At 57.9% G+C, this 134,092-nt stretch overlaps 9 protein-coding genes across 17 annotated transcripts in view; 3 read left to right on the top strand and 6 right to left on the bottom strand.

Moving 5' to 3' along the window:
• Window positions 1-4,280, bottom strand: part of UTP14A (UTP14A small subunit processome component) — a 5,580-nt gene extending 1,300 nt beyond the window's left edge. The window contains exons 1-11 of the mRNA XM_069867828.1: window positions 4,019-4,280; window positions 3,749-3,819; window positions 3,483-3,547; window positions 3,212-3,354; window positions 2,916-3,071; window positions 1,825-1,944; window positions 1,650-1,744; window positions 1,305-1,428; window positions 1,140-1,217; window positions 382-736; window positions 1-256 (exon numbers count right to left, since the gene is read on the bottom strand). The exon at window positions 1-256 is cut by the window's left edge and continues 127 nt beyond it. Of these exons, the coding sequence (XP_069723929.1) occupies window positions 1-256; window positions 382-736; window positions 1,140-1,217; window positions 1,305-1,428; window positions 1,650-1,744; window positions 1,825-1,944; window positions 2,916-3,071; window positions 3,212-3,354; window positions 3,483-3,547; window positions 3,749-3,819; window positions 4,019-4,078 (1,523 nt within the window). The 5' untranslated portion in view covers window positions 4,079-4,280. The remainder of the gene's footprint in view (window positions 257-381; window positions 737-1,139; window positions 1,218-1,304; window positions 1,429-1,649; window positions 1,745-1,824; window positions 1,945-2,915; window positions 3,072-3,211; window positions 3,355-3,482; window positions 3,548-3,748; window positions 3,820-4,018) is intronic.
• Window positions 4,281-4,710: 430 nt separating this feature from the next.
• Window positions 4,711-21,505, top strand: ZDHHC9 (zinc finger DHHC-type palmitoyltransferase 9). Its single transcript, XM_069867892.1, has 10 exons — window positions 4,711-4,731; window positions 5,381-5,627; window positions 15,289-15,449; window positions 15,986-16,144; window positions 17,062-17,199; window positions 17,361-17,409; window positions 17,697-17,799; window positions 17,968-18,071; window positions 18,557-18,725; window positions 19,651-21,505. The coding sequence occupies exons 2-10, from the start codon at window positions 5,461-5,463 to the stop codon at window positions 19,753-19,755; spliced, it is 1,155 nt and encodes a 384-aa protein (XP_069723993.1). The 5' UTR covers window positions 4,711-4,731; window positions 5,381-5,460; the 3' UTR covers window positions 19,756-21,505.
• A 1,703-nt stretch (window positions 21,506-23,208) lies between these two features.
• SASH3 (SAM and SH3 domain containing 3) lies at window positions 23,209-29,365 on the bottom strand. 3 transcript variants are annotated; one of them, XM_069867893.1, is made up of 8 exons: window positions 29,180-29,365; window positions 26,449-26,544; window positions 26,053-26,202; window positions 25,579-25,723; window positions 25,362-25,510; window positions 25,026-25,232; window positions 24,331-24,481; window positions 23,209-23,942 (listed from the first exon to the last, which is right to left on the bottom strand). In XM_069867893.1, the coding sequence occupies exons 1-8, from the start codon at window positions 29,231-29,233 to the stop codon at window positions 23,755-23,757; spliced, it is 1,140 nt and encodes a 379-aa protein (XP_069723994.1). In that variant the 5' UTR covers window positions 29,234-29,365; the 3' UTR covers window positions 23,209-23,754. The 3 variants fall into 3 exon arrangements, with proteins under 3 accessions (XP_069723994.1, XP_069723997.1, XP_069723995.1); XM_069867896.1 differs by having other exon boundaries at window positions 25,579-25,720; XM_069867894.1 differs by having other exon boundaries at window positions 23,209-23,939; window positions 29,180-29,364.
• A 1,245-nt stretch (window positions 29,366-30,610) lies between these two features.
• Window positions 30,611-37,369, bottom strand: XPNPEP2 (X-prolyl aminopeptidase 2). 2 transcript variants are annotated; one of them, XM_069867411.1, is made up of 21 exons: window positions 37,292-37,369; window positions 36,504-36,577; window positions 36,305-36,418; window positions 36,164-36,227; window positions 35,894-35,998; window positions 35,694-35,780; window positions 35,443-35,589; window positions 35,243-35,344; window positions 35,007-35,088; window positions 33,438-33,633; window positions 33,182-33,271; window positions 32,983-33,092; window positions 32,823-32,900; window positions 32,683-32,754; window positions 32,500-32,560; window positions 32,331-32,400; window positions 32,113-32,217; window positions 31,639-31,698; window positions 31,411-31,487; window positions 31,223-31,321; window positions 30,611-30,938 (listed from the first exon to the last, which is right to left on the bottom strand). In XM_069867411.1, exons 1-21 carry the CDS (start codon window positions 37,335-37,337, stop codon window positions 30,726-30,728), a joined length of 2,052 nt encoding a protein of 683 aa, XP_069723512.1. In that variant the 5' UTR covers window positions 37,338-37,369; the 3' UTR covers window positions 30,611-30,725. The 2 variants fall into 2 exon arrangements, with proteins under 2 accessions (XP_069723512.1, XP_069723513.1); XM_069867412.1 differs by having other exon boundaries at window positions 36,305-36,415.
• A 9,074-nt stretch (window positions 37,370-46,443) lies between these two features.
• APLN (apelin) lies at window positions 46,444-49,406 on the top strand. The gene is made up of 3 exons (XM_069867558.1): window positions 46,444-46,561; window positions 47,984-48,155; window positions 48,248-49,406. The coding sequence occupies exons 1-2, from the start codon at window positions 46,492-46,494 to the stop codon at window positions 48,148-48,150; spliced, it is 237 nt and encodes a 78-aa protein (XP_069723659.1). The 5' UTR covers window positions 46,444-46,491; the 3' UTR covers window positions 48,151-48,155; window positions 48,248-49,406.
• A 3,014-nt stretch (window positions 49,407-52,420) lies between these two features.
• On the bottom strand, window positions 52,421-74,084 carry OCRL (OCRL inositol polyphosphate-5-phosphatase). Of its 2 annotated transcripts, XM_069867825.1 has the most exons (19): window positions 73,998-74,084; window positions 73,485-73,605; window positions 73,240-73,401; window positions 72,619-72,720; window positions 72,043-72,157; window positions 70,180-70,296; window positions 69,842-70,029; window positions 68,259-68,370; window positions 66,950-67,059; window positions 65,817-65,952; window positions 64,431-64,541; window positions 63,970-64,135; window positions 63,515-63,750; window positions 59,000-59,023; window positions 56,684-56,803; window positions 56,389-56,473; window positions 55,259-55,386; window positions 54,050-54,161; window positions 52,421-53,940 (listed from the first exon to the last, which is right to left on the bottom strand). In XM_069867825.1, the coding sequence occupies exons 2-19, from the start codon at window positions 73,547-73,549 to the stop codon at window positions 53,816-53,818; spliced, it is 2,214 nt and encodes a 737-aa protein (XP_069723926.1). In that variant the 5' UTR covers window positions 73,550-73,605; window positions 73,998-74,084; the 3' UTR covers window positions 52,421-53,815. The 2 variants fall into 2 exon arrangements, with proteins under 2 accessions (XP_069723926.1, XP_069723927.1); XM_069867826.1 differs by lacking the exon at window positions 59,000-59,023.
• A 4,125-nt stretch (window positions 74,085-78,209) lies between these two features.
• ERCC6L (ERCC excision repair 6 like, spindle assembly checkpoint helicase) lies at window positions 78,210-82,324 on the top strand. The gene is made up of 2 exons (XM_069867372.1): window positions 78,210-78,247; window positions 78,406-82,324. The coding sequence occupies exons 1-2, from the start codon at window positions 78,210-78,212 to the stop codon at window positions 82,223-82,225; spliced, it is 3,858 nt and encodes a 1,285-aa protein (XP_069723473.1). The 3' UTR covers window positions 82,226-82,324.
• A 2,424-nt stretch (window positions 82,325-84,748) lies between these two features.
• Window positions 84,749-86,991, bottom strand: PIN4 (peptidylprolyl cis/trans isomerase, NIMA-interacting 4). Of its 2 annotated transcripts, none has more exons than XM_069867931.1 (4): window positions 86,890-86,991; window positions 86,754-86,818; window positions 85,859-85,978; window positions 84,749-84,924 (listed from the first exon to the last, which is right to left on the bottom strand). In XM_069867931.1, exons 1-4 carry the CDS (start codon window positions 86,927-86,929, stop codon window positions 84,766-84,768), a joined length of 384 nt encoding a protein of 127 aa, XP_069724032.1. In that variant the 5' UTR covers window positions 86,930-86,991; the 3' UTR covers window positions 84,749-84,765. The 2 variants fall into 2 exon arrangements, with proteins under 2 accessions (XP_069724032.1, XP_069724033.1); XM_069867932.1 differs by having other exon boundaries at window positions 86,754-86,815; window positions 86,890-86,986.
• A 1,665-nt stretch (window positions 86,992-88,656) lies between these two features.
• NHSL2 (NHS like 2) lies at window positions 88,657-131,177 on the bottom strand. Of its 4 annotated transcripts, none has more exons than XM_069867791.1 (8): window positions 130,919-131,177; window positions 98,627-98,779; window positions 97,458-97,594; window positions 97,113-97,317; window positions 96,116-96,247; window positions 92,699-94,891; window positions 92,468-92,600; window positions 88,657-91,258 (listed from the first exon to the last, which is right to left on the bottom strand). In XM_069867791.1, the coding sequence occupies exons 1-8, from the start codon at window positions 131,160-131,162 to the stop codon at window positions 90,943-90,945; spliced, it is 3,513 nt and encodes a 1,170-aa protein (XP_069723892.1). In that variant the 5' UTR covers window positions 131,163-131,177; the 3' UTR covers window positions 88,657-90,942. The 4 variants fall into 4 exon arrangements, with proteins under 4 accessions (XP_069723892.1, XP_069723894.1, XP_069723893.1 ...); XM_069867793.1 differs by lacking the exon at window positions 130,919-131,177 and adding an exon at window positions 111,327-111,438; XM_069867792.1 differs by lacking the exon at window positions 130,919-131,177 and adding an exon at window positions 107,188-107,348.
• Between the last annotated feature and the right edge of the window lie 2,915 nt (window positions 131,178-134,092).

Genomic DNA, 134,092 nt, shown 5'->3' with positions numbered 1-134,092 from the left:
CCTTCCTCCTGCTGCTGCTGCGCTCGTTTCTTTGCTCTTGCAGCTGCTGGCTTCTCCTGCTCTTCCACACGCTCCTCTGACGCCAGAGCCTCGACATCCTCCATCGTCCGCACGCGGTTCAGCTGCTCTGACAGCAGAGTCTCCTCCTGAGCCAGGGGAGACTGTTCCATGCCCAGGCTCGCCCGCTCCTCGGCACCGATTGAGGGGACAGGGCTGTCTACCAGCAGCTCTGGAACTGCCTCTGCCTCATCAGCACCTGTGTGTTGAGACAAGAGGCTAGGAGCAGTCACCCTCGAACAGGGCAGGATGGCTGTGTCACTCTGGGCAGCAAACAGCCTTCACCCTTCCCCTTTCCTCCACCCAGACCCACAAGCTCCTCACCTTGTCCCTCAGGCTTCTCTGCCCGTTGCTGCCGTGTCTGCCGTTTCTGTGCAAAGTCTTGTAGCAGCGCTTCCTCCTCTGACAGCACCTCCTCCTCCTCCTCCATCTCCTCCTTGCTCTCCACAGCATCAGGCCCCACTCCTCCAAGACCCTCCTCCACCTCAGGTTCTTTCGCTGGGCTGCTGGGCTTGCCGAGCATCCAGGGATTAGCTCCGCTAGCACCCGCAGGGATGGGCACCGACACCAGGTCCTCGTCAGGCACATCACCTGCCTCCTCCTCCTCCGGCAGCTCCACCCGAACCTTCTGCATGAGCTCCTTATTCCTGGCCAGCTGTTCCTGCATTGCCTTGCGGGCCTGAGAGGGGACAGAGATTTTTCTAACACGGCCAGAAACACTGCGCCCATCTTGCTTTACCCACCTCCGCTGCCTGCCCCTTCCCCAACCAGCGCTTGGGACCTTACTGCGGCCTTTCCACAGAGAAAAGAAAGATGGAAAGACTTTACCAGGGCCTGTAGCGACATGACAAAGGGCAACACCTTTAAAGCGAATGAGAGTAGGTTTAAGTTGGACATAAGGAAGAAATTATTTACGATGAAGGTGGGGAGGCCCTGGCCCAGGTTGCCCAGACGAGTTGTGGCTGCCCCATCCCTGGAGGTGTTCAAGGCCAGGTTGGACGGGGCTCAGAGCAATGGTGTTGGACTGGAGGATCACAAAGGTCCCTCCCAACCCAAATCCTTAAGTGATTCTGTAAGCTCACCTCCAGGTCATACTTAGCCATAATGGCCCTAGAACGGGCCCATTTTCCCTTGTTCTGGTGCTTAAGACTCATCCGCTCCTGGAAGGAAGAAGAGAAGCATTGGAATGAGCACCCTCATGAGCAGCGACTTCCCACAAGGGCTGGGGAGAAGTTCCAAAGCAGCACCTGCATCCTGAGCTGCTCCAGCTCCTCCAGCTTTGCCAAGGCAGCCTCAGGGTCCGACTTGTGCAGTTGCTCGAACTCCTTTAAGGCCTTGCGCCTCTTGCTTTTTTTCAGCACGCGATGGTACCTGCAGTGCAAGGGCAGAGAGCCAGGGAGTGAGTCCTTGCAGTGCTGTTTTGGGCAGGAGGCTCCCAAATCCGGTACAGATCCCAGGGAAGAAGTGGCCACTCTGCCATCCTCCACGTCTTGGCCATACCCACACACCTGGCAGGGTCAGCTCCGCTGCCAAAGCTGAGACCCAAACACTTCCTACCATGCCGAGCCCAGCAGCAGCAGAGCCGTACTTACTTCTTGCTCTTGATCCTCTTCTCTCGCCGAGCCTTGGCTTCGTAGTAGGACTGCAAGGCCCGAGCCTTCTGCAGCTCTGCCCGCCGCTGCCGGGCCTGCCAGGTTGCGCAGAGTGAGGGAAGCACCAAGGAAGAGGCCTCTGGAGCCAGGGCACAGCAAGGGGGGAAGCACTCACCTCCTCCAAGCTCATCGCCTGCAGGGAGGCTGTCTCCTCCGGCGTCAGGAGCGGGTCAACAGTGGGCTGCTGTGTCTTGTGGAGCAGTCCAAAGATCTCCTGCTCCAGGGGAGTTCGGGGCTGTTGAGACAGAACACATGCAGCAAGAGCACAATGAGAAGAACTGCAGGAGCCAACGCTGCCCAAGACGTCCTCATCCCAAAACCAAAAGCATTCTTGTTGTCATAGAACGTTCCAAGTTGGAAGGGACCCACAAGGACCATCGAGTCTAACTCCTGACTCTACAGGACAACACCAACATTCACACCGTGGGGCTGAGGGCCTCGGCCAAATGCTTCTGGAATATTGTCAGAATCAGCTCCATGACTGCTTCCCTGGGAGCTGTTCCAGGGCTCCACCACCCTCTGGGGAAGAGCCTCGTCCTCATCTCCAACCTAACCCTCCCCTGGCACATGTTCCTGCCATTCCCTTGGGTCCTGTCATTGGTCACAGAGAGAAGAGCTCAGCACCTGCTCCTCCTCCTACCCTGGTGAGGAAGCTGCAGAGAGCAATGAGGTCTCCTCTCCTCTGGGCTGACAGACCAAGTGACTTCAGCTGCTCCTCACACAGCTTCCTCTCTAAACCGTTACCCAACTCTGTGCTCTCCTTTGGATGCTCTCCAGTAGCTTTAGATTCTTTTTATCCCATGGCACCCAGAACTGCACAAAGGACTCAAGTATTTCTTTTGTAACAAAGCCTTATGAATGTGCAGGCTTTTGGCAACCCAAACCCTGCCTCTGCTCAGCACACAGGGCTGAGGGACCAGGAAACAGCACTCAGCCCATGCATTAGAGCCAAAAGGCTAAAAAGAAGAGAGGGGGACAGAGCAGGCTCCAAACTCCTCTGCTCATGCCTCACCGAGGCTCTCCCAGAGAGTATTCACACATCTACTGTGCGTGAGGAAGCCTGAAAACTTCCTTTTTAACCTTCTTGAACTCCACATGCACCTGTGCAGAATCTCAGCTGCAGGCTGGGCCTTCCTCACTCCTCCCAGCGCAGCCAGAACTGTCTTGGCCAATTCCGGCTGCTGCCTAACACCCGAGAGCCCCCACCTTCCACGTCGAAGCCATTTGCTCCAAAGGGACGACCGTAGCGATCTCCTGCTTCAGGGGGAACACAAGCTGCTCTGCGCGCCGGTTCTGCAAGACGACCTGCTGCCACTTGCCCACGTCCTTGGAGGTCCCGACATAGGCGGCTTCCCTCACGACCTGGAGGCAGGGGTGGGAAGGGAAAGAATGAGCAAGAAAAGCCTATGGGCATCAAAGGGCACAGAAGGCATACAGGGGCTCAGCCCCAACGTCTCATAAAGGCCAGAACTTCCCTCTGCTGCCTCCACAGCCCCACTCACCCGCTGGGCCTCCTCCTTGCTGAGCGGCAGCTCCACTGCTTTTTTCTGCTTCACTTTGCTCAGCTCCTTCTTCACGCTGCTGAGGGCAGATTTGGGACGGATGGGCTGCAGGAGCTCAGACAGATCCAGTTTCTCCCCAGCGCCTACACAAAGTCCCGCATGTCAGCGCGGACGCAACATTACATTCAGCCCCACGATGCGGGGCAGGCACCGCAAACCCCACGCAGTGAGCGGGCAGCGGCAGGGCCGCGTGGCCTCCCTGGGACCTCACCTTTGCAGCTGACATTGAACTCGGACACCTGCACGCTCGCCTCTGTGCGCTCTGCCAGCTTCCGCCTGCGATGAGAGAGAAGAAGATGATCCAAGAGACTCCTTGCGTGCTCCTGACGGGCATCTCCGATCTGCTGCTACGGCAAAGGCAGAACCAGCGGGAAAGGGAACCGAGCGCCCTCCTCCCACCCTTCTCCGGAGCCCTGCCACGCGGGCTCCCAGGGAACGGAGCGCGGCCGAGTCCCGGGAGCCCCCCCCGCCACTCACCTCCGCCGGCCGGAGAGGGAGCTGACCGCCTCCAGGAGCTGCTGGTGCCGCCGCTCGTCATCCTCCTGCCCCTGACACACGGCAGAAACTGTTACCGAGCCCTGCCCGGCCCGGGCGGCGCCCAGGCGCGGGACAGCCCCGGCCGGTGCTACCGGCAGCAGCGCTGCTTCCCCGTTCCCTGCCGCCGTCCGGCCTCGCCGCGGTGCCGGTGCTCCCGGGGCCTCCGCTGAGGCCTCCCCGAGCCGCGGGAGCGCTCGGATCGCCGCTCACCTCCTCCTCGCCGTCGCTGGCGCTCGGGGCCGCCTCCACGCCCAACCAGTCCTCCGCCATGGTACCCACGCCGCCGCCGCGCGACACTGCCGCAAAGCGCGCCGCTTCCGCCCGCACGGACGCCGCCCGCAGCGTTTCCGCCCGCACTACCTGCTTGACGTCACGGTTGTCATGGCAGCGGGGCCTGGCGGGGCGCTCCACGAGGCCCGCGCGCCCCCGGCCTGTTCTCGCCACGGGGAGTCCCGGGGGTCGCGCCCCGGACCCCACCGCCCCGGCTCGGCCCCGAGCCCCGGCAAGGCCCCGCCTCCCCTTGTCCGACCCGGAGCGGCGTGCGCGGAGGCTTCGCGGAGTGGCGTCACGCTCGGCCAATGGGAGCGGCGGGAGGGCGGGGCCTGCGCGGAGCGGCGCACGCTGAGCCAATGGGAGCGCGGGGCGGGGCCAGAGGGGGTGGGGCCCGGTGCGGAGCGGCGCCCGCTGGTCCAATGCGAGAGCGAGGCGGGACCTGAGGGGGCGGCGCCTGAGCAGAGCTATGCTGGCTGGACCAATGGGATCGCGGGGAGCGGCCGGTGGGGGCGGGGTCCGCGCTGAGTGACGTCCCGACGGACCAATGGAGGCTCGGGGCCGGGCGGGGCGCGGCCAATGGGCGGCGCGGGGCGGGGCGGCCGCTCCCGGAGCCGCGGGGGCAGCGAGCGGCCCGGCGCCACCGGCCCCGGGTGAGCGGCCTGCGGGGCCCCCCGGCCCCGAGCCGGTCCGCGCCCTCCCCGGTGCCCCCATCCCGTTCCCCACCACCCCCCCCGGTGCTCCCGCCTTTCCCCGTTTCTCCCCCCTCACCCTTTCCCATTGCTTCCCCCTCCTTCCTCCCGCTCCCCCTTCCTTCCCAGCTCCCCTCCTCGATCCCCCCCCCCATTTCCCGATCGTTCCCCTTCCTGATCCACCTCCCCGGTTTCCCCTTTTTCCTGGTTCCCCCCCACTCCCTTCCCGGTGCTCCCCCCGCGCTGTGTCGTATCCCCCCCGCCTCGGTGCTGCCCCTCCTTCCCGTTATCCTTCCCGGTGCCGCCTCCCTCCTCTTCGAGGTGCCTTCCACCCCTTTTTCCCGTCCCCCCTCCTCATTCCCTTCCCCCTCTCCTCATTCCCGTTCCCCCCTCCTCATTCCCGTTGTCCCCCCCATGCTGCCGGTGCTGCCACTCCTTCTCATCACCTCCCTCTTCCAACTGCCCCCCTCTCCACCTCCTTCTTCCCGATCCCCCCTTTCCCATTCCCTCTCCCTCCTTTGCCCGGTGGGTTTCCATGCCGCCTCCCCCCGCGGTTCTCCCCGGTTGGTGCCCAGCCCCGGTGCTGAAGCTGCTCTCGCTCTCCCCGCAGCCTCCAGCCCAGCGGCGGCCGATGATGCGGCGGGTGGCGGAGGATCAGCCGCCGCCGCCCCAGTGAGCGAAGGCCCCACCATGTCGGTGATGGTGGCGAGGAAGAAGGTGGTTCGGAAATGGGAGAAGCTGCCGGGCAGGAACACCTTCTGCTGCGACGGGCGCATCATGATGGCCCGCCAGAAGGGCATCTTCTACCTGACGCTCTTCCTCATCCTCGGCACCTGTGCCCTCTTCTTCGCTTTCGAGTGAGTTCCGTGTCGTGACAGGGCTTGGCCTTGGGAGAGGGAGGGAAGCCTGGTGTGGTGCGGCTCTCTCTGGAGGGATCTGCCTCTCCATCCTCAGCAGATCTACCCTGGAGGCTTTGGGAAGGATGGGTCCTGTAGGAGCTTTCCCTCTGCCCTGCCTGCGGCGAGATGCCGTCTCTCTGGCGCTGCTGGTTGTGTGTCCACCTGCTTGGGAATCGTGTTCCCTTGTCCTGAGCTTGGCTGCTTGGGTTGGGGCTTGGGGTGCAGTCTCCTTGCTCCTGGCTCCTTGCAGCCAAGGCTGCCTGCGGGGTGGATGTGCCTCCAGCCCGGCTGCAGCCCCAGCAGAGAAGCAGGAGGCAGGGTGGGAGCGAGGTGCGGCGCTGAGGTTGCCTGGCCTGCCCCATGGAGCACTGTGCTACAGCGAGCCCTCCCTGTGCCGGAGGTCGGGGTTCAGAGAGGATCCCACCACCCTTTTAGACCATCTGGGCAGCTGAAAGAGCTGCAGCTGAAGTCTTGAATACTGCCAAGGAGCAAGACCTGTCCTATCCCCGTAGCTCTCCCTGGCAATCCAGCCTTAGATTCACCCTAGAGGAGAAAAAACAAATAAAATAGGAAAAAAATCCCCTGTTTTTGCCCTAGCAGGGGTGTCGTGGGAGGGGTAGGCCTGCACCTTTTGCCCAGTTTGAAGATAAGCTTGGATCAGCTGAATAACCCTGAAACTTCCCTTCCTCTGTCTGCATCAGCACGTTTGTGTTGTTCTGGGGGAGATGAAGGTCCTAAACGGTGTTGGGTAACACAAAAGCTCTTTAAGGCAGGGAAGCGAGCGGAAGAAACTGCTCGCTGCTTAATCCCTGGCTGTTCCTCTAGGTAGATTTGGCACCTCCAGGTGCCAAAGCACTTGGCCCAGGTGCTGGCCTCCAAGGCATCGTCCCCAGGCCAGGGAACGTGTGTCACCTTCCCTGCTTGTTGCTCTCCTTTACTCCTCTTGTTAGTGGCTATTGCTGGCAGCCTCAGAAGGGATTTTCTGGAACAGTCTGGTGAGGCTCGCCACGTCCCAGTGGGAGCCATGGAGTGGCTGATGTTGGGTCTTGGGCAGGTGTGAGACTGGTTTTTTTCTGCTTCGTCGTCGTGTGGCTTTGGAGGCAGGCGCCGTACAGCTGCGCTGTGAGGTGTTGGGGTTCCCAAGTGTGGAAATCCCAAATCATCCCTGACTCAGTCTGGATTCCAAGGTATGAAGTGACACCATACTTTGTTTTGATTGCCTTTTGTCCCACCTGAAAAACGGGGCTTAGGCTTCCTGCCTTGCAGGAAGGACTAGTAAGTGTTACTGCTCCAGAAACACTCATTCCTGCTCCAGAAACACTTCCCATGAGGGGTAATTGCTCTCACTCCCTGCGGAGCCTGTTCTTAGCAGCAGAGTGAAGCCACATCCTGCTCTGCCCTCTGTGCCCTCGGTGGGGCCATGGTTGGTTTCTCCATTTCTCACCAGGAGGTGACTGGGAATTCCTCGGGAAGCCCCTTCCCATGCTCCAGGAGGCAGAGACTGGTGGAGGGCTCGCTTATGTCCTTGGTCATGCCAAGGCATCCAGGACCTGCCTTCTGCATGGACCTGGAGGGTCATCTCCACGGGGGAAGGTTTGCTGGGAGAAGAATCGTGTCTGGATTTTAGCTGAACTGGCTGAGTGGTTTTGAGTGGGAAGATCAGAAGTTTAGGAACATCCAAGATATCCATTGGATTCGGTTAAGGCGTGACACGTAGACGTTATCTCTTTGAGAAAGATGGGTTTGCCTTGAAGCTGTTTAAAGATTTTTGAATTTGGGATAGGGATGAAATGTTGCTTTCCCAACTACAAACACTCCACAGCATTTCTGCTTCACCAACCAAGTTGAGAAGATGAGCAGCTCAGCTGCTCGAGAGCCCTCCTTTACCCTGTCAGCCTTCTGTGGGTGTTAGGGTGGTTTTGCTCAGGGGCTTGGCCTTGATATTTTTACTGTGTTACCCATTGGTTTCAGCTTTTGGCAGATTCATGGAATTTGCATGGAAATTTGTGGTTTCCCCCTAAATGTTGGTGCTGCAGAGGGACAAATGGTGTTGTCAGGATCTGGTTTTGGAGAGGAGCAGCCTGTGGTGGGTGGAGGAGTCCTTTTAATTCTTGTACGCACGCTGCAGGGGTGCCGGTGTTGTGAATGCTTGTTTCATTCAGCTGAATCACTTGCGCAGTCACACCTTGTCTAAACAAGGCTTGGGGAAGCCTGGAGCCAGAAAATGTCTCGCTAGGTGATCCGAGCCAGCGCAGGTTTGATCCTCGCCCTCCAGGCTGCTCTGGCTCTGCTCTGATTACAAACGCTGGCGCTGGAGAGCTGGTGGTGACTGGCATCGCGCGTCAGAGATAAGCCGCTGCGTTCCTTACCGAGAGAGTCCTCCCCGGCCGTGAAATGACAGCCGCTCTCTTTGGGCTGCTGCTTCTGGTATGTTTTTTTTCCTCTGAGTAGGTCTTGTCTGCTGTCGAAGGGGTGAAGCCATCTCAGCCTCACGTGCGGGGATTCTGATGTGTTCACTCCCTACATTGCAATGGTCTCTTCCTCCGGGAGCGAAGAGGGCTGGCAGAGCTGTCAGCGCTGTACCTGGAGACCCGGCTCCTCCCTCCCAGATAAAGCAGAGGCCATGGAGCTGGACGGGCTCTTGGGGAAGTGCTCTGCAGCGACCGGAGTCCTCTGTCCAAGGGCACCTCTCTCGCCAGCACCTTGGCAGAAAGCAGCTGCTGCAGGGCTGGGCCCGGTCCCTGCAGGGTCTGAGGGCTGTATTTCAATCATAGAGTCATGCAATTGTTTGGGTTTGATGGGACCTCAAAGCCCATCTAGTTCCACCCCTGCCATGGGCAGGGACACCTCCCACTGGATCAGGGGCTCCAAGCCCCATCCAGCCTGGCCTTGAACCCCTCCAGGGATGGGGCAGCCACCACTGCTCTGGGCAACCTGGGCCAGGGCCTCCCCACCCTCACAGCAAAACATTTCTTCCTAAGATCTCATCTCCATCTCCCTTCTTTCAGCTGAAAAATGTCCCCCTCATCCTCTCCCTGCCTTCCCTGATCCAGAGCCCCTCTCCAGCTTTCCTGGAGCCCCTTTCAGCACTGGAAGCTGCTCTAAAGTCTCCCCACAGCCTTCTCTTCTCCAGGCTGAACAACCCCAACTCTCTCAGCCTGTCAATGTACAGGAGGTGCTCCAGCCCTTGGATCATCTCCATGGCTTCCTCTGCACCTGTTCCAACAGTTTCACATCCTTCTTATGCTGGAGATTCCAGAACTGGGTGCAGGATTCCAGGTGGGGTCTGACAAGAGATGGGTAGAGGGGCAGAATCCCTTCTCTCTCCCTGCTGGCCATACATCTTTTGCAATGTCTCACATCGCGTTCTGTTTAAAATCCTCTTGAGACACTGACTGGGAATGTCAGCTCTTGTAAGAGGGCACTCGGTTGTCAAACCATACTTGTGTTATTCGAGAATAGGGGGAAGCCCAGGTAAAGCACTTAGTGAAATACGTTTGGGAATTCAGCTGACGGGATGTAGCATCCTCACTCTGGATGCTGGGAGGTTCCTCTTTGCAGTTTGCCTGCAGTGCCCCCCCCGAAGTGAGACGTCTCCATCCAGCTCTCCCGAGCAGTGCCAGAGAGCTGCGTTTCTTTTGCCCTCAGCTTTTTAGCACGCACGCTTGATGTTTGTAAATGTTACAGGCAAGATAAGGCCAACAATGCCAGGCTCCCGTGTGTGGAAGGGGCTGCTGTTTGCTTTTCCACAAACCAAGCATGTTTATCACTTTATTTTTTTTTCCTACTCTATGGAGATTATAGAGATGTCTTTGTTTTCTCATGGGTTGAAAAACCTGGGCTGACCATTCACGTGACTTAAATTTTTTTGTCCTCAGGCCCCAGAGATCTGGGATTTTGTGTGGCTAAAGAGGTGCTTCTAAGACAGTGTTTACCTGTGCTCAGGTCCATGTCAATTGTTGTTAAAGCTTACGAGTTGATCAGTGCTTTTTAGTAGTTACAGTTTCTCTCAATAGAGGTGAACTTGTTGGTACCCAGCATCCAGATCATGTGGCTCCTAAGATGCCTTTCTGCGTCATGTGGCCTCTCCTGGTTGTTGGGATTGCCTTCCCTTTTTCTTGAGGGCTCCTTTTCAGAAGAAAGCTTCTCCCTGCAGCATGTGCATCCTCTGTAGCAGCACCATTCCCACGTGGATCTCGGAGGGCTCTTCTGCCTGTCCAGGGATTTGTGTGTCGCTGGGAAAAGAGCAGTAATGCCAGCATAACCTTTCCATCTCTTGCCTGAAGCCGGTTGCTGCGTTGGCCTGAAAGTGTTCAAGGACAGGTTGGATGGGACTTTGAGCAAGCTGATCCAGTGGGAGGTGTCCCTGCAAGTGGTAGGGGGTTAAAACTGGATGGGCTTTGAGGTTCCTCCCGACCCAAACCATTTGGTGATTCTATGACCTAAGGAAAAGCCTTTAGTGAATTGAGCGCAAGCCCCAGCTCTCAGGCTTGACCATTTCTGACCAGGATGCTTGTCTGTCCGTGGGCGTCTTGTGTCCATGCTGGGTCTGACCCTGACAGGGAGAACCTGCAGGGTCACTTTGTTCTGCTTTCTGCAGTGCTTCCACTGTGGGTCTGGGCTCCTGGATGTGCAGCCGTCTAAGATGGGCAGTTTGTTTTGCCTGGTGACAGAGATCTGGGTTGCTCCTCTTCAGTACTGAACCTCCAGGAGCTCCTCATTCCCATTTCTCCTTTAGATTTTTGGTACCAGAAGCAGAAGGAGTCCACCCAGGACAAAGGCACAGAGCTATGGTTGAGGGGCAAGCTTTTTCTATCCCCCTGAAAATCTCAAGGATGGCCAAATTTTCAGAGTAAACCAGATCCAGTGGAAGGTGTCCCTTCCCATGGCAAGGGGTTGGAACTGGATGGGCTTTAAGGTCTCTTCCAAACCAAGCCATTCCATAATTCTGTGATTGATTGGGTTGGAAGCACGTGGCATGTGCTTGTGGTGGAACTGCACTTGAAATGGGTCTCCAAGCGAGCGTTTCAGTGTCACTGCTGACAGATGGGGAGAGTTTCCATAGGCAGCTCTGGTTCTGTTGGGAAAGGGCCCTGTGCTCGCAGCATTGCACCAGTTACCCAGGGTTTCAGAGCAACCGTTGCCACGCTTACCACAAGTCCATCAGCATCTGGAAAGTATCCCAGGTCCAGGTCTGGGAGATACAGATGACTGGAAGTGCTTTGGTCTAACATAGAATCATAGAATGGTTTGGGTGGGAAGGGAGCTTGAAGCCCATCCAGTTCCAATTCCCTGCCATGGGCAGGGACACCTCCCACTGGATCAGGGGCTCCAAGCCCCATCCAACCTGGCCTTGAACCCCTCCAGGGATGGGGCAGCCACAGCTTCCCTGGGCGACCTGGGCCAGGGCCTCCCCACCCTCACAGCAAAACATTTCTCCCTAAGATCTCATCTCCATCTCCCCTCTTTCAGCTGAAAACTGTTCCCCCTCATCCTCTCCCTGCCCTCCCTGATCCAGAGCCCCTCCCCAGCTTTCCTGAAGCCCCTTTCACCCTTTCAGGACTGGGGCTACTACTTGGGCTACTACTGGGTGACTGCTTTGCTTTGCTAGCGTTCAGAACAAGTCTGCACTGTGGTTATGCCATAGTTTTGGAAAGTGAAACAGGCAATTTGCAAGTGAGATATGAATGAATTTTACAACAGAGCTCACGCTGAACCCTGGAGGGACCTGGCTGTGAGATGCGCTGCCTGATGACCATGGCTGAAGTCTGCTGCCACATCACTGGTGGTTTTGTTTCCCCTTCTTCCAGCGCTTTGCTTAGCGTGCTGGTCACAACAGGCCTTTCAAAGTGGTTGCAAAATAGTCAGTCAAGCAGCCCTTGCACCGTAAACTCATGGCATCTCCCAGCTGCTGCTTCTTGCTGCCTCCCCCCCATTCCAATGACCTCTTTGTTTAAGCCTTTCTCCCTCTTTGTGCCCCGCCTCCCATGATGATGAGTTGTGATAGTGCTGTTATTGTCTATAGGAGATGACAAATGCTGAAGAACCCAGATATTGTGCTGGGAGTGGAGGAGGAGTAGCAACATCCTTACATGCCAACAGTACGTCTCTGTTGACACTCAGCTTTCCCAAACAAAAGATCTTTAAGACGTCTGTGACTTCGCAGGGTCTAGGGGCGTCATTGGGCGTCATTGCGCTGTCGGTGACGACTGCCCAGCGCGAGGGAGCACCCAGTTGTTAACTCACACCTGGTCTTACCTGTTGCTTCCCTGTTCCGGGTGGTGCTTGGCTTTCCCTGCCATAGCAGATGTGTGAGACGTGTTCCCTGAGAGACATCTCCTTAAAAGCCGGCGCAGGGATCGGCTAGAGAGCTCAGTGTTGGCTCTCAACATGCATTTTCAGTGTCCTGGTGGGTTGTCTCGCTTCCACACCTCTGACCTCACCTCCGGAGCGTTCATGCTGAGGGGACCCAGCAGCGCTGCCAGCTGTGCTACCTGGGGAGCACGAGCACCCTGCTCGGCCCATCTGTGTCAGGGCATGTCGGAGGGACAGGGAGGGATGGGAGGGCTCAGCCTTGGTTCTCGGGATGCATTTTCAGTGCAGCTGGGGTTTGTCTTGCACGCACACCTCCGACCTCCCCTCCAAGCTGTGTTTGTGGGAGGGGACCCAGCAATGCTGTCAGCTGTGCTGCCTGGGGAGTGGGAGGACATCAGGGCACATCTGAGAAGTCTGAGGGATGGGGCTGAGCATCCTGCACAGCTCCTGCATGTTTGCATTGTGCCAGAGGGACAATGACAACAGGACAATGGCTTCACTGAGCTGACATCTCAGTGAATGGCAGCTGTAGGAGCTGGTGTTAGTACTTCCTTGTGTGAGTTTCTGGGTATCTTTTCCCCATCAGAGAGGAGAGCGGGCATGTGGTGTTTTCTGGGGCTTTGTCCCTTTACTCTCCTATGCCCAGTTCTGGGCAGACAGGGAGTCTGGGATTGCTTCTCTTCCCCCAGCCCCGAACTGGGGAATTAACCTGTCCTGTGCCGCTGGGAGGTGGATGAACGGGTAGGGAGGGCAGTCGTGGGCTCATCTTTCACATCCTAATACTGCAGGCGCTTTGCAGTCTAATGCCACGCTCTGCCACGTGGTCACGCCAATCCTGAGGCCACTCTCGCTGTGCCTCGGGAACAGCAGGACTCACTGCATCCCCAAAGGGCAGGTTTCCTTACAAAGACGTACAGGGAACGGTCAGCAGGGAGCGAGTCACGTCCCGCACTCCTGCTCGTACGTGAACTGAACATGGACCACACGGATTGCTGCAGGGGCTGATCCCATTTATTCTCAAGTGCTGCCGTGTAAAGCTTTCAACTCCGTGCCTGGGCGAGCACACCCGGCATGGATCATGTGCTTGCAAGTAATCAATCTCTTTGCTGACAGTACACTGAGGAAACTTCTATGGTGTTAGTGTGTATCTGAGGCTGGATGCTCTGACGCAGTTTCTGCTCAGCATTAACACAGTTCATGGATCCTGGAGAAGAGGAGACCAAGGGGGGACCTCATTGTGCTCTGCAGCTTCCTCACCAGGGGAGGAGGAAGAGCAGGTGCTGAGCTTCTCTCTCTGGCCACCAGTGACAGGACCCAAGGGAATGGCAGGAAGATGGGCCAGAGGAGAGTTGGGTTGGACATGAGGACAAAGTTCTTCCCCTAGAGGATGGTGGAGCTCTGTTACAGCTCCCAGGGAAGCAGTCACGGCGCCGAGCCTGGCAATATTCCAGAAGCATTTGGCCAAGTCCCTCAGCCCCACGGTGTGAATGTTGGGGTGTCCTGTGCAGGGACAGGAGAGACTTGATGGTCCTTGTGGGTCCCTTCCAACTCAGGACAGTCTGTGATACTTTAAGCCTGGACTATGTTCATGTTGTTCCAGCAGTTAGAAAAGCTGTCCTGTCAGCTGGACAAGGGTCAAGCTGCATCCCTTTGAGGCAGACCTTGTCCCTCTTTTAGAGGAATAAACCCATATTCCTTCCCGAAATGGGATCCAAGGTTTCTGTTTAATCGCTGGCTGACTTGCAGCTCTCTTTCTAGACTTTGCCCTTGCTAGGAGAAAGCAGAGTTATCTTCCTAAAGATGGTGAGCTTGGCCCTCCAGCCGCTCCGCCTGGCTCTTCAAACACAGACAGGACTCTGCACGTGGGCGACTCTAAGGGTTGCGTTGTTTCACATAGCTGCAGAGTTTGTAGCGGTTAAAATTAACAGTGCTGGTTTGGGGGACAGACCCTGTGCGTCACTGTGGACACTTTGTCTTGTGCTGGTGGCCAGAGCACACTGTGACTTCAGCCTACAGCGCTTTCTGTACCTGGCAATGGCAGAAGGAAGCCCGGTGAGCCTTTGTGCCCTGGTTGGGGGGCTTGTGAAATTCTGTGCTGCAAGGGAACAGCTGGAGCTGGAAACTATTGCGTTTGCAGAAGCTGTGGGTGGGAAAGCTGCCCAGAATTAAATAGTTAATACTACGGGTGCTGTCGAAATCGCCTTGCTTAGGATGACAGATCCACCGAGGAAGATAATCCTGTGCCTTTCCCCGCAGCAGCCTTATGCTTTCTTGGAGAGCAGCTGTGGATGAGAGCAGGGGGCTGGGTTAGCTCTAGCTTTGGGGAGTCGGGGCTTGCTGGGTGCCCAGCTTTGTTGGGAGGAGCCTGGGGACACCTGGCGTGCAAGGAGAAGGGAGGTTCTGCACAGGTTTGGGTGGGGTTTCCCTTAGATCGTAGGAAAGCTCTATAAGACCCTCATCCCAGCACGAATAGGGCTTTCTGAAGGAATTGGGATGAAGCTATGTTTAGTTTCAGCCTGCTACGTCTCTGAACTGTGACTTCTGTGCAGGTCTTCTTCATGGCCTGTGTTGCGGTGCCCATGGTGATGTGTTTGCAGGTGTCCAGAAGTGATAGGGGCCACAGAGATTAATCTCCCTGCTCCTTTTTCCTCAATCAGCAGGATTAGCAACATAAATTCCTCATTAGACCTGTCCGTATTTATAAAGCAAACAAACCTTATGCTGCGTTTCCTCTCTTGAGCTGGTTGTCTTGGGGCAGGAGCCTTTCTACTTCATTTGGGTTTTTTAGTTCCTTCCCTTAGAGAAGTCAAAGGCAGCCAGTCAAAGGAATCCATTCCTGAGAAGCACAGGACACAGTTATTCCCTGGAAAGTGATTTCTCTGGTACTGGAGGCTGCTGCCTATTTAGGCAACAGCCAGAGATTCCCACTGTTTCCATGCTATTCCACGCCTTCGGGCTCTCAGACCAGGCTTTGGTGCATCCTTCTGACTGGCGGGTTGTGTTTCCAGCGTCGCCTGTGACTGAGCAAAATGGGAGCTGGAAACATAACAGAGTGCTGGGAAGGATGCTGTGCCTGGCGAGGCAAAGGCATGGTGCTGCTTTGATCGTGGCTGGTCATTAGAGCTGCCCGGCAAGGTTTCCCTGTGGTGGTGGGATCAGAAGGAAGTACTGAACAGCCTCCCTTCTCCAGATGTAGCCTGTGTTCCAAACAGCTTGGCCTCTGATGCCCTGCCAGGCTGTCAGGCCCTGGCTCGGGCAGGCCTTGTGGAGCTCTCATTCATCGCCTCCCGACGTCTTCCTGCAGGTGCCGGTACCTGGCAGTCCAGCTCTCCCCAGCTATCCCCGTGTTTGCCGCGGTTCTCTTCCTGTTCGCCATGGCCACGCTTCTGCGGACGAGCTTCAGCGATCCGGGGGTGATTCCAAGAGCCCTGCCCGACGAGGCGGCCTTCATCGAGATGGAGATTGGTGAGCCAGCTGAGCTGGAAAAGCCTCTGTGTTCCTGGTGTATCTATAGGCTCCATTCTCTGCAGAGCCTTTCTTCCCAGCTGGCCTTCCAGACCCTGAATGGGGCATCTGCTGGCTGATTCTGCTTGGCTGAATCTCAGAAAGACAGTGAAATGTCCCTGCTTCCCTTTCTGGGAACCTTTTTGCATGCTCTTTTCTCTCCTGTAGCTGTGTATGCGCAGACTCAGTTTACTTTTGGGAAGGGTGCAGACAGATTGGTGTGGGCCTCTTGATCCTTCAGGTAGAGAGGAAGTTCGGTGGATGTGGGCGACAACCCCTCCCAGCCCCTCTCAATGTGCCCATGAAAGCTCTGGCGTCCCTTTTCCTGCCTCCAGGCTGCCAGGTTGGCTCTGGACCACGTGAGCGGAGCTGCAGCCGATGGCTCCAGATCCAGCGGGCTCTGAGCCCACTGGTAGAAAACCAAGGAGGCACGTTGTCCTTCTCGGCCTGTTGTGTTGTAGCAGCAGGTCTGATCTTGGCTTGGTTCTCCCTCTCAGAGGCCACCAACGGGACCGTGCCGCAAGGTCAGCGCCCACCCCCGCGGATTAAAAACTTCCAGATCAACAACCAGATAGTGAAGCTGAAGTATTGCTACACGTGCAAGATCTTCCGTCCGCCCCGTGCCTCTCACTGCAGCATCTGCGACAACTGTGTGGGTGAGTAGCAGAGGCTCCCGCGCCTGCCTGTTAGGTGGGAGCCTCCGGAGGAGAATGGGTGAAGATCAGCACCTGTCTTCACTCTGTATCACTTACACTGCAAATACAGGATGGTGGCGTGTGAACCAACGAGGACAGTCTGCCTCATATCCAGCTCAAGGAGCTTGAGGTTTGCTCAGAACGTGAAGCCAGATGGGTCATCTCTGCCAGTACTTTGGCAACAACTAGTCTAACATAAGTCTGACTTGCCCATGTAAATGCGCATTTGAGTTTCACTGCACCGCAGGCCTTGCTGGGCTAGAGGTTTCCAGTGGAGAGCTGTTTCTTGTGTGAAAGCGCTTCCTTGCATCAGATTCTGCTGTTACGCCGAGTGCCCCTGGTTTTTGTTCCGCTTGCTGCAGATGCTGTCCTAGCCTGTTTTGCATATCAGAATTGGTTCATGTTCAGCATCCCTTTTCAAGGAAGAAATTCCATTCTTTCTGATCCCTTTCCTCCTCTGCAGGTTCCCAGCAGCTTTGAGTTTTTATGCAGTTCCTCGAGCCCTCTTCTAGTTATTCTAGTGGGAGTAAAGTAGCACATGGGCGAGATGAGACCTCCTGAACCCCCAGACCTTCATCTGACCTGTGTGCTGCTTTAGTGAGAGCTATTATACCTCAAGGCTCTGGGAGAGATGATGTACATGGGGCCAAGCTCTTAAACTCTGTCTTAGTGTGCAAAATGACTCCTTAGTGAATTGGTTTTCCACTTTCTTACCTGGCCTCCACTTCTGGGAGTCCCGAGTAGGAGAGGGTTGGATTGGTGGTGCAGGGAGTCCTTTTCAGCCTTGGAAATCTTTGAGTTCAGGTTACAGGAAGAAGTGTCTAGAGGCAGGCAGAACCATGCTCGAGCAGCACTGATCTCCATCTTCGCTTTCACAGAGCGCTTCGACCATCACTGTCCCTGGGTGGGCAACTGCGTGGGGAAGAGGAACTACCGCTATTTCTACCTCTTCATCCTCTCGCTCTCACTCCTCACCATCTACATCTTCACCTTCAACATAGTCTACGTAGCACTGAGTGAGTCTGTCTGCAGAGAGGTGGATGGCTGGGCTGGCTACGAGGGAGGGGGGCACGCAGGTGGTATTGGGAGCCCAGAAATGATGGAGTGGAAAGGGAATTAGAATTGTTGTGATTTTACGGTGAAAAAAATCTCTCTCCCTCACTCTCTGTATTGCCAGAATCTCTGAAGATTGGGTTCCTGAACACATTGAAGGAAACCCCAGGGACATATCCTTCCACAGCACGGAGTGGTTGGCTTCTCCAAAGCTGGGATTTAGGATCAGCTGTGCTATGGAGGGGATGAAGTCTTGATGCCCAGGCTTCTCTAAGGAGTCTTTCAAAGTGTTTTCCCCCATGATTACAAAGTGAGGAGCGGTTTTGTGGCTTTGGGGAAGAGAATAAACTAGAAAAACATGTAGGAGAAGCGGAGAAGTTAGGGTAGTGTGCCTGGGGGACAGTGACACAGCTGGGCTGGGACTGTTCTCAGGCTGTTCCCGGTCCTTAACTGTTCTCACTGTACTGGAGGTGCTCATCTGTTTCTTCACCCTGTGGTCAGTGGTGGGGTTAACTGGCTTCCACACCTTCCTGGTGGCACTGAATCAGACAACCAATGAAGATGTAAGTATAGTCTCTGTTCCTCTGAGCTATCTCCATTTCTCATCACTTCCTTGGTGTCTCGGCTGTGTCCACCTTGCCCTTGATGTGCCCTGCAGGCTGGAGGTGGCACCGTGGGCTGGGGGCAGGTGTTGGTGGAGTAGGCCTGAACTTCTGCCCTCACTGTTGCAGATTAAGGGGTCCTGGACTGGGAAGAACCGTGTACAGAATCCCTACAGCCATGGCAACATAGTGAAGAACTGCTGTGAGGTGCTCTGTGGGCCTCTGCCCCCCAGGTAAGCTCTCGTGGGGCAGCCCTGCTGTTCTTGCCCCCAGCATGGGACGTGGAGGAGCTCTCCTTGCCTGGGGTACAGGACCTGGCTGCTTTTCTGCCAGTGCTGTGTTTGTTGAGGGCTTCTGGAGATCACTTGTGACATGATGGGATGCTCTGGGAAGAAGGTTTTGTGTTGCCTTGCTCACCTATCTTCAGTGATTCGAGCTTGCGATGTGTTTCCTGTCGCTATGTGATCGGGAAGCTGCTAGAGGCAGCATATGGAGTAGGGGCTCTTTCCCACCCTCTGAACTGGGCTGCTCTCCAAGGGGCTTGGTTTACACAGGGGGAACATAGACACTGTAGACTGGGTTTGGGCTGTGCACAGCCTGAATTGGAGAGCAACCCTTTCTCCTAATGTTTGTCTGCCACCAGTGCTTTTCCCACCAGGAAAAGAAGTTGGCCTCAGGGCAGGTGTGGGTCTCTGACAGTGTGATTTTGTCCTTGCAGCGTCTTGGACAGACGGGGCATCTTGCAGCAAGAAGAGAGCACATCTCAGGAGGAGTCGTGCCCACGGGCATCCAGTGCTCAAGAGCCCACGGTCGCTCAGGGCCCTGGTGGGCAGTCAGAGGAGAGCAGCGCTCAGCAGAAGGACGGCAGCCTTCCTCACCGGAGCGCTGTGAGTGATTCCCTCTGGGCTGTGCCTTGCTCGGAGTCACTGGTGCTTTGGGCCAGCAGAGGAAGCAAGCTGATAGTGTGACGTAGCAGGAGAGAGCAACACCCGGGGCTTTGCTGAGAGGCTGCCAATGCCTGTTGCGCTCTGGCCCTGGAAACCATCTCTCTGGAGCTGGCTGGGAAGGTGCTGGGCTCCTCTGACTCCTGGGTAAACCTCAAAGGAAATCACAGCTGGCTGTGGTTTTGGACATGTCAGTCCTGCTGCGAAAGCAGCTGGGAGCTGGCACCTATGGAGGCTGAGAGGGGTGGGAGACTGCAGGCATCTTGTTTTGGCACTGAGTGCAACCTGAAGGGCTGTTCCTGGGAGGGGCAGGTGTGGGGTCTCAGTTCTTGGAGAAAACTGTGGCCTTGCTGGATATGGCCCCAGGCAGCCTACTCTGTGTTTGAAATTGGCCCTGGTTTGAGGATGTGGTTGGAAAGGGAGACTTCCAGAGTGCCCTTCCCACTTAAATTACTCAGTAAACACAGTGGGAAATGGGTGAGCCTGCTCCTGCTTGGGCATGAGCTGCCTGTTTCTCAGGTGAAAACAGTCCACACCACTTCTGCTGGAGCAGTCCAGTGCTCCAGATCTTCATGAAGCTGCTGTTCTGCCTGTTTGGTGGCCCTCAGTTTATCCGTATGGTGCCAAACCTGACAGTATTCTAGAAGCATTTGGCCAAGGCCCTCAGCTCCATGGTGTGAATGTTGAGGTGTCCTGTGCAGGGACAGGAGTTGGACTTGATGGTCGTTGTGGGTCTCTTCCAACTCTAGACATTCCATGGTGGAGCTGGAGGCAGGAGCAGGGCAGCGGCATCAGGAGTGTGTGTGCTCAAACAGATGCTCTGTATTGGGGTGTATTCATGCAAGTCACTGCCGTCTCCTCTCTCCAGGTCCCTGCACAATCCCTGAGCAGCGCTGAGATGCCAGAAGAGAAGCAACTGACGTCTGGGGAGCTCCCGGTCCCAACCCAGGACTCTGGGCAAGCAGAGCACTAGCCTCTGCTTGAAAGGGAGAACTTTCTTGTTTTGTCTAATCAAAGCTGGAAGTGATTGAGGAGAGGAGGGCTGGATGGCAGGCAAACGATTCCTCATGGCCATTTTGCTTTAGTCATTGTTCGCCTTGATACGCAGGTGGTGCGGGCTGGCACTGGCCCTGCATGGTGTCAAAGGATAACAAGCGTGAGTGGCCTGCCTCGGTCACTGAGGGGCACTCACGCCGCTGGGGCTGGTCTCCCTGCAGGCCGAGGCAGGACCTCTTGCTTTGCAGGTTGTCCTGGATGCTAAATGCTGGCTCGGTGGCCGGGGCTGTCCCTCCGTCTGGCCCCGATTCTCTGATGACATGGCTTGTGGTCAGGCAGCTCCGAAGCGGCATTAGGGTTGGCCTGTTCCCTACTGCGGAGGAATCCTGATGTGAAGGGGAAAGCAATGTATGGCAGTAGTGTCCTCTCTCCCCTCCTCCTTCCTTCCTCTAATCTGTGGCATTGTTTTATTGGTTAATGTGGCAGGGGTTGTCAGGAGACATTTTGGTGCCAAAAGGGCCAAAACAAGTGGGAAGATGTTCTGCTGGCAGTGGTTTTTTAAGTGGCTTCCTTCCCGTGCTCCTTTTCACGTGACTCAGCCGACGCAAGATCGGTTGTGCGGGGGCCCTCCTTCCCGTTCTTCTCACCCTTAACTGGGGACTGGAGGGAAGGAGCGGGACAGTCTGTCCTCCTGCCGCTTGCCTCTGCCCGGTGCTGGCTGCAGAGTGGTTGTGCAAGGGTTGTATCGAGCTGCAGGGGTGGGCTCTGTCCGTGCCCCTGGCTCTTGAGCGAGAGCTGGGGCTGTGTTTGTGCCCGGCAGCCTGTGCCGAGCGCAGGCGTGACCTCCCCTCATGCGCCAGGCTGTGGCACGCCGCTCCGCTGCTGCTCTGCAGAACCTCAGCCCCGATTCTGTGTCGTGTCGTTGTGTCCCCGTGGTCCCTCTGCCTTGCCCTGCATTTCTTGGCCATCCTCAGCTGGCTTTCAGAGCCTTGAATTTTCCCTGGGCTCTGCTGGCTGTCCCGGGACTGGCTGTGCAGTGTCAGCTGCCTGCACCTCCTCGGCAGAGGAGAGACGAGAGGCCGGGGCCAGGCGGCGATGGGAGACCCCTGTGTCCTCTTTCTGCTGCCCACGCTCCCTGTCCCGTGCCTGGTGCCTGGGCTGGGAAGAGCCTCGTGTCTGTGGGCTCCCTGCGAAGGCTGCCGATGGAGCGAAGGCTGCGTTCTGCCCTGGCGGCTCCATCGTGTACCACGAGTGCTAAGTACTCCTGTGCCTCCCCACAGAGACGTGGAGAGTGGGACGTAGGTGGAGGATGTCCTGCCAGAGCAGTCCTGCTTCCTTCTCTGTGATTCTCCCGCCTGGCAGCGTGTGAAGTTGCTGCTCCTCCTTCCCTGGCCTCGTATGCCGTCCTCCTTTCAAGAGTGGTGTGGAGCAGGGAGCCCTGTCCCTCTGGAGCCTGACGTGTGCCTCCCAGCCCACTCCTCTTCCCTGGCCCCTCACAGTGTTGACCTGGGCTGTGCCTGGCAGTGGGTGAAGTGGTGTGAAGGTGGTGATGGGCGCTGCCCCCTCTCCTGTAGCACCGGGGTCTCCGGAGGTGCCCGGCTCACAGCCGCTGCTGCCCTGCCCTGTCCCGCAGGACAAGGGGTCCCAGGAACAGCCCCGGCCGCGGTGCCTGGCCGCACGCACACCCCGCCAGCAGTGGGAGCTGCCCCAACACGCTACTGACTAAACCTCGTTGTGAAAAGGTGTATTTTTTGTTTTACTAATCTATTTTCTAACGTGGTGGGTCGAGTGCTGCCTGCTGGGGCCATCACGGCTGCTGCCTGCGCCCCTGGTTCCTGTCTGCTCTGTTCAGGTTCTCTGTGAAGGAAGTGGGGGTAGGGCGAGGGCTGGGGTTTCTTTATTTTTGTTTTTCATCTTTTTTTTTTTTAATTTTAAAACAATGAAGGAAACTGAATTGGTTTGAAAAATGGCTGAGCTGTAGCCTCTGCCTCTGTGTGTGCCTCCCTGAGCCAGCTGCCTCTTTCCCCTTCCCTGTGGCTTTCCAGCCTCTACATCTCACACTTCCAGGTTGTCCTGTCTGTGTTGTTTTATTTGGTCCTGCTGTCCCCCCTGGCTGGCAGAGGGGGGATCTCAGTGCATGGACGCTGAGCTGTGGGCACTGGCCCAGGTTGCCCAGAGCAGTGGTGGCTGCCCCATCCCTGGAAATGCTCAAGGCCAGGCTGGATGGGTCTTAGAGCCCCAGATCCAGTGGGAGGTGTCCCTGCCCATGGCAGGGGGTGGAACTGGATGGGCTTTGAGGTCCCTTCCAACCCAAACCATTCCATAATTCTATGACTGGTTGGGTTGGAAGCACGTGGCATGTGTTCGTGGTGGAACTGCACTTGAAGTGGGTCTCCAGCGAGTGTTTCGGTGTCACTGCTGACAGATGGGGAGAGTTTCCATAGGCAGCTCCAGTTTTGCTGGGAAAGGGCCCTGTGCTCGCAGCATTGCACTGTTTCAGAGCTGAAACCATTATAAGATTCTATGAAATTCTGGCAGGTGCAGCCAGGGAGCACCCTGGGAAGCTTTCAGTTCCCTGCAGACCCTGCTCCCTTGCCCAGCTGCCTCCCCGAGCCTCTCCAGCAAGCAGGAAGCAGCGTGAAAGCTGGAGCGAAATGGATTTGCACACTTTTATTGGGATGGAGCGCAAAGGAACAAACTGCATGCTCAGAGACCCCCTGCTGCCGCGCTGGAGGTGGTTGTGTGCAGCAGTGGGAGTGGGGCTGAAGTGGGCTGGGGTGGGTACCACCTCCTGGGGCCAGCCTGGTGTTCCCGTGCTCCGTATGGAGCCTGCCCTGGCTCTGTGGACCCTGGCTGCTGCTCCCCTGTCCCTTCCAGAGAGGTGACTAGGTGGGATCCGATGGGGGCTGTCGTGTCCCTCTTGGTGACAGCCTCGCCCTGCTCGCTCCAGCTCCTCTTGTAGCCCCCCTGGACCAGGCTTGGTGGCAACCTGCCTGCTTTTGGGGCTCCCCTTGTGCTGCAGGAGGCACCTGCAGTGCCCTTGCTGGGCTGCTCTTGGCTCAGCTCACCCCAAACTTCCCAGCACACTTTTCCTTGCCTGCCCTGACCATGTGAGGGAGGTGCTGGAGGGGATGCTCTCCTTCCTGCTGGCATAGAACTGGGCTCAGGGGGACCTCTGTGCACCCCCCTGCGCTGGCTTTGCTCCATCCTGCCTGCTGTGGACATCCCTGTCCTTGCAGGCTCCTCTGTGTGCAGCCCAGCAAGCAATGGGAGCCCTTAAAGCTGTGGACACAGCAGGGGAAGCCCAGGGGAGGCAATCCAGGCATGTGGACATGCTGGAGAAGGTCCAGAGAAGATGATTAAAGGACTAGGATATGAGGAAAGATTGAGAATGAGGTTTTTTCACTCTTGAGAAAAGAAGGCTCAGGGCAGACCTTACCACCATGTTCCAGCATTTAAAGGGTGGTTACAAAGAAGATGGAGATTCCCTGTTTACAAGAAGTCCCATGGAAAAGGCAGGTGGGTGAATTCGGTGGCATGTGAGGAATCGGCCATTGGAATAAGGTCCCCAGGGGAGCAGTGAATTCCCCAACGCCGGGTGCTTGAGATTCCGCAGGACGGGATGCTGGGCGGTCTTGTATGGACTGTGCTTTTGCCAAGAGAAGTTGGCTGAGATGATCCCCAGGGTCCCTCCTGAGTTGGGATTCTATGATTAGATTCATCTCGGCAGGGAGTGCGGTGCCCCGGGGCGCTGGGATCACCTGTGTGGGGTGGCGATTCGAGGTGCACCGTGTCCTGGGGGCAGCAGTCGGGGCAGCCTTGGGGGACTGAGCTGCCCGCAGCCACGCAGCGCCCAGCTGCAGTGCCCTGGGGTCCCGCGGCTGGGCCCGCCTGCATCCCCCGCCGACAGCCACCCCTCCGGTGCGGGGCAGGCAGCGGTTGCGCCCGTTGGTGGGGCAGAGCCAGTGGAGCGGGCTCAGGGCGACTCTGCCAGGAAGAGAGCTTGTAGCTGCCCCTCAGGAGCACCCAGCTCAGCCTCATCCCGGCTGTTGTCTAGGGTCTCCGATCCCTCGAAGCAGCCTGAGTCCCGGGGAATGTCTTCCTTGGGCTCCAAGGGTGACAGCTGCGCTTCAGAGTTCTCACCTTCCTCTGGCTCGCTTGCTGCTGAGAGAGGAAACAGAATCATGGGATGGTTTGGGTTGGAAAGGACCTCAAAGCCCATCCTGTTCCACCCGCTGCCATGGGCAGGGACACCTCCCACTGGATCAGGGGCTCCAAGCCCCATCCAACCTGGCCTTGAACCCCTCCAGGGATGGGGCAGCCACCCCTGCTCTGGGCAGCCTGTTCCGGGGCCTCCCCACCCTCATAGGAAGAATTTCTTCCTAATGTCTAAATCTTCCCCTTTCCAATTTAAAGCTACCCCTTGCCCTTGCAGAAAGTCCCTCCCCAGGTTTCTTGTAGGCTCCTTCGTGGGACATGGTGTCAGTGAGCAGCAAGGCTGCTATCAAGGGCTGCGTGGTATGGGTTGTCTCCCCATCCCCTTGGCTCTTACTGTCATAATCCAGGAGGAGCTCGGCAGCTGTGAGCAGCTTGGCGCGGTGCTGGGGGTCCGTGATGTTCAGCTCATTGAGGTGGGTCTCACGCAGCTCCTTGAAGTCCTCCAGGGTCTGGTAGCCGTTCAGCAGCAGGGTGGAGGTGTGCTCCTGGGACGGGAGGGCGCTGGGCAGTGCGGCAGACGGGCTGCCTTGGCTCGCTCTGCCTGGCCCTCGGTGCTAGCCATGTCGCTCCCACCTCAGCGCGGGACACTCGCCCGAACATCATTCAGAAAAGCTCCGTGTGTCCCCTCTGTCTCCAGGGCCCTGCTCAGGTGTGTGCTGGAGGGACCCATGGGGACAGGAGAGAGGGAAAGGCTGCTGGGGAGCAGAGGTGAAATGAGGAGCAGAGGGGAGATCATGAACTCATAGAATGGTTTGGGTTGGAAGGGACCTCAAAGCCCATTCAGTTCCACCCCTGCCATGGGCAGGGACACCTCCCACTGGATCAGGGGCTACAAGCCCCATCCAACCTGGCCTTGGACAACTCCAGGGATGGGGCAGCCACCACTGCTCTGGGCAACCTGTTCCAGGGCCTCCTCACCCTTGCTGTGAAGAATTTCTTCCTAAAATCTCATCTAAATCTTCCCCCTTCCAATTTAAAGCCACCCCCTCTCATCCTCTCACTAATGTGGTGATAGAGATCATCCCTTACCTGCAGGTTGATGCGCTCCAGCAGCTCGTGGAGGGTCTTGGGTTTGAGCCGCTTGCTCCGGCTGGAGCCCCGGCTCTTGCGGGCAGGGGCCGTCTCCTCGGGGATGATGTCCACGTAGATGAACTTGAAGGAGCCCACCCTGTTGTTGAGCAGCCCGGTCCAGGTGCCCACCGGCGGCTTCTCGATGATGCCGATGATGTCCCCTTTCTGAGCCGAGGGAGATACGGGGTTGGAGGTGGGTGCAGGTTGGGTATGGCAAGGGAAGCCCCCTCCCTCCCTCCCAGGGCTCACACCCCAGCCCTGCCCTTGGCCCGGCTCTGCTCAGGCGTGGCTCACCCGCAGCTTCAGCGAGTCCTTGTCATAGGGACTGGGGGTGAAGTCGGTGTGGACGCGGGCTCGGCCGCAGAAGGGGCCGGTGTAGGCTGGGCCGCTCTCCTCCGGCTGGAGGCTGTCCCGCTGCGCGCCGGGGCTGGACGCTTCGCTGCCTGGGGAGGGGAGGGGGTCAGGATGGGGGCCAGGATGCACGTGGATGGGGACAGGGGTCGGTGCTCACCGCAGGACAGCTGGCGGCTGATGGATGGGTGCCCATCTTCTTCCATCTCTAGGTAAGACAGGGGCACCTTTTCGTGGCTCGGCTCCTCCGTGCTGCCGGCTGGGGACAGGGGGCCTGGGGACTCTTCCTCCTCCACGTCTCCCTGCTGGGGGGAGCAGGATCAGGCCAAGGGAAGGGGAGATGCTCTCTGCCTGCCCAGGGCCCCCACTCGCCTTGATAGAATTGTTAGGGCTGGAAAAGCCCTCTCAGCTCATCCAGTCCAACCCTCAGCCCAACCCCACCGTGCCTGCTAAACCATGTCCCAAAGTGCCACCTCCACGTGGTTTTTGAACCCTCCAAGGTCGGAGACTCCCCCACTGCCCTGGGCAGCTTCTGCCAGTGCTTCACCGCTCTTGGTAAACAAATTATTCCTGATATCCAATCTAAACCCTGGTGCAACGTGAGGCTGTTTCCTTTCATCCTGCCACTTGTTACCTTCCCCTCAGCCAGGGCTTTCACGGCCATCCTGCCCATCTTGCGGTTCATGGTGCGGGAGATGACCGCTCGCCACTTCTTGCTCAGCTTCATCCCGCCGCTCCGTGTGGCATCATCGGGGCTGGCGCTGCTTGACTCATCCTCAGGGATCTGGCAGAGGTACAGAAGGTGAAGGCAGAGGTCCCCTGCCCCGGGGAAATCTCCACTGGGACACACAGGGCTACAATGACTCCTTGGGGAGCAAGACCCCCAAATCCTACTGGTGCTGGAACTGCTGGGGCAGCTCCACAGCATGTGGGTCACCAGGGATTAGTGAAACAGGCTCTGAAAAGGTGGTCCCAGGGCAGCAGGGTATGGCAGGGGTTCCTGCGGCTCTGCTGGGGGCTGGGCACTCACATTCTCCTCTAGGTTGAACTCCTTCTCGCTTGGCGCCGGGGAGCTGACTTTGCACTTGGCGAAGTCCTTGAAGCTGCTGGAGCGCTGGAGGGAGAGCTGGGAGAGACAGAAAGATGTGAGGGCTTCTCCCTGCACCCCCTGCCTCCGCTCCCATCCTCCCCTCTAACCCTCCAGAGAGCTGGAGCACCTCCTGTATGAGGACAGGCTGAGAGAGATGGTGTTGTGCAGCCTGGAGAAGAGCAGGCTGTGGGGAGACCTTAGAGCAGATTCCAGCACTGAAAAGGGGCTTCAGGAAAGCTTCAGAGGGGCTCTGGATCAGGGTGGGGTTTTTCTCCTACTGGATCAGGGGCTCCAAGCCCCATCCAGCCTGGCCTTGAACCCCTCCAGGGATGGGGCAGCCACCCCTGCTCTGGGCAACCTGGGCCAGGGCCTCCCCACCCTCACAGCAAAACATTTCTCCCCAAGATCTCACCTCAGTCACCCCTCTTTCAGCTGAAAACCATTCCCCCTCGCCCTCTGTCTGCCCTACCTGATCCAGAGCCCCTCCCCAGCTTTCCTGGAATCCCTTTTAATACCAGGAGGCTGCTCTAAGGTCTCCTCAGAGGCTTCTCCTCTCCAGGCTCAGTCCTGGTGCAACCTTCCATTGCCTCCTCTTCCTTTTCCCCCTGTGACTCCCTCCCTGGCTCTCTTTCCCTCCTCTCCATGTCCTCGGGTGCCTGTCCCACATGGAAGGGTTCCCTGTGCCGGGAGCACCTTTGGTGCCCACCAGCCGCGTGGTCCTGGGTCTCCCTTGTCCCTGGATGCCCAGTGCCAGTGCTCCCGTGGGAGCGGGCAGGCCTGCCAGGGCTGGCCAAGCTCGGCTGCCGGCACGCTCGGAGCACACACCGTGACGTTCCGCTTGCCTCAACCACAAACGCAGCAATTTCCTCCCTCGAGTTGCTCTGCCTTGCGCTGGAGGCAGCTGAGGCCCTGCCCAGCCTGCTGAGGCATGGCCCCACGCTTTCCCCTCCTCCTTCTCCTTTTCATCAACTTGACAGAGCATCCTTTATTCCTTATTTTTTTGCCCTTTTCTTATAGAAGGCTGGCTTGGATGAGGGAGACCCTCCTGCATCCCCGCTGTGGGATGCAGCAGCACCAGCCCAGGGGGTGCATCCATGTGGAGGAGATGCTGGTGGTTTGTCCTGCTCTGGCCTCATCGCCCCTAAACCCAGCTGGCCCGGGTGACTCGAACCCCTTGGGTACCCCCCCTGCATCCTGAAGCTTTGCACCCTGTGCCCTGGCTGCAGGAGCTGGGGAATGGGAGCAGCACTGGGAAGCCTGGCAGCAGGGTCTGTGGAGCTCGGAGGACTGTGAGTAAGACAGTGAGAAGGAAGTGAGAGCAGCAGCTGGGCAGGGGCAGGGGATGCCCGCTGGGCTCACTGGGCCACCCCTAGTGCAGGGATGGGTGGCTTCACCCGGATTTCCCCCAGGAGCATCCCAGCACGGAGAAGCCACCATGGTGTGTGGCTCTGCTGCCCCTGCTCCCTTGCTGTGGCTGAAGCACACATGCCAATGGCATCTTGGCTTGGATCAGAAATGGTGTGACCAGCAGGTCCAGGGAGGTTATTCTCCCTCTGGACTCGGCACTGGTGAGACCGCTCCTTGAATCTTGTGTTCAGTTGTGGGCCCCTCACCGCAAGAAGGATGTTGAGACTCTGGAGCGAGTCCAGAGAAGAGCAACAAAGCTGGTGAAGGGGCTGGAGAACAAGAGGAGCGTCTGAGAGAGCTGGGGGTGTTTAGCCTGGAGAAGAGGAGGCTGAGGGGAGACCTCATTGCTCTCTCCAACTACCTGGAAGGAGGTTGTGGAGAGGAGGGAGCTGGGCTCTGCTCCCAAGGGACAGGGGACAGGACAAGAGGGAATGGCCTCAAGCTCCACCAGGGGAGGTTCAGGCTGGACATTAGGAAAAAGTTTTTCACAGGAAGGGTCATTGGGCACTGGCAGAGGCTGCCCAGGGAGGGGGTTGAGTCCCCTTGCCTGGAGGGGTTTAAGGGATGGGTGGATGAGGTGCTGAGGGACATGGTCTAGTGATTGATGGAGATGGTTGGACTCGGTGATCCATTGGGTCCTTTCCAACCTGGTGATTCTATGATTCTATGGTTTCAGCTGTTGAAAAGAGGGGGCTTGGAGCGGCTGTGGTGCTCGTAGCTGGTGCTGCCGGTGGCTCCTGGTGCTCGAGGAAGCGGCTGACACACAACAGAGGTGCAGCCTCGCATTGCCTCGACCGCAGACACCTTGGTGCATGGGCCAGGCTGGGAGCTGCAGCCGGCAGCCGCGCTGCATCGCAGCATCGCAGCATCCCCTCCCCAGGCAGGAAACGGCAGGCGGCCGCCCATATTGCGGGGAACCTGCAAGAAGGGGGAGATGCTGCTCCCCCAGCAGAGCCCCACGGCTCCCATCGGCACCCCAGCTTCCAACCTTGCTGACCATGCGGGTCTGCGCAGCACACGGGGCTGCAGGCTGGGTGGAAGCGGGGTGTGCGACAACGCCAGGACCGTGCACCAGCAAGGCTGCCGTGGCAGGTGGCTGCAGGGACTGACCGTGCTGCCCTCGGCTCCGCAGGGCTCTGCCCCACAGCCCCCCAGCACCGCTGCTCTCTGCCCTGCGCCCCACGGGCAGCTCAAGCTTGGCGGGTGCTGGGTACGCAGGGACATCTGTGGGTGCCGAGGGCAGCTCAGCACGGCTGGCACTCACCTTCCTGTGTCCTGGCTCCTTGTCACCGGCATTGGAGGGCTTGCGGCGCAGCATGGTGCTGGGTGCCGGTGGAGAGGGTGCAGGTGACACAGCGCCTGGCACGGCACGTACCGAGGCACCGGCACCGAGGCCGGGAAGCGCACAGGAAGCCGGCGGTCACATGAGAGGTGCTTGCAGTGGCGCTTGGGGTGGCTGGCGGGTTGGGGCAGGAGGAAGGAAACCCTTCACGAAGCTGCTGCCCTGCCCGGGGCCCCTGGGGCCAGCGTTCTGTCTGCACCGTGTACCCCCTGGGCAGAGGATGAACCCCTCCACTGGGCACACTCCCCATCCCTGCTCATTCTCCCTGCCACGATCGCCAAGTCCTCCATGTGAGAATCGGAGTTACCGAATCATGAAGGTTGGAAAAGACCTCTCAGCTCATCCAGTCCAACCGTCAGCTCAATCCCACTGTGCCCACGAAACGATGTCCCGAAGTGCCACATCTACTCGGCTCTTGAACCCCACTGGGGATGGAGACTCCACCACTGCCCTGGGCAGCCTCTGCCAGGGCTTCACCACTCTTTCAGCAAGGAAATTTTCCCTGATATCCAACCTAAACCTGCCCCGCTACAATTTTTGAGGCCATTTCATAGAATCATAGAATCATAGAATCATAGAATAACCAGGTTGGAAGAGACCCACTGGATCATCGAGTCCAACCATTCCTATCAAACACTAAACCATCCCCCTTAGCACCTCGTCCACCCGTGATTTCCTCTCATCATATCTCTTGTTACTTGACAGAAGAGCCCAGCACCCACCTTGCTCCAACCTCCTTTCCGGGAGCTGCAGAGAGCGATGAGGTTTCCCCTCAGCCTTCTCTTCTCCAGGCTAAACAGCCCCAGGTTCCTCAGCTGCTCCCACAACCCCTGTTCTTCAGACCCTTCCCCATCTCCTTTCCCTTCTCCAGACGCGCTCCAGCCCCTCAAGGTCTTTCTTGGAGTGAGGGGCCCAAAACTGAACCCAGGATACAAGGTGCAGCCTCATCAGCACCGAATCCAGAGGGACAATCCCTGTCCTGCTCCTGCCGGCCACCCCATGGCTGATCCAAGCCAACACGAGTCCTGGGTATCCCCGGCACCCGCCGCTACTCCTGGCTGGGTGGGACGGCTGCACTGGCACCAGCGGCTGGCGCAGGGAGGGCAGTGGGGATGGTCCCACTCAGACTGGCTGCCTTGCACCCTCTTGCTCCACTCCCTCCATCTCTTGTCTCAAGAATTAAAACCTGCCCTGAATCTGCCTCTTTGCCACCTTTGGCCACCCCAGGGGAGGGCAGGCAGCATCCCACGTGTGGGGCGGGGGCCGCGTGGGGCTGTCCCTGCAGCAGCAGGCAGGCTGGCAGCACGCAGGGCAGCTGCTGCCGGGCACGGAGCGCAAGGACCCGTCGCGGTTGGTCATGTTTAATCCTGAACGAGCAAATAGAAAACATCAAAAAAGGAAGTGAGTGTCAGGGAGAAGAAATGGCCGCGGTGGGGAGGGGGCTGACGCAAGGCCGGCTGGCGCAGGATCACGCCTGCAGCCTGGTGAGCGGCGCAGAGAGGAGGGTGGCCAGGGCCAGCGTGCCCAGGCTGGCGGTGGCGCTGGCGGCGCCCGTGTTGCCCAGCAGGAAGGGCTCCGTGCTCTGCTGCAGCCAGCGATATTCCTCCTCCAGCTGCTGCCTCTGCAGCTCTGGCCCCACGCGAGCCCGGATGGTCTCGTAGTAGGCATTCAGGTACTGGATCTGTGGGCAGACGTCGCAAAGGGGCTGCGGGCAGACAGCCCGGCCACCTCCTCCCCATCACCCACATCCCCTTTGCCCCCCATCGGGTCACCCCACGCAGCTCCCCCCCCATTCCCATCACTGGCCCCACGCGCAGGTGCTGTTGCCCCTTTCCATCCACACATCCTGGCCCCGCTTCCCTGCCCTTCCCTCCTGCCGCAGTCCTGGTTTCCCACCACATCCACCCTGGGCCCCTTTCACTCTCCTCATGCTCCAGCCCCACATCCCAGCTCTGCACCCTGTACCTGTTCTGGTGACAGGAGGCTGAGGTCGATGAGGTTGCGGTCATAGGGCACCAGGGACACCACCTCGAAGGTCAGGAAGGGCTTCTCCTCGCTCTGGTGCTGCCACAGAGAGGTGGCATTGGGCCCAGGGCTGGACGCAGCCCCCCCTGTGCTGCGCCCACCCTGCCAGCCCAGCCCCGCTGCTCTACCTTGGTCTGCGCCTCCACCACGAGGGCGACGTCCTCAATGCGGATCCCGAACTCGCCATCCCGGTAATACCCGGGCTCTGGGGGCCAGGAAGGCACCCAGTGAGTCCTGAGCCCCAGAAACTCCCCCAGCCCAGCCCAGAGTGGGGCCAAGAGCCAAACATCTGGGCTCTGCACCTCAGGGGCATCCAGAGAGCCCGAGGCGCCGGCCGGAGCAGCAGGCACGCGTACCGATAGAGGTGAACATGCCGGCCGTCAGGGGCACGTTGTTGGACTGGAAGCCCACGGGCCCTGCGGGGGACATGGGGTGGGTTACAGCTCCGTGGGTTGGTGTGTGCCACAGGGACATCCCGACGAAGACCATGGTGTCACACCAGCGTATGGCCACCGCAGCAAGGACGTGGGGGCCAACCCGGCAAGGACTGAGGTTTTTTCCAGCAAGAACCATGGTGCCACCCCAGCAAGGAGAGTGGGGACACCCCAGCAAGCACCACAAGGCCACCCTGTCGAGGAGCATGGGACCAGCCCAGCAAGGACTGCAAGACCACACAGGCAAGGACCACAGTGCCCTGCAGGTAGGGACGTCCATCTGCAGCAAGAGGATCATCCGGGCTAAGAGAAGCCTCAGATGAGCCCCTGTCCTTGTCCCTATCCCTCCCCCCCCAGCTCAGCCCATGTCCTCAGCACTGGTGCGGCAGCACCTACACTCATGGACCGATAGGAAGTTGCCGACGCCGTGGCCGGTCCCGTGGCCGTAGTTGAGTCCCACGTCCCACAGTGCTCGGCGGGCGAAGGACTCCACCGTTCTCCCTGGGGAACGATGAGGTTAGATGGAGGCCAGCGACTCGGTGAGGTTTCCCCTTGTCCTCCTCCTTCTCATGCCCGGGAAGCCTGGGATGCCCGAGGCGAAGCTCAGCACCCACCTGCCGTGTTGGCTGGGAAGACGAGGCGGGACAGGTCGATGTTGCCCATCAGCACACGGGTGTAGGCTTCCTACGAGGGGTACGGTAGGGGTGCAAGATGTATCCCTAGCTGAGATCTTGGTGCTGGGCACCTCAGGAGGGTGCCAGCTGGCATGGAAGGGGCTGGTACCTTCTGGAGCGGGGTTGGCTCACCCCAGTGCACCGTCCGCGTGATGTCTGTTGTCCCGTCCCTGTGAAAGGAGGACGGGAACAGGGGTGATGCAACCCCCACTGCGCCCCTGTACGTGGAGGCATCGGGAGGGGACGGGGGGACTGCGTGGCACTGGGGGGATCCCAGTGAAGGGTTACACACAGATATTGTCCTCCGGTGTCCGAAAGGTACATCTCATCCACAGACAGCTTCCGACTGCTCCCGTTGGAGGGGCTGCAAAGGGAGGGGGCTCAGAGCCTGCTCCAGTCCAGCCGCCCACTCCCACCGCTGCTGGTGGGTACCTGTAGTGGGCCAGTGCCGCGTTGAGCCCGCTGGCTGAGATGGACTGGAAGCTGGGCCCGCGGCTGTGCTCCTGCGCCCTGGAAGGCAGCGGGGAGGGAGATGTTGGGGATCCCCGTCTGTCCTCTGCTGGGCAGGGGTTCCCGCGGTGGCAGCACTGACAGGCGGAGCGCGTCGATGTGCTGTGCCCCCGTAAACTCGTCCACCTGTCCCTGAGGGACTGTCTTCTCCAGCCACAGCAGGTACTGGATGACAGCCACTGCATCCCGGACCTGGGGGTGGCCCAGGGCAGCATCAGGAGAGGGGGGCAGCAGCACCCCAATTCCCTGCCCTCCTGCTCGAGGATGGGGACAACCCTTACATGCGCGGCTCGCAGCAGCTCCTGCTCCCTGGTGTTTTTCACTGCCTTGGCCGTCATGACGGGGGAGTAGCTGTCCTCCAGCAGCTTCTCCTGCAAGGGTGGGTGTTGGGTGGCACGACTGAGCACGGCCACCATCCCCTTTGTGCCCCAGGGGTGGCCACAGCCCATGGCCACAGCCAGCCCCGAGCCCAGCCGCACCCACACTGCCCACGCTGTGTGACGTGGGCGTCAATGCCAGCACGTGGTGGTGCCCGACCTGGGGGATGAGGCGGTAGAGGCCGAAGGTGGTGTATTCGGTGCCCAGCCAGACGGTGACATTGTCCTGGACGTAGCGGTGGAGGTGGGCACGGACCTGCCCGTACTCCAGCAGCTCCACACACAGCGGCCCAGGGCAACCAGCCTGCAGCGACACCTGCGCCGCCGCCGCCAGCCGTGCCGTGTCCACGAAGAGGCTGCGAAGGACAAAGGACGTGGGGTGGCACAGGTACACTCGGAGTGTTGGCCTGATGCCTTTGGCCCCTTGAGCCTGACACGGGGCGTGCAGGCATGGGGGAAGGGGCTGGGGGCTGCCTGGGGGACCCAGGGCTCAGTGCTGGGTCCAGCCCTGTTCAATATCTTTATCAATGACCTGGATGAAGGCATCGAGTGCACCCTGAGCAAATTTGGAGATGACACTAAGCTGGGTGGAAGCGTGGATCTGCTGGAGGGTAGGGAGGCTCCAAAGGGATCTGAACAGGCTGGACCACTGGGCTGAGACCAACGGGATGATGTTTAACAAGGCCAAATGCTGGGTCCTGCACTTGGGGCACAACAACCCTGAGCAGCTACAGACTGGGAGAAGTCTGGCTGGAAAGCTGCCTGGAGGAGAAGGACCTGGGGGTGTTGGTTGACAGCGACGGAACATGAGCCAGCAGTGGCCCAGGTGGCCAAGAAGGCCAATGGCATCTTGGCTTGGATCAGACCCGGCGTGGCCAGCAGGTCCAGGGAGGTTCTTCTCCCTCTGTACTCGGCACTGGTGAGACCGCTCCTCGAATCCTGTGTTCAGTTCTGGGCCCCTCACCATAAGAAGGATGCTGAGGCTCTGGAGCGAGTCCAGAGAAGAGCAACGAAGCTGGTGAGGGGGCTGGAGAACAGGCCTTATGAGGAGCAGCTGAGAGAGCTGGGGGTGTTTAGCTTGGAGAAGAGGAGGCTGAGGGGAGACCTCATTGCTCTCTCCAGCTCCCTGAAAGGAGGTTGTGGAGAGGAGGGAGCTGGGCTCTTCTCCCAAGGGACAGGGGACAGGACGAGAGGGAATGGCCTCAAGCTCCACCAGGGGAGGTTCAGGCTGGACATCAGGAAAAAGTTTTTCATGGAAAGGGTCATTGGGCACTGGCAGAGGCTGCCCAGGGAGGGGGTTGAGTCACCTTCCCTGGAGGGGTTTAAGGGATGGGTGGATGAGGTGCTGAGGGATATGGTTTAGTGATTGATGGAGATGGTTGGACTTGATGATCCTTTGGGTCCTTTCCAACCTAGTGATTCTGTGATTCTGTGAAATGAGGATGGACCTCAGGGTGTGCGAGTGTGGTTGGGCTGCACCTCAGGGTGGGCTGGGTGGGAAGGGATTGGACCTCAGGTTGAGGTGGGCTTTGAGTTGGGGCTCAGGTGTGCTGGGCTGGGGGGCTAGACCTGGAAATGCTGTTGGGCTTGGAGGGGATGGTCCATGATGTGGGCACTGCAGGACACGCTGGGCTCAGTGGGAAGGGGCGGCCAGGCTGAGGGAGTCACCCATAGGTTCTGGCCCTGGAGGGGAAGGGCAGGGGCGCTGAGTCCCGTCCATGTCACCCACCTAATGTTGGTGTTGGTCAGCAGGGTGTAGGAGTAGAAGACAGGGTTGTAGGGAATGTCATCTCCACGGAGGTTGAAGAGCCCTGCCAGGAATGAGAGCTCCAAGCCTGCATCAGCCAATGCCCTCCCACACACCAAAGCACCAACCATGGCACCCAGCACTTACCCACCATGTCACCCACCACAACACCCACCACATCACCCCTCACGATGCCCCCCGGCCCTGCAGGCTCTCACAGGCTGTCTCCTCCAGCCCGGACAGCAGCACAGCTGTGGGGCGTCGGACGTGCTGCTCCATCTGCTGCCGGATCCCGACCACCTTCTCCTGCCAGCTGCTCCCTGGTCAAAGGATGGGAGACCAGTTCAGTTCAGGGACCACCAAGGCCCCTGGGCTGGGGCTGCTCTGGGTGGGCATCTTCCTAGGGTGGCAGCCGTACCCACAAAAGCTTCTGTGAGGCTGTAGATCTCCCCAGATGCTGGCGGGGGTCTCTGGTCACCCCACGCTTGATCCACCAGGTTGGTGTCGATGGGGAGCAGGGTCCTGCCCGAGCCGTGCAGAGCCCGGCTGTAGCTGTCCCACGTGTCTGGGGAGGGGGAAGCAGCCAGGGATTGGGGACACTGGGTAAATCCACACCCAGGGGCTGCCCCTGTGTTGGGAACGGCCACCCCATGCCATGGACAGTCCTACCGATGGAGAAGAGGAAGGGATCCATGCTGATGTTTCCCCCTGCAGGAACCGCCTCCAGGATCCACAGCCCGATGGACTCGATCCAAGCTGCAGGAGACAGTTGGGTGGCACCAAGAGGATGGGGGCTGTGTCCTGGCCCACGCTGAGGCCAGAGGCGGATGTGACTGGAAGGGTCCTGGGGACACCTGTGCCCCACTGACTTGTCCTCTGCAGCTCCCAGTTGCAGTCCAGTTGCCGCTCAGCCTGGGTCCAGTAGCGGCTGTCGGTCCACAGGGCAGCCCTGTCCTGTGTCACCACGCCCGTGCCTGGGACAGGAGTTGGGACTCAGGTATCACCTCTCCAAGTGGGGACCCCCAGCCCCACCTCCTGTGTGCAGTGGGACCAACTTTGGACCCCTAGGTGTGGAGGTCAGCAGGCCACCAGCCCTGCCCCCCCCAGCAAACCCCCTGTGGTGGTGCAGCTGCTCTCACCTGCCGAGCCAGTGAAGCCAGTGAGCCAGCCCAGGCGGGCGTCCCGCTCGGCGATGTACTCGCTCTGGAGGCAGGGATGGAGGTGTGAGGAGCAGCCGGGGACCCAAGCTGGTCTCTGTTCCGTGGGCGCTGTCACCTTACCATGTGGGCATCCGTGGCAGGAACGATGTAGGCTTGGATGCCGTGGGCTTGCATGGCACCGCGCAGAGCAGCCAGACGTGCCGAGGTGTCGATGGCCGTGGGTGGCAGGTACTGCTGGCACAAGGGTAGAGGTGCTGGGAGGGGACGCCGGCTTTGGGGCATCCTGGGGATGGGGACGGTTGGGGACAGTGGGGCTCACCGGTGGCTCCGTGGAGCAGTTGCGGATGTCAGTCCTGGCGGAGGCAGCCTGTGGTGGCTGGGCCATGGCACAGCCTGGGGGACAGGGGCACCTGAGCCTCAGGCTGCAGCTCGGGGTCCTGCTGGCTCCGTGTTCCAGCCCAGAGCCAGTGCTGGAGTGACTGGGACCCTCATCCCCAGCCCTGAGCACCAAACCAGCCCAGCTTCAGGGCTTTTTGCAAAAAAACAGTTTCCTGCCCCAGCAATGGTGGGTGAAAACTAGTGCCCAGCTCAGAAGGAAGGAAACCCTTCTGGGCACCTTCAGAGCCCATGATGGGGTCACCAGGAGGCTCAGCCAGCGGCCACTGTGCCCAGGAGCTGGGGGGGAGTTGGCAGTGGGAGTGAACCCTGTGGGTCCCCGGTACTGGAGCTGCTGGAGGAGCTGAGTGGCAGCCAGGGATGTGCCACCATCTCTCTCTGCAGCCAGTGCCACCATCAGCACCGCTTTCCCACCACCACTGAAGGCAAGGACCTGTTTCTTCATCTCAGGCCAAGGGCACCAGGCTGGGGATCATGGGGAAATGGGTCACAGTCCCCTCTGCAGAGCTTGTCCCTGGGCACCAGTGGGCAGGATCAGCCCCTCTTGGTGACCGGACCCAGCACCCTGGCTCCCTACAGACAAACCCACCCTTGCTTCACCCAAAGTTATGGGTGGAGCTGCTGTCCATGCCTTGACTGGCCTGGGGGCTGCGGGAGGTGGTGTCCCTTGCTGAGCCCACCCCACCTCCCGCCCCAGCCCCTCCAACGTACCCTGGAGCAGGAGCACCCAGGCTGCGGTGCAGAGTGCGGGGTGCATGGTTGCGCTGGGGGTGCCTGGCAGGACGGGCAGCAGAGGCGACACTTGCCAGTGCCTTGGGTGACAGGTCCCTCCTCCCGTGCCTTTGTCCCTGTGGATGGGAGAGTCAAGGCGGGGAGCACATACAGGGCGGGGGTTGTTGTTCTGTGCACTGAAAGTAAATCTGGCAGTGAAATCAAAGCAAATAGCAAAATCAGCACTAGGTCCAAAGATCCTCCTGGAGCAGAGGTGGGGCTTGGCTCCCCAGGGAGACCTCTGTCCCCTGGAGCCACCAAGGGCATCCCAAGGATGAGGGCATCACGGGGGGTTCAGGGACTCTCCAAGCCTTCCTCCTCCTCTGCCAGGATGGGGAATGGGGCAGAGCATGCTCCAGGGCACAGTGCTCCTCACCCCAGGCTGGCGGCACCCCCAGAACTGGTGCTGGTGTAGACTGGGAGTGGGGGTGCCCTGTGGCAACCGCTAAACATTACGGCTGTCGCAGGATGGCAAAAATGCCCTTCCTTCCCGTAAGGCCTGTGCTGCGTGAGCAGGGCTGGGAGATGGTTGTTGGCAGGGGCAGCCAGAGCAGCAGTGAAACCCCAGCCCTGGTCTTTGGCACCTGCAGGAGGCTGCAGGACCGTGACACCCGATGTCACTGATGGCTCGTGCTGGGAACACAAGGTTTCACAGCCTCGGCTGCAGCGAGACCTCTCAGGGTTTATTTTACACAGCTCCTCATGGAATCACAGAACAGTTGGGTGGGAAGGGACCTCAAAGCCCATCCAGTATCATCCCCTGCCGTGGGCAGGGACACCTCCCACTGGATCAGGGGCTCCAAGCCCCATCCAACCTGCCCTTGAACCTCTCCAGGGATGGGGCAGCCACCACTGCTCTGGGCAACCTGGGCCAGGGCCTCCCCACCCTCACAGCAAAACATTTCTTCCTAAGATCTCCTCTCAATCTCCCCTCTTGCAGCTCAAAATCATTCCCCCTCATCCTGTCCCTGCCCTCCCTGATCCAGAGCCCCTCCCCAGCTTCTCTGGAGCCCTTTTCAGTCCTGGAAGCTGCTCTAAGGTCTCCCCACAGCCTTCTCTTCTCCAAGCTGAACAACCCAAACTCTCTCAGCCTGTTCTTATATGGGAGGTGCTCCAGCCCTCGTATCATCTCCGTGGCCTCCTCCAGACTTGCTCCAACAGCTCCATGTCCTTCCTGTGCTGAGGACTCCAGAACTGGATGCCGGGCTCCAGTGGGGTCTCACCAGACCTCTTTTTCCAGTGTGGGTCACAGCATTGTCATGCTGGCGGGCTTTAACCCCATGGGGAAGCAGGTTGGTCCCAAGGACCACATCAGCACCTGTTACTCTCACCTCCAAGTCTTTTTGTGGACTGCTGGCCTGGCTGCTCCATGCCAAAAGCTCTGCCCTCCTCCAGACAAGTGGTGGGCAGGGGGTGGAGGTGGGAGGGAGCTGGGGTCTGGCAGGCAGGATGAGTCCCTCTTGTAAGCCAGACTCCCAGCCTTAGGGCAGTGGGGTTGGAGCAGCAGCACAGCCCTGGCTTCCTCAGGGCAAACGCATCCTTGCTTCACCCAAAGTTACGGCTTGAACTGCTGCAAAACAGCTTCCTTGATGCTGGGACCAACCTGGCAGTGGGCAGGACGGGCAAACCCTGAGTGTTTTGGGGAGGTGACAGGATTCGCTGAGTCTTTGTAGCCTGAGCAAGGCTGGAGGGCACCCAAAACCCTGCCATGGGCTGCAGAAGGAGCAGAGGTGGACGCTGTTGCTGCTCCTGACTGCCCCTTGGCCATGGGTATGCCACCTCTCCGTGGGCCACTCTCCACAGGGGCAATTCTATCCAGGGACACCTCTAACCTTAAGACTGACCCTAAACCTAAGTGTAACCCTAACTCTAATCGCTCCCTCCCTAGAGTTGTCCCTGTGGAGAGTTGTCCCTTCTCGCTGATCTCTCAGAGCTGGAGAGGGGTCACAGGGGAACACACGGACCCACCAGCAAGAGGAGATGGCATCCTAAAGGAGTGTGGAGGGATGGGGCCACAACACGCATGGTGCTGGCATTCCAGCTTTTAGCCAGTGTGGTTAGATGGAAAAGGGACTGGGCTCTGGAGAGATGGAGCTGAACTTCTAATGCCACCTTTTATGTGAGGGTATCGGTTTCTGGGGAGCAGAAACACGTGGAAGGCCTCGAAAGTGAGCACGGGATAACTTCAGTGCTAGTGAGAGCACAGGGATGGAGTAATGAGAAGAACAAACTGCAAGTGCATTGGTTGGTCAGGTTGGACGTGCTGGAAAAGGAGAAAGAGGCAATGTTTTTGTGTTGAGCAGCCTTGTGAGATCAGAGACAGGTTTGGTGGCAGCATTGGAGCTATGGTGGCAGCTACGCTGGGCAGGTAGGGCACCAGCCTGTGCCCACGCCACAGATGGGACTTACTCTCCATGGGAGGAGACCATCTGGGATGTGCCCTTTGTCCCACCCAGCCCATGAGCTCCTGACCGCTGCAGCATCTGCCTTGTTTTATGTTCATTATGTGAGTCACAACGAGCCTTGACCCCAGTGCCTGTCACTTTTATTGCACATCTATTTCCTCTGCCTGGTTTAATGAATTCGCGGTTGCTGGAGAGAAAGGCTGGCTGGAGGACAAAGCTCTTGGTAGGAGAGGCAACAGAGACGTCCATGGAGCAGACATGGACCTTCAGGGGTGGATGCACATCCCCACCTAGGACAGACACACATCCCCACCCAGGACAGGGGTACCTGGGGTCTCCCTGCTGGAGAGCTGCTCATTGCAAACCATGAAGTTCCTTTTCACCGCCTGGGAGGACTCATGGACCTCCTGCACCACAGGGTGGGCACAGCAGCACTGGCACAGCCAGGAGCCCTGGACCTCCATCTGAGGGTACAAGCCACATTTGGAGCAGGATAAAACAAAGATGGGACTGGGTGAGGAGTGGGTCACAGACGGGAGATGTGCCAGGACAGCAAGGGTGGGGGCAACCTGCCAGGCTGCAGGTGGGAGCAGCTGCTGCAGCGCCTGCTGGCACCAGGGCACACACTGCAGCCCCATGGCCACCTTCATGTCCTAACCTCGTCCCCCCACCCTCTGATGCTGCTTTGTGCTGGCTCGGGGGGGCTGCAGAGCATGGTTGCCGCTGCCACAGGCAGGGCTGCAGGCACAGTGCAGGGGCGGATGGTGGTGGGGCTGCAGGCAGCGCTGCGGCACTCGGGATGCTTGCCTCCTGGTGCCCCTCGCAGGGCTGATGCCCCAGCTGCCCCGGGACAGGGGGGCTGTGCCACCGAGCCACTGCATGCCGGCAGTCCCACAGGCATCTGTCCCCCTGTGCCACCACGGGAGTTGGCAGCCCGTGCAGGGCCTGTTCAGCTGTGTCACCACAGCGAGTGTCCAGCTGTGTCGCCACAGCCAGTGTCCAGTTGTGTCACTGTCCAGCTGTGTCACTGCAGCGAGTACCCAGCTCTGTCACATCAGAAAGCGACTAGTTGTGCCACTGCAGTGACTGTCCAGCTCTGCCACCACAGCAAGTGTCCATTTCTGTCACTGCAGTGTGTCTGACTGTGTCATTGTCAACCACCTGGGGCACAACACCCCTGAGCAGCTCCAGACGAGGAGAAGTCTGGCTGGAAAGCTGCCTGGAGGAGGGGGACCTGGGGGTGTTGGTTGACAGCAACTGAACATGAGCCAGCAGTGGCCCAGGTGGCCAAGAAGGCCAATGGCATCTTGGCTTGGATCAGACACGGCGTGGCCAGCAGGGCCAGGGAGGTTCTTCTCCCTCTGTACTCGGCCCTGGGGAGACCGCTCCTCGAATCCTGTGTTCAGTTCTGGGCCCCTCACCACAAGAAGGATGTTGAGGCTCTGGAGCGAGTCCAGAGAAGAGCAACAAAGCTGGGGAGGGGGCTGGAGAACAGGCCTTATGAGGAACGGCTGAGAGAGCTGGGGGTGTTTAGCCTGGAGAAGAGGAGGCTGAGGGGAGACCTCATTGCTCTCTCCAACTACCTGGAAGGAGGTTGTGGAGAGGAGGGAGCTGGGCTCTTCTCCCAAGTGACAGGGGACAGAGGGAACGGCCTCAGGCTCCGCCAGGGGAGGTTCAGGCTGGACATCAGGAAAAAATATTTCACAAAAGGGTCATTGGGCAGTGGCAGAGGCTGCCCAGGGAGGGGGTTGAGTCACCTTCCCTGGAGGGGTTTAAGGGATGGGTGGACGAGGTGCTGAGGGACATGGTTTAGTGATTGATGGGAGTGGTTGGACGTGATGATCCAGTGGGTCTCTTCCAACCTGGTGATTCTGTGATTCTGTGATTGTCTGTGAGTGTCACCACACAGCTTGTCCATCTGTGTCACCACAGCGAATGTCCAGTTGCATCACTGCAGCGAGAGTCTGGCAGTGTCACCACAGCATCTGTCCTGCTGTGACATTGCAGTGAGCGTCTGTGTCACTACAACGACTGTCCAGCTGTGTCACTGCTGCAAGTGGCCGCCTGTGTCCCTGTCTGGCTGTGTCACCACAGCGTCTGGCTGTGTCCCTGGGACCCTTCTCACCACGAGGTGGCACCAGGACTGCACTGTGGAGCTGCACAGCCCCCTGTCCCCTGTCCCCTGCCCACCCCCCAGCTCCGGGGCCGCTGCAGCAAACCTGCTGCTTCTGCCCCCCTGTCCCCGCCCCAGGCCGGGCTGAGGCCGGACACACTCATGTCACCAGTGTGACAGTTCTCAGGCTGCCTGTGGCCCGTGTCCCCTGCTCCGGGGACCCAGGAGGGGGGCAGTCGGGGACCCCCCCGCCGCGGCAGCCCCAGGAGAGGGGGTGGCTGGGGCTGGCCAGCAGGGAGGGGGGCAGGGGTGACCCCAAAGCTGCTGCAGTTGTTAGGGCAATAAAGATTCTCAAGGCTGTGTAAGGTGGTTGCCACAGCGATGGGCACGCAGAGCTTTGCTGCCATCCTGCTAATTAGGGAAAATGCACTAATGATGCTGCTCCGGTCCTGTCCCCACATCCCAGAGATGGGGCTGGAGTCTGTCCTGTCCCCATGTCCCAGAGATAGGACTGGAGCTTGTCCTGTCCCCATGTCTCCAGGATGGGACTGGAGCTTGTCCTGTCCCCATGTCTCCAGGATGGGACTGGAGCTTGTCCTGTCCCCACATCCCAGAGATGGGGCTGGAGCCTGTCCTGTCCCCTTGTCCCCAAGATGAGGCTGGAGCTTGTCCTGTCCCCACATCCCAGAGATGGGGCTGGAGTCTGTCCTGTCCCCATGTCCCAGAGATAGGACTGGAGTCTGTCCTATCCCCATGTCTCCAGGATGGGGCTGGAGCTTGTCCTGTCCCCACATTCCAGAGATGAGACTGGAGCTTTTCCTGTCCCCCTGTTCCCAAGATGAGGCTGGAGCTTGTCCTGTCCCCATGTCCCAGAGATGGGACTGGAGCTTCTCCTGTCCCCATGTCCCAGAGATGGGACTGGAGCTTGTCCTGTCCCCATGTCTCCAGGATGGGGCTGGAGCTTGTCCTGTCCCCACAACCCAGAGATGAGGTTGGAATCTGTCTTATGCCCACATCCCAGGGCTGGAGCCTGTCCCATCTCCATGGGATGGAATCCCCATCTTCACGCCCCGTGGCTCCCAGGGCCGTGGTCCCTTCACGCGGCGGTGGCCGTGGCCGTCCCTGGGGACACCATCGCCGCGTGCTGCTCCAGCGTCAACCGGACGAAGCTCCTCGTCCGGTGGGGCCTTCCCTCCCGCGGGAGGTTTCCTCGAAGACGTTGGGAGGAAGCGTTCGGGGGGGACATCCTCCCTTTGTGGCTATTGTTGGCCTTCCGTCACCTGCGGGCCGTGGGGTGACTCAGGCCGGGGTGACGCGGCCGGACGCGGGCTGGGGGCGATGGCGCTGGGCGCAGGAATGCGGAAGGCACCGGTGGCCGTGCCGTGCCAAGGCCCTGACAGCAGCAGTGGGGGCCGGGGCGAGGGTCCCCGATGCCCCCCAGAGCCCCTGGGGATGGGGTCTGGCTCCAGGACCCCAAAGCTGGGGGGGGGACAGGGCAGATAGTGGCCTTGTCCTGCAGCATCTGTGGGCACACGTGGGGCTGCGACCCCCGTGGCCCCTCCTGACCTCCCACAGCCCCCCATAGTCCCCCCATAGCCCCCAGAGCCCCTCCTGAACCCCACTACCCCCTTGAGCCCCCACAGCCTCCCCCATAGACCCCTATAGCCCCCTCACCTTCCACTGCCCCTCCTGACCTCTCATAACCCCCCCCCAGCCGCCACTGCCCCTCCATAACCCCATCATCCCCCCTCCCCTCCTGACCTCCCCTAGCCCCCCACAGCCCCCACTGTCTCCTCACAGCCCCCCACAGCCCCCACCGTCTCCTCACAGCCCCCCAGCCCCCCTCACCCCCCACTGCACCCCAGTACAGCCCCTCCTCACCCCCTCCACACCCCCTTCACCCCCATACTCCCCCCCACCAGCACAGCCCCCTGCGTCCCCACTGTTGGGGTGCTGGCCAGGTAGGGCCCACATGACCCCCTGGCGGGTGCTGTCCCAGGGTGCGGTGGCCCTTGTCACCTCGCAGGGGTGACACCGTATACCTTGCGGTGGACTGACCTTGGCCGGACCCCGGGTGCCCACGCAGCGGCTCCAGCCCTGCCCTCTGCAGCGGGATGGGGCTCGTGGGTTGAGATAAGGACAGGGAGATGGCTCAGCCACCACCATCATGGGTAAAGCAGAATCGACTTGGGGAAAATTAATTTAATTTATTATCAATCAAATCAGCGCAGAATAATGAGAAATAAATCCTAAACCTTAACCCACCTTCTCCTCACCCCTCCATTCTTTCCAGGCCCAGCTTCTCCACAACCTCCCCATCAGTGGCGCACAGGGACGGGGAATGAGGTTGTGGTCACTTCACCACGTGTTATCTCTGTCATTTTTCCTCCTCAGAGGAAGAACTCCTCACCTTCTTCTCTTCCCCTGCTCTACTGGGGGGTCCATCCCATGGATGACAGTTCTCCATGAACTTCTCCAACCTGAGTCCTTCCCGTGGGCTGAAGTTCTTTGTGAGCTGGTCCAGCATGGGTCCCTTCCCGAGGGTGCCATCCCTCAGGAACAGACTGCTCCAGCTCTGGTTCCCACAGGGTGCTGCCAGCAAACCTGATCCAGTGGGGGCTCCTCTCCCCATAGGTCCATCCAGATGTCTGTGTTTTCCATGGGGTCACAGCCTCCTTTGGGCATCCACCTGCTCCACAATGGACCTCTCTGGGGTAGAGGTGGTTTCTCTGCTCCACCATGGACCCCACTGTGCTGCAGGTGGATCTCTGTTCTACTATGGACCTCCGTGGGCTGCAGGGAGATCTCTGCTCCAGCACCTGGAGCACCTCCTCCCCCTCCTTCTCCACTGACCTTGGTGTCTGCTGAGCTGTTCATCCCACACATTCCCACTGCTGTCCTCCCTCTCCTCCAGCTGTCGTTTCACAGTTCTTTTCCTCCTTCTAAACAATGTTGTCCCAGAGCTGCTGCCACTGTCGCTGGGCTCAGCCTTGGCGAGTGTGGGTCCTTCTCCGAGCCGGCTGTCCTTGGCTCTGTTGGACACAAGGGAAGCTTCTGGTAGCTCCTCACAGAAGCCACCCATGTGGTCCCTGTTACCACAACCTGGCCACACAAACCCCATCCACACCTGCACCTCAAATCATAGAATCGTCAAGGTTGGAAAAGATCTCTCAGCTCATCCAGTCCAACCATCAGTCCAACCTCACTGTGCCTGCTAAACACTGTCCCCAGGTGTCATGGTCACATGAGTTTTGAGCCCCTCCAAGGATAGAGAATCCCCCACTGCCCGGGGCAGCCTCTGCCAGGGCTTCACCACTCTCTCAGGAAAGAAATTTTCCCCACTATCCAATCTCGACCTGCTCTGGCACAGCTTGAGGCCATTCGCTTTGGTCCCACCACTTGTTGCTTGGGAAAACCACCTCCACGCTGCCCTCAGCCACCGGCACCAGGAGGGAGGTCTGGAGCCCTGGAGCAGAGTTGGGGGATGTGGGGGGACCCCCAGGAGGGGGGGATTGCTGGGGTGTTGGGCTGGGGGTGGTGGCAGAGCCCTGGAGATGGGTCGGGCTGGGTGGGGGGGCGTGAGTGGGATTCCCAGGAAGGGGGGGGGGGTCCTGAGGCTCTGGGGCTGGGGTGGGGCTAGGTGGAGAGATCATACAATCATAGAATCATCAGGTTGGAAAAGACCCAATGGATCATCAAGTCCAACCATTCAATCATCAATCCCTAAACCATGTCCCTCAGCACCTCATCCACCCGTCCCTTAAACCCCTCCAGGGAAGGTGACTCAACCCCCTCCCTGGGCAGCCTCTGCCAGTGCCCATTGACCCTTTCTGTGAAAATTTTTTTTCCTGATGTTCAGCCTAAACCTCCCCTGGTGGAGCTTGAGGCCATTCCATCTCGTCCTGTCCCCTGTCACCTGGGAGAAGAGACTAGCACCCTCCTCTCCACAACCTCCTTTCAGGTAGTTGCAGAGAGCAATGAGGTCTCCCCTCAGCCTCCTCTTCTCCAGGCTAAACACCCCCAGCTCTCTCAGTTGCCCCTCTTGTTCTCCAGCCCCCTCACCAGCTTCGTTGCTCTTCTCTGGACTCGCTCCAGAGCCTCAACATCCTTCTTGTGGTGAGGGCCCAGAACTGAACACAGGATTCGAGGAGCGGTCTCACCAGTGCCGAGTCCAGAGGGAGAAGAACCTCCCTGGCCCTGCTGGCCACGCCGTGTCTGATCCAAGCCAAGATGCCATTGGCCTTCTTGGCCACCTGGGCCACTGCTGGCTCATGTTCAGTCGCTATCAACCAACACCCCCAGGTCCTTCTCCTCCAGGCAGCTTTCCAGCCAGACTTCTCCTAGTCTGGAGCTGCTCAGGGTTGTTGTGCCCCGAGTGCAGGACCCGGCGTTTGGCCTCGATACACCTCATGCCGTCGGTCTCAGCGATGCGGGGGCTGGTCTGGGCTGGGGGTGCAGGGAGGGACCCCGGGCGGTGGGGAAGGTGTGTTGGGGTGTCCCCGGTCGGGGTGCGGGGCCGGGGGGCGGCTCCTCGGGGCGGGGCGGGCGGCTCGGGGCTGTCCCCGCCTCTACAAAAGTGGCGGCTCCGCTCGGGGCCGCTGCCCCCGCCGCCCCCCGCCCGCATGGCCGCGCCGCGCTGGCTCCTGGCGCTGCTGCTGCTGCTGCTCCTCTGCCTCGCCCTGAGCAGCGCGGGTGAGTGAGGGACCCCCACGGCATCGCCCCCTGCCCGCTCGCACCCAGGAGGGAGGGTACCGGCACCCCCCGCCCCGCTCCGGCAGCGCTCGGGGTCCGGGCGGGGAGGATGGAGGGGACCGAGACGGCTTTCGCCTGCTCTGGCATCGTCCCCTGCCCGCGCTAGCAGCGAGGATGGAGGGGACCGAGCCCCCCTGCCCCGCTCCGGCATCACTTGGTACCCGGGCTGGGAGGATGGAAGGGACAGAGACTCCCTGCCCCGCTCGGGCATCACGTGGTGCCTGGTCTTGGAGGATGGAGGGGACCGAGCCCGCTTGACCCGTTCGGGCATTGCTCAGTTCCCCGGGCTGGCAGCGCGGATGGAGGGGACTGAGTCCTCTTGACCCGCTCCGGCATCACTTGGTACCCGGGCTTTGAGGATGGAGGGGACCGAGCCCCCTTGACCCACTCCAGCATTGCTCAGTGTCCAGGCTGAGAGGATGGAGGGGCCCGAGTCCCCCTGCCCCGCTCCAGCGGTGCTTGGTGCCTGCGCTGGCAGCAAGGCTGGAGGGGATAGAGACCTCTTGCTCCGCTCTGGCATCACCCGGTGCCTGGCCTTGGAGCACGGAGGGGACCGAGACCCCTGCCCAGCTCCGGCATTGCTCAGTGCCCGACGCTGGCCACGGGCGGGATGGATGGGACGGTGTGTGGGTGACGTGGGCACAGGGCGGACTGAGAGGGGCTTGGGGGCAACGGCAGCCCCTGCCCATGCCGGCCGGGAGCTGCTGCCGCGGATGCTGAGAAGGACAAAATGCTTTTCCTGGTGCCAAAACCCCCGTCCTGTCCATCAGGCAGCAGAACAGCCAGCCGAGGGCCAGAGAAGCCATCATCGGGCTGCTGGGGCACAACCCACCCAATGCCACGGGTGACAGCCTGGGACATCGCCAGCAGTGGGAACACAGCCCACGGGGGGCACAGACCTCTGCCTGGGTGGGCTCCTGCTCCTGGCTCCACCACGGGCACCCTGGCTGTGGGACTGGGGGATGCCAGGATAGGTGCTGGCACTGGAACCCCCTGCCAGCTTTCCTGGGGGGTCGCCGGATGCAGGGAGAGGGCACCCTGGGAGAGGGGCAAGGGTCTCGGCAGGCGCTGCCATCGCTGGCCCAGGAAGGTGGCTTTGGGGAGGGCTGGGCTGCCCCATGCCCCTCGTTGAGGCGGGTGGCAGTGGCCACACGAGGTGGCCATGCTCGGTGCAGGTGGCCTGGCCAGCTCGGCGCAGGAAGCACTCGGGTGGCGAATGGCTCCTGCTGCGGGTAATTCAGGAAACCAGCAGCGCTGCCCATTCCTGGCTGCCTTGGGCTGGGCAGAGGGAGGTGCAGGCAGCCCCATCCCCATCCCAGGCTGGGTGAGGGTCTCGGCTAACGCTCTCCCTGCCATCCCCAGGGCCGCTGTGCCAGGCGCTGGACGGGAAGGATGCGGAGGACAGCCTCATCCGGACGCTGGTGCGGCCGCGGGGTGCACGGCGTGGCGCTGGGCAGCGGCCGGGTGGCTGGCGGAGGGTCCGACGGCCCCGGCCCCGGCTCTCCCACAAGGGCCCCATGCCCTTCTGAGGCAGGTGAGGAGCAGTGGGATGTGAGGGACACCCGGGGACACATGTGACACTGCCAGGAGGGAACTCTCGCCTACTCGGGTTTGCCTTCGTTGCAGGGTCACCGCCAGCCTTCCAGGGATGAGGTTCCCATCACCTGCTCTGTGTCCTAGCCTGCTCTGCTCATCTCATGGCTCCGAGCACCAAGTCCCACCTGTGAGCCCATCACCTTCTCCCTGCGGTTCTCCGGGTGGCCCCAGCCCCGTCCGTGCTGCGGGTGCCGCCGGGGGCTGCCTGCCAGCAGGGCATCCATGCAGCTCTTGGCGTGGCCGGGTGCTGCCGCGATGCCCCCGTCCTGGTGGGCGCGGGGCTGCCTGAGCTCTTAAGCTTTTGCGCAAAGCACTTTGTCAGGCGGAGGAGCTTCTGCACAGGGGTCTGTGAGCTCCTCTGGGGCTCCTGCCCCATCACCCACACGCTGGGGTGAGCGCGCGGCTTGTCCTGCTCGGGGAGGGGTGTCTATTTATTCCCGTGGTGCTGATCCCACGCCCTGGGTGCGCTGCCCTCCCCGGGGAGCGCGGGGCCCTTCTCGCTGGCAGCGACCCCTGAGATGTGGGGCGCCTGCCCAGACCCCAGCGTGGGGCTCTGAGCCCCCCTGCCAGCTCCATGCCATGGGGCGGCTGGAGAATGGGGGTCACGGGGGGTCTCTGTCAAACACTGACCTTTGCCAAAGAGGGGTCCTTGCTCTGAGTGGTCCTGTTGGTGACCGTGCCTTTTGTATCTGTAAAGATTTATTCCATGTAAATATATCTTTATAATAAAGAGTTATGATGTCACTAAAGCTTTATTTTTGCAGGTATGGGTGTGGGTTGCTCACCCGTCGGTGGGGAGGGCTCCTCTGCTCCCTCCTGGCAGTGCCCAGGGGCAGCTGGGGGCTAAGGCAGCCCCTTCCCCAGCCTGGTGCTGGCAGAGAAGATGCTCAGCAACGAGAAATGGCCTCTAAAACTGGGGAGAAGGGTGGAAGAACACAGGTCAGCATCCCCCAGGCTTGCAGAGGGGCTGGGGGCTGGAGGAGGGGATGCTGGAGGGGCACAGGGGTGCTGGTGCCTCCCAGGGCAGTGCAGGGTGAGGCTCAGGGGACCCTGGGGCTGCAGAACAAAGGCCCTGGCTGCAAATGCTGCCCTGAGCCCCCCGACTTTATGCGCTTCTGGGACTTCTTCTCACCTGACTTTCCCTCTGTGGTGGGCATCAGCTGTGTGGTGAAGGACAGCAGCAAGGACAGCTTCAGGAGCGGGCAGGCTTTGCTGTGGAGGAGCCGTGCAGGGATGCTTCGTGCCCAGGGAAGGGGGCACATCCCATCCCATCCTGCTCACTGTCTCCCAGGCACTGGCAGCACCCGCCTCTCGGGGCTCAAGCAGCTCCTTGGCCAAAGCCTCCACTAGAACAGCTTCTGTAAGGCAGCTCCTAGCTGGGGGGCCAGTGCTCCTGCAACGCTGCAGTCGCCTTGGTCATTGTGCCCATGGGTGCTGGGTAAAGCTGAGGGCGCAGCACCCACGTCTGGCAGCGCCGGGCCAGGGAAGAGGGTTTGAACCTTGCCTGGCCCTGGCAGGGGACGATGAGGCCAGCGGGGCAGGCAGGGACTGTCGAGCGCCTCACTGGGGTGCTCCAGCCCCAGGGGAAGGGCAGCCAGCCGCCCCACTGCTGCCTTCAGGAACTCCCAGGGTTACCAAATTCGACCCCCAGCCCGCTCTGCCCAGCCTTGCTCCACTAGCCCCCCACCCATGAGCAGCAGCAGGTGTCCGGTACCTGGCACCTCCATCCCTGGAATCCCTGCTCCTGGTGGCCTTGGTATCCCCCCTCGCTGGTGTCCCCACCCTTGGTGTTCCAGTCCGTGGTGTTCCCATCCTGGTATCCCTCTCCCAATGTCCCTGGTGTCCCCATTCCCATTATGCTCTGTGCGAGACCCACGCAGGGGGCAGTGGGCTCAGTGCACCGAGGGTCCCTGTAGGACCTTGCGAGTGGGTGGGAGCTGAATCCAGCAAAAGTGTGGGACCCCCTGGAGACAAGGACCTCTCTCAGCCCCAGTTGGGACCCCCGGAGCAAGGCAGGGCCCACAACCCCCACTCTGCGTACAGGAGACATGTCACAAGCGAGGCCGGGGGGCGGAGGGCAGGTCTGGCTCTGCGCAGGGCTAATGGGGGGGTTAATGGGGCCGTGCAGGAGCGGAAAGGCTGCAGCTGCGGGGCTGGGAGCAGAGCCTGGGGGAAGCAGGGCTGGGCCCAGCTGGCCTCCATTAGCTCATCCTCTGGGATAGGGAAGGGATGTGCTCCCCGGCCACGCGCCAGCGCGCTCCCGCCATGCTGCCTCTCTTCACCACTGCCGCCCCTTTTCGCCGCTGCCCGTGTCCCCGCAGCGGGCTGGGTGGGCGAGGGCTGCCAGCTCACTTCGCAGCCCCATCAGCCCCCAGGGCTGGCGGTGGCATTGCCACCCGTGCTGGAGCCGGGACGACACGGTGCCCTGGCCGCAGCCCCCCTGGCTGACCCCAATGCCCACTCTGGTTGGCCTGGGGTGGTGGGGTTTGCACCTTTCCTCTCTTGCTGCCGCTACTAGTTTGAGCAGGGACAGCTGCCCCCCTCCACCCCAAATCACCCCGAGAACCCCACATGGCGCAGAGAGGACAGGCAGTGGGGGCCGGCGCCACAGCCTGAAACCCAGAGCAGATCGCGGAGGCCCCTGCCAGATGAGGCAGCGATGCCCACAGCCCCGGGCACGGCCCAGCCCTGAGCGCAGGGGCTTGGGCTGCGGCCAGGGGATGCACAGCTGAGCCCTGACCCACAGCCCTCCCATTCCAGCCTGGAAGGAGGAGGCCAGGGAGGACCCCCCGGTTGGGCTGTGGCCAGCCGGTGCTGGAGGAAAAGGCTCCTGGGCCAGGAGACCTAAGGAATCTCTGGCTTTTCCTGGCCTGGCCGGCTGCCCATGGGCAGGTGGGAGGCTGCTGGGCTCCACCACGTTCTCGGTGCATGGTGCACCAGGGCAGCTTCCTCGCACGCGGCCTGCAGCCCCGGCACCGCGGAGGGACCCAGTGCAGTGCGGGCACCCAGGCACAAGTACAGGGGCACAGGCAGCGTGGGCACCACTGGAGCAGCATCGTCAGCACGGTGGCAGTGGCTGCTGCAAACGCTGCCAAGGGGGTTGAAGCCAAAGAGATGCAAGGTCTCTGGAGCCAGGGGCAGATGGCAGCTCTCCCCACAGGCCCCACACGGTGAGGACGGGGTGCTCTGCTGGGTCCCAGCTTACCGAGTGCGAAGCAAGGGTGTTGGGTGGGCTGTGATAAAGGATGGGAATGGGTTGAGCAACTGCTGAAGACTTCCAGTGCTTGAGGACCTCTAGCTGAATCGAGGGGGGACAGGCAGGGTTCACCTCAAGACATCAGGGTAGGCACGGGACAGCGGTCGTGCCAAAAACCAGCTGCTGGTCGGGGGATGCGTGCTGCCAGGATGCTACCAGCTGCACTGCTCCTGCCATCCAGGCAGTGTCTGTACCCACCTCTGTCCCCGATGTCCACGTGCGAGCCCCCCACCTCCATACAGGGTGCGGAGCAGCGCGCCAACAGATTCCAAGGATCTTCATGCCCTTGGCTGAGCCGGCCTCATCCCTGGGGAGCAGCAGAGCTTCCCCGTTGCTCTGGCATTTCCGCCGGCAGTGGCAGGAATGCGATGGCTGCGGGAACAATGCCGACACCTTGCGCCGGTCCCCTCCGTGACAGCGCTGGGAGCAGCTGCCTGGGCACAGCCCTGCTCTCAAGGAGCCGGCAGGATGCAGATGGAGATGACACCGGCAGCCGTTTCCTGCGGCAGGACACACTTGGCTTTCTCGACTGCTGCTCCTGCTGCTGAGCAAGTGGAGCACCGGCTTGCAAATGCCCCGAGCCACATGCTGGCACCTTGCGGTGCCCACTCCCCCCGTGCCTGGCTGCACCATTCCCGGTGTGGCACGTGCCCAGCGGGCACAGGAGCTTGCAAGCTGCCGCCCAGCCACAGGATCTAACCTGACAGGAACTAGGGGAATGGGAACCTCTGCTGCCGCCCCCAGCTCTGCCCAGGAAGCTGCCAGGGTGGTGGCGGCAGGAGAGGGCAAGGAAGAACCCGGCTGCCTTTGGAAAGCTCCAGCCACACAGAACGAGCCCCGAGCAGGGAAGACAGAGAAGCCGAGCTGCGGCTCTTCTGCATCACAGGGCGCGGCAGCCACCCCGAGGCCCGGCAGCACCGGGCTATATGAGGGACAGCAGGCTCAGCGTGAGCAGCCCCGTGAAACCTTGCACAACGGAGGTTTATTTGGAACAGTTTCCCAATAAATTATGTAATTTAAAAATTTTTAACAAAAAGAACAAGAGCCACAAGGTAGGGGAGCTCCCAGCAGCTCCACCAGCACATGAGGACTACGGAGCCACGGGGACAGCCATGGGGTGAGGACAGGCATGAGTAGGGGCTCCAGGATTGCAGGCTTGCCCCCTCCCCATGTCTGGCAGCAGCCTCCCTCAGCCCCACGCAGCTCCTGGCCCGAGCAGGCAGGACTCTGCTTAGTGTTCCAGGGAGCCTGGCCTCCCTCCAGCACCCAGGGGTGCCCCCTCCTGAGTTCTGTGTGAGCCTGGGACTACAGTTCCCCCCAGCACAACACCCCCACCCCCAGCTGCCCCTCTGGGCCTTGTGAGGGATTTCTGGCTCTCTCCCCCTCCTGTCACTGTCTCCCTGCAGGCTGCACCCTCCGGCAGGACCTCAGGGAGGAGGGGAAGGACAGCAGCCAACACCACCTTGGTCCTAGCCCTACAGCCCTGCAAACAGGACTGGGAGGCACAGGAGCCGGATCCTGCTCTGTGCCACGCCAGGGACAGCCCTGGGGAAGCAGGGAGCAGCTTGCTGCCCCTCTGAGTCACCCACCATCCCATGTCCCAGCAGGACATGGGGGCGCAGGGGAAGGGGAGAGAAAGGAGGCCAAGGTGACGGTGGCAGAAGGCTGGGAGTGCGGAGACTTGCGTGCTGGAGCCTTACAGCCCAGGAGCGAGGGGAGAGGACAGTGCCCTGCGGAAGGGAAGGGACCAAATGTCCTGGTGACTGTCCTGGGAAAGCCACGGTCCAGCATTTACAGCACAGTGATGGGGCATGGGGTTTGGCCAGGTTTGCTGGGCGGCAGAGGGCGACATGTGCTCCCCACGAGCCTGGGGCAAAGCCCGGGGCTCTCACAGTCAGTACACACTCTCGCCTCGTGCCATAGTGTACAGGCTGGACACCAGGCAGCCGTGCCACAGCCCTCAGAGCACCGGCAGTCTCCACCCTTCCCCACAACGGCTCCAGGGAGATGAGGGTGATGAAGAGAGAGAAGCGTGACTCGGGGAACTGGTGACACTGCCACGGGACAATCGGGCTGCTGGCACAGTGCTTGGGTATCAAGAGATCCACCTGGCTCCCAGGGAGAAAGCAGGAGGCTCCTGTTGTGGATGGCAGTGCAATAAGCGCGCAGGTCCTCTGCAGTGTAGGGTACAGAGGCGGGAAGGAGAGGGGAACACATCCCTGCCTACTGTGAACACGGCACTTGGAGCAGTTTAGAGCTCATTACCCTTCTGGAGCTGTCAGAGGCCCAGCCTCAGCACAAAGCTGTCAGCACAGGCCTCGGCTTTGGCACACAGGCAGGAGTCACTCATCGTCCCCAGCAAGCAGGAAGCTGTAGATGAAGTTGATGGCACGCTGGCGGTCCTGCTGGGTCTGCTTTGCCATCAGATTGGGTGGGGGGCGCAAGATGAGGCTGGAGAACAAGGCGGCTACAAAAGGAGGCAAAATTATTGGTCAGCAATGGAGACCTCGAAAGGTGTCAGGCAGGGGATACGTTTCAGTGAAGGCAGGAGAGGAGCAGAGAAACGACACCCTTACCGATCATGGCAACAGTGACGTTGTTGTCTTCTGAGTATTTGAGCAGCTCTCGGAGGAACGACATTAGGTACCGAAACACGCTGCGATGGCAGCGAGGCAGCTGAAAAATCACCTGCAAAGAAAAGAGAGGCTGGAAGATCTTCCAGCTGACATTGCAGCACCCTGGGCACATGGTGGCCCAGAAAGCGAATAACAAGTCACCAGGTGTAGAATCATAGAATCCCTAGGTCAGAAAAGATCTTTGAGACAGAGTCCAACCATACCCGTCTCTCTTACCAAGCACTTCATCTAAGCACTTCATCTGCCCGCCTTTTAAACCCCTCCATGGATGGGAACTCCCATCACCTCCCTGGGCAGCTGTTCCAGTGTCTGAGAACACTTTCAGTGAAGAATTTTTTCCTAATGTCCAATCTGAACCTCCCTTGGTGCAGCTTGAAGCCATTCCCTCTCATCCCATCACCTATCACTTGGGGGAAGGGAGCAACACTAAGCTCTCCACAACGTACTTCCAGGCAGTTGTAGACACTGATAAGCTCTCCCATCAGCCTCCTCTTCTCCAGGCTAAAAGTAGCCTAGTGCTGATGGCACTCATGGGCTTTGGCTCCTGGTAACACCGCCTCTAGGCTAACAGCATTTCCAGGCAAAACCTAGCACTGCCCTGGGGCTGCTTCCTGCTTGTTCCCAGTCAGATCCCAGCTCTTTTCCCCAACCACACAGCAGCTGTATGAATACCAGGACAAGAAGCTTCTTGATGCCAGGTCTGAAAGCGTGCTCTACTGTTCCTCTGCTCAAGAACATGCTTGGCCTTGCACAGTGCCCCACCAGCTATTTTTAAGAGCCCCTCAGTCCTAGTCCTTACGGAAAGCGCAAGAACTGCAGGTGCTTAAGAACTTGAGAGCCATGGAGGCTTTCACTGCCCAGGACTGCTCTTCCCCGTGCACTCAGGGTCGCACAGAGCACACACGGGGTCCCATTGGAAGCCACCATGGAGACACAGCAGCACCGATCTCGGGGCAGAGAAGCACTGCCAGAGCACCCAGGACCTGCCCATGGCAAAGAACCTCTGAGTGCCTGCTCTCAAACACCCTTGCCAGCTCACAGGAAAGAAGCGTGACTCAGCAAGCTCCAGGACCAAGGCAGGGATCAGAGACATGGGGAGAGATGCCCTGAGCCTGCAGTGAGGAGACGGAGACAGAGGAAGCACCAAACCTGTCGGCACAGCCGGCTGCTGTGCGACCAGTCCAGGCACCGCTGATACAGCTCATAGCAGATCACCGGCTCTGGCAGAGCTTCCAGGAAGATGAGGAGTGCTTCAGCCACAGAGTGGTTGCTGCCCGCTGGACCAGTGGGAATCAAGGGGCAAGCTGAGCAGATGGACCACCTTCCTCCCTCTGCTCCCTGCCTCTCCTCCTTCCCAGTGGCTCAAGTCTCTGCTTACTCACAGAATCATGAAGGTTGGAAAAGACCTCTCAGCTCATCCAGTCCATCCGTCAGACCAACCCCACTGTGCCTGCTAAACCATGACCCGATGTGCCACATCTATGCACTTTCTGAATCCCTTCAGGGATGGAGACTCCACCACTGCCAGGGGCAGCCTCTGCCAGGGCTTCACCACTCTTTCAGGAAAGAAACTGTTACCAATATCTGACCTAGACTTCACCTGGTACAATTTTTGAGGCCATTTCCTCTCATCCTACAGCTGTCACTTGGGAGAAGACACCAGCACCCATCTCACCACAACCTCCTTTCTGGGAGCTGCAAAGAGTGATGAGGTCCCCCCTCAGCCTCCTCTTCTCCAGGCTAAACAGCCCCAGCTCCATCAGCTGCTCCTAGAACCCCTGGGCTCCCATCCCTTCCCCAGCTCCGCTCCCTTCTCTGGATGCACTTCAGGCCCTCAATGTCTTTCCTGCACTAAGGAGCCCCAAATTGAATTCAGGATTCGAGGTGCACCCTCACCAGTGCCAAGTCTAGGGGGATGATCCCTTCCCTGCTCCTGCTGGCCACCCCATGGCTGATCCAAGCCAGGATGCTGTTGGCCTTCTTGCCTTCCTTGCAGCTCTTGCAAGTTCTCTGCCTGCCTAACTACCCCCTGACACCAAAGCCCTCCTCCTCTGCTGTCGCCCATCCGTTGAAAATGCTAGTCCATCCATCCTGCACTGTGTCTGCCCACCCTCTAGCCCCACAGAAGTCCTCTGCTCCATTAGCCCCCTCCCCAGATCATGCTACTCAGTAGGGACCCTGCCAGCTAAAGGTCACAGACAATCTCTCCTGAGAGAGAGAAGTTCCAGCAGAGCTGAGATTTAGCAGGCTCCTGGAAAAGTCAGGCACAGCAAGGATACGGATTGTCTCAGGGATACTGGTATCCAGGCATTCAATGATCTGCTCCAACTCTTCTTGCATGCCTGGAGTCTGGAACAGGTCCTCCTGCCAAAGACAGCACAGTGATGGACACAGTCACCTTCCTCACACGGGAACAGCGGGGTGGAAGCCGGTACCCCGAGCCAGCATCTTGAGCACAGGGGAAAAGCCCTGTCCTATAAATACCAAACTGGAGCTGATCTCCAGGTGCTAGCGATGAATCAGGTCACCATGCTCTCCAGAGCTTCCTGGCACCACAGAGGCCCTCTCCCTCACCTGGTGGCAGGCGTGCTTGAACAAGTGGTCCACCAAGAGCCAGATCTCCTTCGGCACCTGCAGTGGCATCCCGCTCCCCTCCTCGCTATCCAGTGAGCACATCTGCAGAACGGATTTTTCCTGGTGGCAAAGAGCACACAAGGTTTGAGGGAAGCGTCAGTATCTCTGGAATAGCCTTGGTAAAGAAAGCCTGAAGAGGAGAAGCAGCAGCATCCAGGACTCATCTTGGCCCTCACTTGCTTTTACAGCCCGGAGCCATCGCTCCACTCCCTCTCGCTCCCCCATGGAATGCCCAGGCCAGTCTGTTCCCAGCCACACCAGCTCCTGCAGGATGGGGCTCCTGTTGGCCAAGTGGCCCGTCCAGACCACAGCTCCCACCGCACCTGCAGCCGATGCTCCGGAGGACAGGAGCACAATGTGTCCTTCTGCATCAGCTTCCCCATGGAGGAAACCCCAGCACTGAGCCCTGTTCCGCCTCTCTGGGTGCAGAGGCAAGGCTGTGCCGTTCTCAGCTCTTGTGTGCTCCAACCACATCTGCCTTCTGGGCTTTAAAACACTCCAGTTTTCCATGGTTTCCTTCCCTATTTTCCTAAGAAGAGGTCTCTGCTGAACAAAGACCCCCTGACACCACTGTCACGCTTTCCCACTTACTCATGCAATGCAGCCGATGAGCTCAACTGCTCAGAAATCTCCATCATGTTGGTCTTTAAGGGAATCAATGTATTTTCATTTGATTTTACTCTCATTTCATGATTGCTCACATTCCTGTGTGCCCCCAAGGAGGAAGCCCTGCACAGCTCCCCTGAAACACATTCAGCACCCGCACCCAGATGAGACCAGCACAAGCAAAAGCACAACCCAAGGACACCAGCTTTGCTTCGTCCCGCACACCACAAGATTTCAGCCAGATAGCAGATGCTGGATCACAGCTGCACATCAGCCTCGCTCAACCAAGCACCCAGCGAAGGTTCAGAAGCAGCAACCTGTTACAACTTTCCTCTGTGAGGGAAAATGTGAGAGCTGTGGACCCTCTAGGGCTCTTCAACAGAAAATCCCCACGCCAGGGCATCGCTGTGCTGGAGCCCTGTGCCAGGACTCAGCCAGGCTGCCCTCGGCACGACTGAAGAGCTGTGGAGATCCCCAGGCAAGGAGACCCCAGCTGGTTAGAGCAGAGCAGGAGGAGATGGCAGCTCGGAGGTACTCGGGGCAGAGGAGGAGGAGGAGTTTTCCTTGTGCCTTGGGCAGGCACCAAGCGCCCTCTCCTGCCGTGTGCGAGGAAAGGAAGGCACCGCTGTGTCCTCTGCGAGAACAAGACGCTCTGCATAAGGAGGTTCCTAGGAGGCAGGCACAAAATTCCACCCTTCCCCGCTGCTATGAAGGAGTCTGGGAGCTTTACTCGTTCAACACCCGAGTTCAGACCCTTCTTGGAGGGAGGGGGCACCCATCCCCTCTCCTGGTTTACCCTGACACTGCCCTGACAAAGACAAGTCACCCAGAGCAGGAAGCCTGGGCAGAGCCAGCTCAAACAAGTTCCCAAGCATCTCTCTTTGGGCTGGAAAGGACCTTTACAGTTCATTCAACGCAACCCCAATGCAGGAGCAGGGACATCTTTAATCAGATCATGTTGCTCAGAGCCCCATCCAACCTGACCCTGAACACCACCAGGGATGGAGCATCTACCACCTCCTCGGGAAACCTGGGCCAGGGCCTCCCCACCCTCATTGTAAATAATTTCTTCCCTACACCCAGTCTAAATATCCCCTCCCTTAGCTTAAAACCATTGCTCTTTGTCCTGTCACAACAGACATTGATAAAAAATCTGCCCCCAACCTTCCTATGGACTCCTTTGAACTTCGTCTCCTGTGCCAGGCCCTTCCTCAGCCTCCTTAAGGACACAGCAAGACTGAAAGAGCACAAGGCTTCTGTTTACTGACCAAGCCCTCTCTCCATGTTCAGAGGGTGCTAGAGTGAACCTCACCTTATGTGCATGGTTAAAGCTCATTCAAGCTAACAATCTTTTGTGGAAATGCCTATCATTGCTGCCAGGATCAGGAGAGAATTTCCTCCCTCCCCACTCCCAAACAAATTTGGTGAGCTTTAAGCAGCTCAGCTGGGTTGGCCCTATCTTGGCTATGGGGTCACTTTGTGCTCCTACATGCTTTCCTCTAGATCACAGCTGTGCTAAGAGGCTTTGCTGGGACAAGGGCTCCCTCTACACCCACCTCCCCTGCCCTCTTCAGCAGCAAACGAGAAAACACTCATTCTTTACAAACAAGTCATTGAGAAGCAGACTTCCCCAGCAATTGCTTGAGTTACCTTTTCTAGGAAGCTGTCTTCTCCCTGAGTGCAGTGGGAAAGAGAGAAGAGGAAAAAATATCATTAAGAAAGAGAATGCACTCAGATTAAGCAGAAACTTAGTTTGCATTACAAGAACGCACTGAATGCCAGGTCCTTCACACATTTTGCTGAGGTGGCCAAGTTAAAACCTTCAGGGAGAGATTTGCCTGCCAGTTAGCAAAAATCCTGCTCACATGATGCACAGCCTTGTCAGGATTTCTACAAACTTCTCAGAGGGGCCTTGCAGCAGCATCGTTCATAGAATCACTGATGGAACCTTGGAAGGAACCTTAAAGCCCATCCAGTTCCAACACCAGCCATGGGCAGGGCCACCTCCCATGGCATCAGGGGCTCCAAGCCCCATCCAACCTGGCCTTGAACCCCTCCAGGGATGGGGCAACCACCACCGCTCTGGGCAGCCTGGTCCAGGGCCTCCTCATCCTCACAGCAAAACATTTCTTCCTAATGTCTAATCTAACTCTTCCCCGTTTCAATTTAAAGCCATTCCCTCTTCATCCTATCACTACACACCTTTTTACAAAGTCCCTCCCCAGCTTTCTTGTGCTGGCACTGAAAGGCCACTATAAAGTCTCCTTGGAGCCCTGTCTTCTCCAGGCTGAACAACCCCAACTCCCCAGATGCTCCAGCCCTCAGATCACCTCCGTGACCTCCTCTGGACTCACTCCAACAGATCTATGTCCGTCTTATGTTGGGGATTCCAGAACTGGACACCGGACTCCTGCTGGGGTCTCACAAAAGCGAAGCAGAGGGGGAGAATCACCACTCTCAACTTGCTGGCCACAGACAGAAGAGAGGTGTCCACCAGAAAGAAGTTCTTCTTGAATCTTCCCAGTCAGGAATAAATATCCCTGTGTTATTTCAGCCATTTTCCCTTGTGAGCAGGCCAGAGATAAAGCATTCACTAGGCTAAATCTGTATTTCTGAATGTGTGGCAGCTGTGGAGCTAACAGGCCCCCTAAGCAGCTTTGTGTATAGTCAGGGAAATGAATGTTTGTGCTCAAAAGCCCAGGCTGCTCTGCTTTCTCGACCTAATAGCATTAACACACTGCAAGGAGGAGCATGCCAAAGCTGCCCTCAGGCTGCATGTCGGATCCCTCAGGTGATCCTGAAACGCAGCATCCTTCTACCAGTACAGGTTGGCAGCGTAAGACACTGTTTAGCAGAGTCCACAGGAGGAAAGAGAAGCAGGCTGCTGAAGCTCAGTTTTGGCAGATCGACCTTTTAGGGTGGGAGGAACTGAAAGGCATTGAAGGGCTGAGCTGGAAACACAGCTGCAGCCACCACGGCACAGGGCATGCTGGGCAGAAGCAGCATCTCAGGCTCCCCTGTGACTTTTGCAGTGCCTGCTTCCTTTACAGGCTCACTGAATTTTAACACAGGCACAACAGACTGGCCTCTTGCAGAGAGCAGCTTGCTCCAAACAGGAGCTGATGCAGGTTCTTCTTCCAAGGCGCAGGGGGAGGGCCTGCAGTCACAGGTTTGGGAGGCCAGATAGCCAAGCTGCACAGGAGAGGGGCTCGTTTTGCAGCGGGGTGAGTCATCTCCACTGTCTCTACTGCCTACCTGCCTGCCTGCCCTGCTGTTAAACTCTCTTCCTGTAGTGTTCAGCACAATTAGCTTCATGAGACAAACCTGCTCCTGACACAGATTCTTCAAGAGGATTTTAAAGCCCGCAACAGGATCCCAAGAAAAAACAGGATGAGACACTATTACTGAAATCCCAATGGTGAGATGCTAAAGTGTCTGCAGCTTCTCCCAGGAGCGCAATTTCCAAACAACGAATAAAGTCCCACCTACACTGTGCTACCCCACACCAAACTGCCTCTCGGATCTCTACAGATCCACGTGCTCCAGATCTCCTGCTGAAGACAACAGATATGGTCTAGCCAGGCTGAGGAAAATGCTCAATGACAAAGACTTAACACTGCGTAAGTGCAGAGGGAAAATGGTTCTTAATACACAGGCACACTGCCTTCCTTGCACACATAACCATCAGCTAAACACACATAACTGGACCAAAACGCTTCTGGGCTGCAGAGTGGTCACCACGTGCACTGCTCTCCCTTGTAGAAGGTGCTCAGCTTGACCGTTTCCAAGAATTTCTCAATTCACAGGTAGGATTAAAACCTAAAATAGCTCTAACGTGATGGCAGCTTTATAATCTAAGCAACTCAGTTTTTGCTTTGGGCCATCACACATCATATTCCTTGAGTGTGCTTAATGTGTTCCAATTGAAGTACCACAGTCATGCTGACATTGCTGACACTAAAGACTGTTTCTTTGCTGCAGATACCAGGACAAGGTGCTCTTCTCCGATTGTTTTGCTTCCTCTGCATCTGTGTGTTTCACTGGATAACAGAAGAAGGAAATCACAGAATCACTTGGTTGGAAAAGACCTTTGAGATCATTGAGCCTAACTGTACCTGTCCACTACTGAACCATCCCTGAGCACGTTGTCTGCCTGGCCTTTAAGCACCTCTAGGGATGGGGACTCCACCACCTCCCAGGGCAGCCGTTCTAGTGCCTGAGAACCCCCTTCAGTGAAGAAATGTTTCCTGATGCCCAATCTAAACTTCCCCTGGCACAACTTGAGACCATTTCCTTTCATCTTATCACTTCTTACTTGGGAGAAGAGCCCAGCATCCACCTTGCTCAAACCTTCTTTCTGGGAGCTGCAGAGAGCAATGAGGTCTCTCCTCAGCCTCCTCTTCTCCAGGTTAAAGAGCTCCAGGGCGCCTTCAGATGCCTCTCATAAGACATGCTCTCCAGCCCCTTCACCATCTTCACCACCCTTCTCTGGACATGCTCCAGCCCCTCAAGTTCTTTCCTGAACTGAGGAGCCCAAAACTGAACCCAGGATTTGAGGTGTGGCCTCAGCAGCACCAAGTCCAGGAGAACGATCCCTTCCCTACTCCTGCTGGCCACAGTTTCTGATACAAGCCAAGACACCACTGGCTTTCTTGGCTACTTGGGCCACTGCTGGCTCGTGTTCAGCTGGCTGTCAAATCTGTAAGTAGTGGAAGTGGAGAAGCCTCAAAGCACTCTTGACTGTGAGGGTAGAAGCTAACAGTCGAGGCCCAAGTTCCTGTTTATCAAGCCAAGAAGTCAGCGCTGAGCCCTAGGCAGGAAAAAGCAGGCAGAAATGCCACCAAGACTGATGAAATACTCCAGACCAAGCTCAACACACTTGTTCTACAAGACTAACTTTCAGTCAAAGCCTGAAGAGTCTGTGCAGCCTAAGGCCCAGATTAGCAGCTTGAATTGAAGAGGCACACACTATACGTTGCCACCTCAATTCCACTTAGCCTGATATTGTGATTACAAAAATCAAAATTCAGGTATAAAAACACTTTCTAGATGTTGGGCCTGTGGGAAAAGCAGATGCCTACAACAAAAGGTGGAAACTGGAAGAGGAAGCAAGAGGCACAGTGCAACTGCTAAAGGGAAGAGAAAGAAGTGGAAGGAGATGGGAACGGAAGCTGCCATATCTACAGAGGTGAAAAAGGAATAGCTCACTGGACAAAAAAATAACTGTAAGGATGCAACTGCAAGATGTGAGATGAGAGGAAAGGCATCGCTTATCAGAGAGACTAAAAGAACTGGGCTAAACTTTCAAGTGAACAAAAAAGAAATGGCTTCCTGGATAAACAGACTAAAACTCAGGAACCGCTGAACCTTGCTGAAGCAAGGCCAGGAAAGGCCATTGGAAGAAAGGAATGAATGCAGCCTGAAAATAAGAATGAACACCTCTCAAAATAGGGTTTAATCTCAGAAACAGCTATGAGATACCAAAAAGACAGAAGGTGACCAGGAAACAACCGCATCCCCCCACGCACACTTAGGTGGCTTCAGAAGGTTCAGTATCGGTGCCAGGGGCTGGTGAAGCTGAGGGAGAAGAACAGTTCTCTCTGCACCGTAGAAGAGCCTGCTCACTGCAGACGTTTGTAAGAAGCACTGGCCAGAGAGGCTGTGAGCACTGGACTCATCCGTACACCTAAAGGCAAAGTCTGTTCTTTGGTCCTTCTGCTTCGGCTCGTTCCTTCCCCTAAGCAGTGCAAATGCCACAAGTGCCCAGAAGGATCCTGGAGCCCTTGTCACTGCAAAAGCAGCCTCGGCACCTCAGAGGACAGCATTTCAGCCACACCTCTATGACACACCAGGACCACTCAGCTGAGCCCGCCAGCACCAACATGACAGTAACACAACACATGGTGCTGCAATCACTTTTTTGTCTCACCAAACAATAATTAGAATCCGCTCAGACCCAGGGGAGAAAGTACAGGCTGTCAAAAGCCATTGCTTGTGGTGGAGGGAAATAATAGAAGAGCACCTCAAGCTCTGGAAAAAGTAAACCCACTCAAAGCCAGCACAACTGACCCAAGCTGAAGACATAAACTCCTGTTTTTAGGAGTAAACAGAAGGGAATATGCTTTCTCCCTGTTAAGAGAGCTGCTCCAGGACGCTGCTACTCACCAGGTCAATGAGTTTGGTGACTGGAACTTCTCGGATTGGTCGTCTCATTCGGCATAAAGCCTCCAGGGAGGTGCCAAAGCAGCTGGGCAGGTAGGTCCCACTGATGGTAAGGAAATAATCCTTCCCTCGGTCCAAGTGAAGGACAAGAATGTCCTCAATTTTATCCTCGCCAGAGTTCAGAAGGGTTACTGAGTCCTTACTGACGTACACGTCCAGGGAGATGTCCGCACTCTCATCTGAACAGACAAGAGCTCTTAGGAACTCACAGACACTCCCCAAAAGGCATGACAAAGACAAACACAGAGTAGCAGGGACAAAGACCAAAAAAGATGAGAAGATAAACAGACAAGAATGATGGCAAGAAAGGTGAGACACAGGAGAGACAGGAAGGATTGAACAGAGATGAGGTGGCAGTCTACATCAGTACACACTGTAGAAATCATGATAAAACTCACCTGGCTCCAAGTAGCCTTCACAAGGCTCGGCCCGAAGCCATGGCTTACAGTAGTGGCTATCGTTAAGCTTTGGGATGAAGGAGAAGTGACAGGTGACCTGCCCGTTATTGGTGATCTGGAACTTCTGCTTCTGCAGCTGACGGAACTTCACATTCTCAAACTCAAACTGCAGAGCAAAGAGAAAACACAAATCATGGTAGTGGCCACGATGGGGCACACAGCTAGGCACCCTGACTCTGCAGTAGCAACCCGTGACTGAGAAGTACCCACAACATGCAGAACCCCTAACAGAAGATTTGCCAAGAAGCCAAGACAACGGTGCCCCTTCTCATCCAATTCCTGATCATAAGACAAAGTTCAATTTGCTATAATCCAGTTTTCTGAATCAAAGAACAGTAGTTCTACCACTTCTAAGGCTGCTGCATTTGAGAATTGGAGAGAGATTCAGCTTTCATCCTCACTTCTCTCCTGCTTAGCTCCAGCGAAGGAAGAAAGTCATTCTCCATTCTGTCCATTAAACGAACAATGTCTTCGAACAACTTCCGATACTTCTGCTCATCCACAACCTTTACCTGTAGAAGATGAGAAACCACTCAGCAAAGTTTCTGACCGGCTTCACAGGAACTATTTAGATCATGAGAAAACTGCAGAAGTGAGATATTTCTCTAAGCACTTGGTGTGTGCAACTGAAAGGCTAAGAGAATTTGTGCTCATGGGTGCACCTCCAAGCTACATATTCAACTGTGCGCATATTTTACCCCTACTGATAGTAGTGAGGTCCTTCTGGCCTCTGTTCACACTATGGGAGATGACAGGGGTGACCTCTGTGGGACAGCTTTGGCATCCCAGTGTTACTCATGATTCTCCAGAAGAGGAAGAGGAGGAAAGCTCTCCTTTAAGGAGACCTGAGGTACCTAGAGAGCACAAGGCAGTAAAAATGGACATGGACTGCCTCTACTCAGGTTGCGAGAGCCAGGATTCTTCAGACTGGAGAAGGCTCCAGAGAGACCTTAGAGCAGCTTCCAGTACCTGAAGGGAGCCTACAAGAAAGCTGGGGAGGGAATTTTTACAAAGGCCTGGAGAGATAGGACAAGGGGGAATGGCTTTAAATTGGAAGAGGTAAGATTTAGATAAGACATTGAGAAGAAATTCTTCACGATGAGAGTGGGGAGGCCCTGGCCCAGGTTGCCCAGAGAAGTTGTGGCTGCCCCATCCCCGGAGGTGTTCAAGGCCAGGCTGGATGGGGCTTGGAGCCCCTGATGCCATGGGAGGTGGCCCTGCCCATGGCAGTGGGGTGGAACTGGATGGGCTTGATTCTACTCAGTAAACAAGGAAACCCAATTCTGCTGCCAGCCATTCGTCACAAAAGAAATTCAGATGTGAACCAGTGACACACTCTGTTAACACATCAGAGGCAACACTGCAACTGCAGGCACAACTATTCATAGGTTTCTATTGTGTCTCCTTGGGGACGAGGGAAAAACAGTGGCTCCCCCATTCTAGTACTAGATAGGATGGGTTATACCCCAGAAGGTAAACAGCTTCATTAAAGCACTCAGTAGGAATGCCTTTCTCTTTACTACATGACCCCATCTGCTCAGGTAAACTCCAGTGATCACTCATGCTACTGTGGCCTCATGCTGTCCTGGTGCTTAGCTGCGTCGCACATGAAGACCACAATTGTGGAGCCACAATCGTGGCTCGGCCAGCTCAGCTGCCAGGCAGCAGCACACCTGCACAGCGGACACACCTTAACGTCTATTTACTCTGTCCTCTTGCAACAATATTTGCAGAAGTGTCCTGACTTCCACGGGAAGGCATGACAATATTGTCAAATAAAAAGTTACCCCAATGCGGAAAAGGGCGCTGACTGGCTTGTGGTCACTAGTCTTCAGGTCCATATGACTGCAGTACCGTAGCTGATTTACATTCCCTCCTCTCCAAAGGATTCGATCACACCATGCTGGCACACGACACTTTCCACTAGAACAAGAAACAGGTTACCAGGGAAAGCCAACAATCCTAACAAACCATATAAGGTGTGCCCCCTTCCCAGCCAGGCAGCTCCCTCCACACCCACCCTCAACGACTGGATCAGCAGGATGGGATGAACTCCTATCACTTCCCTCAGCTTGAATACAATGTTCTTTCTTCTGCTTTCTTCCCCTTTCCCTATACAGTAGCTAAATTTCCCTGTCCTTTCCAGTTTCAGGAAACAAAATAACCTCAAACAAGACTGTTTCCACACCTGAAACCATGTGTACTGTGACCCAAGCTGCACTAGTTTTCTTTTGCTGCCAGATCTTCCTGCCCACTACAATCTGATCCATTATTTATTGCTTCCACTACGGAGAGCTACTCAGATATTACTATTATGTTATGAAGCCTATATCCTGGGTTATCCTTCTCCAGATTAACTACTGTGCCGATTCATAAACACAGGCAAAGTAAAATCCTATTGCTATGTGGTTTGCAGCTCCTTCTTGGGAGTTTCTCCACTTAGAGCAAGCTTCTGCAGCAGATGCAGAAATATCTGTGGGAGGCACCAAGCAGAGTGCAGCAAGCAGGAACCGCTGCTGCTATTGCAGCGTAGCCACCCCTGTGGGTGTGCAAGTCAGGAGACAGGATGACTCAAGAGAGAGTGTTTCCTTATCTCTTCAACTCCTTTTATTCCATTTGTCTGTCCCTGATAGCAGAAAAAAGCCCCTCCAAGGCAGACACCCGTGTGAATTCATGCTTTACCTGGCCTCATCTACTGGAATCAGCAGCAACTGAGGTTTAAAGCATGTGCCTGGCCAATGTGTTCAGGGTCTGTTTCCCCTACTTTCCAAAATAAGCAAAGTAGTACAAAGTTGTCTGTGCAGTCCAGCCCTCAGCATAACACTGAGAGGTATTTAAAGCTCTAGGAAGCAGGAAGCATATTTTATGAGAAAACATTCTTTATGTCATAGGTAAACAAGTTCATTGGCAGCGGATTTACCTGGAGTCCCAGCGATCTGTTTTAGAGTCATATTTATATGTGGGGATGAATTTAATCTCTCCCTCGGTGAAATCTGCAAATGCTTTCTTCTGAGTGCGCTGAATATTCAGCTAAAGCAGAAAAAGAACACTTTTTTTTTAAAAAAAACCCAAAACAAACCAACAAACCACCCCCCCACACACAGCAGAGCATCAGAGCACAGATCTATCAGGAGAGCAATTGCAACCTGTGGCTGTGGAATTCACCAGACATCCACCAAGCTGCCTCTTAGATCTTTAACAAAGGTAAAAATTCAGCACATCAGTGGAATGTTTTCTATACAGAAATAGAAACTGGCACAGCACTGCCTACCTGACTGTGCAGAGAGCAGAAAAAAATAGTTAAGGGAAACACTGTATTCTTCCACTTGTGCTAAATACCTTCATTAGTTTTCAGGCTCAAGCACTGGCATCATTAATATTTCACTGCCAATCATTTCAGTAAAAGGCTCCAGAAGCGTGCGTGGCTGACAACCTGACTCTGACTCTGCTTTCCTTTTCTCACTTACTCTTCTGAAAAATCTCCTGGTTCTTTTCCTCACAGAAATCCAAGCTAGTTGTGTTCTGCAAGCAGCTCTGCAGTACAGCAGAACTGAGCTACAGAACAGAATCAATCAGACTTACTGTTCAATTGTGTGTCAGAGATGATATTGCACTACTACTGTTCATGTTTCCCAGGTACAATCCTTCAACTTAAAGGCATACCTGGTGCTGTCTCGGTTTTCACTGTGCAAAGAAATGCTGAGCAGGTAAGACTACAAACAAGTACTACAAAAAGACTACAGGTCAAACTGGCTGGGCACAGAGCCTTGGCTACAAGGAATGGTCTACAAAATCAATACCTCTTCCAGAACACAGATTGCAGCAGCTTTTGTTGCTGTTACAAATCCCTATGTCCTAGCTCACAGTTCAAATACACAGAACACTTCCAATGAGGTGTGTTCAAAGCCAGGTTGGATGGGGCTTTGAGCAACCTGAGCCAGTGGGAGGTGACCCTGCCCATGGCAGGGTGGAACTGGATGGGCTTTGAGGTCCCTTCCAACCCAAACCATTCCATGACTCTATGGCAATTGCTCGAGTCATCCAGTTAACCTATCTATTTTTGTTTAGGGGTTGACATCACCAGGACATCCAGAGCTCTGTTGAGGGTCTAGTGTCTATGCCTACAGACACTGCTCACAAAGCATCTGCCATCTCCTCCCAAGCACAGGTACCTCTTAAACCAAAATGACCTTACAAGTATGGAGCAAATGTAAGTGGAGTTCACTGACCTGGTCATATGTCAGCAGCTTCTGAAGCTCATTCTTACTGATAAGACTTTTCACTTCACTGGCATCTGGGAGACAAAGCCTGTAGTTCAAGTCTCCTAGCCAGATGACAACACTGAAAAGGAAGACCAGCATGGAAAAGAAAAGCCGGTAGTTAGTACTGCAGACCATGCAGGGAAGAAGGGGCGTAGGGTGGCTGGTTGCTGGTGATTAAGTTTGAGACACATGGGAGACAAAAGGAGACATGAAAGGTCGAGTCTGACAACAGAAATCTCTAGTGGCAGCCAATATTACAGTATTAAGTCCACCACCTTTGGAATCCCACGTGGGATTGAAGCCCTAGTCTAGTGAGAGATACCCGAGTTTGCCTCAGCCTGAAAAAGCCTGTGAAAACCACCAGCTCTCTAACAGTGAAAACAGTGCATCTCATCAAGCTTCACAACCTCTCAAGCTACACAAAATCCATCTGGTATTCAGGTTCTTCTCATGTACAGAAGAGGGCAATGACAGAGCTCGTTAACTGCTTGTCAACCAGTTAAGCAGACTGATGTCCATGTATCTGCACGCTCATACCTCGTGTGATATCATGATTTTACCAGTCCATTTTCCACCACCTCTCCTTCAGTGAGATCAGGGCGCTATTGTATCACTGGCCGAGCAAAGACTGACCGATGCAGAACCAGCAAAAGCAGAGTTAGGCTCCTGTTGAGTTTATGACTTCCAGAATATTATTGTCCTACCTCACCCATCAGCCATATCTCATCAGCACCTGCTCTTACCCTGCTGAGCTTTCAAACTGACCTATAGCTTTCTCATTACCAGTGGCTAGAGAAACACTTGTGGTATTCACTCTTTACTCCATAAAGGATTAAAATCTAAACCGCTCTCTAGTATCAAAGCTCTTCCTTTTTACAGTCAAATCTCAAAATTTCCAGTACTGGATTATCAAAGACAATATAATATTTTAAGTTTTTTTCTGTACTAATCCAATCTGCATTTTATTTTCAGCTAAATATTAACTACAGAAGTATTAATAATTCGTGCCAGGTCTAAGGGAACTTTTAAATGCTTTGTTGTATGCATGCTCAAGTTCGATTTGGCTTATTCAGCACCGCTGACACCTCTTTAAAAATAATAATTAAACCTCAAATCAAATATTTCCTGTGCATCATCCAATTTATTTAAAAAGAAACAAAAATACCAATTTTAAGCACTCGTTACTCAAAAAAGCCTCTGCTGACCCTGCTGTCCCTTTGCTTCCCCTGCTCATACTCCCACTTCCCACCCAATAAACGCCCCTCAGTTTCTTCAAACCCTGCAGCATTGAGGAATGGAGCCTGCTGAAATGAAAGTGTTATATATTATACATGCAAGGAAAAGGTCATTTCAGACAGGTTACACAAGCCACCGCAATGAGGTGACCACACAGTTTGCCTGCAGGAGCTCTGGCACATGAGAAGCCTCAATGTTTTCAGTTCTGTGAAGCCAGAAAACTTCTCTGCACATAACCTCTCATTGCTGTGATCCTGACTTGATCTGGATTATTCAACATCAGTTCAAAAGTGAACACAACAACGTCAACTTACTCGTGTTTCATGATGTTGAGCTGAGGTAGACTGTCATCGGGGGTTACAAAACTCATCCGAGCACAGATATCCTTATAATCCTGATTTCGCCGCTCAAAGTCCTCCACGTGAGCAGCGAGGTGCGAATTGACAATGCAGAAGGTTGTGTTGTGGAACACAAACCTCACTGCTACACCGCCCTTGTTGCCCTGGGGAAAGCAGATACCCGTGGTTATCAGAGAAGGTGGCAGGTGAGGCACCAGGGAGGAGACGGCATGGCACAGACAGGTGAACAAAAGCAGACTGCACCGTTTCTTGCACGAATACAGGGAAGCAACAAATGGGCCTCAGTGACTCACCATCTTTCCCATAATTCCTGTGCCCACACACTCCATCATGATGTCTCTGATATTGCTCAGCTGATCCTTCTTAGCAAATATAAGCAACATCATTCCAACTAGACGGACCATTTGCACCTGCAAAAAATAAAAGTGATCTGAGGCAGTGGGAAAAAAAAAGGCAGTGGAAAAGCAGCTCTGATTTGCCACTACCTGCTACACCTGATGTTTTGCTTCTCTTGGCTCTCCCTGTTCCTCATTATGTTTTGTACTTAATCCCTTTGTGTGACACCACCCAAAGGACCTCTTTTTCCAAAGCAAGATTCTGGAGGACAATCTGTCACTCTCCAGCAGCCATCAGCAGCACTGAGTTCACTACATTCCCTGTTCTGGTGCTTCCCTAAAAACGGAGCTGTCTTGCAAGGTAACAGAAACATAATAATCATGTAGCAGATATGTTTATGAAGTCTCAGCCTTTTACTCTAATCAGCAAAGCAACCAGAGGAAGATACCAAGTTAGGCAGAGAGCTGCTGCTGCTGAGGGCTGTTGGTCCACCTGAGAGTTGGTGCTCACCTTTGCTTACTCAGAACCACAGCAGAGCCCGTGACATATGCTGAGGGGGAACAGACAGAAAAGTTCTCCCTTCTGGAAGCAAATGTGCCTGGCATATGGCATGTGAAAAAGCAGCCATTTCCAAGCTACACAAACTGCTCGCTGCTCAGAGAACACTTGTTCTCTAATACAAGGAGTCCCTTTCTGGAGCTAAGGAGTTCTCCTCTACTGCAGAGCTCAACCCACAGATGTCAACGTGGTGCTGATGTGCGCTGTCCTGGCAGGGAGCTCAGGTCTGCCTCTTCTTTTACACATGTGCTTCCCAGTCCGTGACCTCTCCAAAACAGAAGGGTCACAGCTTTGAAAGCCAGTGACAAGGTGTAATCTTGTTAAGCACAACCTACATGCTTACTTTAGAGGCATAAGAACATCAAAACACGTTGGGATTAAATCTACATACTGAGGGAAGAAGCCAAAACCAGAGAATGTGAAGTGTCCAAGCATTCAGTGTACTCTGTACAGGCAGAATTTCTGAGCAACAGTAAGTCTTATCTATGGTGTCAGTCGTTTCTCCCCGCCTGCAGCCGTGTCCTGTTCTCCCCCTCTCACGAGGGGGGAGAAATTCACCTAAAGCTCAAGTAAAGCAAAGGGACAGGAATGTAAGCCTCTCCATCCAGGTCACGTCTCGATGAATCTCAGCTCAGCAAGGTGCTCTGTTTTTCTGCTGTGATTACCTGTAACACCCATTTAGCTCAGAGCAAGCAGGACTGTGGTGTGACAGTGAACACACGGACTGAGAAGGAAGGGGAAACTAGTTAACGTATTTAGGGCTGGTACCTACAGGAAAAAGCCTTGCTACAGCCACAATTGAAGAAATTCTGTCCCAAGGCAGCAGCCTCTGGAAGATTTCACCTCAAATTATCCCATTCCTTCAAGGAAAAGCTATGAAGTTAATTTACCAGCTTAAGACACAGCTTGCTTCTCACAAACGTGAGAGGATAACATAGATACTAAGAATTTGAACCCCCTGCTATGATTCTATTTAGCACGCTACTTCCCTGACACCTTTATGAAGTTATTTGGATCCCCATCTTCAAAAATTTCTACTTTGAAGTACAACATCTCCATACAACTGTGGGCCAGAAACAGACTCTCCAGATTTAATTTGGCACACTTGACACATGCACAGGTACACACATGCCAGGTACACATCCCGGGTTTCTCGGATCACCGCTCTTAGGGTCGTGTCAGGAAAGGGGAAGCTCATTTCTGCTTTCCTTTCAATCACGCCAACCCTACGACAAAGCCCCACAACGCTGAACAGAACTCACTTTCTTATATTTAGCTTGAGGGTGCAGGGACTTCTCCACAGCAGCCAGCCACTCTTGCTCTTTTACGGAATCCAAGTAGAAAAAAGCCTCTGTGCTGAGGTCCAGCTCCTGGAACCTAAAAAACCAAACCAACTTAGCACATCCCTCCTGTCCTACAGATCACCCCATTACTACAGGAGGGTCTAACGTGAAACCTCTACCAACAGCTCTTCTTGGAGGAGAAGCTCCTTATTGCCAGTTGCTAAATAAAGCAGCAAAATTTCATCACAGTGCCTCCGAGCCCCTACTGCAACCTTCTCTTTCTGAGAAGTATCACTTCAGGCTGAGGACAACCACACAGCTCTGCTGATGCCTCGAGGAAAACCTGTTTTGTTGTATCACATGGGTCTCGATTAACCTGATATTCCACCTCACCCAAACAGCTCCTTCCCCTCAGACAGCTCTTCTGAAACACAGCTCAGCTTTGTGGAACCTCCAAGAATAAAACAGGAACTTAAAAGAAATGCAGCCCACCAGAATCCAAGCAAGAGCAACAAGAAACCCAGCCCTGTAAGCAAACAGGTCACTGCTACTCACCCGATGCAGTAGAAGTCTGGAGGCTCTGCATCACACACCAGCCAGGGCTCCAAGCTGCTGTCCGGAGACTGCCCGTTCACATTCCATGTTCCTACAAAAAACCTACAACACAAAAACAGATGAACTGTTCGAAAACACAGTAACAACCGCATCAGCCCAACCTCTCCGGTGCAGGCTGGGAGCAGACACATCATGAGCTGTTTGTGTGCTGCCCATGCCAACTATGGGGTAACAAAATTCCTCCAGGCTTGGCTCATTTTCAGTGATGCTAATCGCAGGGACCTTCCAGGATGCCACAAAACTACTGGGGCCAGCAAATAGGTGCTTTCAACATCACACCATATGGGGCAACACCAAGACAGTGTCGCAGGACAGCTGCCTTTACCTTCTTTCTACTTGACTGCTTCAGTTTTACTTGAGGGCCAAGAGATCTGGCACACAAAGATGAAAAGATGAAAAAAGAGAAGCCACGCTGCAGACACTTATTAACTTCCCGTTGCACCGCTCATCGTTCGACTACGTTAGCAGCTGTCAGATTTCAAACCTGAGCTAGATTTCAGTTTGCGAAGAGATGAACCAGCTTTATCTCTATATACACTGCTCCTCAGTCACAATTCTAACCTGAAGTTGTGAAGGTTGACATACGACTTCTCTCTCTTGGCAAGCAAGTGTTTGATGAGGCCTTCTCTTTGTCCCGACTGAGTGCTGGGCAAAAACATTTTGCGCATGGTGTTGGTCACTTTTGGCTGGTCTCTTGATGTGCCTTCTCTCTCTCGGTGAAATCTAGGAAGGAAGCAATAGCAGAATTAAAACTGGCTCTGCTATCTAAGAAGGCAAAAAGGGAAGAGATTCACCATGTTACTTACTGCCTGTTTGGAGGCACAGGAGGAGGCGGAGGTTCCCGGCGAGATCCCATTTGGTGGTTTTGCATGTTTCTTTTCTCTTCTAGACTTAGAGCGTTGAAGTCATCCTCAAACTCCAGAGGACCTATAATGAAAATAACAAGGACAATGCCCTGAGAAACAACTTAAAATAGCTCAAATGAAGAGGGGAAATGATATAACTAAACAGAAAGTGAAAAGGCAATAAATCAACTCTGATGACTCAGGGAATCAGAAAAAGGGGTACCAACCACAAGTCAAGGCAAGAGGGAGCTTAACATACATGAACCCAGGCACTAGGCAGCACTTGGGAAGGATGGAATGGTCCAGGGCAACAGAATCCGAGGACCGAGGTGTTTCATTTTGTGCAGAGTTATGTGAGGTGAAGAAGTGGGGCAGAGGCCAGACTACTGAGTGCAGGGCCAGATCAAGCTCCCTGCCCCTGAGTGGTCTGTTACTCTACAGACCACAGAATGTACAAAGGTGACAGTTTGATACCTGAAGAAGAGGCCTGCGATAGACCTGGGAGGTTCTTCTCCACCTGATGCCAGCTGGGTGAGTCCTTTTCAGGAAGAGAACCTTTCAGGTGGGCTGGGAAAAAAATGACCAGTCAGAAACTGCTGGCAGTCAGAGGATTTCACAAACCCAGCAGCAGCTCTGCTCACCTTCCTGTATGCTCTGCACTTCTGAAAGGAATCCTAAGCAGTGCTCCTCATCAGGGATTTCAAAGAGCCGCTCTGCTGTCTGGTCACCTTGTATCCGGACCTTACAGCCTGCTTCAGGCACAAACACAGACTCATGGAGTCAGTCAGGGCTGGATCACAGATATGACGTGCCCTGAGAGTGACCAGGCTTTCTATGTATCCTTTAAGCTCATCAACAAACACCAACTTCCCGCTAATGTTTCCGATGGAAATCTGTACCTAAGCCGGTTTCCCTGTGTGTCTGAGATCCTCCCCACTGCCTTCCTATGGGTATCATCAGTCATGCTTGCCTGGTTTTAGTAATTCTTCTCTTTAGAGAAGAGCTCTAAAAGCAGTAAGGAAAGTTTCTTGAAAGGGAAACCAGAATCAGTGACTAGAGAGCATGCTGTCAACACTGAAAAAGGCAGATGGTAACCTAGGCTCAAGTACAGGTCAAAGAAACAGGAGGGAGACAAGAATGGTTCAGAGCGCAATACAGAGCATTGAGAAAAGGTTTAAGAAGCTTAAGCCACTGCCAGTACTTCAATCTGGGCATTTAAGACAACGTCTGTCATGACAACCGGCTGCCTAAAAGGCCCAGAAAACAACATTAGAGGAAATACAATCCCCGTCTGTTTCAAAGACAACACAAAGTACAGAGGATGATTATGAAGCAGCAGGTAAAATGTGCACGTCAGTGCCCAACAAGCAGCCTGTTTCCTGAAAGGAGCTTTAGCCATGCAACTGCCCTTATAAAACTTACTGTTTGTAGCTATGTCAATCAGTAGAGTTTCTTCTGCCTCTGGAAAAGAGATAAACAGGATCAAGAGAGTTCACAGCACTGCAGTGATCGAGTTCTCAAAAAAGCATGCTGCCTGTTAATAGCCACAAGAATCCTAACAAAGGAACAAGCAGCTTTAATTGACACCTGTACTACAAATAACGACTCTGTCAGTAAACAGAGTTGTGTCCGGACAGCCTGGAGAGCCATTTCCCACAGTCAAAGTGTCACAGGGGAAGACCACTAATATTCAAGAGTTCTCGCATACGCGGATGGTTTGTTCCACTTTGGTGTAGCTCGTTTGGGAAATATCAACCTAAAAACGAATTTCAGAGCTTGTCTTATCAGCCAAAATGATGGACAGAGGCACTGTGAATTATACAGCAGAGGATAAGCTCACCCAGGAAAAGGTGCTTTAGTTTGGAACACACACTGGCCCCAGGGACATACACGGCTATTTAAGTTCTTCCAAGACAAGCTCTTTCCCATTCCATGGGAGGCTCTTTGAACTTGAAAGCTTGCCAGTCCTTATAGTTTTGATCTAAACATGCAGGAATGAGACTAAAGCTCCCAAATCCTGCCATTATGTAGAAGACAGACAGACAACAGTAGACTGGCCAAATTTCAGCCCTTGCAGACAAGTGTTGAGAGAGTTGTTCAGCCTGGAGAAGAGAAAGCTGTGGGGAGACCTTAGAGCAGCTTCCAGTCCTGAAAGAGGCTCCAGGAAAGCTGGGGTGGGGCTCTGGATCAGGGAAGGCAGGGACAGGACAAGAAGGAATGAGTTTTGAGCTGCAAGAGGGGAGACTGAGGTGAGATCTGGGGAAGAAATGTTTTGCTGTGAGGGTGGGGAGGCCCTGGCCCAGCCTGCCCAGAGCAGTGGTGGCTGCCCCATCCCTGGAGGGGCTCAAGGCCAGGCTGGATGGGGCTTGGAGCCCCTGATCCAGTGGGAGGTGTCCCTGCCCATGGCAGAGAGTTGGAACCGGATGGGCTTTGAGGTCCCTTCCAATCTAAACCATTCCACAGTTCTATGAAACAACGTACAATGTCAAACCCACCACTCATCTGAACCAGCCAAGCTGTATACTGGCACGGAAAGACCTCCTGCTCACATGAGGAAGAAGCAGGATTCCATAAACAGCATGTTTTAGTTTCACAGGAACTATTCAGCCTACAAAGTGCTTTGGAGGCAGGTGAAGAAACGCCACTAAATGCAGTTATGGCAATTAGCAGCAGTGCATTTGTGCCACAAGAAAGCCCACTCCAGGAGAGTCAGTACCTTGTACGCATTTAAAGCGGCTGTTGATAGGAATGTAATCTGAATCAGAGTTTTCTTTCTCCTGCGAATGGATAACTATCCTGGAGACAGAAAAAAGGGTCATGAAAACATAGAACCAACTCTCTCCTCGCATACAGACATATAGTCACAAGAACTGTCCTTATAGAAACGCAGTGTTTTATTTTTATTGCTGTACTACTGGGATAGAATAGAGAGGCCCAGAGCAAGTGAGAAAGCGAGTGCCACTCAGCCTTCACTGATGAAGAGCAGACTCAGTGGTGAGTTGGCAGCAGCTCAAGGTCCCAGGGAAACCCAAATGTGCAGGGCAACGGAGTGGGAATGCATGGAGTGGTAAAGCAAGCGCTGCTCAGCTTTCATGACTACCAGGCAGCCTCAGGGTTGGGGTAGCAGTGGCTTCAGCTCCCCGAGAAACCCAGAGGAGCAGGGAAACAGAGTGGGAATGCACGGGGCGAGAAAGTGAGCGCTGTTTAGCTTTCACTGCCACAGGGCAGTCTCAGCGGTGAGGTGGCAGTGGCTCAGGGTCCCAGAGAAACCCAGAAGAGCCAGAATACGGAGTGGGAACGCATGGGATGAGAAAGGGAGTGCTGCTCAGCCTTCAGGGAGGCCTCAGCGTCGGGACGGCAGCAGCTCAGGGTCCCGGAGAAACCCAGAGAAGGCGGGACTCAGAGACCACCAGCAGGAGAAGAAGCCTAGAGGAGCCGGGAAGCCGCCGTCTCCCCGGTGCTGCCGGCAGGACCCCGGCCCCACGCAGCACCGCCACCGTTTCCGAGCCCCCGGGGCTGCAGGGACGGAGGAAGCGAGAAAGAGCTACCCCCGACCTGGTTCTCCCCGGTGCCTGTGGGCCGCCCCCCACCTCACACTCACCCGTAGCGGCCGCCGCGCCGCGTCAGGCTGAGCACGCACGGCTCCCTGCGCCCAGCCCGCAGCTCCGCGCCCGCCACGCTCTGCGCCGCCGCTGAGGGAAGCGCCGTCGCCCGCTGCCGCCCCGCTCGCCCGGGCCCGGCGGACACCGGCCGCCCGCAGGCCGCGCCGGGCGGCTCCATGGCGCCGGCTCCGCGCCGCTCCCCGCCCTGGCGCAGAGCGGCGCCTGCCGCCCCCCGCGGCAGCACAGCGCCCCCGCCGGCCGGGAGGATCTCAGCCCCGCCCCCTGATACTAGCAGGGGTTCCTCCACCCAGCACAGCGCCCCCGGCCGGACAGGAGGACCTCGACCCGATACAAGCAGGGGTCACTCTCACAGAAAGCGGAATGTCTCTGATTTAAGCCAAGGTAAAGTTCCATCTAAGCCATGGCAGGAGGCCCCTCTGACAGCAGGTTTGGTTTCAAGCAGCGTTTCCCACCAGTGGGCAGGTGCTCTGGGTGGGCTGTGCGGAGCAGGCGTTTCCCCTCCCGCCATCCTTTCCCCGTCCCGAACGCGAGCTCAGGCAGAGCTGGAGCCAAAGCTCCAAATGAGCAAAGGCCGGACCGTTGAGAAGTTCAAAACAACATGAAAACGAGTCCTCGGAAAGCGGCGGGAGACGCAGGAGATCGCCGCGTCCCAGCCCCCGCCCGGCTGCACACGGGCGATGGAGCTCGCTCCTCGCGCCGAGAAAGGGCCCGCGCCTCCGAAACCTGCAAACCGAGCCTTAGGGAGCCGGTTTGCCCCGGCGGGGAGCCCCGGCGCCGCCCCCTCGCGTCCCCGCCGGCTCCCGGGAAAGGAGCGGCCGGGGAGGGCGGCGATTGGCTGCGGCCACTGCTTATTTGCATATTCGGCGCGCCCCAGCCGAGGCGTGGCCACGCCTCCCCGCGCTGATTGGCTGCGAGCTCCGCTTATTTGCATATCGGGGGCGGACACCGGCTGCGCCGTGGCCCCGCCCCCCGCGCTGATTGGCTGTCTCCGCCCCTCATTTGCATGTCCCCGCGCGGTGCACGACGGGAAGGGCTCGATTTTGAAGTGCGGGGCGGGAGCATCATGGCGGCCCCGGAGCAGGACGAGGAGCGGTACCGGCGGTGAGCGGGGCGGGGGGGGGGCTCGGGGACCGGCCCCGGGGAACGCGGGAAGGCCGGAGACTGCTCTCGGGGTGGGGGGACGCTGAGCCTCGGTCCCAGGGGTGGGGTGTCGGTGAGGCAGGCGGTGCCGGTGCTGACGGTACCGGCTGTCCCCGCAGGCTGGTGAGCGGCGCCAAGGAGGCCGCGGGCACCGGGGAGCTGGCGGAGGCTCTGCGGCTGTTCCGGCTGGCGGCCGCCATCCGCCCCAGCGAGAAGCTGCGGGGCCGCATACAGCGTGTGGAGGAGGCGCTGGCGGCCGCGGAGGAGGAGGAGGAGGAGGACGAGGAAGGCTTCGTCGACGTCTGCGGCAGCGGCCTCCTGCTCTACGGGGAGATGCACGGCAAGCTCTTCCAACACCAGCGCGAAGGCATCGCCTTCCTCTACCGCCTGCACCGCGAGGGCCGGCCGGGCGGCATCCTGGCCGATGACATGGGTTTGGGGAAGACCATCCAGGTCATCGCCTTCCTCTCGGGGATGTTTGATGCCGAGCTGGTCCGGCACGTCCTGCTCATCATGCCCACCACCCTGGTCAGCAGCTGGCTGGCCGAGTTTGCTCGCTGGACGCCCGGCCTGCGCGTCAAGGAGTTCCACGGCAACAGCAAGACGGAGCGCACCAGGAATCTGGAGAGGGTCCAGAGGAAGAACGGCATCATCATCACGAGCTACCAGATGCTCATTAACAACTGGAAGCAGCTCGCCAGCAGCTGCGAGCAGGAGTTCATCTGGGACTACGTCATTCTTGATGAAGCACATAAAATCAAGTGTCCGTCAAACAAAACAACCAAGTGTGTATATGCGATTCCTGCAAAGCATCGCATCCTCCTGACGGGCACCCCGGTGCAGAACAACCTGCGGGAAATGTGGTCCTTGTTTGACTTTGCGTGCCAAGGCTCTCTCTTGGGAACGGCCAAAACCTTCCGAATGGAATATGAGAATCCTATTACCAGGGCAAGGGAGAAGGATGCAACTCTAGGTGAAAAAGCACTGGGGCTAAAGATATCTGAGAATCTAATGACAATTATCAAGCCATATTTCCTCAGAAGAACCAAAGAAGATATCAAAAATAATTGTGCTGATGAACCAGAGGCTCCTCTTCCTGATGATCCAAGTGAGAATAGTGCTCCTGTCATGCCATCCCTCACTAGGAAAAATGACTTTGTTGTGTGGGTGTACTTGGTACCAGTGCAGGAAGAAATCTACAGGAACTTTCTCTGTCTGGATCATGTGAAAGAAGTGCTGATGACAACCCGATCGCCTTTGGCTGAACTGACTGTCTTGAAGAAGCTCTGTGACCACCCCAGGCTTCTGCCTGCAAGAGCATGTATCCAGCTGGGGCTGGAAGAACAGGACTACTCTGAGCAGCATCTGGGTCACAGGAGTGAAGAAGGTGTGCTTTCAGGCGCTGACAAAATAGATCATCTCTCTGATGAGACACTGATTCGGGAGTCTGGGAAAATGCTCTTCCTTGTAGGACTTCTAGAAAGGCTGCGAGAGGAGGGACACCGAACCCTGGTGTTCTCGCAGTCGAGGAAGATGCTGGATATCATAGAGCACGTCTTGTCCCGCAGACAATTCAAGATCATGCGTATTGATGGGACGGTGACACACCTAACGGAGCGGGAGAAGCGCATTAATGCCTTTCAGAGTAACAAGGACTACTCTGTCTTCCTGCTCACCACGCAGGTTGGTGGTGTTGGTATAACCTTAACAGCAGCCAGCCGAGTGGTGATCTTTGATCCCAGCTGGAACCCAGCCACAGATGCCCAGGCTGTGGACAGAGCTTATAGGATTGGGCAGAAAGAGAACGTTGTCATTTATAGACTGATTACCTGCGGTACAGTGGAAGAGAAGATATACAGGCGACAAGTATTTAAGGATTCATTAATAAGACAGACTACTGGTGACAAGAAGAACCCATTTAGGTATTTCTCCAAGCAGGAACTAAGAGAGCTTTTCACGTTAGAAGACACTCGAACATCTGCAACTCAGATCCAACTGCAGTCTTTGCACGCCACCCAAAGAAAGACTGACCTGCAGCTGGATGAACATATCGCTTATTTGCACTCTCTGGAGATGTTTGGCATTTCTGACCATGACTTGATATACACGAGGGAAATAGCTCATGAGGAGCAGGTTGAGAGTGAAGAAGCCCATCAGTACATCCAGCGGAGGGTCCAGAAAGCCCACGAGCTAGTTCAGCTAGAGTCCCAGCTGAGAGACCAGAGGATAGAAGGGGTCAGAAATCCTTGCGAAGAGATGCTGCAAAGACCACTAGAACTGGTTTCTGAGCCAAAGAAGTTGTCTCCAGGGCAGAACAACATAAATGCCTCTGTTTTACTCCCAGTAGCTGATAAATATGAAAATGACAAAGTTATCGATCTTACAGAGGACAAAGAGGAGGTTCAGGTTCTGAATATTAGCTCCAAAATGACAAGCTTGACTATAGATGACTTGGATGAAGAGCAACCAGCACGAGATGTGTCCAGTATGGATACAGAGCTGCTTAATAACAGCAAGACAGCAAAACAATCCAGCATACAAGAAGCTGAGCAAAATCTTGAATTGAGCATTATACCGTCATCACCTCAACTTCATCCCCTTGATAAAGAAAGTCAGAGTCCTGAAGAGAAACAGTCTTCACGTGTAAACTCAGACAGCTTGACTGAAGTAGGGAATGACCTATGTGGGCATTGTCCGCACTCCCCTAATGAGTCTGGTATGGCTGGTGATCCCAAAAGGTCAAGAGATGCAGAAATGCCAGATCAGGTACTTGACCCACGTACTGCCTTGGGAGCGGACAAGAATGACGTTCCTGAGCTCGCTTGGGCTGCCACAGTGCCACGTTTATCTAACGTCACACCAGAAATCCATGCTGGGCTCCAGAATTCTTGTGTGTCGGAAGCCAGCTTGGAGGATATGTCTGCAGTTTCTCTCCAGGATCAAGTTGACTTCAATCTGGTCTTGGAAGAGTCTGATGAGGGATGGCAAGATGCGTCCAACAGGGAAAGATCACTGGAGCACCCAGAAAAGGAGGGCTTCCAGCTAAAAGCAGGAAGCCTTTGTATGTCTCCAACAAAACCTTGTCTGAGTGAGCACGGTAACTGCGGAAAACCCTGCCGCGCAGCTGAAGAAGAGCCAAATAACTCCCTGCAAGGGAGTGAAATGTCAGAAGAAAGCAGTGGTGTCTTTACTTTCAGTCGAAAGAAGTGCTTAAAAAGGATTGTTTCAGACAGTGAAGATGATCCCATTATTGTCTCAGAGGAAAACCAGTCCAAAAAAATACCCTCTCCCTTGAGCAGCCCTCTGTATCAGTTCCTTGAAGGAGTTAGTGCATCCACTCCTAAATGTGCCAGGGGTTTAATAAATGCTACCTCTTCTCCCCAGCTAACTAACAGTGGCAAGAGGTCTACCGCTTCCAGGCGATCTCTGATCAACAGGGTGGTAGATGAGGTTGATGATATTGGAGAAATCATGGGAGCTACCGATGAAGAAGACTATGACGGTGATGAGGAGCAAGATGACCTTGTGGAAGAAGCTGTAGAGTGTAGTGGGGAATCTGCTGAGACAGAAGAAGAACCTACTGGAGAAACACTTAATACAGAAGAATCCTTCCATCTAGACAGTATTGCCTCTGGGCAATCTGAAGCGGATGAGATGGAGTCATCTCAGGAGGAATCCACTGGTGATGCTGAGCTTCAGTCGGGTGAGCAAATAGACTACTTCACCCAGGAAAGTGTCTCTGAGAAAGAGGTTGGTCAGAGCTCTTCTCCTGCAGTAGGTGATTATGATACCTTAGTAGACAGTGGAAAGAAACTTAAGGATGATGGAAAACTACAGGAGGCTTTGAACTGTTTCTTGCAAGCTCTTGACATGAAAAGTGGGGATCCTGAAGTTATGTTGATGACTTTAAATTTGTACAGACAGCTAGCCCAGAAATGAAATATGTAGACCTTTGTTAAGCACAGCCTTCCTTTTTCTTGTTAAATGTTTGTTTGAACTGCATCACTGATTTTTTTTTTTGATGTCCAAGACTGATGGCTGCAATATGCACTTGAACATCTCCTGTGTGAGGGAACAGCCTAAGCAGCTCATTGTTTGGTGTTGGGGAAGGGACTTCACTGTTCACAAACATGAAAGTTCATGCTCCTGCCTGAATAGTTCATTAAAAAAAGGGTTGTCTTTTGTTTATACTCCTCTCCCAGCTTGTGACCCTGCCTTTCCTCTTTCTGCCTCTTGGATTCTCCTGGTGTGTCTCTCCTGGGGGGATCTGGGGGTGTGGTTCCAGGGCAGCCTGAACTGCTTTAGTTCCTCCCTCCTTGGTTTGCAATAAGTCAATTTGTCTGCCTCAACAGCACCCACTGTTTGGGTGAGCTGGATGCTGGTGCAAAGGAGGGAACAGAACTACTGCAACCTGGTTTTTATATTGGTCTAGGAATGCATTTGCTGTGGAGAACAACAAACCAAAGCAGTCGGCTGCTGCTCTAAATCTTCCCAGCAACGGAGATGCCAGGTCCAACACTGATCATGGTGCTGCAAAAACCCTTCTACTCAATCCCTGCTGGAGCGTGGGTGCTGTGGAAGGGGTCTGTAGGTGGCGGGGTTGCAGAAGGGCTGGAGGAACAATTGAATCTTGGCTGCTGAGGTGCTGAACACCTCAGACCTTCTGGTATTGCTGAAGGGCTTTCAAAGGAGGCTCCAGGCAGACCTTGTTTGCCCCGCCCCCAATCTTTCTTCTGCTCTGAGCAGCACAGTCAAAGCCTCCCCTTGCACAAAGGGAGCACGAAGTGGAAATGCTGCTTTTAAAGTTCTGAGCTGCTTTTGTTCTGGTAAGGAAGGCCTCTAACCCTCTTTCCACAGTTTAGCTGTGGTAATTAAATATTTCTTGTGGGTACTGTAGGCACCATGAAGCAGGTTTGTAGTTCAGAACCATGCAGGCTTAAAATCAGAGAAACTTTATTGCGGCTTTTAGCAGTGCTGAGCTGATCTGATGTGCCCTTCTGCCTCCACACCGAGATCAGTTTGGCCAGGCTATGCTCATCACTATGACCATCATCTGTACGGTCTTTGCCTGTGACAACACAGCAATGTATTTTGGTGCTTCCTTGTGCACGTTTAGCGCCTAGCAAGTTTGCCTTCTGTATGATGGCAAGGGATGCTTTCACACCTTGTTGAGTTTTGCAGCTTTTGGAAAAGAAACAAAGGTCTGGATTTAAATCCTTTGTACTAGGAGACCTAACAAACACAATGATCCTGTTGGTACACAAGACATGCCAGTGTGCTTCCACTAATAGGTAGAACAAAGCTCTGACAGCCTGGAAACAAGTACTTTATTAATAGAGTGTTCCTTAAATGAAGCCACATCTGCTCTCGTGCTGTAGAAAAACCTATTCTTAACAAAACATTAATGAATTGGAGCTTGGCAATCACTCATTGGCCTCTGAGCTTCCCATTCTCTTAAAAAAACCAAACCCAACACCCTATAAAGGGAGAAAGGAGAAAGACTTGCCTTGTTTTAGGTCTTGCCTCTTCCTTGTCTTGGGAAAGGCGTTTTGTTCTCTTTGATCATTTTTCCCCATCTCTGAGCCCTCTGACACTGCACAATGCTTGCCTGCAAACAACGGGGGTGTCTGTTGCTAGGGATGTGCGTGGTTTGAGTGCTGTCCTTCAGCAGGAGGGGGATCACTGCACGGGGATACTTATTGCCCGAGATCCAAGAGGTGGAAGGTGTCTCAGGCTGTCTTATTCCCACAAATTGTGCTGCCATTCAGGTAGTTTTACCAGTCGGATGAGGCGCAGCCTGCTTGGCTTGAGATATGCACTGCACACCAAGCTGCAGGGGAATGCAGGAAGCAACCAGCAAATTTTTAGTGGCTTTTCTCTAATTCAAGCCCAAGTTAAACAGTTTTGCGTGGACAAGTTTTAGGTTTGGGTCACTCTCAGTTCAGCACTGCTCTCCTGCTGCTGAGCCAGGGTGCCTCCAGCCCTGGCCTGGGTCTGTGCTCTAGCTAAGTGTTACCTACCCTGTACTACAGCGACTGTTCTCCCAGCACAAGTCTGAGCTCTCTGGAGCAGGAACTGTAGTGTAGGAGCTGTCTGAGCCAACCTTAGCAATGATGGGGATGAAGATCAAGGTGCTAGGGAACCTCTCTTCCCTTTCCAGGATCGTTTTCAGTTGCAGATAAAAGCCTGAGCACCTCATTGAGTAGGAGAGATTGTCTCCACACTGGGAAAGGGGAAGAGGCCAAAGGAGATTTCAACAGGTGTGAAAAAGCTCTTATTTCACCTTTTCCAGGACCACTTTACCTCTCTATGCAGGGCCCTGTTCTCTGCCAGCTGTAATCTGTGCATCCTGTCATGACAGCAGGGACAGCCATCTGCTTCCAACCATGCTGCTGGTTATGACTGACTTGCTCCAAGGTTGAGGTGTCGGGGAAGCTGTCAGTATTCAAGCAGTCAACAAGGTATTGGTCATTCATATTTTATTTTCTGCCTTCCACCATGATAATGTGGTACCCGAACTTTGTTTTGACAGGAGGGTCTGTGTACACTGGCTTGTCCATGCTGCTCACGGGCAAGGCAAATGCTGCTTCCTGGAAAGGTCCCACCATGGAGCCTCTGGTCATCCAACCCAAGTCCCCCTGGATGAAGGAATCATTAGGGTTAGGCTTTGAGACGTTCACTGCAACACAGCTTCAGCAGCAGAGGGGTTGGGTAGTGTGGCCTCAGAGCAGCCTTCCAGCACTGAAAGAGGCTTTCAGGAAAGCTGGGGAGGGGCTCTTGGTCAGGGAGTACAGGGACAGGACAGGGGGAACAGTTTTCAGCTGAAAGGAGATTGAGATGAGATCTTAGGGAAAAATGTTCTGCTGTGAGGGTGGGGAGGCCCTGGCCCAGGTTGCCCAGAGCAGTGGTGGCTGCCCCATCCCTGGCGGTTGAAGGCCAGGTTGGATGGGGCTTGGAGACCCCTGATCCAGTGGGAGGTGTCCCTGCCCATGGCAGGGGGTGGTACTGATCTTAAAGGTTCCTTCCAACCCAAAGCATTTTGACTCTATGACAAAACCTGTCCTGGCAGCAGCTGTCTTGGCAGCGCGCACTGCTGTGAGGGAAGAGAGCACAGGGATGTGCTCCTCACAGTGCTACCTCACCACGTGCTGGCTGACTAAAGCTACAGCAAGCTTGGGCTCTGCCCTGGTGATGCTGTGGGGGCTTGGCTGCCCCAGCTCTGCTGCATGGAAGTGTTTACAGGTGGGCCACTGCACCTGCCTGGTGGTTAAAGCTGCCCTGACCAGTGTCTGCCCCCCCCAAAGGGAACACTGGGGTGCTCTGCTTGAAGCTAGTGAAACGTTGCCCAGGGAAGAAGTGGTGGCTGCCCCATCCCTGGAGGTGTTCAAGGCCAGGTTAGATGGAGCTCTGGAGCAACCCGAGCCAGTGGGAGGTGTCCCTGCCCATGGCAGGGGAGTTGGAACTGGATGGGCTTTAAGGTTCCTTCCAACCCAAACCATTCGATAAAGGCACCTGGGAAGGACTGCCCAACAGCAGCCTCCTCCAGGGATGTGGTGATGGCGCAACACCTACCCCGTGCCTGGCCTTGTCCTCACTGTACTGTGAGGCCACTTCGCTGAAACGCAGCCCAGACTTCAGCTTCTCCAGGGCCTCCATGGCCTTGCTGTGCTTCTCACACAGGATGTGTCGGACCTGGGGGGAGCCAAGTGGGGCTGTGCCGGTGGGAAGGATGGATGCCCGCTGCCTGGCTGTGCAGGGAGAGACCCCCGCGCCCCCAAGAGCCCCCTGCGAGGTCTCGCTGCCCACGAGGGGTCCTGCCTGGATCCCCACTGCCCCCTGAGTGGTCCTGCTGTCCCTTGAGGGGTCCTGCCTGGTCCTCCGCTTCCCCCAAGGGTCCTCATTGACCCTGAGAGTCCCTGCCTGGCTCCCCACAGCCCCCCGAAGGGTTCCACCTGGGTCTCCCTTGTGGGTCCTTGCTGCCTCACGAGGGGCCCTCCCCAACCATCGAGGTGTCCCTCCACGCTTCTTGCTGTCCCTCAAGGGACAGCACCCAGCTCCCCCACCACTTCCATGGGGTCCCCCTCCCCCTAGGTCCCTCCATGCCCCCTGGCGAACCTCCAAGGTCCTCAATACCCACTGAAGGGTCCCCTTTGGGGTCCCTCCATGTCCCCTGACGCCCTCAAGGGTCCCTGCCACTTCCCGAGAGGTCCCCCCATCATACCCCACCCTACGCCCCTCAAGGTCCCTTTTGAACCCCGAGGGGTCCCACCCACCACCTGCCATCCCTCTTGGGGTCCCTCCCTGGGGTCTCACCCCCGAGGGTCCCTGCCACCCCCGACGGGTCCCAGCCAGCGTCCCTGCTGTCCCTCCCTTGGGGTCCCCATCGCCCCTCGAAGGTTCCCTCCTCGACCCCCCTGGGGACCCTCCATTCCCCCCGGAGGGGTCCTCAATGTCGTCCCCTCCTCACCTTCACGGAGCTGCCGCCGCCCTTGGTCCCCGCAGCTCCGCTCTCGCCGCCGCCGCCGCCGCCTCCTGCGAACGCAGCGCTGAGCGCAGCCCGGACCCCGCCGCCCCCCGCCCGCTCCGCTCCCCGCCCCGCTCACCCTTGCCCGCCTTGCCGGAGCCTTTCCCTTTGGGAGCCATCTTGTGCCGCCCCGAGGCCGCGGGAGGGACCGCCCCGCGCCGGGATGGACCGGGGGGAGGGACCGGGGATATGGACCGCCCCGAGCTGGGATGGACCGCGGACGGAGTCACAGAATCACTAGGCTGGGAAGGACGCACTGGATCGTGGAATCCAACCACCCCATCAATCCCTAAACCATGTCCCTCAGCACCTCGTCCACCCGTCCCTTAAACCCCTCCAGGGAAGGTGACTCAACCCCCTCCCTGGGCAGCCTCTGCCAGTGCCCAATGACCCTTTCCGTAAACATTTTATTCCTGATGTCCAGCCTGAACCTCCCCTGGCGGAGCTTGAGGCCATTCCCTCTCGTCCTGTCCCCTGCCCCTTGGGAGAAGAGCCCAGCTCCCTCCTCTCCACAACCTCCTTTCAGGGAGTTGGAGAGAGCAATGAGGTCTCCCCTCAGCCTCCTCTTCTCCAGGCTAAACACCCCCAGCTCTCTCAGCCGCTCCTCTTGTTCTCCAGCCCCCTCACCAGCTTCGTTGCTCTTCTCTGGACTCGCTCCAGAGCCTCAACATCCTTCTTGTGGTGAGGGGCCCAGAACTGAACACAGGATTCGAGGAGCGGTCTCACCAGTGCCGAGTACAGAGGGAGAAGAACCTCCCTGGACCTGCTGGCCACGCCGTGTCTGATCCAAGCCAAGATGCCATTGGCCTTCTTTCCAGCCAGACTTCTAGTCTGGAGCTGCACAGGGTTGTTGTGCCCGCCCCGAGCAGGGATGGACCCGAGGGATGGTCCGGGGATGTGGACAGCGTCGAGCAGGGATGGACCGAGGGGATGGACCGCCCCGAGCTGGGATGAACAGCCCCGCGGGAGCCCCATCACCCTCTCGCAGCTGTGCCGGGCACCCCCCATCCTGCCCCAGGATCCCCCCAAATCCATCCCCAGCACCCCACCCCATCCCCCGCACCCACCCTGCACTGTCCCTGGCACCCAGGGCTGTCCCCACCACCCATCCTGCCCGCCCCCAGGACTCCCGGCCGGTCGGTCCCCGTCACCCACACAGGGCTGTCCCAGGCACCCATCACCCCGAGTCTGTCCCTAGCACCCCAGCATCCTCAGCTCCCCCCAGGGCTGCCTCTGCCACCCACGGCTGTCCCTGGCACCCACACAGCACCCAGGGCTGTCCCTGTCATCCAGGGTTGTCCCTGTCACCCACACAGCACCCAGGGCTGTCCCCATCATCTACACTGCTCCCAGGGCTGTCCCTGGCACCTAGGGCTGTCCCCAGCACCCACACAGCTCCCAGGGCTGCCCTGATGCCCAGGGTTGTCCGTGGCACCCACACAGCACCCAGGGCTGTCCTTGTCACCCAGGGCTGTCCCTGTCATCCAGGGTCATCCCTGTCACCCACAAAGTACCTAGGGCTGTTCCCCAGCACCCAAACAGCACCCAGGGCTGTTCCTGGCACCCACAAACCCCCCAGGGCTGTTCCCCAGCACCCAGGACGGTCCCTGGCACCCACACAGCACCCTTCCCTGGCAGCAACAACCACTTATGCTGCCAGCAGTGCTAGGTTTTTGCAGGGGTGTCCCTCCACCCTGCTCTTGTCCCCAAACCTGCTTTGCCGGCCACTGGCTACCACCGCTTTCCTGAGCTGTCATGTGCAAAAAATGTCCCAGTCTCCCGAGCCTTCCCCTCATGCCCCCAGGGCTCCATCCCTGTGGAGCCCGGCTGGGTGTCAGGCAATGGAGACGGAGCATGGACATTTATTTAGAGCTTTGTTTTGTTTTCCTGAGTTTCTCAGCCTGGATCTTAATTACAGGCTTAAATATGCAACCCCGGAGAGGGAAGGGAGCAATGTGCAAGTAAATGGGAGGGAGGGGGAACCAACCATAAGGAGAGCAGAGCATCTTTTAGGGTCCAATCCAGCACAGCTGTGTGGGTGGATGGGGGGGTGTTGGTGGGGGGCTGTGCAGTGGGCAGAGACACCCCCAGCCCAGCCCTGGCCCCTCAGAGGGGCAGCTGTAGCTCCTGGGGTGCCCTACCCAGACCCCCGCATCGCTCTCGCCCATGTGCAGGAGGGCTGGGGCACGCTGGAGCTTGCAAAACATATCAAGAAATTATGGAATGGTTTGGGTTGGAAGGGACCTTAAAGTCCATTCACTTCCAACCCCCTGCCATGGGCAGGGACACCTCCCATGGCATCAGGGGCTCCAAGCCCCATCCAACCTGCCCTTGAACCCCTCCAGGGATGGGGCAGCCACCACTGCTCTGGGCAACTTGGGCCAGGGCCTCCCCACCCTCACAGCAAAACATTTCTCCCTAAGATCTCATCTCAACCTACCCTCTTGCAGCTGAAAACCGTCCCCCTCATCCTATCCCTGCACTCCCTGATCAAGAGCCCCTCCCTGCAGGCTGCCTTTAATTACTTGAGGCAGAAATTTTCCTAAACACCCTGTTTCTTCATCAGCCACAGCTTTGCTCAGAGCTGGGGCTGCCGTTGCCTCTCAGACCTGTCCTCTTCCCGAGCTCTGTCCCACTTGGGCAGTTGTCCCTGCCCTGCTGCCCCTCACCATGGCCTCTGTCACTGACAGCTGGGGCTCCCATGCTGGAACCAAGCCAGGAAGAAGCAGCTGGGGAAGAGGGGGACAAATCCCATCCTGTGCCTTCTATTGTGCCCCAGGCAAGGGCTGGCACCGCAGCTGGGGATGGGCAACCCCTGCTACATCAGGGCTGGGCAACGTGGCCGTGCCAGCACCGCATCCCCCTGTGCCACCTCCTGGCAGCACCCACACCCTCGTGGCCGCATGGGCAGGCACACACGGTTTGGGGTCCACCGCGTGCCTCAGCAGCGCATCCTGGCCCTCGGCACACTCGAGCGCCGTCTGGCTGGCATGGGGAGCCTGCGTGTGCCAGGGGGGCGGTGGCACTGCCAACAGCACTCGCTGGCCAGTGCTGGGATTCAACCCCTGCTTTGCCGGTGGCACTGGCGCTCGTCCTGCCGGCAACGGGCGTGGGCGGAGGAGGCGTCCCAGGAGTCACCGGGGAGGTGGCATCTGGCTGGGTTTGGCCAACAGCTCGGCAGCAGCCTAGGACCTCCAGCGGCTGCAAGGCTGATGTCTGCAGGAGATGCTGTCGCAGGGTGCTCCGGTGCGATGCAGGAGGCAGAGCTGGAGAAGGGCTTCATGGGAAGTGTGGGCCTGCTGCCGCCTTTCCTTCCCACAGCAGCAGGGCCACTTGTCCCCCACGGCAGCCGCAGTCCAGGAGGCTGGCAGGGAGCGGGGAGGCTGGCAGACCTCCATGTGCAGAGCAGCCGAGGCGAACCCTGGGGTTTGCTTTTGGACTGAGAGCTGAGGAGCTCTAAAATGCAGCATTTTGGGGGCTTTCAAGGGGCTGGGGTTTGGCTTGAGACTGTCACGCTGGCTGCGGACACCGGGGTGCCTGTTCTCTGGGTGGCAGGGAGGATGCTCGGGATGATGAGGGGGAACTGCTTGTGGGTCTTCAAAAGCAACCTCAATTCCTGCTGGCCCCCTTACATCTTCCCAAAGTACATCTCCGTGTATCCAATCGAACTCAAACCCGGGATCTTGGCCTGGGAAACTCAAGGTACAATGCCAAAATGAAAGAGAATAAAACATCATCACCACAGTGCATTAGAAAAGCCATTTAAAGTACCACATGCCGAAATGACCACACAGTTTCAAGCTAGCTTCACTGCAGGCACTGAGCGATGCTGGGGGCTGCAGTCCCGCTCTGCTTCCCAAGCAGATGCCTTTGGTCCAGGGAGCCAGCTCAGCTTGGGACGGTCCCAGCCGTGGTGCCACCTCTTCCATCCTGGAAAGGGCCCAGCTCCACGAGAGGCTTGGGCTCCAAACGCTGGTTTTCCGCTGTCAGCTCTCCAAGGAAGAAACAAAAGCAGAAGAAAACCCCAGGCAGGACACACAGACTCACCCGGGCAGGCAGGACACCTCTTCCACAGCAATGCTCCCTCTGCAGCCATCTCCAGCCCTTCATGGCCAGAAGGGACAATGCAAGGTTAGGGCTGGCTTTTGGGGCTGTTTACACTATCAAGCTCAGGAGCAAACTCTGTTATGACCCTCCGAGCCAGCGGGTTTGTGGTCTTGAGCAGTTCGGCAGCAGATGGCCGGGTACCGAGGCTGGTTTTGCTGCTCTTCTTCTGGAGCAGAGCTTTAAAGTCTTCATTCCTGCTGGAGGACTTCCCAGTGCTGCCTGCTGCTGCTGCTGGGGACTCGCTGGTAGGGGAGCCTGAAGTCTTTACAGGTGAGTGGGAGTTGGGCCGGCTGCTAAAGGTGTCACCAGGCTCTTTGCGCCCCAAGACCTTCCTCTTTGACCTAGACACCAAAGAGACACGTGGTATGAACAGCCCCTGGTGGGAGCTGCCACCACTCTGGATGGGGTGAGGTCCTAGAGCAAGGGGCACAATACCTGCCCAGCTGTGCCTGTGCCTGCTCTGCTGGGGCAAGAAGACAACCTGTGCGTGGCAAGCAATGCACTTAGCTACTGGCAAACTCTCCCCTTGGCAGCTAGGTATAACATGGCCCAAGGGTGATAGAGCAGCAGAACCCAACTGAGAGCTGGTGACTGTCCCTGGCTGCAGTCTCAGGGTGCTGAGCTCCGAAGTGCTTAAGGCAGCAACAGGTTGTCTCCAGTATGAGCATCAGTTTCAGCATGGAAAATCTGGGCCAAGTCCAACTGTATAAGATTCAACAAGGCCAAGGGCTGGGTTCTGCACAACAACCCTGTGCAGCTCCAGGCTTGGGGAAGAACAGCTGGGAAACTGCCTGGCAGAGAAGGACCTGGGAGTGCTGGTCGACAGCAGCTGAACACGAGCCAGCAGTGGCCCAGATGGCCAAGGAGGCCAACAGCACCTGGCTTGGATCAGCCATGGGGTGGCCCGCAGGAGCAGGGGAGGGGCTGTCCCCCTGGATTCGGCCCTGGTGAGGCTGCACCTCGAATCTGGGGTTCAGTTCTGGGTCCTTCAGTGCAGGAAAGACCTTGAGGGGCTGGAGCATGTCTGGAAAAGGGAACGGAGCTGGGAAGGGGCTGGAGTCCAGCGGTTCTGGGAGTGACTGAGGAACCTGGAGGAGGCTGAAGGGAGACCTCCTTGCTCTCTGCAGCTCCCAGAAAGGAGGCTGGAGCGAGGTGGTTGTTGGTCTCTTCTCCCAAGTAACACGGGATAGGACAAGAGGAAATGGCCTCAAGTTGTGCCATGGGAGGTTTAGATTGGATATTAGGAAAAATTTCTTTGCCGAAAGAGTGGTGAAGCCCTGTCAGATGCTGCCCAGGGTGGTGGGGGAGTCTCCATCCCTGGAGGGGTTGAAATACCGTGTGGCTGTGGCTTTTGGGGACATGGTTTAGCAGGCACAGTGGGGTTGGGCTGACAGTTGGACTGGATGATCTTAGAGGTCTTTTCCAACCTGAATGATTCTCTGAATTTTAGGTGTTGTGGCAGGGGGGACACAGTGCCCAGCCCTGTGAGTGCTGCAGGACACAGGAGGTGTGGGGGCTGTTGCTCACCCAGTGCCACATGGCAGCCCTACCTGTGGATCACGGTGAAGAGATCCTCTGTGGTGCGGGATGTCACAAACACATCGTCGTCCTCCTCTGCGATGGAGTCAGCTGTCTTGTGGCTAGCGAAGCTCTTCTCCTCTGTGCTGGCATCAGCTGAGCTGCCTGCAAGCAGGGAGGACAAGGCAGCCATGAACCTCCTGTGTGGGCACGTGACCCCCGCTGTTTCTGGGGTCAAACCCCAGGAGTAGGGAGACCCTCACCTTGTTCTGAGGCAGGGTCACCAGCTTGTGTTGTGCCCAGGGCCTCCAGGGACGGCACGTCCTCAGCATCAGGGTTGCAGCATGTGGGGTCAACGTCCAGCGTGATGATGGGGCTGGGGGTGGGCACTTGGTCCCCCATGCTGATTCCCAGCTGTGCTGGGGCTGGGGCGAGCGGCAGGTAGAGCACACTAGGTTTTTTGGGCACTGGTGGTGGCACCTTGGCCTTCTTCCGCTCCCCCTCACCAGCACCACTCCGCTGCAGCCGTGGCTCGTCCTCCAGACTGCCCTGTGAGAGTCGTTGGGGTCCTGCTGGCGTCAGGGACAAGGGGGGCTCCCCAGGACCCTTCCGCAGCTCCCCTTTCCGCAGCACCACGAAGCCGTCCTGTGGCAGCCCCTTCTCCTTGGTGCCCAGTGGGGACGTGGGGGATAGAGGACCCTCCTCTCGTAGTGCTGGGGGCTTGGGCAGGATGCTCGGGGGCCGCTTGGCCAGTGGTGGCTTCTCTGCCACAGGAGGCTTCACTTTCCTCTCCAGCCCTGGGCAGGGACCACGTGCCAGCTCCTCAGCACGCTCCGAGCCATCAGCGTTGTCCTCTGGCTCCGAGCGGCTGATGGAGCGGAGGCGGACGGAGCGCAGGTCGGACTGTGTGACCACTGGCATGATGGGCGTGATGGGGCTGGTCTTCTGGGCCAGCTTGGTGCCGAAGGTGGAGTCCGAGTGGTGTCGGCTGACCTTTGTCTTCCCCTTCAGGGAGATTTTCAGCCCTGAGAGGTCGAGGTGGGCAGGTGGCGTGAGCGGCAGGTCAAAGGACAGCCTGGACTTGGGGCTCCTCTCCATGGGTGACGTGGGGGGCAGCGAGGACTTCCTCTCGGGAACAAGTGGCCTCACCCGCACTTGGTGTGGGGAGTGCCCGAGGATGGCGGAGGTGGGGATGGTGGGGGTCGGGGTCTCTGACTGGCTGGAGTACCCGCTGGATGGGGACATCAGCCCTGTGGGCCTGCTTGGGGAGCAGGTCTTGAGGTCTGCCTCAGTGGAGAGCTGGGAGGGTGTCGTGGCCCTGGAGACTGAAGGGGATGTGAGGGACTCGGAGCTGCCCTGTGCCTTGGCACACTCGATGGCCGTGGTCCCCGTGGCTGTGCTTGAGCTGGAGAGGGACCGGTAGGGATCACCAGCCTTCCAGTCCGCAAGATGCCACTGGTGGGAGGAAGCAGTGCCATCGGGCTTCCTCGCCACATTTCCCTGGGGGTCAGCGTGCACCAGCCGGTGGCCCTGGGGCTCTGGTGCGATGCACAGGCTCTTTGGTCGCTGCTCCTTGGGCAGCACCAAGCCAGTCCCCACGGCATCATCCTGCCCCTCTTTAATGAGAGAGACGCTGCGCGTGGGTGGTGAGGGCTTCTTCTTTGCCTTCTTGAGGGAGATGCTCTTGGAACGCCGTCGCCGCTGGCCCTCCTGCTCCAGCCCCAGGGAGATGTTGTCGGTGCTGGTGCTGCCCTCAGAGCTGGCGCTGGGGTAGCCCAGGGCGTAGTTGGCGCTGCCTCGCCGGGTGTCAGCACACGACATGTCCACGGAGCAGAGGGAGCCGGAGTCGGTGGGCACCGACAGCGACCGCTCACGAAACCGGCACCCTGGCCGCTCCACCTCCAGTCGCACTGGCTCCACCGCTGCTTCATCTTGGCTTCCCGGCAAGAAGTTCACCATGGCTTCTTGGCCATCACACCTCTGGCCACTCCTGGAGGCGGAGGGGGACTCAGGCACCATGCCAGAGAAGGAGCTGGGCCCATTGCTGCCCACACGCTCCTCCATGGCAATGAAGAAGGAGGCGGCAGCAGGGGAGCCCGGGCTGGGTGATGGGCTGGAGCCGGCTGGGGAGGCACAGGCAGGCCCCTTGCCCTGGCCAGTGGTGGGGCTAGGGGGGCTCACATAGCCCAGGGTGCTCCAGGGTGGGGGGAAAGGGGTGCCCTGTGGTCCATTACAGGTGCCAGCGCAGGGGGTGGCCACGTGGTCCATGGCTGGGGGCGGCTGGCAGCAGCGGGCCCCGAGGTCACTGAAGGTCTTTCTCAGCGGGGCAGAGAGGGGCTGGCGGGGGCTGATCTCCTGGGGCGCCTTCCCCAGGCTTGAGGCCTCGGGCACGAAGCTGCAGGAGAGGGACTCTGTGATGGGCACACGTGTAGTCAACGTTGGGCCGTTAGCACCGCCTGCGAGGAGAGACGGCCCTGGTGAGCATCATCCCACTTCTCTCTCTGCCAGCAAGTCGGTGGCATCGTCCTGCCCCGTGTGCCAGGGGGCCAGGACTGGCCCACCCCACGGCCAGTCTCTGGGGCTGCATCTCTGCCCGGGTGGACTGGAGGGGATGGGGCGACACCTTCTCACAGCTGCTCACCCACCCTCTGCATTGGCACAGCCACAACCCAACAGGGGACAGCCCCCAGCCTGTTCCCCCTGGAGTCTGGGATGTGCCATGGACAACTCAGCAGCCATGGCAGGAGACTCCATTGATGGGGACACTGGCCCTACAGCAACCAAAGTGCCCCACAGGGACACATGGGGATCAGAAAGAGCAGAGCACGGCATTGCTGCCCAGCTCGGGGAGGGATGCAATGGCTCCCAGTGCTGCCTCATCTCAGAGCAGCTTGGATGGGGAAGGACCTGGGGATCCTACTCCAAGCACATCCAGCAGACCAAGATGCTCAAGGCTGCAGTGGGATGAGGTCTGACCGTCTCCAAGGGAGCAGCTGTGACAACCTTTTGGAGGTTTGGCCGCTGCTAGAGGGGAAAAACCTTCCTCCTACCCAGAGACAATTCCCTCTGCTTCAGTGCTGCCATGGCTTCTCCTCCTCCTGCCCCTACCTGCCTCTGAGAAGTGACCCTCTCTGGTTTCCCTACAATTTCCACTGGGGATGGCATGACCCAGGCCCCGAGCTGGGATGGCTGCTGTCTCCATGGGGACCAACACTGGTCCGTGGCCGCGCTTGGAGTGCTGCAGGCACCCTCAGCTGCATGAGCGCCCTCGGCACACCAGCATGGGCCGGCTCACCAGCCTCAGCGAAGACCTGGGCAGGGTGTGTGCCCTGCAGCCCCAGCACCCTGAGTGCAAGGTCTGGGCACAGGGCAGGACATTTTGGTGGCATTCCTGCACTTCAAGTGTGCAGGACCCTGACTTGGGGTGAAGGGGCTGTCTCCGATACCATGCCAGCCCCAGGGCCAGGCTGGCACCACCAAGTGCCTCAAGAGGGAGCCGATCCAGTGCGGCAGCCTTTGTCTCTCCAAGGCCAGCGTGTCCCCAGGGAGCCCGTCTTGTGCCCAGGCTGCCTGCCAGCCCCCAGGGTGGCTCTGCCCACTGCCTGGGCATGTCCCGTAGGTGCCAGCCCTGCCCAGGTGCTGCTGGGGCATGAAAGTGGCTGCGCGGTTCTTGCCGTCACCTTGGTCTCGCAGGGACAGGTTAGGGAATCCGATAATGGTCCGTCTACGCCGCAGGGTGGACTTGGGGTTCATCGCGGTCTCTGTGTTAAACAGGGAGTGACGAGCACTCGCGTGCCTAGCAAAGTGCTGCCCTGTAGCCAAAACAAACATGCTGTAGGGGCAGGGGTTTGGCTCCCTCCATCGCTGGGTGTCCCCTGGCCTGGGATGGTGACTGTAGGCAGGAGCATGGGTTGACAGGAGGGTGGTGAGCCATGCTGCTGAAACCGCATGGGAGATGGAGGCACTGCTGGCTGGTGGGATGCCTGGAGATGGTGCAGATGGAGGTGGGATGCATAGAAAGCTGCAGAGACTGACACAACTCTGCACTGGTGAAGCTGGACCCTGCGACGCTGTGCTTTGTGGTTAACGGGGCCAGTGGTGCTGAGCCACACTGGGCACATGGACATGGGGGGCAGCAATGCGGGAAGAGGGACTAATGAGGTCCTGGCACGTTTCTTCATCATGGAGGAAAAGGGCAGAAAGAGCTTTTGTCTTTGGATGGTGGCACCTTGCTGAGCTACCAGCACCAGGCTCTGAGCTGTGGGGCAGAGTGTGGCGCTGTGCCTGCAAGGACCACACTGCCAGGAGCTGCAGCCCCGTGAGGACGGAAGGATGGACGGATGGACAGACAGATGAAACAGGCTGGCTGCACGGAGCATGGTAAGAGCCAAGGTGACAACAAGACTGGCTGGCTGGGCAGCACGGCAAAAACAAGAGACCGGATGGTGGCGTGGATCAAACACGCAAAGTTGCGGATGGCAGGAGAGATGGCTGGGAATGACAGATGGCAGCACAGCCCTGCTGCTCCCTGCTCTGCCCCCTGCGCCCGCCTGGCCTGCAGGGACACAGGCTCGCAGCCTCAGCCCCCTCCCACCACCCTGCCCGCTGCTGCACAGCCCCTGCGTCCTCCCCCTCTCACGCATCTCCCCCCGCCTCGGCCCAGGGGTGCTGCCCTACCCGAGACGTTGATGGGGACAATGTTGGTTTGGATGGAGCAGGACTGGTGCCACTGCTTCTCCTCCACGGTGGGCAGGGGGAAGGCTCTGGCCCAGGGCAGCTGCTTGTCCGGGCTGGTGGGGAGGCTCAGGGAGGCAGCGGGTGGCTGAGTGCCGAGTGCGGTTGTGCTGGTGGTCTCCTCTTCGGCTGCTTGCCGGCTCGGGGGCTGCGAGGGGAAAGGGATGTGACCCACCAAAGGGACAAGGGTGGGACACAAATGGCTTTGCCCAGCCCTGCCGCCTGACCGCCACACCAACCCCTCTCCTCTGAGTGATGCTAGCGCTGTGCCTCCCTGCCCGCACTCACCATCAGCACGAACTCGAGGCGCTTGGCAGGTGGGGGTCGCGGTGATGGCTCAGGAGGGCTGTCGGGGGGCAGCTGCCCGGCAGCGCGGAAGGTCTGCCCGGTGACCCTGCTCTCGGTGTACTGCTCCTCATACTCTTCTGCAAGAGAAACAGTGCCTGGGACCCTGCTCAGAGGTGCAAGCTTTGCCCCTGGGGCAGGAGGAACATGAAGGCAGGTGTGGCTGTCCCTCGGCTGGCTTGTCCCTGGGCTGGTTTGCCATCCCTATTCAACACTGGCAGCTCAGGAGGAAGGGAACGAAGACCCCACGGAGGAGTTCCAGGTGTGGGGGGCAGTTGAGGCAGCACTGGGACCCTGGCAGCCTGCACCCCGCTCCTCCCAGGAGCTGCCTGGGGCCACAGAGGGTTCTGCCGGGAAGCAGAGCCTCACTGGGGACAGCCAGGAGAGAACTCAGTGTCTCCCCATCCTGTAATTGTTAAGCTAATTAATGCCAGTCGTTATGGCCTGGCGGAAACCAGGTCTGCTCAGGCTGACTTAATGAGATTACAAGCTGGGGGAAGGCCGGGCTGCTGAGGTTATGTGATGGCTTGGGTAAAAAATCGGAAGGAAACAAAATCAACAGCCACACTGATCCAGTTGCAGGATCTTCAAGGCTATTGTGGGCAAAACTGTGCTGTGGTGGGGCTGGCAAGTGTCCCTGATGCTTTGCTGCTCACAGAGAGCAGAGATCAGAGAGGGGCTATGGGAGGCTGGGACCGACTGTGCATCCCAAATCTACAGCTTGGTGAGGTCTAACAAGCAGCTCTGACATGTGCACGTGGGAGACAACCTTGCTGTTAGGGCTCATCATAGCATCATGGAATGGTTTGGGTTGGAAGGGACCTCTTCCAACCCGGACACCTCCCACTGGATCAGGGTGATCAAAGCCCCATCCAACCTGGCCTTGAACCCCTCCAGGGATGGGGCAGCCACCACTGCTCTGGGCAACCCGGGTCAGGGCCTCCCCACGCTCACAGCAAAACATTTCTGCCTAGGATCTCATCTCAATCTCCCCTCTTTCAGCTGAAAACCATTCCCCGTCATCCTCTCCTTGCACTCCCTGATCAAGAGCCCCTCCCAAGCTTTCCAGGACCACCACCCTAGCTCACCCCCAGCCCCTCTTGCCCCACTACCTTGCAGCAAGCTCTGGAGGTTGAGCTGAGCCTCCTGGTGCAGCTGCTCCATGCCCGGCGGGCGCCCGGCAGCCAGGAAGACGTTCACCGGCTGCTGCCATGACAGCTTGGGATGGGCGGCTTTCTTGCTCTCGCTGTCCAGGTTAGAGGTGGCTGCGAGCGGGAGGGAGCAGAGTGAGAGGGAGGCTGGTGGGCAGCTGGCCAACACCACTCCAGCCAAGCACGCTCCTCCTGTCCTAGGTCTCTCCAGGAATGCAGGGACCGGGATGTGGCTGTGTCCTGCTCCAGCAAAGCCACCCAGGCAGGCTGCTGCTGGGTGGGACCAGACCCCATCGCTGCCACCGCTGCCGCTCTGTGGGCTGGATACGGTCCCTGTGGGCTGCCAGAACACGCCAGGGAGGGGGCAGGGTGAAAGTGGGGAAGGAAGCAAGCCCTGTTGTCCTGGGTGACTGCCCAGCTGCTCCTGGGCGCAGGAAACACTGCACACTCCAGTGAAGCAATCTGCTAGCTGCAGAAGAGCAGAAGTTGCAACCAAAAAGGAGGGAGCAAAGAGGACACAACGCCTTTCGTCACACTGGTTTTGGCCCACTCAGTGAGATTAACACACCCTGCCCCAGCAGCAGAGGCCCCAGAAAGGTCTCCTGGGAAAGAAACTTCTGCGGGGAAGGGCCAGGCACCTGTTGAGACCTTCTGGAACCCCCTCACACTGCGGGGAAAAGCCCCCGGGAGAAGGATTTGGAGCTGGCTGTGCTGGGAGATGAGCAGTGCTCCAGCAAACAGGCTTTGCCATGGGAAGCCCAGGCACTTCTGCTCCAGAGCAGCGCTGGCCTGGAGCAGATGTGGGGTTCCTACCCAGCGTGGTTTTTGCACCGGGGCCAAGGGAGTGCTGCTGCCAGCACACTGCTGGGTGCATCCAAGCCCCGACCCTGGCAGTGAAGGCAGAGAGCGGGTTTGTGAGCTTTGAACAGGGGCTCATGGGTGACCAGGGTCTCATCCCTGGGGATTTAGGACACATCATAGAACCCTAGAACAGTTTGGGTTGGAAGGAACCTTAAAGCCCATCCAGTTCCAACACCCCTGCCATGGGCAGGGACGCCTCCCACTGGATCAGGGGCTCCAAGCCCCATCCAACGTGGCCTTGAACCCCTCCAGGGATGGGGCAGCCACCACTGCTCTGGGCAACCTGGGCCAGGGCCTCCCCACCCTCACAGCAAAACATTTCTCCCCAAGATCACATTTCAATCTCCTCTCTTGCAGCTGAAAACTGTTTCCATCATCCTGTCCCTGCCCTCCCTGATCCAGAGCCCCTCCCCAGCTTTTCTGGAGCCCCTTTCAGCACTGGAATCATCCACTTCATCCTTCTCCAGCTGTCCCTGGTGTGGGCAGAGGGACGTCTGCTGTCAGCACGGGCACTGTGCAGGGTCCTCTGCCTGGTGGCAGCCGCTGGGCTGGGTGTCGCCCCCAGGGACCAGGGTCTGATGTCCCTTCGCCCTGTCTGGTAGCTGGGACAGCTTCATTTGTTGGCCGAGGGGATGCACAACCTAAGTTTGGCTCACGCTTCACAGGGAAGAGAAGGAAGGGTGGGTGGCTGAGGACTTTCTGCTGGCCCTAGGGGTGTGGGCATGCTCTGCCTGCGTGCCTGTACCCAGACCCATCACTCGTGGCACTCCTATTACCAGCATGACAAACACTTCCCCTGGGCCGCCCGCCAATGTGATGTCCCCGCTGAGCACGCCACCAGCTGAGCTGCTGAAACACAGCCACCCTGCTTCATGCCAGCCCCTAACTGAGGCAGTGACAGCAACCCCGCTCGCCTGCGGGAAGGCAAACAGACCAAAAATAGGGTCGGGCTCCCCAGCACAAGCCATGTCCTGGACGCTTGGGTCAGCCGTGCTCTGGCTCACCCAGAACCGCATCCCGAGCATCACCCCTGTTGCCCCCCAGCCCCTCTGCTCCAGCTGATGGAGCAGCAGAACCTGCACAACGCCCAGCACCCGAAAGCAAGGTGCCACGTCCCTAGCCTAGTTACTTTTATAATTTGTGTTACCATAACGACGTGCCTTAACACCAGGCTTTTTTTCCTTTTCTTTTTTTTCCCCCTCCTTTAAATAATTTGACTAGTTTCCATATCAACCGAGAGGTGTTGGGGCGGGCGGGTGTGTGTAAACCACACTGAGGCTTCGACTGGCCACACAGCCCTGTGCCAGAGGGCACCGCTGTGCGACTGGTGATTAAGTTTTCCCTGCTGTGGGTGAACGTAGCACCCTTTACATATCCAGGGACTTGGCTTTTCCTCCTCTGCTCTCCCAGGTGGCAACGCCCAGAGGGGCTGGGGGGCTTGGCCTCTGGCTCGCCTGGTGCACCCAGTTGTTCCATGGAGATGAGAACCAGGCGCGTGGCTGGGAACGGGGCAGAGTTGGGGCATCTCCTCACAGTCCTGACCTACAGGGCTGCAGGAAGGGAGGGACAGGGGGATCAGAGGCCACATGTTCACCCCTGTAGACCTCAGCCCTGCAACAAGCTCTCTTTGGTAAGGTGGGGCTCTGCTGCTCCCTTTCTGAGCGCACTCCCATGTCCCGACTTGCTGCACTCCCCTGCCTGACTCACACACACCCAGCCTTTGGCCCTGGCGAGTGCCGATGCTCCTCATCTTCATCCCACACATCCCCTGGGAGCCACCCCCACCTGCCCCTGCAGGCCCCGCAGCAGCTACATGGTGTCACCTCTGCCAAGGCTTAGGGACACAGAATCAGAGAACGCTTAAGGTTGGAAAAGACCTCTCAGCTCATCCAGTCCAATCATCAGTCTGACCCCACTGTGCCTGATATACCCTGTCCCCAAGTGCCACATCTACATTGTTTCTGAAGCCCTCCAGGGATGGAGACTCCACCACTGCCTGGGGCAGCCTCTTCCAATGCTTCACCACACTTGACAGTGAAGAAATTTTTCCTAATATCCAATCTAAACCTCCGCTGGAACAACTTGAGCTCATTTCCTCTCATCCTATTGCTTGTCACTTGGGAGAAGAGCCCGGAACCCACCTCACCACAACCTCCTTTCCAGGAGCTGCAGAGAGCAATGAGGTCCCTCCTCAGCCTCCTATTCTCCAGGCTAAACAGCCCCAGGGCCCTCAGCTGCTCCCACAACCGCTGGGCTCCCGTCCCTTCCCCAGCTTCATTGCTCTTCTCTGAATGCACTTCAGCCCCTCAAGGTCTTTCCTGCACTGAAGGACCCAGAACTGAACCCCAGATTCGAGGTGCAGCCTCATCAGTGCCAAGTCTAGAGGGACAATCCCTTCCCTGCTCCTGCTGGCCACGCCATTTCTGATCCAAGCCAAGATGCCATTGGCCTTCTTGGCCACCTGGGCCACTGCTGGCTCATGTTCAGCCACTGTTGAGCAGCACCCCAGGTCCTTTTCCACCAGGCAGCTTTCCAGCCGCTCTTCCCCAAGTGCACCCCCCTCGAAGAGCAGCGTCTCCCCATTGACCCCACATCTCCACGAGCTGCCCAGTGCCAGTCCCCCTCCCCGGGGCAGCACAGCACGACCTTACCTCCACAGCCTCGGCCCCGCTACTGGGACACCCCAGGCACCCACCCTGCGGGCTCCAACCACGTGTGCAAACCGCAATGCCGAAACCCGGGGCCGCCCTGGGTGAAGCGGAAGCGTACCCGAGCAACCAGTGAGGGGGGCACAGCGCCCTGCCCTGCTCATGTGAGCCACAGGCAGCGGGGGAGAGGGCAGCATGGCCATCCCTGGCTCGGGAAATGAAGAAGGGGAAGTGTGGGGTGGTCGTGGGGTCACTGCCCTTTCCACCCTCTGCAGACACACTCTCATTTGTGAATGCGTCAGTGCCATCCTGAGCTGAGGCAGGCAGTGGCGCGGGCGAGGTGCTGGCAGAGCTGGTTTCATCTTCCCAGCAGAAGCAGCAGCTGAGAAGGGGAAGGGGTGGGAAAGGCCAGATGATCCAAGCATCCCCCTGGTGGCTCAGGCACCCCAAACCCATCCCCAAGGGACTGCACCATGTTTGCACAATCCTGTGTGCAAGAGTGAGCGTCACACCCTGATGTTTTGGCTTTTGCTCCTTGGGAGCAGATACTCAGGGTGTTTGCTGGGCACAGCCCTGGCAGTGGCTCACAGCCCAGCATCACGCAGCAGCTCTGCGATGTGGTGTGAGGAGCCAGCAGCCCAGCCCGCGGCACGGGCTGATAAGGATAAGGCAGCACTGCTGCCTGTGCTCCCGAGGGCTGTGTTTGGAAGCAGCCTGGTGCAGGCATGGTGCAAGAGTAGGTTTGGGATGTCACAGAATACTTAAGGTTGGAAAAGACCTCTCAGCTCATCCAGTCCAGCCATCAGCCTGACCCCACCATGCCTGCTAAACCATGTCCCCAAATGCCACCTCTACATTTTTTTGAACCCCTCCAGGGATGGAGACTCCACTAGTGCCCTGGGCAGCTGATTCCAATGCTTCACCAACCTTTCAGTAAAGAAATCTTTTCTACCATCCAATCTAACCCTCCCCTGGTGCAATTTGAGGCCATTTCCTCTCGTCCTATCATTGTTACTTGGGAGAAGAGCCCAGCACCCATCTCACCACAACCTCTTTTCTGGGAGGATGAGGTCGCAGAGAGCGATGAGGTCTCCCCTCAGCCTCCTCTTCCCCAGGCTAAACTGCCCCTTGTCCACACAAGCTGTAGCTCTTCTATGCGTCCATGGGGCTCCGGATGCCCCAGCCGAGCCAAAGCACCAGACGGGAGGACACGTCAACAGGCAGGAACAGTGCAGCCGGAGCAGCGCCTGCTGCCCTTGACAGTGACCCTCCTGCCAAGCTTATCGGTGACAGGCTCCAAATCCAAAATACCTCTGAGGGCCCCCACCCCGCCCCATGGCAAATGCCTGTGGGAGGTGAAGGGCATCCTGGAGAGCAGAGTCGGAGGGCCAGCTCCATCCCACACCCCCTCAGTACTCTCGACCTGAGCCTAGCCAGCCTGGCTGCTGCAGGGAAACTGAGGCACTGCTGGCGAGTGGTCTCCCACACACAGCTCCCTGCTGGCATCAATCCACTGTTCCTGCCCTGCAGCTTGCACAGCGGGGAAGGAGCAGCCCTGGCTCTGCTTGCAGACAGGCGCAGGCATGGGCAGAGGTGTTAACTACAGAAGGCTGGAGGTCAGGGCTGCCGGAGGCTGCTCCTCGCCTGTGCCCGTGTCTCCCAGGGGAGGGTCTGTCCCCTGTTGGGGCTGCAGGCTGGCAGCAGCAAGCTCTGCCCTTTGCCCTAGCGCTGGAAGCAGGGGCTATCCCAGGCAGGCATGTGCGCCAGCTCCGGCAGCCACAGTGGGTGCTGCTCCCTCTCTAAGAGCTTGCCGAGTCTTGCTGAGAGCGAGCGATCATCCAGGCTTGGGACACTGCAGCGTGGCTGAAGCCAAGGGGAGTTTGCTCCAAGGGGAGCTGGGCTTCACTCTCTCCTCAGAGAACAGTGTCCCTGCAGGACCTCCAGCCACAGAGCGCAGCATCCGTGCCCTCCATGAGCGTCTCCCCAAGTCCCCCCCATTCCACACCAGTCTCCCTATTTACCTACTGCCCAGGCATCCCGAATCCACAGGGAGATATTCGATAGAGCCATCAGGAGTGGTTTCAAATCAGGCCAAAGCTCCCGTGAGACGATGCCTCTTTGCTCGAGCTCGTCACCAAACTTTTCCTTCTCAAGCTCGCTCCGAGCGAGCAGGAAGCGCCGGCAATGCAGACGGTGCCGCTCGGCCCCTCGCTGCCGATGCAGAGGTACCACAGGAGTGATGTAACGGCAGCAGCGGGCGATGCACCATCAGCAAAGCAGCCATGGCAACGGGTATCGGCACAACGGCGAGGCAGCCGCCGCCGTTCCCAGCACACCGGAGGATGAGAGCTGCCAACTTGGAGGCTGAGACTGATCTCGACAGCAACCCAAAGCCCTCCGGCAGAAGCCAATGCGCCACAATCCCAGCAACATATGCTGCCGGCTTCGAGCAAGCAGCCCGGCCCGCGGCCGGCACCGCGACTGCTCAGCCCCGGCGCGTGCGGCTCGATGACATTCCCTGTGGTACGGAGCCAAAGCGCATGCTGCTCTGTGATGAGCAGAGAGGAAGAGAAAAGAGCAAACAGTGGGAGCTGGCAGTGGCCACAGAGAGCACCTCCTGTCCCAAGCTTCCCCCCCGCTGAACTCAAAACTGCTGGTCCCGCCGTCCTGCTGGGATGCGGACCTGATGCCCTGCCACGAGTGCTGGCGCGTGCCCAAGATGAGCCCTCGTTGGGATGGCCAAAGTGTGCCCGGTCCACATCCAGACCCTCCCTGGGGACATGGTTCCATGTTATGGGCACATCTCCAAGCCCGCAGTGAGGCAGGGGCAGCCTTACAGACATTTGACCCGCTGGTGGTTGAGGGGCTGGAAGTTCTTTGGGGGTGCCCATGCTGCTGATATATATATACATATATATATATACACACACCATACCCTGATGCTGCCCTGCGCCTGCGTGCTCCTGCACAGGTGCCCAGCAGGACTGTGGGGCACTGAACAATAACACCATTCTGCAACATCAAATCTGCTCTCAGCTCTTCTCACTGTCCCTGCTAAACATGCAATCAGCTGAATTTTGTCCTGCGAGAAGAGAAGGGCACTGCTGAAGTCGCTGTCAGGTGCAATGGATTTGGCAGCTGCGAGGGTTGCTCTGCTCACGGGGCTGGGTTACACGAGAGGTTTCTATCAAGAGCACCAGCAGCAAAGCAGTCAATAACATCACTTTACATCAGTAGGGTTCAGAGTTAACAGTGTGCTAGGGCGTTCTGTCTGCCTGGCACTATGATGAGATCTGGTATAACAGATAAAAGCTGTCTTTCTCCAGCTGCATCCCAAGTGATACATCACCTTCACCTCATACCTCGTGTAGGGCTGGAGCAGACGGGACGCACGTGCTCCCCACCGAGAGAGTTAGCAGTGACCCCATACAGAGAGCCCTGCCACAGTGGCAGCAGGGTGACAGGGGACCTGAAAGCCCCCTGAGCTGCGGCATCGCTGGTGTGGCAACTGCCCTTGAGCCTGGCAGGTGCCAGGCAGCAGGCTGGGGCTGATGGGAAGCTGCACTGGGTATGTTTGGTTCCAGCAAAGCCTGACCCTGTCAGGGCGTTCTGGCAGGAGGGGCAGGCACGGGCACTGCAGGGAGGATTTGGCTGGGAAGCCCAGCACAGGAGGAGCCCCAATGAGGCATCCACCTGGGCTTCAGGGACAGGAATCGCCCGTGGCTCCGCTCGCAGTGGGACTTGGCCCGCTACTGCAGCCGGCCGGCACAAACTCACACCACTCTATGCCAAGTGGCCCGGAGCTCCCACTTCTGAGGATGGAGCAGCAGCCTCAGGACTGGTGGGGGCTGCTTGGAGCTTGGCTATAGGTGCTCTCATCACCCTGTTTTTGTCTTCCCAAAGCCCGGCTGGACCCAGGTCCCTGCAAGCAAGCCCTCAGCCACAGGCAGCAGGATCAGACCCCTCAGAGCCTTTCCCGTAGCCCCACTGTAGCTCTCTAGCAGCCCAGCTTCCTCCTCGTATCTCAACCTTCCCTTTCACGTGCTTCCCAGCCAAAAAAAAAGGCATGAGCCTCTTCTGAGAGCCTCATGGAAACCGGCCACCCCCAGCACCCCGGCACAGCATCGCTCCGCACCACAGCCAAGTGCAGCCCCGGGCACAGGGTGGCCGAGGCCAGCTGCCCACTAGCCCTTCCCCGGTGATGGCCCCAGCCTGGCCAGGATGATTTGGCAGCACAGGGATGCTTGGGGCAGCAGAGATGCTCAGCGCAGCGCTCGCAGCTCTCCTAGGTGTGCAGGCTGCCTGTGCCGGACTGGCTGCGGCCCCTCGCTGTACAGGGGTGCTTCCAGGAAAGCACCGTTTCCCCTGTGCCCGGCTGGTTTTACACTCCACGGGGCTGGGACAATGCAAGGAAGTCGCTTGAGGGGAACGCGGCCAGGGCCCCAGGACAAAGGGGCCCCGAGACATGAAAATCAGCCGTAGTGGGAGCAACGGTGAGGGGAAAAAGAGCAGCGAGAGCAGCAAGGACAGTGAGAGCGGCAAGGAGATCAGCTGACCGTGACATGGGCTGACCCACGCTCCGGCGGTCCCTGTGGTCCCCACAGTCCCCACTCCTGCCACCAGCAGCACGCAAGTGCTGTCAGGAGGGTGCAGCACCGCAGGGATGGGCAGGATTCATCCCAGAGGGGCTCAGCTTCAGCCTGAGGAGTTGATGTTGCGATTTGTGGGCAGGGGTTCTCTGCGCTTCTCCTGCTTTGTCAGAGAGCCAGGACACCCCAACGGGCTGGGGAGCAGCAGCAAGGATTTAAAAACGGGACACCACTGGGTGGGAAAAGAGGGAGAAAATCTACACTGCCGGGCAGCACTGCCCCTGTGCTATCACACAGCCTCCGGAGACGAGCCTCCACATCCCCCTGTCTGACACAGGACAGCAACCGGGGTCTGGCCCTGCTAAGCGAGGGCACCTGCAAACTCCAGCACCATTGCTGCCCCTGCCCGCGCCGCCCGCCTTACCTCCCAGGTGCCAGGGCGCCAACAGCCACTCTGCCTTGGCCATAGCTGCAGGCGCGGGAGCCCTTGCTTTAAAACCAGGCTGAGAGAAGTGAGCTTTCACTGTCTTCCCAGCCGCAGCCAGCTCCAGTCCAGGGCAAGAGGAAGCGACCAGGAACTGGTTGTTTGAGTCAGCGCCACAGCCCATTGTCCCAGCCCCGGCCCCTCTTCCTTCCCGGAGGAGGGATGGCGAAAGGGCCACGGTTTTGCACAGCCCATCCTCCATCCATCTACCTTGCTGGTGGTTCGCCTGGGGGTCCAGCAACGGCACCAGGTCAGCACGGAGCGGGAGTGTTGGAGAGGGAACAGGGTCATGGGGACCATGGCAAGGACAGGCTGGACTGCCCCATGCTGAATGGAGTCTTGGAGCCAAAACATCCCTCAGTCATGGCTGGAGAAGCAACTGGCACTTGGGGGGACACCAGCACAGGCTGCATCATCCTCCTTCAGCAGATCACGGCAGGCCCTGCATGTCTTGCCTGGAGCAGCCACTGGCATCCTCACTGGGGAATCGGGGCCCTGGAGCCTACTGCAGCCTCCCAGCTAGGTTGAGCTGCCTTTCCCCGCCACCAAACTCTCAAAACTCACGATCTCAAAACGCTCTGAATTCACTTGACTTTGCCCTGGAAGCTGCAAGAGCCCCCAGAGCTTCCACCAGCTTGGACTCCTTCCGAAAGCCAAGAGCAGAGGCTCCTCAGGGACCATTTTCCCAGTGTCCCAGGGGTTTGTAAACTTGAGGCTGATTTTCCAGGAGGATGCGGGCCCCTGGGAGCCAGGACTGCAGCAGAGATGGGAACGCAGCCCCAAGCCCTGGCTCGCTTAGGGAAGTGGCTTTGGGACCACAGAGGCAGCATGGGGAGCACATGCCTTGCCAGGGGCTAGTGCCACCCATCCCCGTGCCAGGCACCCAGCGATGCCATGGACACAAACTATGGGATGGCTAAAGGATGGCAAATACCTGTAGAGTCCATTCCTCCCCGGCAACACAAGCAGCACTTGCACGTGGCTCTGACAGATAGGAGGGACAAGAAGACCTGTCCCATGGTTATCGTGCCAGCTGAGGACAGACGCAATAACTGGAGAGCTGCCTCCCAGACCCACTAGACCACCAGGAACAGAGACCTGTAAACTCATTACATTGCTTCTGACAGCTTACAAGCACGCTGCCTTCTGTGACAAGCCCCTCCAAGCACCACCACGCTCACAAACAAGCACCATGGGCTCAGGAGCATCCTGCGTGACTGCTGATGCTCAAGAAAGGAGTGCAGGGGGATGTGAGCCCCCTCAGCGTTAGAGAAGCATCAGAGATGTATTGACCAAGCTAAAGTTTGCACCCCCCAAATTCATGCGGCCTTGCCCTGCCCATAGGGATAGGAGGAAATGTGGATTTTAATAATTAGGGATGCCAACGTAAAGACCCTTCTGTGTGCTGCCCTGTACAGAATGATCCTGCCTGCGAAGAGCTAAGGTACCTCCTGGTACCATGAGTTGCTGCCCTACTCTTCCAGCCGGCATGCGTCCCACCCTGCCAGCAACCCAGACCCACCGCAGGGCTGCTTCTTATCAAGTTTCAGCTCCCTCCCCTCGGCAGATAAGCTCCAGCCTGGACCTGCTGCCGCCTCTCTGCAAGGAAGCCTGCGTGTAGCTGCTCAGGAATGCTCAAGCCATTCAGGTCCCAGCAGCCCAACCTGGGAACATCAAAGTCTTTGTCCCAGCTTCAGGCCTAAGAAGAGTTTTGAGCTGTCCAGCTCTTCAAATCCCGTTCCTCCCTGCTTCCAGCAACTCTGTCCTCACCCCGGGGCAGTCCAGGCACTGGGAGTAAGATCTGCTGGAGATCTCCAGGCTGACGTGCCTGTGCCCAAGGACAGAGATGAACCAGCTTCGGCGCACAGGCAGAGTCCCTTGGGCCCTTCCCGGCAGCGCTGGGAAGGTGATTTGCAGCTCCCAAGAATCCCTTGGATGATGCACATGTGTGATTAGCTCCTGTCCCCCTCCAAGCCACACTGGACGAATGCAAGCATGGAACAAGCATGCAGGGAGCAGGCGAGCTTCCCCGGGTCCCCTCTGAGCCACTGCCCACCTCTGTGCCCCACCGGGATGGGAGCTGAGGGTGATGCGCTGGGTCCCGCCTGCCACAGCATCCTTCATCCCTCAGGACCCTCTAAATCAGCATCCCTCCCGATCCCCCCATGCAACCTGAACCTCTTTTGCCCTGTTTGAGTCCCTCACAACAATCGCTACAGCGGCGGCTGCAAAATTAGGCAGAGACAGGCTGTACTTCCACCCCCTCTGCCCGCTAATTATTAAGCTATGACAGGCACTTGGGCTGTGAAAATCACTCCCCATTTTCTTGCAGCTTTGAAGCAATTTTCCTGAGGTCTCTCGCAGCTCCCAGCTTGCGTCCCGGCTCTCGAGCTGGCAGCCTGGTGAAGGGCAGTGGGAGCCGGGGCCGGCAGCGTCCAGCACGCTGCACTCGAGGATACACGGGGAAACAGCCCTCGGACTCCTGAGCCAGGCAGACCCCAGCCTCCCAGCTCTCTTGGCATTTCCAGGAGCTGGGTTGGGGAGTTGCAGTCCCTGGTGTCTGGAAAGGGTTGCTGAACTGCCTGGGCCAGCCAGGTGGGGACAAACAAGTGACTGGACAGGTCTCGCTTGTATGAGCCAGCTTTTTTTGGAGGGCACCTGCACTCAGCTTCCCACTCCCAGCTCAGAGCGAGCCCTCAGTGTACCCTGTGCCCCCAGCTCAAAGCGAGCTCTCATCGAGCCCTGCTTCCCCCAATGCCCCCTGCAGATGTGCAGGGTTTTCTGCCTTCTTTAGATAATTTATGGTATGACGTCCTGCAGAGACACCCCTGCCTGTGCAGTCGGTGAGAGAACGGGACTGGGATGCAGGGGGCTCTGCGGCCACAAGCTCCTTGCCTGGGCAGGAGGTGGCTTGAGGGCTGGCAAGGGCTCCCCACGACCCCGGGCTGGCTCCCCACTGCTCCCCTACTGCCCACGGTTGCTTCCCCACTGCTCAGGGCTGGCTCCCTATGGTTGAAGCTGCCAGCTCGCTGCCCAGGGCTGGCTCCCTGCTGCCCAGGGCTCACTCTCCTATGGTTGGAGTTGGCTCCCCATGGCTGGAGCTGGCGCCCCACTGCTTGGAGCCGGCTCCTCGCTTCCCAGGGCTGGTTCCCCATGGCTGGAGCTGGCTCCCTACAGCTGGTGCTCACTCCCTGCTGCCTGGGCCATGGTTAGAGCTGGATCCCCATTTCTGCCTCTGTGCATCTCATGGTGTGGGTCAGCACCTGCTCTACACTCCAGACGACCACAGGTGGCCCGACTGCCAGCCCCATCCCTTGCCGTTCCCACCAGCGAGGCCAAACCTCAGCTGGAGGTGACCTCTCCCTGTGTCCTCCAAGCGACCCGAAGGGGCTGGGTTGGGTGGGTGGGTGGACTGGGTAGCCTGGAAGAACTGAGTGGGTGGGTAGGTGGATGGGGTGAGCTGTGTGTGTGGGTGCACGGGGTAATCTGAGAGGGTAGGGGGGGAGGACTGGGGTAATCTGGGGGGTGGGGGGGCTGGGTAGCCTGGATGGGTGGACTGGGTGAATGAGTGAACTGGGTGGATGGGTGAATGGGTGAACTGGGTGGGTGGACTGGGTAGCCTGAAAGAACTGGGTGCGTGGGTGGACGGGGTAATGTGGGGGAGTAGGGGTGGGGGGTGGACTGGGGTAATTGGGGGGGTGGTGAGGGGGGCTCTGGGTAGCCCGGGTGAACGGGTGGACCGGGTGGTTGGATGGGGTAACGTGGGTGGGTGGGTGGGTGGACTGGGTCGGTGGGAGGACTGGGTAACCCGGGTGGACGAGGCAGCCTGGGTGGACGGGGCAATCGGGGTGGGTGAAGTGGGTAACCTGGGTGGACTGGGTAGCCTGGGCGAGTGGAAGGATGGGATAAGCCGGGTGGGTGGGCTGGGTGGATGGGGTGGGTGGACGGGACAGCGGGTGGGAGGGTGGATGGGTTAATGCGGGTGGGCGCAGGGGCGTCCCGGGTGGAAGGGGCAGGAGCCGAGCATCCCGCGGCGGGGAGGAGGGGGCTGGCGGGGCTCGGGCCGGTCCCTCCCGTACCTGTTGCTGCGCGCATCCTGCCCCGGCGCTGGCCGCGCGGTGCCTTGCGCTGCGCGTTGCCCATCGTGCGCCGCCCCGGTCACGGCGCCGCCGCCCCCGCGCCGCTCCCCGCCCGCCCCATGCCTGCCCCGCGCCCGCCGGGGACGGGGACGAGCACGGGGAGGGGGAGGAGGAGGAGGAGGAGCCGCGCCGGCCCGAGCCGCAAACCCGGCGGGAGAGGGAGGGGCGGCCCGGGGGCGGGGAGGGGGCAGGGAAGGGAGCGGGGGTGATGGAGATGGGGGTGATGGGGCTGGGAATGGATGGGGGGGTCCTGGGGTGATGGGGCGCTCGGGGGGCGTGGGAGGCTCGTGAGGATGGTCCTGGGGCTGGAAATGGATGAGGGGCGCGAGGGGGTGGGGGGCCTGGGGGATGAAGGAGAACGGGGTGATGGAGATGGGGGTGGACGGGGCGTGCACAGAGTGGAAATGGATGAGGGGGTCCTGGGGGGCTCGGGGTGCGTGGGGGTTCGTGAGGATGGTCCTGGGGCTGGGAATGGATGGGGGGTGCTGGCGGGTCCTGGGGTTGGGTGGGGGGCCCTGGGGGTGGTGGAGATGGGGTTGGGATGCGGGGGTGATGGAGATGGGGGTGATGGAGACGGGGGTGGATGGGGGCAATAGGGCTGGGAATGGATGGGAGGTCCTGGGGTGATGGGGATGGGGGTCCTTTGGGTGCTGGGGGTGTGTGAGGATGGTCCTGGGGCTGGGAATGGATGGGAGATGCTGGGGGGTCCTGGGGTTGGGTGGGGAGCCCTGGGGGTGATGACACTGGGGTTGGGTGGGGATGCAGGGGGTGATGGAGACGGGCATGCACGGGGCGGGAATGGATGGGGGATCCTGGGGTGACGGGGTTGGGGGTCCTTGGGGTGCTGGGGGTGCATGGGGGGTCTAGAGGGTGGTCCTGGGCCTGGGGATGGAGCTGGGGTGCAGGGGGGTCGTGGGGTTGGGATGCAGGGGTGATGGAGATGGGGGTGGATGGGGGTGATAGGGCTGGGAATAGATGGGGGGTCCTGGGGCTAGGAGTGGGTTGTGAGTGTGGTCCTGGGGCTGGGAATGGAAGGGGGGTGCTGGGGGATGCTGGGGTTGGGTGGGGGGCCCTGGGGGTGATGACACTGGGGTTGGGTAGGGATGCAGGGGTGATGGAGATGGGGGTGTATGGGGCATGCATAGGTGGTCCTGGGGCTGGGAATAGACGGGGGATGCTGGGGTTGAATGGGGGACGCTGGGGGTGATGGAGTTGGGTTGAGTGGGGATGCAGGGGGTGATGGGGCTGGGAGTGGATGGGGGTGATAGGACTGGGAATAGATGGGGGGTCTCGGGGCTGGGAGTAGGTTGTGAGGGTGGTCCTGGGAATGGATGGGGGGCCCTGGGGTTGAGTGGGGGGCCCTGAGGGTGATGGTGCTGGGAATGGATGGGGTGTACTGGGGTTGGGGGTTTGCAGGGGGAGATGGGACTGGGGATGGGGGGGAGGGGATTGGATTGGTCATGCAGGGGGTGATGGGGATGGTGGCGGGTGGGGGGTCCTGGGGGTGATGGGACTGGGGTTGGGTGAGTGGGAGGTGATGGGGCTGGAAGTGGAGTCCTGGGGTTTGGTGGGCGACTCTCAGGGTGATGGGGCTGGGGGTGGATGGACGGTGCAGGGGGTGGTGGGGATGGAGATGGGTGGGTGGCACTGGGGTGATGGGGGTGGGTGTTGGGTGGGGATGCAGGGGTGATGGAGATGAGGGTGGATGGGGGTGATGGGGCTGGGAAAGGATGGGGGTCCTGGGGAGTCCTGGAGTTGCAGGGGGGCGGGGCTTGGGGGGTGCAAGGGTTGGGTGGGGGTGCAGGGGGTGATGGGGAACCTGGGACTGGCCCTGTGGTGTCAGAGGCTGGGTAGGGCCTGGCTGGAGGCAGGAGGGCAGGGAGCGTGAAGCTCCAAGAGCAGCTTGAGCCCTGCACAGCTGGGAGACAGGAGACCACGGGGCGAGAGCTCTTGGAGCTGGCCCCCGCTGGGGAAAGCTTGGATGAAAGCCATGGGACCAAAGTCCAGGCCTGTCCAGGCCTCCTCTGGCAGGAGAAACTGGGGGGTCTCTGGCTGGCAGCACCTTCAAGGGCTCCATGCCTGGGGCTGAGCATCTGGGCAGAGCTATGCTTGGGGACCCCTGTGAGCCTGGATTGCCTTTGGGCTCCATCTTCCCCAGTGCAAACCTCACCATAAACCTCTGATGGGGAGAAAAACCTTCTAGGTGAGGGGAAACTTGCTTAGCGTGGCCTGGACCCCAGCCTGCCGGGAGCTAGCGGTGTCCCGGGCTGAAGCATCCCTAACGCCGGGGCTCAGCAGCTGCGCAGCGACAGAAAGGACCAGAAAGGGCTGGGAGGTTGTTATGGAAACAGCCACAAATTGGATCAGTACTTGGCGCAAGGAGCAGTTTGTGTGACTGATGTGGGAGCAGGTGGGTGTGACAGCCTGCGTCGGGGCGGGGGACCCACGCTGGCACCCCCATCCCCACGCTGCGCCCCCATGTCCACGCTGTGCCCCTATCTCCATGCTGGCACCCCCATCCCCATGCTGTCACCCCTGTCCCCACTCTGTGCTCCTGTCCCCGTGCTGGCACCCCTGTCCCCATGCTGTGCCCCCATCTCCATGCTGGCATCCCCTTCCCCACGCTGGCATCCCTGTCTCCACACTGTCACCTCTATCCCCACACTGGCACCCCTGTCCCCATGTTGTCACTGCTGTCCCCACAGTGTCACCCCTGCCCCTGCACTGTAACCCGTCCCCACACTGGCACCTCTGTCCCTGCACTGTCACCTGTCCCCACACTGGCACCTCTGTCCCTGCACTGTCACCTGTCCCCACACTGTCACCTGTCCCCACACTGGCACCTCTGTCCCTGCACTGTAACCCATCCCCATGCTGGCACCTCTGTCCCTGCACTGTCCCCCGTCCCCACACTGTGCCGCTTGCTGTCAGGGCCGCGGCAGCTCTTTGGCTGGTGGGGACAGCGATGGGACGGTGGCAGGAGCCGCGGGCGGCACAGCCGTTCTCCCCCCTGCCCTGGCCCCCGCACACCCTCTGGGGGGACGACGGACCGAGCCGAGCCTGGCGTGGGCTGTAAAAATGCCATCGAGAAAATCTTTTCTCCCGTTCTCCCAAGCCCCCAGTCAGGCCGAGGCGCACGGGGTTGTGCCACGCTGCGGCGGCTCCTCTGCCAACCCACCCAGCTGTTTCTCCTCACCGTGTCCCGGGGAGCCCAGCAAGCTTCCCACTGCTCTGAGCTACCCGTCATCTTTTGCAGCAAAGCCCTCGCCCCTGTGTCCCCCTCCGCGCCCCGTGGGTGTGTGCAGCTCGCCCCCGCTTTCCCAACTGCGCGCTTCTCGCAGCCCATGCCAGCTCCCTGCGCACTGCCGAGCGGCTCCCGTGCGATCCTTCCCACCCCAACAGGGCCAGCGAAGGGGCAAGAAGGCGAGTGCCTCGAAGGTGCCCCAGCCGCCCGCTGTGGCCGTGGGACAGCAAACCCCACGCCGGCTGCTCCATCCAGCCCCGAGCGCGAGAGCAGCTCAGCGCTCTCTTTCCAAAGCAGCTCCTCTGCTGGCAGGGAAAGCAGCCTCTCTGAAGAAGCCATAAACACTCGCTAAGTGGATGAGCTGATGATTTTCTGGCCAAGAGACCATGTTAAAATGCAATAACCAGCGAAGCAGATGAGCTCATTGGAGAACAACGGCTCGGGGCTGTGCCAAGCCCGGGGGAGCAGGAACAGGGCAGCCCCTCTGCTCGCCCCATCCTGCCCTCCCGCACCACCCAGCTGCCCTTCGAGGCCCTGGCAGGGAATCTGCCTGCAGGGACTGCAAACCTGGGCTGAAACTGCCGTGCCACCTCGTGTCCCCTCCAGGTTCTGCATTCCTGGGATTCCTCCAGTGCTGCAACAGATTTCCTTGCTCCCAGGAGCTGCCCTCTGGGCTCACCCAACCTCCCTGGGACAGGACATCACTGCCCTCCCTGCTGCTGGTGTGCCCAGGGCTGGAGGAGCTGGTGGTCTTGCTCCCTCCAAGCACCTGTGTCCTCGGCAGCCGCTGGAGCGGCACCAACGCCACGTGCCCACGACCTGGAGCTTGGCATCACTGTGCCCAGCTCCAGCCGTGACACAGCCAGGCTCTCCTCCAGGCTCAGGACCGCTGCTCCCAGCACCAGCGCCTTCCCAGCTGCTCACGGGTGGGAAAATACACCGTGGGCTCAGCATCAGGGGCCACTGTGTCACCAGCACGGGACAAGCTGCCCACAGAGAGGGTCACGCCCAGGGGACACACGGATCCTGGACCTGATCACCCCAACAACCTGCACCAGCACCCTCAGCCACCCAGAGCTTCCTCTGGCTTGGGAAAACTGAACTCACCCCAAAAGTGCTGCTCGAGAGAGACAATGCAGACCTGGACTGCCACCATGTGCCATGATGCTGTCAATCATTTGTGTCATTTATGAGCCCATCAGCAGAGACACTGGGGTGCAAAGTGTGGCGCTGGCATCCCCCCCCCCCACCTCCAGCCACTGGATCCTGCAGCACCTCTGCCCGCTGGGCACCTTCCATGGGGTCCCTGGAGATACTCACTGTCCCAGCACAAGCCTATGGTGAGGAAAAGGAGGACACATCCAGCCCTAGGGCTGGGCAAGGTGCTGCCCTGGGGAGCAGAGGGCACTGCACCCTCCCAGGGCTCTGCCTGCTGTCACACTCAGTGTGTCCTTGTGTGACAGACAACGGGGTCCCCAGCCGGCCCCATCCCACCATCCCCATCACTGAGCATGTGTGGGTAGGAGCCAGAGGGAGCCAAGCAGGCAGCTCTGCCCATCCTGGCCATGCGGGGAAACCCTGGGGCTGCCAGAACCCACCTGTGGGGACAGCCGCCTGTCCCGTGCCACGCACCCACCATGCTCCGACCCTTGTCCTGCAGAGCTGCCAGCTCCCTCCCTGAGCCGGACAGGGAATCCAGCAGGCGGGGAGGAGGATAAAACTTCTACGTACCCAGCTCTGCCTCCTCCTCTTCCTCTCCTTGTAGGGACTGAGGCCACAGGGGACAAAAGCTGCCCCGTGTCCCACCGCCTGCCTTGAGCACCCATGGTCGCGCACAGGGTGAGCTGGCGGCCGCCCCGTTCCGGAGCGGCGTATAGTCTGATAGTCAACTCTGCTGCTCACTTGCTCGCTAATGTTAACTAGATCCAGGTTTGCTGGGAGAAAAGCTGGATGGAAAGGCTTCTCCCACCCTAGGCCGGTCCCTTCTTAAAGATATAGCTACGCGTCGCTGCTGCAGATGCTGCAGCCACGGAGCTGGAGCAGCTGCCGCTCAGCTGGCGGGAGATCCTGGGAGCCACAATGAGGGATGCAATCCATGGGACCCCTGGAGGGGAGATGCCACCCCAGTGCCCACGCTGTCGGGCCGTGCCAGCTCATGTGGCTGTGGGCAGCGCCAGCTTCCCCCTTCCCGTAGTTAACGGAACTGGGTGGAAGGGCTTTGCTCCAAGCCTGGAGCAGATCGAGCAGTCCTCCTTGCCTGTCTGTGGGGAGGGGATGGCCCCACAGCACTCCCCACACCTGCAGCGATAGCACTGGGCTCAGGGGGGCTTGCGGAGAGGCTTTAGAAGACCCTTACCAAAACACGGGTGGCACAAGGCTGACAGGCGCCATGCGCGGCCCGGCACGACTCACGACAGTGCTTTGTGCTGCTGGCTCTGCCAGGGGCTTCCCTTAACCACAGACCTTCACTGTGGCTCAAGAACTCCTGGGGCAGTCGAATGAGGTGTGGGACACTTAAGTTTTCCTGTCACCCTGCCCTCACCTCTGGCTATGCCTGCCCTACAGTTGAGCTGAAACCTGGGACCAGCAGGCAGCTTCTACCTGTACAAACCCCCAGCTTTTTGTCTGAGTTCTTCCAGCCAGCTCCCTTGCACTGGGAGCCCTTGGGCTTTCCACGGAAGTGTGAAACAAGCCATTCCCGTATGCACAGCATAGGCATCCACAGCCTGTCCTGGCCAAACCAAGAAAAGAGGGTTTGCAAACCCACAGGGCCACACAGCCTTGCAGAACCAGCATCGGCTGCAGCAGGGAAGACTCCGGGGCTGGCAAAGGTTTGGAAAGGCTGTGTATGCTCACGATGTCTGCTGTGTCCCAGAACCTGCCTGGCCGCTTGTGAGACAGCGGAGGGTGAGGATGCCGGGTGGGAAGCCTGGTGCAGCCAAAATGCATCGCAGGCATGGATGAACTGCTCAGGTGCAGGCGAAGCTGCACAGAGCACGAGCTGCCGTGCACCCACAAACTGCTTGTGCATGGGTCACGGGTGCTGTGTGAGCTGGATCAGCCACCTCCAGACCAGACGGTGCAGGCAGGTCTAGAAGATTTTAAGGAACAAACACAGCTCCTTCCCACCACCATGCATGCTTTTCTATGGCAAAACATCATCCCTAACCATGGACTGGGGGGGCAGAGCCTGCCAAGCAACTCTCCAGATGAATACACGCTGGAACCCCTCTTCTTGATGCTTCAGAGGGGCTCAGAGACCCTCCCTCTGCTCCAGCTCACTCGCATACCCACCAGTCGGCAGGGCTGCCTGCCTCGTCCAGACTCTACCCAAACCTAGCCTGCTGTTGGGTTTCTCTCCTAGTCTGAGTTACAATGGGAAGAACTGAAGCATCTCAGCTGCCCAGCAACCATTTGCCAAAGTCATCGGTCCCAGGGCTCACTAGGGAGCAGCCTGGAAAAGCCCAAAGAATCATAGAATCATAGAATCACCAGCTTGGAAAAGACCCAATGGATCATCGAATCCAACCATCCCCATCAATCCCTAAACCATGTCCCTCAGCACCTCGTCCACCCATCCCTTAAACCCCTCCAGGGAAGGTGACTCAACCTCCTCCCTCGGCAGCCTCTGCCAGTGCCCAGTGACCCTTTCTGTGAAAAATTTTTTCCTAATGTCCAGCCTAAACCTCCCCTGGTGGAGCTTGAGGCCATTCCCTCTCGTCCTGTCCCCTGCCCCTTGGGAGAAGAGCCCAGCTCCCTCCTCTCCACAACCTCCTTTCAGGTAGTTGTAGAGAGCAATGAGGTCTCCCCTCAGCCTCCTCTTCTCCAGGCTAAACACCCCCAGCTCTCTCAGCCGCTCCTCTTGTTCTCCAGCCCCCTCACCAGCTTTGTTGCTCTTCTCTGGACTCGCTCCAGAGCCTCAACATCCTTCTTATGGTGAGGGGCCCAGAGCTGAACACAGGATTCGAGGAGCGGTCTCTCCAGTGCCGAGTACAGAGGGAGAAGAACCTCCCTGGCCCTGCTGGCCATGCGGTGTCTGATCCAAGCCAAGATGCCATTGGCCTTCTTGGCCACCTGGGCCACTGCTGGCTCATGTTCAGTCGCTGTCAACCAACACCCCCAGGTCCCTCTCCTCCAGGCAGCTTTCCAGCCAGACTTATCCTAGTCTGTAGCTGCACAGGGTTGTTGTGCCCCAAGTTGGTTGGACTAGATGATCCAGTGGGTCTCTTCCAACCTGGTGATTCTATGATTCTATGATAAGTGCAGGATCCGGCATTCGCAGGCCCCACAGCCCCCTCCCAGGCTGGTTGTACCCTACAGCCTTCGGGGAGGGCAGGAAGGGAGCTGCTCCCACCCAGGCAGCCCCTTGCAGGTGGCCCCAGCAGCCCACGCGCTGCCTGACAGCCAGGACCACCCGGGACGCTGCCGGCTGCCGCGGTGAGGGGGAACGTGCGTGGGGGCCGGATGGAGTGGGAGAACCTCTCTGTGCACCGAGCAAGGGGCACCTACAAGCTGGGTCTGCAAAGAGAGATCTGCTCCTGTGTGGTGCGGCTGCGTGAGAGCCCCCAGGATGGCGATGGGCAAGCCCTGCTCAGCAGGGAGATGCCAGCATCTGCTGGGAGGGCTGGGAGAGAGCCCTGGTGCTCAGCACTGCGGGCAGGGAAGGAGCCTGGGCAGCTCCTGCCCCACTGATAGCTTGTGGGGGGGGCAGCCACGGGTGCAAGCAAACTGCAAGGGACAGTGAAGGGGTCTGCAAACATACAAGGCTTGTCTCAGGGCTGACTCCATAACATCAAAGACCCCACAAGTTCAAGTCGAGCCAACCCATGAACATCTTTCCAGGCACTGCCTTCCCCTCTCGGTGCCCACAAGCAGGGAACTGGTTACTTTGCTTGCTGTGAGCTACAGGAACGCTCTTCCTTGAGGATCTCAGAGACCATGAGAGCCATGGATGGGTGGAGGATCATCTGAGAGCAGCCAGCACGGAGCGCTGGTGGCACAGATCCCCAAAACCAGTGCATGCCCAGGAGCCCCGCGCCTCTGCAACAGGAACACGGGTGCACGCTCAGACACCTAAGTGCACGTGTGAGGATGGTGTTTGCCCTGTGCCAGGGATTGGGGTGCCCTAGTGCAGCCATGGGGACACTGAGGCAGGATGCAAGTTCATGCTGGGGTTGTGCTGCTCAGTATGGAACGTGGCCAGTGACTCAAGGTGCCAGGAAGAGAGGAAAATTGCCACTAACAGTCATTGCCTGCTTAATTGGGATAATTAGCTCGATCCCCACATCTGCCATGATTAGATTAACTTGAGGTGCTAACAACCTGCTCCCCAATGCCCACCACGCTCAGCCTCCCCCCGCACTAAGGTTCCCAGAGCTGCAAACGGCTGCCAGTCACTGCCATGTGCCAGCCTGGTGTCTGCACCGGGGGCCAGGGCTCCAGGGGATGGGGTGGGTCACCCAGGTGTGCCGGTGGGTACTCACCCAGAGCCACGCACACACTGCTGCCGGCTCCCGGAGCGCCAGCCTGCTCCCCCGCCAGCGGCATCGCGTTGCCCGTTGTGGGAGGCTGTCCTCACTGCCAGGCACGAGCGCAGGAGGGGGGTGGCAGAGCCCGCTGGCATGGTGAGAAGAGTCGATTCTCCCCACCAGCACACTCAGCCTGTTCAGCACCGTGCGAGCTCTCCCTCAATCCCAGCTTTGTGCTGCCAAGGAAGGGTCCCCATGCGCACGCATCGGCCAGCGTGCTGCTCAGCCCCAGTGCCAGCAGGGCAGCCGTGGGGTGCTGGGTACCAGGTATCTGGGCAGCATGGGCCATGGTGGGATCTGAATAGGAGTCCTCAAAGGGCTCATGGGTTCCTGAGCAGCCATGGGACGGAGGTCCTTGATGGGTCCGCGTTTCCCCTCATGCCCATCAGGAATGAAGCCGTGGGTGCCCAGCGTGCACAGGGTTGGCCCCTGGTGGTATTTGGGCTGTTCTGCGCAGTGCCAGGCACAGCCACAGCCCCCGTGGGTGGCAGTGAGGCCACAGGACATGCCTCAAGGAGGTACATGGGGCACCCCACTACTCAGGGGTCACACAGAATCACAGAATCACGAGGTTGGAAAAGACCCACAGGATCATTGAGTCCAACCATTCCTATCAACCACTAAACCATGTCCCTCAGCACCTCATCCACCTGTCCTTTAAATACCTCTAGGGATTGTAGCTCAACCCACTCCCTTGGCAGCCTCTGCCAGCATCCAATGACTATTTCCGTGAAAACTTTTCTTCTTATATCCAGCCTGAAACTCCCCTGGCAGAGCTTGAGGCCATTCCCTCTTGTCCTGTCCCCTGTCACTTGGGAGAAGAGCCCAGCTCCCTCCTCTCCACAACCTCCTTTCAGGTAGTTGTAGAGAGCAATGAGGTCTCCCCTCAGCCTCCTCTTCTCCAGGCTAAACATCCCCAGCTCTCTCTGCTGCTCCTCGTAAGACCTGTTCTCTGGCCCCAACACCCTTCCTCTAACAGGGTGGGGGTGCCCTGCCTGGAGGCAAACGCTACTGGCAGCTGGGATGGGGGACAGAGCAGCAGCCTTTGCTCTCTGTCTCAGTGTCCTGCAAGGGACAGGGCAGCTTCAGCTGGACAGTGGGGACAGCAAGGGCTGGGTGAGCGACACGAGGACATGAGGACACAGGCTCTGGGGTGCTGTGGGCTTTGGAGGCAGGACGTGTTGCTGGCGGCTTGTATCAGCATCCCCTGCCCCTGCTGTGGACATCCCTGTGAGGTGCCCGCAGCACAGAGCCGCCCGGCACCCGCAGGTGCCACAGCGCTGCCAGCTGGGTGCTCTGCTTGCTTTGCCAGCTCCACTGTGCCCTTGCCCCAGTGCCCCATCAGCCCAGTGATGGGAGCATTCCTGAAACCCGTGCTCACTGGGAGCCACAGCCTGGACCTTGGACCTGGGGCAAAGCTCTGGGGTGCTCTGAAAGCCCAGCATGAGGCCCTCTGCCCCACATGGGGTTGTGGTGGGCACTCTGCACGCTGGCCCCAGTATTTCACCCCTGGGAGCAGGGGTAGGAACTCTGGCCATGGCAGCTGGAAGCCTTCCAGTGATACAACAATAAAATAGTTTAGGTTGGAAGGGACCTTAAAGCCCACCCAGTTCCAACCCACTGCCACGGGCAGGGACACCTCCCACTGCATCAAATTGCTCCAAGCCCCATCCAACCCAGCCCCGGCTGGTAGTAGGGAGCCTGGCCCTGGGGTGAGAAGCTCCTGCCTTTCAGTTATTACAGCCTCAACACGACCGTTCCTGAACCCGGGAGCAGCAATACACACTGCGTGGAGATGCTCCACCAGCTTTGTGCAGCATCTGGCACCTGACAGCTAGGAAAGTCTTCCAAAGGTGCTGGGGCAACGAGATGAGAATCTGCAGCAGGGTAAGTGCTTGTAGCGTCACCCCTGAGTCCAGCATGTGGCAACACCAAGAAGCATCCTCTCGAGGTGGGACAGAGCCCTCCAGCTTGGTCCAGAGCGTCACCTACTCTCTGGAACCCAGCCACACCAACTACTGGTCTTTACAAAGAAACTGGCTGAAGAAGAGAGTGGAAGGCCCTTCTGTGAGTCAGGATGTTCCATTGGGTGCTACCAGAAACTCAGCCAGCAAAATGATCACCCCGCTTCTCCTCGCTGCTCAGACAACCTAGACACAAGCCGTGCGCAGCAATCCTGCCTGCATGCTCACACCTCTTCCTTCTCTGAACACCAAGACGTTCCACAGCCGGAAAACTGTTTGCCAAGGTGAGCTTCAACTCTTCCTTCCACATGGAGGTGAATGCATCCTTCAGACTGCTTTCAGATGACATAGCCTTCTTTGGAGACACATAGTTGAAGCTTATCCATGTTCCTGCACACCACGACCACTGCCATATTCACAGCCGACGTGATGTTATAAGAGGAAGCATTCTAGCACAGGAACACTAAAAGTAAAAGAGTTGCTGTTCAAAGCTCCTGCTTCAGGGTCTGGGCCAGGCAGGAGGAAACAGGGACACCAGGGACTGCACAACCACAGGTGTGATGGGAGCGGATTGTGATGATGGAGGGGGGCAAAGCCCAGCTAGGGCTGCTTTTTCACGGAATCATGGAATCATTTGGTTGGAAAAGACCTTTGAGATTGAGTCCAGCTGTCCCTGTCCACTACTGAACCATCCTCGAGCACCTGTCTTTTAAACACCTCCAAAGATGGTGACTCTCTACAACTACCTGAAAGGAGGTTGTGGAGAGGAGGGAGCTGGGCTCTTCTCCCAAGTGACAGGGGACAGGACGAGAGGGAATGGCCTCAAGCTCCACCAGGGGAGGTTCAGGCTGGACATCCCAAGAAAATTTTTCACAGAGAGGGTTATTGGGCACTGGCAGAGGCTGCCTAGGGAGGGGGTTGTGTCACTTTCGCTGGAGGTGTTTAAGGGATGGGTGGATGAGGTGCTGAGGGACATGGTTTAGTGATTGATAGGAATGGTTGGACTCAATGATCCTGTGGATTTTTTCCAACCTAGTGATTCTGTGATTCTGTGTGACTCCCCCACTGCCCTGGGCAGCTGTTCCAGTGCCTCAGAACCCTTTCAGAGAAAAAGTTTTTCCTAATATCAAATCTAAACCTCCCATGGTGCCACTTAAAGCCATTTTCTCTCATCCTATTTTTTATTACTAAGGAGAAGAGACCAGCACCCACCTCATTCCACCTTCCTTGCCAGGAGCTGCAGAGCACAATGAGGTCTCCCCTCAGCCTCCTCTTCTCCAGGCTAAACAGCCCCAGCTCCCTCAGCTGCTCCAACCCCTGTTCTCCAGCCCCTTCTCCAGCTCCATTCCCTTCTCCAGACGTGCTCCAGCCCCCCAAGGTCTTTCCTTCACTGAGGGGCCCAAAACTGAACCCAGGATTCGAGGTGCAGCCTCACCAGCACCGCGTCCAGGGGGACAATCCCTTCCCTCCTCCTGCTGGCCACCCCGTGGCTGATCCAAGCCAGGATGCTCTTGGCCTTCTTGGCCACCTGGGTCACTGCTGGCTTGTGTTCAGCCGCTGTTGACCAGCACTCCCAGGTCCTTCTCTGCCGGGCACCTTGAGCAATGTAGGGAAGCTGCTGAAAGGCAGTGATGGTGTCTCCTCTGAACCACCCTGCTGCCTGCAGCACACGGTTGGGGAGCAGCTGTCAGCCCACGGCTGAGGGTGGCTACCAGACAAAGTGGGTCTGGGTGGGACGTGCGTTATTCATTGATCCACCTTTTCACCAAGCTGCTCCTGCAGACGGATCCTGTCAAGACTGAGGGTGCGGCTCCCTGCTCCCTTTGTCTGGCAGCTGGAGCCATCCATCCCAGCTTTGGTCAGGTTCCCATCTCCCGCCCACGCCGAGGCAGCCTTTAGGGGAGCTGCGCTCTCCCGTCCAATGCTGAAATCATTGCTGGTTTAGAAAAAAGCAGGCGGAGAAAACATCTTGGAGGTCTGCAAGGGTTCTGGGAGCTGTTCCGCTCAGCAGAGGAGGCTGTGGTGGGTTGTGGCCAGTCTGAGCAGTGTTGGGCTCCCAGGGTGGGGACCTCCACGAAACTGCTTCGGCACTGCTTGTCGGGGCAAGCAGCCCTCACCCCGCACTTGCCATAGCCATGGAATCATAGAATGGTTTGGGTTGGAAGGGACTTCAAAGCCCAACCATTTCCAACCCCCCTGCCACGGGCAGGGACACCTCCCACTGGAGCAGGGGCTCCAAGCCCCATCCAACCTGGCCTTGAACCCCTCCAGGGATGGGGCAGCCACCACTGCTCTGGGCACCCTGGGCCAGGGCCTCCCCACCCTCACAGCAAAACATTTCTGCCTAAGATCTCATCTCAGTTTGCCCTCTTTCAGCTCAAACCCATTCCCCCTCATCCTGTCCCTGCACTCCCTGATCAAAAGCCCCTCTCCAGCTTTCCTGAAGCCCCTTTCCGGATTCAAAGCTGCTCTAAGGTCTGTCCTGATGGCTGAGGAGATGCACAGCTGCCCTCTGACAAGTGCTCCTTCCTGGCAGTGGTGCTGGCCACTCTGGGTCAGGGCTGCTGTGGAGATGAGCAGTGGCTGCTGACACGCAGAGGACGAAGACACATCTCACGCTGAACCAACTGTTCTTGTTCCCTGGGTTTGAGTTTTTTCCAGGGCTGACGAGAGCCCTGCACCGCTCCCAAGCGTCTTCACTAAGACCTGAAAGGCACTGACCCCATGGAGAGTGGCTGCGGGGCTGGAGGGAGCAGGGCGCAGCTAACCAGACCCTAGGACTGAGCCATGGGTCTGCAGCAGGTTCACACGGGTGCGTCCCTGGGGCTGTGGTCATGGCTGCAAGGGGTGGCTGCAGCCCTGGCACCGGCTCCTCCTGGGGCTGAGGGACAGCCCAGCCACTCCAGCCTGGCAGGGAACTCCAACAAGTCAGCAAGGGTTCTTTCCTTTCCTTTCCCCTCCTTTCCTTTCCCCTCCTTTCCTTTCCCCTCCTTTCCTTTCCCCTCCTTTCCCCGCCTCTTCCTCTTCCTCTTCCTCTTCCTCTTCCTCTTCCTCTTCCTCTTCCTCTTCCTCTTCCTCTTCCTCTTCCTCTTCTCTTTCTCTCTTCTCTCGCTCTTTCTCTCGCTCTTTCTCTCGCTCTTTCTCTCCTTTTTTCTTTTAAACCAGTGACAGGAGCCGGGGAATAATGTCTGTGCCAGCCCTTACCCACCCAGTGAGCAAGAGTCAGAGATGTGGAGGGCAGCAGCCATGGGCTGGTTGACGGCTCTGCCTGTCTCGGTGGCTTGTTTTAAGACGAAGGCTGGGAGGTCAGAGTACAGCGAACGCTGCATGTTTCAGCGAGAGCAGTAAACAGCTCCTCCTGCCAGCACAGCCCAGGGTTTCTTCCAGAGAATCATCCCCACAGCTCTTCAGGGACGATGGTTTAAATAGCTCTCGGCGCCGGGGCCCCATCCTTTTCCTTGCTGAGATCTATTTCTAGAGCTGCTGGGTCCTGAGGGGAGAGGGCTGAGCTGGGGGAGCTGGCTCAGCTCATCCAGCCGGTGCCCATGGAGCCACATCCCAGTTGGAGGTCAGCACTGGGGGCTTCCCTGGCCTGCCAAGTGCAAGCGCTGGCAGGAGAGCTGTGCCCAGTGCCTCCCCTCCAAGACGTGCCTGGGCCAGGGGGAGTGGGACGAGGAGCCTGCTCTGCCCTTGGCTGCAGCGGGACCGCTGTGCCCAGCCCTGGCGTCCTTCCCTCCCCGCAGAGCCACTGCTCCCTGGGGTCAGACGCACACCCTTCTGGCTCTCCAGCAACTGTGAATGAAGAAGAGCAGAGGAATCTGAGAGCCCTTGGCTGCTGCTGAAGAACTCCTCCAGCTCTTTGTGGTGCAGGTCCTTCATCCGGCAGCAACGCTGCCACACCAGCTTCTCCCCACTCCTGATGAGGAAGACAAAGCAGCTCCCAGAGCCTCCACAGCTGGGGACCTGATCTCCCCAGCCATGGGGCTTCTCTTGACAGCAAGGACACCATGGCTTTTGGATCAAAGGCTTCTGACTCAGCTGGGTATGCCCAGACCTGGGAATTGAAGCGACACGAGGACTGTCCTTGGGAAGGGCAAATCACCATGTGCCAACCTGAGCTGGAGTGAGCTTGGCTGCTCAGGGCTCGGCAGCCAACCCTGTGCCCTGCCTCTCCATGGGCAGCATGGCTGTGCTCTCCTGGGGAGCGCTCCCACGTACTGCAAGACCCCCAAGAATCATATAATCCTTAAGGTTGGAAAAGACCTCTCAGCTCATCCAGTCCAACCATCAGCCCAACCTCACTGTGCCTGCTAAATCACGTCCTGAACTAACACATCTACATGGCTTTTGAACCTCTCCAGGGTTGAAGATTCCACCATTGCCCTGGGCAGCCTCTTGTAGTGCCTCATCGCTCTTTTGGTAAAGAATTTTTTCCTGATATCCAATCTAAACCTCTCTTGGTGCATCAGAAGTCTCCTATCCTCACCATATGGTGTCAGCAAGGAGCCAGTGGATGGGATTAACCCAGCCCAGTGGAGATCGAAGCTGGCATCCTGTTGGGCTGATTCCAGCTCCAGCCTTGCCTGAAAGGGATAGCATCCACTCACTCCCGGTGCCTGATCCATCGCTATTCTTACAAGCTGGTCAAGGATGGCTGCAACACATCATCTGCACCCCACTGGCTCTGGAAACGCGATGCTAGGGCATGTTTGGTCCTGTTTGATTTCTCCTCACATCTCCCAGGGACAATATGGCGTTTTACTCCAGTTTAAAAGGAGAAAAGGAATTTTGGCCACTGGACTGTCTTCGAGAACATGAGCCAGCAGTGGCCCAAGTGGCCAAAAAGGCCAACAGCATCTGACTTGGATCAGCCATGGGGTGGCCAGCAGGAGCAGGGAAGGGACTGTCCCCCTGGACTCTGCACTAGTGAGATTGCACCTCGAATTCTGGGTTCAGCTTTGGGCCCCTCAGGAAAGACCTTGAGGGGCTGGAGCATGTCCGGAGAAGGGAATGGAGCTGGGGAAGGGGCTGGAGAACAAGGGTTGGAGCAGCTGAGGGAGCTGGGGCTGTTTAACCTGGAGAAGAGGAGGCTGAGAGGAGACCTCACCGCTCTATGCAGCTCCTGGAAAGGAGGTTGTGGTGAGGTGGGTGCTGGGCAGTTCTCCAGAGTATCAAGTGATGGGATGAGAGGAACTGGCCTCAAGTTGTGCCAGGGGAGGTTTACATTGGATGTTAGGAACCCCTTTGCTGAAAGGGTTCTCAGTCATTGGAACAGCTGCCCAGGGAAGTGGATAAGTACGGTTGGACTCAATGATCTCAAAGGTCTTTTCCAAATGAATGATTCTGTGATTCTAAGAAATGGAAATAAGGAAAAAAAAAACCCAAACCCCAAATCCTGAGTGGGGGGATTTTTAAGCATTTGTTCCTCACTCAGAGGACTCCACATGGTGCCACAGCTCGGTGCAAAGCGCTCCCATCCAGCCTTGGGCTGTCTCTGCTCTCCCTGCTGTGCTGGGTGCTGGGGGCATGCAAGGAGCTCCCTTCCTGCAGTGACATGAACCATTCCCTGGGGACAGGCTGATGCTGGAGCTCTTAGAAAAACAAACAACCAACGAAACAGCAAATGAAATTTTGTTCTTCCCTTAAGTAAAGAGTTCAGTAAAGCCAGGGGCTCCCGCATCCATCTGGCTGCAGGAACCACATCAGCAGATGGATGAGGAGCGGGTGGAGGGGGTGGGTAGTGCTCCCCTTGGGGTATGGGGAGAAATGAACCCCCCTCAAATCTGGAGATGGAGAAGGGGTGAAGGGGAGGTGTGGTGGGCACAGCTCCACTGACCTCACACCACCCCAGCTATTCACACAAAAAAAAACCCCAAGGCATTTTTAATGGATTGAGAGCAGCCCTGAGGAGAAAGACTTGGGGTGCTGGTGGGTGAGAAGCTCAACATGAGCTGGCAATAATTGCTTATAGCCCAGAAACCAAGCATCTCCTAGGCTGAATCCAAAGCAGTGGGACCAGCAGGGAGGGAGGGGATTCTGCCCCTCTGCTCTGCTCAGTGAGACCAAACCCGGAGCCCTGCGTCCAGTTCTGGAGTCCTCAGCTCAGGAAGGACATGGAGCTGTTGGAGCAAATCCAGAAGAGGCCATGGAAATGATGTGAGGGCTGGAGAACCTCCTGTACAGTGACAGGCTGAGAGAGTTGGGGTTGTTCAGCCTGGAGAAGAGACGGCAGTGGGGAGACCTTAAAGCAGCTTCCAGTGCTGAAAGGGGCTCCAGGAAAGCTGGGGAGGGGCTCTGGATCAGGGAGTGAAGGGATAGGACAAGGGGAATGGTTTTCAGCTGAAAGAGGGGAGATGGAGATGAGATCTTGGGAAGAAATGTTTTTCTGTGAGGGTGGGGAGGCCCTGGCCCAGGCTGCCCAGAGCAGTGGTGGCTGCCCCATCCCTGGAGGTGTTCAAGGGCAGGTTGGATGGGGCTTGGAGCCCCTGATCCAGTGGGAGGTGTCCCTGCCCATGGCAGGGGGTGAAACTGGATGGGCTTTGAGGTCCCTTCCAACCCAAACCATTCTATGTTTTTTCTCACCATGCACCTCCAATCCAGCATCTCAGGGAGCCCTACCTGCACACCTGCACACCTGCACATGTGCATTTTCATAGGGCTCCAATGAGGAGCTGCAGCACTATTTGCCCCCCACGTTATGCGCACTGCTTGGAACTGGCTTTGATGCTGCTCCATGAGAAACTCCAGGTACACGGCACTGACACACAGCTGAAAACACAACCTGGGGGCTACCAACCCAACTGCCTGCAGCAGCGGCTGCCTTCCCACCCTCGCTGTGCTGCAGCCCCCTCTGCTATCTCCCACATGCCGCTTGCAGTCACACAAGGCTCCTGCGGCCACCGAGAGGATTGCCAACCTGCCAGCCAGACTCAGGCAGTAAGGGACCATCTGCTCACCATCACGGCCAGCTCCTCCTCCCAGTGACACTGGTCCTGCACGTACAGTGACAAAGCTGCAGGGTTTGGCATTGTTGCTGCCTGTGGGTCAGCTTGGGGCACTATGCCACCTCCTTGTTCCCTCATTTCTCTACTGGCTGATGCGTGGGACTGCTGGAGCCTCTTCTTACCTCAGTAACTGGTTTGGTCCACCAGCGCTTGCAAGAGCAGTGCATCTCCCAGGCCAAGGCTGAGTGCTCCACTTGCTCCCTGCATCCGGGAAGCACGCTGCGAGGCTCTGGCAGTCATTTCCCACGGCTCCACACAGACAGAACAGCAAAACAGCACTTGCAAAGGGGTTTGCTGCATGCACAAGAGGCACGCGTTTCACAAAGGGCCTGAGAAATGCGCTGTGCTCCTGGGGAAAATATGCTCCAACAACGCTTCCCCGCCCCGTCCCACAAAGCCTTTTAAAATAATCTTTTATAAACAATTCCAAAACAAGCTTATTTTAAGCTTCTCCGAAATGGGCTGCCCGCTTCTGACCCAGCACAGAAGCCCATGCCAAACTGAAACACTTGAAATGAGAAATGAAAGCAGTCCAGGCAAAAACAAACTCTGCTCGCTGCCAGGAGAGGGGATGGGCAGATAGGACACCCGGCTACAATTTTTCCCGGCCACATAAAACCCGAGTGAAGACTGCTCCATGCTAATCTGCAACCACACACTGGCTGACAGTGAGGGGCTGGATACCTCAGTCCCCTGCCCCGGGAAGCGGGTGAAGCATCCAAGGTGAGGAACAGATCCCACAGCCCCGTGTCCCTGCTTTCCCGGAGAGCCTGGAATGAAACGGCCCCCAGCAACTGGGGACACAGCGTGAAACGCATGCTTGGCCGGCAGCCTGGAAAATGCCCACTGTGTGAGGGAAAATCAAGGCCAGGCAGAGGGACAGGCTGCTGCTGAGCTGTCCCAGCCTCACCCCAATGCCACAGGTCCGTGCGCTTCCCCTGCCTGCCCTGGCTACTGGTAAGGAAAGGGCTTGGCGATCCCCATCACCAATCCTCGGTTGCGCCGTTCCTCAGCTCTGCCGACAGAGCAGCAGGGACTTGGACAGCAGGAGCGCCTGGAGAGGTGCACCCAGTGGGACCACGACCGGGAATGGTGGCAGAGACCTCCCTGCACAGGGGAGGGGAGACAGGATCCCTCTCGGAGTGGGGTGCAGCCCTGACAGGAGTACCACGCATCCCCCTGCACCGGGGAGAGGAGATGAGACCATAGAATCATAGAATCACCACGTTGGGAAGAGCTGTGCCACACTGAGAAGCAGTGGAAATCAGCTCTGATGATGCAAGTGTGGAAAAATTATGGTAACGAACCACCTTTTCTTGTAGTATTTCTGTGTGCAAGCAGTAAGCACCATTATGGGAAAGGTTGGACTGGATGATCCAGTGGGTCCTTTCCAACCTAGTGATTCTACGATTCTGTGAAGATGCATCGGATCATCGAGTCCAACCATAATGGGGATGGAGTGGGGTGCAGCACAGACAGGGGTAGCGTGCATCCCGCGTAGTACCGAGGGGAGGAGACGGGATCCCTCTCGGAGCGGGATGTGGCCTCGACACGGGTACCCCAGGCTGCCCATCGCGCCGGGGAGGGGACACAGGACGGGGTGGGATGCAGCCCCGACGGGGGGGACCGCGCATCCCCCTGCACCGGGGAGCGGAGACGGGACGGAGCGGGGCGCAGCCCCGACGGGGGCCCCGTGCGTCTCCTCTTGCAGCGAGGAGGGCAGGCGGGATCCCTCTCGGAGCCGGGGGCAGGACGGGGTCCCTTACCGGGGTCCCTTACCGGGGTCCCTTACCTGTGTCCGCCCGCAGCAGCAGCGCCTGCAGGCGGGCGGTGCGGCGGTGCAGCCGCCCGGTGCGGTGCCCCAGGGCCAGGACGTGCCCCTCGATGTCCCCCAGGAGGGCGAGCGAGTGGCCGCAGAGCTCGGCGAGCTGGCGGAGCAGCGTGAGAGCCGCCAGGCTGCACACGTCCCGCAGCTCCGACAGCGGCAGCGCCGGCCGGCAGCGCCGGGACACCACGCGGCGCTTGTAGAACGGCATCGCCCGGCTCGGCTCGGGTCTGTTCGGCTCCTCTCGGCTCCGCTCGGCTCAGCTCGGCTCGGCTCGGCTCGGCCCGGTTCGGGTCTGTTCTGCTCCTCTCGGCTCCGCTCGGCTCGGCTCGGCTCAGCCCGGTTCGGGTCTGCTCTGCTCCTCTCGGCTCCGCTCGGCTCGGTTCGGCTCGGGCCGGTTCGGGTGGTGTCGGCTCCTCCCGGCCCGGCTGCCCCCGGCCAGCCCCGAGGCTGCGAGGGCTCTGCCGGCCGGTGGGAGGAGGAGGAGGAGGAGGAAGAAGAGGAGGAGGAGCGGCCCCGCTCGGGATGCTCGGGGTCCGGGGCAGCCGGGAGGGCGAGGGGGCTGCGAGTCCGCTCCGGGCTGAGCCCCCCGGGGCCGGTTCTGCCCTCCAGGTGCCAGCGCGGGGGACACCGGCACCTCCAGCGGCTCCTTTCCCTCCGGCTCCGGCTCCGGCTCGGCAGGGCGCGGGCACCGCAGCCGCCGATGCTTCCCTCCTGGTGACATTCGGGCACCATCAGCCCTTCCCACGGGTTCCTGGCTTCCCTGGGATCTTGGTGAGGTCTCTGGGGAAGCACATTCATCTTGCATTTTTCCAGCATTCCTCTCGCTGGGACGTTCCTGGCCCCCAGCAGCTGCTCTCCTCTGCCCGTTCCCCCTCTCCCCAGCGCACACTAAAGCAAATACTTGTGCTGGCTGAGGAGCAAAAATTCCCCTGTATGAAACCATCTGCCACCTGCCATGGGATGCTGCTGAGATATCCCGGTGCTGGGCGAGGCTCGGGCAGGGTGAAGCCCCTGAGCAGAGATGTGGGGCTGCTCTCTCCCCTAAGGGCGAGGGGGGGGAACACCTGGAATTGGATGTCACTACAGCCTTCAGAGCCTCTTCTCTCAGGTTCCTGGACCTACCATGCCGAGGAGTGCCCCGTACCACATGCCCCTGGCCATGTCCTGTTCAAGGAATGAGCCTGGTCAGGGTACCCCACACAGGGCGATGAGTTGGATTTCCCAGTCCTTCAGCCACGCTGCTCGCACCGAGGACCCGGTCAAGTGCAGGAACTCGCCATCCTCAGTGAGAGCGGCAGGGAGCGTAGAATCCCTGCCAGCACTCAAGGAGCCTTTTCCACTTTCCTAATCAGGTTAAATTGAACATGCTCTTATTTAATCTGTCCTTCTTGCCAAAGTTTTTTCCTCTTCAGGAACTAAACTATGCCTTGACAGCATAATCTTGTGGCTCTACGGGTGTTTCCTGGAGGGGACATGGGGATGAAGCACAGTGCCAGGGTGGGAAGTGGGGAGGAACCCCTCTGTGCCTCATAAGAGCCTCTGGGGAGGTCAGGTTTAATCTGAAAATGCAGTTACTGCTTCCTTGCTTGTGCCTGTGCTGGCGCGAGGCCTGGGCAGCGCAAAGACGGGAGCTCCTTGCATGCCCCCAGCACCCGGCACAGCAGGGAGAGCAGGGACAGCCCGAGGCTGGACAAGGGCGCTCTGCACTGAGCTGTGGCACCACGTGGAGTCCTCTGAGTGAGGAGCAAATGCTTAAAAATACCTGCTCAGGGTTTGGGGGTTTTCCTCCTCATTTCCTTTTCTTAGAATCATAGAATCGTTAAGGTTGGAAAAGACCTCCAGTCCAACCTTCAGATCAACCCACCGTGCCTGCTAAACCATGTCCCCAAGTGCTATGGCCACATGGTTTCTGAACCCCTCCAGGGATGGAGACCCCCTCACTGCCCAGAGCAGCCTCTGCCAGGGCTACACCACTATGTCAGTGAAGAAATTTTTCCTAATATCCAATCTAAACCTCCCCTGGCACAACTTGAGGCCACTTCCTCTCATTCTATCACTTGATACGCCGGAGAAGAGCCCAGCACCCACCTTGCTCCAGCCGCCTTTCCAGGAGCTGCAGAGAGCAATGAGGTCTCCCCTCAGCCTCCTCTTCTCCAGGCTAAACAGCCCCAGCTCCCTCAGCCGCTCCAACTCCTGGGCTCCAGCCCACTCCCCAGCTCCTTTCCCTTCTCCAGACGTGCTCCAACCCCTCAAGGTCTTTCCTGCACTGAGGGGCCCAAAACTGAACCCAGGATTCAAGGTGCAGCCTCACCAGTGCGGAGTCCAGGGGGATGATCCCTTCCCTGCTACTACTGGCTGATCCCAGCCAGGTGCTGTTGGCCTTCTTGGCCACCTGGGCCACTGCTGGCTCATGATTCAGCTGTTGTTGGCCAGCACTCCCCAGTCCTTTTCTGAGACACAGCTTTCCAGACAGTGCGAGGGGTTAAGCTGGAGAGGGCAAATACAACACCTCATCACAATCACAGGTTTGAACGGATTTCCTGGGAGCGATGCATGTCTCCCCATTCCCCCTTGCATGAGAGGCCAGCTCTTGCACACTGCCTGTGAAACCACACTGTAGCTTTGTTGAGGCACCTCCTTCCCCTGCACCTTGCAGGTTTCTATGCATTGCAGATGGGGAAACTGAGGCATGGGCTCACATCCTGTTGGGAGGTAAAGAGAGCGAAGTCAGCCTGATCACCTTGGCCTGGTCAGTCAGATCATGAGTCGCTGGGTGGGTAAGGAGAGCATCTGGAGCCCCTCAGGATCTCTGGTACAGTGGGGAAGAACAGGCTGATTATGGGGAGCTCGCTCCTGCTCTGGTCACTTCCCAGCCCCAGCGCACCTTCCCTTCCCAGCACTGACCTCTCCTGCTGCCTGTTTCCTCCTGAAAGAACACACAGGGACAATGTGCCTGCCTATTTTTGTGGCTTTCCCACAGAGATCTGCTTAGGTCAAGGTTTCCATATAGAGCAAAACTCAAGAGCCACATTTAAAATGTCCTTCCTAACAGCTCCAATGTGCAGCTGGACTGGGTCCCGCTGGTGGTGGGGAGTGCAGGCAGGTAGCCCGACCTAACCATGAGTTTATCTGATTTTC

Source organism: Phaenicophaeus curvirostris, chromosome 13 (genome assembly GCF_032191515.1).
Source record: "Phaenicophaeus curvirostris isolate KB17595 chromosome 13, BPBGC_Pcur_1.0, whole genome shotgun sequence".
Classification (NCBI taxonomy): domain Eukaryota; kingdom Metazoa; phylum Chordata; class Aves; order Cuculiformes; family Cuculidae; genus Phaenicophaeus; species Phaenicophaeus curvirostris.
The sequence above is the reverse complement of the archived record's forward strand: the minus strand, read 5'-3'. Positions and strand labels throughout refer to the sequence as shown.

Coding starts and splice junctions, on each gene's coding strand:
- ZDHHC9 (XM_069867892.1), top strand. CDS start 5,461: ATGTCGGTGATGGTGGCGAGGAAGAAGGTGGTTCGGAAATGGGAGAAG. Junction 17,200..17,360: donor CATAGTCTACGTAGCACTGA/GTGAGTCTGTCT, acceptor CTGTATTGCCAG/AATCTCTGAAGATTGGGTTC. Junction 18,072..18,556: donor TGTGGGCCTCTGCCCCCCAG/GTAAGCTCTCGT, acceptor TTGTCCTTGCAG/CGTCTTGGACAGACGGGGCA.
- SASH3 (XM_069867893.1), bottom strand. CDS start 29,233: ATGCTGCGCCGCAAGCCCTCCAATGCCGGTGACAAGGAGCCAGGACAC. Junction 26,203..26,448: donor AGTTCAACCTAGAGGAGAAT/GTGAGTGCCCAG, acceptor TACCTCTGCCAG/ATCCCTGAGGATGAGTCAAG. Junction 25,724..26,052: donor AAGCCCTGGCTGAGGGGAAG/GTAACAAGTGGC, acceptor TGCTCCCCCCAG/CAGGGAGACGTGGAGGAGGA.
- XPNPEP2 (XM_069867411.1), bottom strand. CDS start 37,337: ATGCACCCCGCACTCTGCACCGCAGCCTGGGTGCTCCTGCTCCAGG. Junction 32,755..32,822: donor GCGGCACTGGCCCACTACAG/GTACCCACCAGC, acceptor CTCCCTTTGCAG/CCCCTCCAACGGGAGCAGTC. Junction 30,939..31,222: donor GCCTCCTGTCACCAGAACAG/GTACAGGGTGCA, acceptor GTCTGCCCACAG/ATCCAGTACCTGAATGCCTA.
- APLN (XM_069867558.1), top strand. CDS start 46,492: ATGGCCGCGCCGCGCTGGCTCCTGGCGCTGCTGCTGCTGCTGCTCCTC. Junction 46,562..47,983: donor CCTCGCCCTGAGCAGCGCGG/GTGAGTGAGGGA, acceptor TGCCATCCCCAG/GGCCGCTGTGCCAGGCGCTG.
- OCRL (XM_069867825.1), bottom strand. CDS start 73,549: ATGCAAAACCACCAAATGGGATCTCGCCGGGAACCTCCGCCTCCTCCT. Junction 70,030..70,179: donor CAGGAATTATGGGAAAGATG/GTGAGTCACTGA, acceptor TGCTTTCCCCAG/GGCAACAAGGGCGGTGTAGC. Junction 64,542..65,816: donor GCGCCCTTTTCCGCATTGGG/GTAACTTTTTAT, acceptor CATCTTCTACAG/GTAAAGGTTGTGGATGAGCA.
- ERCC6L (XM_069867372.1), top strand. CDS start 78,210: ATGGCGGCCCCGGAGCAGGACGAGGAGCGGTACCGGCG. Junction 78,248..78,405: donor GACGAGGAGCGGTACCGGCG/GTGAGCGGGGCG, acceptor CTGTCCCCGCAG/GCTGGTGAGCGGCGCCAAGG.
- PIN4 (XM_069867931.1), bottom strand. CDS start 86,929: ATGGCTCCCAAAGGGAAAGGCTCCGGCAAGGCGGGCAAGG. Junction 86,819..86,889: donor CTCCGGCAAGGCGGGCAAGG/GTGAGCGGGGCG, acceptor CTGCGTTCGCAG/GAGGCGGCGGCGGCGGCGGC. Junction 85,979..86,753: donor GCGGCGGCAGCTCCGTGAAG/GTGAGGAGGGGA, acceptor GGCTCCCCCCAG/GTCCGACACATCCTGTGTGA.
- NHSL2 (XM_069867791.1), bottom strand. CDS start 131,162: ATGCCGTTCTACAAGCGCCGCGTGGTGTCCCGGCGCTGCCGGCCGGCG. Junction 96,248..97,112: donor TGTCCCCATCAACGTCTCGG/GTAGGGCAGCAC, acceptor TTTTGGCTACAG/GGCAGCACTTTGCTAGGCAC. Junction 91,259..92,467: donor CTCTTCACCGTGATCCACAG/GTAGGGCTGCCA, acceptor TTTGGTGTCTAG/GTCAAAGAGGAAGGTCTTGG.